General features: G+C 39.3%; 1 protein-coding gene across 3 annotated transcripts; it reads left to right on the forward strand.

The window, feature by feature from the left end:
- On the forward strand, positions 19,885–93,786 carry UBE2K (ubiquitin conjugating enzyme E2 K). Of its 3 annotated transcripts, NM_001078671.1 has the most exons (7): positions 20,095–20,157; positions 52,310–52,403; positions 58,850–58,908; positions 70,261–70,343; positions 85,841–85,940; positions 90,672–90,800; positions 91,341–91,415. In NM_001078671.1, the coding sequence occupies exons 1-7, from the start codon at positions 20,095–20,097 to the stop codon at positions 91,413–91,415; spliced, it is 603 nt and encodes a 200-aa protein (NP_001072139.1). The 3 variants fall into 3 exon arrangements, with proteins under 3 accessions (XP_013834060.1, XP_020956180.1, NP_001072139.1); XM_021100521.1 differs by lacking the exon at positions 52,310–52,403 and having other exon boundaries at positions 19,887–20,157; positions 91,341–93,786; XM_013978606.2 differs by lacking the exons at positions 52,310–52,403; positions 58,850–58,908; positions 70,261–70,343 and having other exon boundaries at positions 19,885–20,157; positions 91,341–93,786.

Below are 106,151 nucleotides of genomic sequence, written 5' to 3' on the forward strand. Positions count from 1 at the left end.
AGAAGATTGCACACCTAGTAGAGATCCATTGATTAATTATAAATTAACATTTTTGGGTATAACATGACAAAGAGCTATGACATGGAAAATAACTCCCATATATTACGCTGGATAAAAGAAACTTGCTTTGAAACAAATCCATGGACTTGGAGAAGAGATTTGTTCTAAGGCGGAGGGGGAGGGAATGGGATGGACTGAGAGTTTGGGGCAAGTAGATGCAAACTATTGCATTTGGAGCAGATAAGCAATGAGATCCTGCTGCATAGCACAGGGAAGTATATCCAACCATGTGTGATGGAACATGATGGAATAGGAGAAAAAGAAAGTGTGTGTGTACATATGTATATACTTTGCTGTACAGCAGAAATTGACAGAACATTGTAAATCTAGTATAATAAAATTTTTTTAAAAAGGATAATAAAGGAATCCTATGAGCACAAAGAAAAAAAAAGAAACTTGCTTTGACCTCATTTTCTTCTCATTATCTTTCTTCTCCTTTATCACCTTTTGAAGGCTTTTTTGTTTGCCTTCTTTTTACTGGATTTATTTTTATTTTTGTTTTGTCCCTTATATCAATAGTCCTCCTCTTCCCTTTTCTTTACCCTGCTTAGTACATCATAGAAATGTATAATTTGAAGTTTCGCATACTGCACTTTTTTGTTTTTTAATGGGAATTGGGCAAGAGGAGGAATTTAAGATAGGAGAAAAAAAAAAAAATCTGTGGTATAGTCATTTTCTGCCTCAGTAGAGAAATAGTGCCTTCTAGTGTTTGCAATAACAATTTGTACATGCACCATTTCAATTCATCTGAAAAGTAAAAGTAATTTTATAATTTTCCTACCATTTGTAATAATTACATAAATGGAATTATTATCCCTATTTTAGAGATTTAAAAGCCAGAATCATAAAACATTTATTTAATGTTGAGATGATGATAGCACTTAGACCAAACATATGAAAGAATTAGAAAATTGTATTCCATTTAAAGCCCATCCAGCTGCCATCAGTCACCAACTAGTTAGGAGACAGATAATAAAAATATGATTCATGATATTGCCAAGCCCACTAAAAAGAAGGCCATAGAGAAAGAATTGCAAAAGCTGGTTGCTTGAGGGCATTATGAGTAGGAAATGCTACAAAAAGTTTAGCACAAACTTTCTATCCCTCAAAGTAACACTTTAGGATTGGGTTGGTAGATATGTGCTTTTTGGTTCTGCTGCTTCTGAGTCATCTCTATTTCTCCTAGAATTAGCCATGTTCTTTTGGAGAAGAGCAGTGCTCTCAGAGAGGCCAATGTATTCTTTTTTTTTTTTTTTTTTTTTTTTTTTTTTTTTTTTTTCCTGGCCTCGATATTCAAAATTTACAGGCCAGGGATCAAAACTGCCATTGCAAGCTTTTGCACAGCAAAGGAAACCAAAAAGAAAACAAAAAGACAACTTACAGAATGGGAGAAAATAGTTTCAAATGATGCAACTGATAAGGACTTAATCACTAGAATATATAAGCAACTCATACAACTCAACAGCAAAAAAGCCCTAATCAATCAATGGAAAAATGGGCAAAAGACCTGAATAGACATTTCTCCAAAGAAGATATACAGATAACCAACAAACACATGAAAAAATGCTCAATATCGCTGATTATAAGAGAAATGCAAATCAAAACTACCATGAGATACCACCTCACACCAGTCAGAACGGCCATCATTAATAAATCCACAAATAATAAGTGCTGGAGGGGCTGTGGAGAAAAGGGAACCCTCCTGCACTGCTGGTGGGAATGTCAACTGGTACAGCCACTATGGAGAACAGTTTGGAGATACCTTAGAAATCTATACATAGAACTTCCATATGACCCTGCAATCCCACTCTTGGGCATCTATCCGGACAAAGCTCTACTTAAAAGAGACACATGCACCCGCATGTTCATTGCAGCACTATTCACAATAGCCAGGACATGGAAACAATCCAAATGGCCATCGACAGATGATTCGATTCGGAAGAGGTGGTATATATACACAATGGAATACTACTCAGCCATAAAAAAGGATGACATAATGCCCTTTGCAGCAACATGGATGGAACTAGAGAATCTCATCCTGAGTGAAATGAGCCAGAAAGACAAAGACAAATACCATATGATATCACTTATAACTGGAATCTAATATCCAGCACAAATGAACATCTCCTCAGAAAAGAAAATCATGGACTTGGAGAAGAGACTTGTGGTTGCCTGATGGGAGGGGGAGGGAGTGGGAGGGATCGGGAGCTTGGGCTTATCAGACACAACCTAGAATAGATTTACAAGGAGATCCTGCTGAATAGCATTGAGAACTATGTCTAGATACTCATGTTGCAGCAGAAGAAAGGGTGGGGGAAAAAACTGTAATTGCAATGTATACATCTAAGGATAACCTGACCCCCTTGCTGTACAGTGGGAAAATTAAAAAAAAAAAAAAAAAAAAAAAAAAACTGCCATTGCAGCAAACTGAGCCACAGCAGTGACAGCAGGATCCTTAACCAACAGAATCACTGGGGAACTTGTATAATTTTTTTTTTTTTTCTCTTTCCTTTTTGTACCCTGCAGCATACGGAGTTCCCAGGCCAGTAATCAGATCCGAGCCTCAGGTGCAACCTACAGTTACAGAACATTGAATCCTTTAACACACTGCCCAGCTGGGGATCGAACCTATGCCCTGGTACTGGAGAGACTTTGCCACCCCTTGCACCACTGTAGGAACTCCTTTTAATAGAAAAGTATATTGGAGTTTCCATTGTGGCTCAGTGGTTAACGAATCCGACTAGGAACCATGAGGTTGTGGGTTCGATCCCTGGCCTTGCTCAGTGGGTTGAGGATCCAGCGTTGCTGTGAGCTGTGGTGTAGGTCGCAGATGTGGCTCGGATCCCGAGTTGCTGTGGCTGTGGCATAGGCCAGCGGCTATGGCTCCGATTCAACCCCTAGCCTGGGAACCTCCATGTGCTGTGGGAGCAGCCCAAGAAATGGTAAAAAGACAAAAAAAAAAAAAAAAAGGAAGAAAAATATGTCATATTCATAGATTGGAAGACCAAAAAATAAGACGTCAATCATCCCCAAATTGATCTATAGAGTCAATGCAATCTTAAAATCTCTGAAGACTCTTTAATGGAGAAATCGATTAAAAAAATTTTTTTTTGTATTTTTAGGACTGCACCCATGGCATATGGAGGTTCCCAGGCTAGGGGTCAAATAGGAGCTGTAGCCACTAGCATACACCACAGCCACAGCAATGCCATTATTATGGCGTTATTTTTGACATGGCTGTCTTCCTAGCTAGGCTGTGAGTGCCTTAAAGGCAGAGGCTGACTCATCGTTGTAATCCAATGCAAAGGATAGGCACTACATGTGTCAGCTGTTCTAGTACAGTTCATTGAAGTGAACTGAATATCCTGCCACATTAAGAAAATTTAGGAAAGGCAGAGAAGACATGAAATACTCAACATACACTTTGCATAAACTTTGCAGTGGATGAATCCTAAGATGCTCACTGAAGAGTCAGCTCTGAGTCAAGTTTAGATTTCAAAATCACATAAATGAAGCAAATGAGCATGGAATCTAACCACTTACTAAAGAAGGTTACTTGCTAGCTATTTGGGAAAATATAAAACAATGCAAATATCTTTTTTAATAATAAACCTATGGGTGGAGGAGGTAGCTAAAACTATGATGGTAATCATTTTGCTGTATATACATGTATCAAATCTATCAACATCATCATGTTTGTACAACTTAAACTTACACAATGTTATATGTCAATTACATCTCAATAAAGCTGAAAATAAAGGCCTCTATTTTAATAAAGTTGTTGAATTACTGTCTGAAACGCTACATTTTAGGGGAAATAGAGTAAATAGGACACTTTGTAGTTATTGTTTGTTTCCTTAGAGAACAGCTATAAAAATGCTTTGTACTAAACTATACATGATGTATTTTAATAAATTAATCCAAAAATACTAGCTTGTAATGATAGTGTTAAATAGCACTAATACATAAAGGCAATGTCAGGAAAATTGATGTTCAAGCAAGAACAAGGAACAGACGGTGTAATGATAATAGATGTCAGAGAAAAGGGCAGAATTCATCAGTTTCTACTTTAATTCCAATTTCTTTTTTTTTCTTTTTTTTGCTTTTAAGGGCCACACCCACAGCATATGGAGGTTCCAAGGCTAGGAGTTGAATCAGAGCAACAGCTGCCAGCCTACGTCACAGCCACAGCAACTCGGGATCTGAGCCTCATCTGCGACCTACACCAAAGCTCACGGCAGTGCCAGATCCTTAACCCACTGAGCAAAGCCAGGGATCGAACCCACAACCTCGTGATTCCTAGTCAGGTTCATTAACCGCTGAGCCACGAAGGGAACTCCACTTCCATTTTCCATCACTGAGAATTATCCTCAAATTAGAAAGAGTAGGGAAAAAAAGTTCCCACTGTGGCACAGTGGGTTAAGAATCCAACTGCAGTAGCTCACATCTCTGCAGAAGCCCAGGTTGGATCCCCAGGGCACAGTGGGTTAAAGGATCTGACCTTGCCACAGCTGTGGCTTGGATTAGATCTCTGGCCTAGGAAATTCCATATGCCACAGGTGTGTCTGTTAAAAAAAAAAAAAAAAAAGAGAAAAAAAAAATAAGAAGAGTAGGACTTGCATAGGAAAGAAGGAATTTAAATCCAAGATAGATGAGGATACAAGAAAGTATCCACCCCTTCACACAATTTCACCTCTTTGAAATGTTGTGATAATTTTGTTGGAAACAGAGATGCTAAAGATTGGAGATGAACAAATGTCCTCATTTTCTTTTTCTTTTCTTTTCTTTCTTTCCTTTTTTTTTTTTTTTTTTTGGTTTTTTGGGGTTTTTTTGGTTACACTTATGGCTAATAGAAGTTCCCAGGCCAGGGCTCAAACTGGCACCATAGCAGTGACCTAAGCAGCTGCAGTGACAATGCAGGATCCAAGAACTCACTTTCTAAAATAAGAAACTATGGAGCTCCCGTCATGGCTCAGTGGTTAACGACTCCGACTAGGAACCATGAGGTTAAGGGTTCGACCCTTGGCCTCACTCGGTGGCTTAAGGATCTGGTGTTGCTGCGAGCTGTGGTATAGGTCGCAGATGTGGCTCAGATCCCATGTTGCTGTGGCTCTGGCGTAGGCCAGTGGCTACAGCTCCAATTAGACCCCTAGCCTGGAAACCTCCAGATGCCTCAGGTATGGCCCTAGAGAATACAAAAAGACAAAAAAAATAAATAAATAAAATAAGACACTATAAGCCTGTGAATACATTTTTCTTTGGCAAAAGTCTGGAATGGATAATTATAAACAAATGGTTTGCAAATCCTTATAAAAGTGGTGAGGGAACTTCCTGGTGGCTAGTGGGTTAAAATCTGGTGTCACCGCTGTGGTTTGGGTCACTATTGTGGCGTGGGTTTGATCCCTGGCCCCAGGAACTTCTGCATGCCATGGGTGTGGCCAAGAAATAAGAAAAAGTGGTGAAAACAAGGCCCAGTTTGAATTCTCTCTCTAAGAAATAGGTGGATCTTCCTGACCGGTTTCCTACTCTTCCTGGTCTGACCCCTTCAGGGCCTTGGAGTGGAATGAGGCTAAATTCCAGTCCCAGCTCTATCACTTACCAAAAGTGAGGCTTGAACACTCAACTTCTCTGAGCCTGTCATGTAAGCCAGATGTCATGGAGCTTCTTTGGGCTAGCCCTGCTCTCACCCGGGACCTCCCAGGAGGTCAATCTCACACATATGGTCTTACCACAAAACAACAATAATCCAAACTTGGAAGGCATTGATAAACAATGGGGATTACATTAGATATGACATAAAAAAATTCATAAAAATCCTCTTATCTAACTTGACCCTTTCCCTAAAATTCCTCCCCTAGGGAATCTGCATCCTCTCCTTCACTTCTAACTCCCTCAAAAAAACAACAGCACCCTACCACTTTCTCCACAGCTTCTCAGGTATCTTCCACTTTCCCACTAGTCAGTAAAACAACATTTAGAGAAACATGTGGTTAGCCAAAACCATACCACACTTATGTATGCCCTAGGAAGCCTGAATTCTTCAGCAAAAATTAAAATAATAATACCTACCTTGAGTTTTTGAGAAGACGAAATTTAAACCAATATGTGAAAAAGTCCTCGGTTGATAGCAGAATAAGTAGTAGCCATTATTATTCATCACTGTAGATCAAGAAAATTGTGTGAACCTTCTGTATCCTTACTTTTTTTAGGCATTTGACAAATTTTCGACAATGAAGAATGAACGGTAATATAGTTTATTGGAGGTTGAAACGATTTATACAATTTCTGAAGCAGGAGTTTCCAGCAGTTTGTCAAAGGCCTCTAGAGCCCCACGCTGTTAGACATTTTCATGAATCACTTAATATGAATGAGCATATTGGAAGCTCATTATCAAATTTGCAGATAATACAAAATGGGGAAGGGGTGTTTTAGGTGATAAGCTAAATGACAAAATAAAGATTCCAGCAGTTCCCCACGTGATGCAATAGAAACGAATCCGGGAGTTCCCGTCGTGGCTCAGTGGTTAACGAATCCGACTAGGAACCATGAGGTTGTGGGTTCGATCCTTGGCCTCATTCAGTGAGTTAACGATTGTTGCCGTGAGCTTTGGTGTAGGTCACAGATGTGGCTTGGATCCCAAGTTGCTGTGGCTGTGGTGTAGAAAGGCGAGTTCATTTCTGATTAGACCCCTAGCCTGGGAACAGCCATATGCCACTCGTGCGGCCCTAAAAAGAAAAAAAAGAAAAAAGAAAAAAAAGGCCAAAAAGAAACAAAACAAAATAAAGATTCCAGAAGATCTAAAAAGGCTGATCCAAAAAGTAACTTAATACAGTTAATGCAAAACCAAGTGTGTATGCTAAAAAAAAAATAAAAAAAAAAACTGAACTAAACTAAAAGACAAAACCCCTGCTGCTTAAAAAGAGTGATGAAGCTTGGATTTATTTGTATTTCAAGTGAAAAAAAAACTGGAACAACTTCTTGACTACGAGATCTAAATGAGCATTCAGTGTCATTTGAAAGGTTAACAGTAACTACAGCCCTATAAATAGAAGGCAGAATGACTTAAGTTCCCACTTCCCTATAGCATAGGGTAGTGGTGTCATAGCCTCAAGATCCCAGCTTCTTGTCTTAGCTCCAAGCAATCATTACCTGCATGACTTTGTTAAGCTGGTGAACATTTCTGGGAGTTCCTTAACCTTCAAATTCAAGAGAAGTAGTGGGGAAATTTTGGACTAAATTATTATTATTATTATTATTATTATTTTTTAGGGCTTCAGCCGCCCTCACTTCCTAGGTGAGGGGTTGAATTGGAGCTGCAGCTGCTGACCTACACCGAAGCTCATGGCAATGCTGGATCCTTTAAGCCACTAATCGAGGCCAGGGATAGAACCCAAATCTTCATGGATACTAGTCCTGTTCTTAACCTCTGAGCCACAACCAGAACTCCCGGACTAAATTATTTCTAAAAGAACTTCTGGCCATGAAGTTTAATTTCGATTATTCAAGTAATTTAAGTACATTTTAAGGAATTTGCCTTAGCAGATTAACTACCTGCCACTTTGTTTATTTTAAAAAATTTTAAGAGTTTATTTGAACTGGACAGCATCCAATCTAGCAGATAGAAAGGAGCTCACTAACTGCCGCTTGAGATATGAGGGATATATTTGTGGCTGTAAATAATATAAGCCCAACTCAAATTATTTTAGGTAAAATGGAAATATATAGGCACTCAGAATGTGAAGAATGGTTAAGGAAACCATGGGAAGAACAGAGAAGCTGGATCTCAGGAAAAATGGTGTCCACACAGAGACTTGAGGGAAGTAGGGTTTGGAACTGATTAGTCAATTTAGATGAGAATACCAGCCTGGAGTCAATACTTAGGGAAAGAGGAAAGGAGAAGAAATAGTAATTAAACTTTGCTGAATGTCTACCATGTGTCAGGTTCTGTGCTAAGCTGTTTCAAATACGCTATTTCCTTTAACCCTTACTAAAAAGCATAGAAGCTGAAGTTTAAGAGTTGTTTAAGAAACTTGCCTAAAGTTAAGTAGTAGAACCAAAGTGGCAATGGCCTATATAAGTTTTAGTGGTTTGGCCTGGAGATGATTGACTAATAATGGGCTTGCAGATGTTGCTTAATAATTATAGCACATTTACAGTGCTTACTGTGTAACAGGAACTATTCCTTTGTCTGTGTGTGTCTTTTTAGTGCCGTGCCCACGGCGTACGGAGGTTCCCAGGCTAGGGGTAGAATTGGAGCTACAGCTGCAGGCCTGCACCACAGCCACAGCAACCCAGGATCTGAGCCATGTCTGCGACCTACACCAGAGCTCACAGCAACGTCAACGCCATATCCTTAACCCACTGAGTGAGGCCAGGGATCGAACCCACCACCTCACGGTTATTACTTGGATTCGTTTCTGCTGCGCCACAATGAGAACTCCAACAAGAGCTGTTCTAAGTGGTTTACGTGTGTTAACTTTTTAATAGCTTTCAATTTTGAAATAATTATCAATTCACAGGACTTTGCAAAAATAGTACAGAGAGGTCTCTCATACCCTTCACCAAGTTTCTCCAAATGGTTACGTCTTATATAGCTATAGTACAATAAATCAAAACCAGGACCTTGACATCAACATAACGTGTGTATAGTTCTGTCATTTTCTCACACATGGAGAAAATTTATTGGTGTTGACATTTTGCCTTACCTCCCTTTATGTACCTTTATATTCCCCCATTTGTAATATAATTGCCTTAATGATTTCCTCAACATATATTGATATCCATATTAGACAGCGTTATATAATTTTTGCTTCAACTGCCAAACATAATTTTGAAAACCCAAGCAGGTTAAGGATCTGGTGTTATCACTGCAGTGGCTTGGGTCGCTGCTGTGGCGTGAGTTTGATTTCCAGCCTGGAACTTCTACATGCCCGAAGGGCCGCCAAAAAAAAAAAAAAAAAAAAGAGGCATTGGTGAGCTATAAGTCAGTATTATCTACAAGAATTTCTTGTAGATTATTATGAGGCATCAGGAGTTACTCCATCAGCATTAAGCAGTTGTGAAGGACTTCATCCGTGGCAAAGGGGAAAATAGTAGCGGGGTTAAATTAAGGTTACTATATTGTGAAAGAGCTATGTGAGGAGCAGTTAACAAAAGGACTTCATGGGAGGTAAGGTGATTGAGAAATGTTGAGTGTGATGAGAGTTCAGTAGGACTTCTATTGGAAAAAGTACAAAAATGGTTAAAGGGGATTCCACAATCATTTTCTTTCTTTCTTTCTTTCTTTCTTTTTTTTTTTTTTTTTGCCTTTTTTTGCTGTTGTTGTTGTTGTTGCTGTTGCTATTTCTTGGGCCGCTCCCGCGGCATATGGAGGTTCCCAGGCTAGGGGTTGAATCGGAGCCATAGCCGCCGGCCTACGCCACAGCCACAGCAACGCGAGATCCGAGCCGCGTCTGCAACCTACACCACAGCTCAAGGCAACGCCGGATCGTTAACCCACTGAGCAAGGGCAGGGACCGAACCCGCAACCTCATGGTTCCTAGTTGGATTCGTTAACCACCGTGCCACGACGGGAACTCCCCACAATCATTTTCTTAGTCTTAATCAAAAGGGCAGTGAGTATAATGGTTCTAAGGCGGAGGCCGGGGGAAGGTATCGTGTGTTCCCTGTGGCTGGCTATAATACCCTATGGGCTGATGATGCTCCCTGTATTTTGGGGTGAGTACCCCAAGGGCATTACTTTCCTTTTGATATACAAAAAAGAAAAGGGGAATCTCATAATTGGGATGCCTAAGGGCAGGTGGGTTCATCAAACTCTCCTTTTAAGTCCTTGAAGGCTGTGTAATCCCATTCTTCCAATAAAATTGGGTCAAGGTTGTTATTGTTTAGTAAAATATACAGGGGTTCTGCCATAAGAGAGAAATTTGGAATCCAGTGTCAGCAATAACCGACTAGCTCAAGAAAACCTTGCAGCTGGCATTTAGTTTTCAGTTTTGGGACACTTAGAATATCAAGAAGTCCCTCTGGATCTAGGTGTAGCCTGCGGGGTTTTTTTGTTTTTTGTTTTTTTGCCTTTTCTAGGGCTGCTCCTGCAGCATATGGAGGTTCCCAGGCTAGGGGTCGAATCGGAGCTGTAGCCACCAGCCTACGCCACAGCCACAGCAACATGGGATCCGAGCCGCATCTGCGACCTACATCACAGCTCACGGCAAGGCTGTATCCTCAACCCACTGAGCAAGGCCAGGGATCGAACCTGCAACCTCATGATTCCTAGTCAGATTTGTTCACCACTGCGCCATAACAGAAACTATTGAACCCCTTGTTTTTTTTTTTTTTTTGTCTTTTATCTTTTGTTGTTGTTGTTGCTATTTCTTGGGCCGCTCCCGCGGCATATGGAGGTTCCCAGGCTAGGGGTTGAATCGGAGCCATAGCCGCCGGCCTACGCCACAGCCACAGCAACGCGAGATCCGAGCCGCGTCTGCAACCTACACCACAGCTCACGGCAACGCCGGTTAACCCACTGCGCAAGGGCAGGGACCGAACCCGCAACCTCATGGTTCCTAGTCGGATTCGTTAACCACTGCGCCACGACGGGAACTCCGAACCCCTTGTTTTGATATCACATACCCTTAGTATCAAACCTGGGTTTGGGCAAACTGTAACTTTTCTTTGACAATCTTATGTTCCTTTAAGGCTAAACATTTTAGGAAATGAATGCTACCTTCCTCTGGGAGGCCTGAGAAGAAGAGCAAATTATCTACATACTGCAACAAAGTGGGGACTCTAGGGAACTTTCTAGCATCCAAATCGGCCTTCATAATTTTTGAGAAATAAGGGCTCTCAGTAAACCCTGAGGCATAACTGTCCAGGTGAATTACATTTCTTCCCAGGCAAAGAAAAAAAAAAGCATTGGCTAGCTTCATCACCTGAAATACTAAAGAATGCACTGCATAAACCAATTAGAGAATTTACTTCCCATGGGAATGGAAGTTAATAATGTATCAGGGTTATGAAAAACAGAATGTCAATAACTATGCTGTTTATTGCTCAGAGGTCCTGGATAAACCGCTACCCTCGGCCCTTAGGTTTTCTCACCAGTAAACTGGAAGTTGTATAGGGGTTAGTACAAGGGATAATGAGGTCTTGAGCCTTAAAATCTTCTATTACGGGCAAAGCCCATAATAGAAGGCTCTTTACACACAGGGTATTGAATAATTCTGGGAAGAGGTTTTGAAGGATCCATCTGAATCTTGATAAGGAGGTGAGCTATAAATTTTGCCAACATCAGTTGGTGATTTTGCCCATTAGGAAGGTGTTTCCAGAATCTGTTCCAGTACCGTCAGAGACGAGACAAATAAAAATGTCAAAGGATCATTTAACTCACTTGATGGGTTATTTCGATAACTACTGTCAAACTCTAGAAATATTTCACCCTTTTAGGAGAGAGGACTTCTGGCATGGTATTTCTCTAAGAAGTTTCAGCCTAACAAATGGGTAAGGGTGGGAAAGCCAGGAGAAAAGAGTGTTTATCTTTCAAAGGGCCTAAACAAATGGGAACAAGGTCAGAGACAGGAACCTCTTGAGTGAAGTTCATTATAGATCTCCACTATTTGAACTGTTTTTGTATGCCGTATGCCGAGGCAGGGGTTATTTTATAGCAGTGGGATCAAACACCAAGACTGTGGCCCCAGTGTCAGTCCTAACTGGAAGAGATTAATCCCCAATCTGGAGAAATGTTTCTCCAAGATAATTAAAAGGGAGGATTGAGAACAGGCCCTGTAGTTCCTCAGAACCCCTGTCACTGAGAATTGGGAAGATGTTGGAAAGGCTGGACAGAGGGCTGAAGGCACATAATTGCTTTCATTTATAACATTCTTTTTTTCCAATGTCCTGGTTCTTCACAATAACAGCAGAAACTAGGAGGGTTTTGGTTTCATTTAGAAGACTTTACTTGCTGGAGTTAAAGATTAAGAATTTTGGCAGTCTCCCTTTCAGGTGAATCATCTAGAGAGTGAGGGGGCTGATTTGCCAGATTAACTAAATCTGGAATGGATATGGTTTCCCATTCCATCCTGGTTCTTTTTACTAGAGGGAAAGTAAATTAATGTACATTCAGCTTCAGCCAATTAATGTACATAGAAGTAAAAGCTGTCCAGCTGGAATCAACAGCCAATGGAAGACCAGAATTTTCTTTAAAAATGTTCTGAAATTGATTGTAATAGTCATGAACAGATCCATTAGATTTTTTTGCGTAGAAGCCTGAATTTTGTTCCAGTCAATGGGCTTTGGAAAAGCTCTAAGAATTGCTTGGTGAAGTTGCCTAGCAATTGCCCAAACCTGATTATACAATAAGTTAGCAGACTGGTCTTCGGGTTGTAATTCTAGAAGCCTTTCAGGATTTTCTCAATTAGCAGTTTTCATCTAATACTAGGTCTGGCCTTCACCAATAAGCATATGAACCAGCTGATCTAAGTTAAAAAAAAAAAAACAGGTCAATAAGTTTGAATGACTGTATTAAATTCCTCAGCAAATCTGTGAGGATCTTCAGTTACTTCGGGATTTTTTTTTTTTTTTTTAGGGCCACACCCATGGCATACAGAAGTTCCCAGGTTAGAGGTCAAATTGGAGCTACAACTGCCAGCCTACACCACAGCCACACCAGATCTGAGCCACATCTGTGACTTACAGTGGAGCTCACGGCAACACTGGATCCTTAACCCATTGAGCGGGTCTGAGGATTAAATCTGCATCTTCATGGATACTAGTTGGGTTGGTTACCACTGAGCCACAACCAGAACTCCCGGAAAATCTTTTGACTATGGTTTGCAGTTCAGTTTTAGTCCAAGGAATACAAGAGATTAAGGATTTAGCATTTGGATCCTCAGAAGGCTTAATTCTATCTATCTATCTATCTATCTATCTATCATCTATCTATCTATCTATTTATTTATTTATGGTCTTTTTGCCATTTCTTGGGCTACTCCCGCGGCATATGGAAGTTCCCAGGCTAGGGGTCAAATTGGAGCTGTAGCTGCCGACCTACACCAGAGCCACAGCAACGTGGGATCCAAGCCACATCTGCAACCTACACCACAGCTCATGGCAACACTGGATCCTTAACCCACTGAGCAAGGCCAGGGATCGAACCCACAACCTCATGGTTCCTAGTCGGATTCGTTAACCACTGAGCCACAGTGGGAACTCCAAGGCTTAATTTTAAAGGGGCAGGTTCTGACAAGTTCAGAGAAAAGGGAGCAGGAAGAGTTTCAAAGGAAAAGAGATGTTTGGTTAGAGACTTTGTGTGGGGCAATTGGAGGGTATGGAGGAGCCATAGGTGGCATAGAAAGGAGGTGGGAAGATGGCCCCAGAGGTGGAGTCCCACCACAAGGAGCAGAGGGAGAGAGACAAAGATGGCCCTGGAGGCAGAGCCTGATCCAAAGACACCACGGAAGAAGAGCCTGAAGCCTTGGGAGCCATTTTATCTTTAATTGTTTGCCTCAGTTCATCTTAAAAAATTTATTTTGTAGAGGCATCTGTGCTTTGTCGTTTAAAAAAATAATTTTCCTGTTTTTTGGTGAGGGTTCTGATCTAATTCTCTAAATTTGGAATAATACAGTGTGCATTACAATCAATACTGTGGAGCCCACTGGCCTGGAGCTAAGTTTAGAAGTTTGGCTGTGGATCTAAACGCCGTTTCCACTCTTGCTGCTACACTTCCTCACCCGAGTTGTGGTGAGGAGGGGAGAGGAGCTAGCAGGATGGGAAAGGCAGAACTCAGTGAAAAAGGAGAAAAAAATGCAAAATGACCTTTGAGTTATGACTGGTTGTTTCAAAAAGAGAGTTAAATGAGAGACTTGATAGAATAGGCCATGGTGAGAGATGGGAAAGTCTCAAAAAGCTGGCAAAACACAAGGTCAGGAAAGGGCTGTAGGAAAAAAAATTGCTCTGCATTTAGAAGAATAGGAAATTTGAATCTGCAGAGCAGTAATAGTAACTGGCAGTAGCTACACAAAAGGAATGCAGGCGAGTATTATCAGGGGTCAGCAAAGCATGATTATGCCTTACCACATTTCTTTTTATGTGACTCAACATATCAAAACACATTTTTCTGTTAGAGACAACAGCAGAGTTACCAGATGAACCTTCCCCCATCCATCTAAAACCAATTTCACAACCTTCGCATAAATAATGTTTACATAAATTATATATTCTGAAAGTGGGCAAATTTTTAGATCTAAACCTCATGCTTAGGCAGTACAGTATACTTAGATATACTCCTTTACACTCTCCAAAAATATTGAGGATTCCAAAAAACATTTGTTTATGTGTATTAAACAACTTCGTCAAAAATTAAAACTGAGGAGTTCCCACCATGGCTCAGCAGTTAACGAACCTGACTAGTATCCATGAGGACGCAGGTTTGATCCCTGTTCTTGCTCAGTGGGTTAAGGATCTGGCATTGCCATGAGCTGTGGTGTAGGTTTAAGACGTGGCTTGGATCCCGCATTGCTGTGGCTGTTGTGTAGGCTGGCAGCTACAGCTCCAGTTTGACCCCTAGCCTGGGAACCTCCGTATGCAGAGGTACGGCCATAAAAAGACAAAAAAAAAAAAAGGAAAGAAAAGAAAAGAAATTAAAACTGAGAGGTCATTGAAACATTAATAAGTATAATAAAATCCATTACATGCTTACATAAATAATATAACCTTAGCAAAAAATAACTATTTTCCAAAATAAAATCTCTTTAATGCCTGGCTTAATAGGACACAGCTGGATTTTCACATATACCTTTGCATTGAATACGTTGCATACATTGTTTTGGTTGAAGTACATGAAGAAAATCCAGCCTCACATAGATATGTAGTTGGAAAGGGAAGGAATTTTTTTTTTTTTTTTTTTTTTTTTGTCTTTTTTGTTGTTGTTGTTGCTATTTCTTGGGCCGCTCCAGCGGCATATGGAGGTTCCCAGGCTAGGGGTCTAATTGGAGCTGGAGCCACCGGCCTACGCCAGAGCCACAGCAACGCAGGATCCGAGCCGCGTCTGCAACCTACACCACAGCTCACGGCAACGTCGGATCGTTAACCCACTGAGCAAGGGCAGGGACCGAACCCGTAACCTCATGGTCCCTAGTCGGATTCCTTAACCACTGCGCCACGACGGGAACTCCTGGAATTTTTTTTTAAATTTTTCTTTTTATGGCTGCATCTGTGACATACGGAAGCTCCTCAGTGAGGGGTTGAATCAGAGCTGCAGCTGCAGCCTATACCACAGCTGTGGCAACACCGGATTCAAGCTGCATTTGCAACATAAGCTGCAGCTTGGAGCTTTGTGCGGTCCTTAACCCACCTGAGCAAGGCCAGGAATAGAATCTGCATCCTCAGAGACAATGTCAGGTCCTTAACCTGCTGAGCCGAAGCAAGAACTCCTTATTTTATTTTTAGCTATTCCCAAAGCATGTGGAAATTCCTGGGCGAGGGATTGAACTCGTACTACAGCAGCGACACAAGGTGCTTCAGTGACAATACCAACCAGATCCTTAACATGCTGTACCACAAGAGAACTCCATCCTTTGGTCTGGACTGATACTTGAATGGATGTTTTACTCATGCATGATTTTGTAACATCATATATTGGTTATTTGGAAACTACTGGCTCACTAATTTATGCAGATCTTCCAGATGTTGACACACTTCGCTGTATAATTTCTAGCAATCACATTTTTTAAAGTATTACCTAATTTAATCACAAAGGCCTTTATCGGAGTTCCCGTCGTGGCGCAGTGGTTAACGAATCCGACTAGGAACCATGAGGTTGCGGGTTCGGTCCCTGCCCTTGCTCAGTGGGTTAAGGATCCAGTGTTGCCGTGAGCTGTGGTGTAGGTTGCAGACACAGCTCGGATCCTGCGTTGCTGTGGCTCTGGCGTAGGCCAGTGGCTACAGCTCCTATTCAACCCCTAGCCTGGGAACCTCCATATGCCGCGGGAGCGGCCCAAGAAATAGCAAAAAGACAAAAAAAAAAAAAAACCCAAAAAAAACCAAAGGCCTTTATGCATATTGGGAAGCTATCGAGTCACAGTGTAAGCTATGTTTTCTAAAACTCTAATGTTCAGTTGAAATCTTGAATTCTATCATTTTCAACAAATTCTGCCAGTGGTTTTCCTTGAACTGATAGGCTTACCGTGTTCATTTTTGATGAAATGCCTGCCAAATATCCAATTCTTAATAAACATAGTTTGTCTCAATCATTATTTCAAGTAAAAATGGTGTTCTATGAAGAAAGTGGTGAAGTTCAGCTTGCAACTAACCATGTACTTTCATATACAGAAGTGCTTTATGTATCTTTTCCATGTATTATACAGACTATTAAGACATGTACTTGAAAGTCGAGGTATAATAAAATAATTTTTACTGCTTCATTGAAGACATTCTAAAGTGAAGCTGGCATTTTAAAATAGTGTATGGCATTAATAAAATTATTACTAGTATAGTAATTTGTTTTGTCCACTATTGCTTTTACATCATTAGTGCATATGTCAACAGAATAGAAAGGCAAGTAATGTCTTTTTTTTTGTGCTTTTTAGGGCCACACCTGTGGCATATGGAAGTTCACAGGGTAGGGGTCAAATTGGAGCTGCAGCTGCCAGCCTACACTACAGCCACAGCAACACAGGATCCCAGCTAAGTCAGTGACCCACACCACAGCTCACAGCAACGCCAGATCCTTGACCCACTGAGCGATGCCAGGAATCAAACCTGAATCCTCGTAGATATTAGTTGGATTCATTTCTGCTACGCCACAACAGGAACTCCCTATTTTTTTCCTCATTCACTGATAGGCCTCCATGGCTTAGATCATGTCTTGCACATAGTAGACACTCAATAATTATTTGTTTAATTATTTCATAAAGTAATCACTCAGAACTAGATCATAGTAGTGAAGAACTTATATTCTGCATTACTGGAAACTCATTTTTAAAAATTTAATTTTGAATAGGTAAAATATACAATAGGATACATGTTGAAAAGTCTCCCACTTTGCCTTCCCCGAGGAACTTAAGTTGCCTTCTTAGAGATAATCACTGTTGTCGGTTTCTGATGTATTTTTCCAATGATATTTTAAGGATTCACAAGCACATACGCAAGCATATTCCTTTCTTCCTTCACAAATATGTTGGTACGCTACACACAATATGGACTGAACAGTGATTTTTTAAAGTAAAGTTTTTCCTTTGGAATAATTTTGGATTTACAGAGAAGTTTCAGAGAATTTGAATATTCTTTATTCATTTCTAAGGTCAGCATCTTACCTAAACAGTACCCTGTCAAAACTAAGGAATTAACATTGCTACAATACTATAAACTAAATTACAGAATTTATTCAGATTTTAATAGTTATGTCCTTTTGGTTCTAGGGTCCAATCCAGGATATCACATTGCTTTTAGCACAATGCTCTTTTTCCCTTAAAATGTATTTTGAGGATTGTCTCCTATCAGTCAGTATGAGGTTGCCTCATAAAATGTAAAAATGCACTGAAAGTGGAATTTCAGGGCCAGTGACTACATGCATTTAAAAATCATCAGGAGTTCCCGTCGTGGCGCAGTGGTTAACGAATCCGACTAGGAACCATGAGGTTGCGGGTTCGGTCCCTGCCCTTGCTCAGTGGGTTAACAAGCCAGCGTTGCCGTGAGCTGTGGTGTAGGTCGCAGACGCAGCTCGGATCCCGTGTTGCTGTGGCTCTGGCGTGGGCCGGTGGCTACAGCTCCGATTCAACCCCTAGCCTGGGAACCTCCATATGCCCCGGAGTGGCTCAAAGAAATAGCAAAAAAGACCAAAATAAATAAATAAATAAATAAAAATTATCAAACATCTCTTCCCCAAAGAAGTTAGCATACCCATCTAACCAGTCCACTTGTGATTTGAGTGTTGTAAATTTCTTTAAAGTTCCAAGATTAACATTGGGGACTGAATGAAGGTGATAAGCATAAGGTATTCAAAAATTTTTCACACTTCAAAATAATTATTTTTAATGTGCCGGCATAAATACACATAGCATTGCACGATTTATGCATTCATTATACCAGTAATTCATTGTGCCACGACCCACATGTATAGTTGGTTCCTCTTAGAACCACTAGGGGGCTCTGCTGGAAGGGTTTTACAGCTTATGTTAGTCCCTTCAGGGAAATTTTCCCAGATGTTTTAGAATAATGAACTCTTAAAACTTGAGAGAGATCATCTTATCCAGCTTCCTTATTCTGCAAAATAGGAAACCAAGGTTGGCCAAGAGAGCTGAAATGGAGGAGAGCTGGAATTAAAAATCCCTTCTTGGTTCCCGTGGCAGTAGTTCAATAAGTTCATTTTTGCCAAGTGCCTCCGTGAGTGGTTCACTCCAAGTGCTTACTTTCTTTTTCAGTGCCACAATTTCAGTAATTTTTGCTGAGACGGTGATTTCGTGATATTCTTCTAATAGGATACTTTACTGATTGGTTAAAGTATCCTATTAGAAACATAGTGAAAGAAGTGACTTTAATATAACTTCTAAATAAACATAATTACTTATTACAAAATGTTTTCTATTCAAAGCACCTCTCAGCATCAAAACCATATTACCTAGGAGTTCCTTTGTGCTGCAGTGGGTTAAGGGTCTGGCCTTGTCACTGCAGCGGCTTGGGTCACAGTTATGTCGAGGGTTCGATCTCTGGTCCAGGAACTTACAAATGCCGCAGGCTCGGCCAAAAGAAAAAAACACTCAAAACCCCCCCAAATCCACAACCATATTACTTATTGGAAACTTTAGCAACCGCTTTCAAATTTACTTTCCATTTAAAACATTTTAGTCTTATCGTTACTCATTTATTCATTCAATATTTATTAAGGGCCTTAATAGGCACCAGGCACAGTTGTAGATCCTAGGTTTAAGTAAGTAAAGCTGCCCTTCTCGCCCAAGAAACATCTACTACTCCATTTTTCACTTTAATATATAAACTATTTTCACATGTTCAGTGGTTCCCACTGTGTGGCTCCAGAAGCAGCGGCAGGAGCAGCTGCATCTGGGAACTTGTTACAAATGCAAATTATTAGGCCCACCCTATACTCTAGGAATGGGGCCCAGCAATCCGTTTTCTTTTTATTTTTTAACAAGTTATTCAGGGATCCTAATGTACATTCGAGTTCCAAAACTATGGTTTTAGTTCCAGGGCTTGGTATTAATTACCTAAGCAGGTCAAAGATCAACACCTGGCTTCTAAATTCCATGGAGTACTGGTCTCAAATAAAATTGATGAGACCCATACTTAACTTTATAATTTGTTGTACCTGTTAAGATCCTGGAATGATCGTAGTAATAGCAGCACCGTAAGAGCTTCATAACAAAAATGAACCTCAGTGCATTTGCCGGGCCTACACCAAGAAAAAATAGGCCAGACTGAATTCCAGGACAGTGTTTTCAGACACTAAACACAGGCAGGCACACTAAGCCTGTGGGTTCTGGGTCTGGCTGAGTCAGGGCGGCGCTCCAAACCGAGTGGAGCCGCGTGAACCCGTCAGGCTGGACTCGAACCTTCGGTTACAGGCCACGGTCTGGAAGCCTGGACCATACACCTGGTTCGAAGAGGGGCAGAGACGCCTGAGAGGACCGAGGAGGCCGGGGCAGCGCTGACCAGCGCGGAAGCCGCACCCTCCAGGCCTCAGACGCCGGCAGGGCGGAGCCACGCGGCCGCAGCTCGGGCAGAGACGCGCGGCGCGGGGCGGCGCGGCGCGGGTTCGCAGCTGAGGCGTATGGGGCTACAACGGGAGCGGCTGCGCCGCCCGGTCAGGTCAGCGTCGTGCGCAGGCGCGGACCTGGCGCCATTTTGGTGGCCGGGCGCGGAGGTGATTCCACACTGAGGAGAGCGCGGCGGCCGGAGTGGCAGTGGCAGCGTTCGTGTGCTCTGGTGTGAATCGCCGAGGGAGGAGGCGGTGGAGGAAGAGGTGGCGGCGGTGGCGGTGGTCGTAGCGGTGGCGGAGGAGGCGGGTACGAATCAGCTGCGGGCGGAGACATGGCCAACATCGCGGTGCAGCGAATCAAGCGGGAGTTCAAGGAGGTGCTGAAGAGCGAGGAGGTCAGAAATGAACTCCCGAACGTCCCCCACCTCAGCCCATGGCGGGAGGGTCCTTCCACTGGCGTCCCCAATATCCCTAGTAACGCCCGAGTGGCCCTCTTTGCGGCCGCCCTTCTGCCTGTGGGGAAGCAGCAGTCTCCCCCTCCTTCCGCCGCCTTCCCCTCCCCTTCCAGGGCCCTGGGATGGACGGTCTCGCGGGCGGGTGATCTGGAGAGGAATCAGATTGGGGGGGGCAGATGGAGAAGGGGGCGCTTAGACGCGGGGTGTGAGCTCTTGAAAGAGCCCCTAGATAGTGGCAACAGCTGGAAGTGTGGTTGTAGGGTGGGGAGTGAGCAGGCCGAGCCTGAGAAAACCCGGGAAGTAGGTTGGGGGAAGGGGAAAGGTGGTAACTGGATCCCGAGAGCTGCGCTGCTCAAAGGCCCTCACTTTTAAGGGTATTCTGGGTTGTAGCCGATCTGGCCGCCGCTGTCCTTTCCTTAGGGAAGGAGCGATGAGAGTTCCTAGGTATTGATGAAAGAAGGCCGTTCAGAGTTACTCCCTTTTAGTTGGGTGTTGGAAGAGAGAGCAAGACATAATGGGGTACTGTCTATATTGTTTAAGTGGGGGATAAGGGCATTGCCACTTGAGATAGGAAATTAATTCCATGTTAGAGAATTATCTCATTTCCACTTACCCCCAAATCCTAGGCCTCTTTTTTGTAGGCACCTAAAGCTTTTTGACTAGGTAAAGGCAGGTTGTTTGGTGTGTTAAAGACATTTAAATATTTATAGCTGGGATTAGGACATATAATGGAGTGTATGAGTAGCTTATTTTAAAATGTTTACAAGTTACAGATCAGAGTCTGTTTTAAGACATTGCCTCTGTGACACTGCTGTGTTGTGCCATGAAACTTCATTATGATGTCCCTCATAGTTAACTTGATTCTTACTATTGAAAAACAGTGCTATTAAAAAAAACATGAGGTTTCAGCAGATTAATACATTGTTATATCTCCTTATTAAACATGACATTTCAGCAGATTAATAAATACATTGTTATATCTCCTTATCCCAACATCTATCTGAAAGGATTAAAAAGTTTTTTTGTCTCAAGCTCCTCTTGAGTCCTGTAGAACACTCTAGTGTTGGCCACATTTATTAATATGTTTTAAATGTTTTAGTAATTTAGTAATTTGACTCAATTATGAATCAGTGTAATTTTTCATACCCAAATCAACGAGAATGCTAGGTTGTTTTTCCTTGTTGGATTCAACAAAGAAAGATTGAGCATATTGAATGGTTATTTTCAAAATATCACACACCATTATTGAAAGTATCATTACTATATGTGTTTTTCTCTTATATCAATACTTTGACGAGCTCAGTGATTTGTGAAATTTAGCATTCTAAGTATGTGATGAATTCTGGATATAAGTCTGATAGCACTTGAACTATATTTGTGCCACCGAGTCTTTCCAATTAGACTTGCAGAAAATTCTTTAAAATTACTAAAAAATGCCAAACACCAGCAGATTTATTGAATGTAATAGTTATGTGAGTAATAATTGGTTTTACCGAGCATGTGTATGAACTCTGACCTCTGTATTTGTTCAGGTGCCAAAACTCTGAATGGAAGGATGACTTTGTATTTTTGTGGTACATTGTAGAAATAGAGTCATAAATGCTTGTACTGACAATACAATGAAACAATGATTCTAAATTCTTGTTTAATAAGAAAATATATTCCAGGATAGTTGACATATATATTCCTAATAGAAGATTGCGGGTAATATTGCTAGTAGCCTAAAACATTTCTCTAATATGGTTGTACAAGCCTGAAATATAAGATTTTAACGCTTTATTTTCTGTTACTTAAAAGTGGTAAGTACTGTTCTCGTAATTCATATGATCTGATTGCATATTGTGAGGTGACTTTTCACAATATTCTTAGTACTTAAATTGAAGCTTAAAAGAAATCTTGTATTGCTTTAGTAATGCATATTGTTAAAATTACATGTAAGGGATGATGAAATCTTGCTGTCAAGTAAGTGTTTCAGAGGAAGAAAGTAGAAAATACAAACATTTTATTTTTTTAACAAGAGTGCCTTTATAAATCTGAAAGGAAACATCTTCCAGAAAGTAAGTTGCAAAGAACATTTAGAAAAGGGTCAGGTAATTTAATTTTGGAATATAACCAATAAATAGTTTTATTTTCACCAATATTTTATTTCATTGATATTTTAATAAGCCCAGTTCTATAATTGGATTATATTATTTTCAACTCATTGAAGAACTTATAATACAGTCCATGTATTTCTTTTTTAATGTATGTAAAGGCAATATTTGAATGGCTTGTCAGATAGTCAAGTATTTCCTCATGTCACCTATGTAAATCTTCATTTTACTAAAGTTTATTTCATATGGTTGTGCTTACTAGGAATGGTTTAAGGACTCCTCTCCAACCCCGCGCCTTTTTAAGTGCCTTTGTGAAAAGATAACTGACATTTGCTGAATTCTGGCTCTAAGAAGTTGTAAGTGGCCATTCTTGGAGTGTGTTGTTAAAATATAGCCTCCCAGATCAGTGTGAAAAGCACAGTGCAGAATAGTGGGAGGAGGCCACCATTTCTGGGGAGATACGTGTATTTGTTTGTATAGGTGAAAGGATTAATGAGAAATTGGTAGTGTTGATTGCTTCTGGGTGGGGGACTTGGGTGTCCCGGGCAACTGGCATCAGAAGATCCCTCTTAGGAGTTCCTCTGTGGCTCAGCAGGTTAAGGATCCAGCATTGTCACTGCAGTGGCTGGATTGCTGCTGTGGCATGGGTTCAGTCCCTGGCCCAGGAACTTCTGCATGCCACAGGTGTGGCCAAAAAAAAAAAAAAAAAAGATCCTGGAGTTCCTTTTGTGGCTCATCAGAACCGAATCTGACGAGCATCCCTGAAGATGCAGGTTCGATCCTTGGCCTCGCTCAGTGGGTTAAGGATCTGGCATTGCCATCAGCTGTGGTGTAGGATCCCAGGCTCTGATCTGGTGTTGCTGTGGCTGTGATGTAGGCCGGTAACTGTAGCTCTCATTTGACCCCTAGCCTGGGAACTTCCATATGCTTCAGGTATGGGACTAAAACGACCGAAAAAACTGGAGCCTGATTTGTATTACTGATTAAAGGATTTAAACACAACCTAACTTGTTAGTTTAAGCATTAAAATAAATGTTACGTGTAATTAAAATTTTGCTTGCATTTCAATATGCAAAATACTTTTAAGAGTTCCTGTTGTGGCACAGTGGGTTAAAGGATCTAGCATTGCTGCAGCTGTGGCATAGGTTGCAGTTGCAGCTCCAATTCAGTTCCTGGCTTGGGAACTTCCTATGCCACGGGTGCGGCCATTAAAACAAACCCCCAAATATTTTTAAATTCAAAGCTCAGTGAAATAGGCGTTCCCTTCGTGGCTCAGCGGAAGCGAATCTGACTGACTAGTATCCGTAAGGATACATCTTCAGTCCCTGGCTTCTCTCAGTGGGTTAAGGATCCAGCATTGCTGTGAGCTCTGGTATAGGTCACAGACATGGCTCAGATCTTGTGTTGCCATGGCCGTGACATAGGCCAGTGACTACAGTTCCAATTCCAGTTCGACCCCTAGCCTGGGAACCTCCATATGCCGTGGGTGCAGCTCTAAAAAGACCAAAAAAAAAAAAAGGCTCAGTGAAGTAAAACACCCTTAAATCAGTGTACATACTTTTTTGCTTGTTCTTGTGTATGGTACCTGCAGGTTTTTTTCATATTGTAGCTTCGCTTTGCTACATTTCTAGGATCCTCAAGGAGTATTTAAATCAACGGCATTAACAAATTGATTTTTTGAAAACTACTATTGTATAAGTTTTTCTTAAGCATTTTAATGGATTTTTGTATTGTTATTTTACGTTTTATATATTTGATCTAGATTATTCTGTATAGAACTAGTTGCAGATCTTCAGAAGAAAGTCTCTTGGTTTCTGTAGACCATGGTTTTTCCAACCTTGGCACTATTGACATTTGGGGCATATAATGAATTCTTTGTTGTGGGTGGTTCTCCTGTGCATTGTAGGATGTTTAGCAGTATCTCTGACTAATAGCATTAGATGCCAGTAGCACAGCCAGTCTTTCCCCCACCTCCTTACTCTCTTCCTGTCAATTGTATTGACTAAAAATGTCTCCAGACTTTGCCAAATGTTGAGAACCACTGCTATAGACAGAACTCTTTAGAAGAACATTTAGGACTGTTAACTATGTAAGATATGTAGTATAAATTATCTAAAATATGAATGGACAGTAAGGATACAGAAAATTATATAGCGTGGTTACTGCTAGCTTTGAACATTCTGTTTTTGTTTTTAAGACTTTGCCCCTTATCAATTAATCATTAACTTTTTGTTTTAAACTTTTCTCCTCTTTGGCTCTGCCTATGGCGTGTGGAAGTTCCTGGGTCAGGGATTTAACCTGCACTACAGCAGCAACCTAAGCCACTGCAGTGACATCACCAGATCCTTAACACGTTGTGCCACAAGAGAACTCCTGAACTTTATACTTTTTGATTTAAAGAGAAAGATGAAATTTCCTATTGTAAATTAATGTGACCAGAATTTGAACAATTTTTTTTTTTAACAGAAAAATAGTTATGTAGGTGATAGTTCGGTGTAGCTTATTTAAATAGTGTGCCTTATGAGGTTCTAGGTGTGGGTTAAGCAAGGAAAGCTTTATAGGTCAGGTTAAAAAAAAATTCTAAGCCTGTCCAAGTGATACTGTTTGGGGTGCATTTCTTGGTTTTTTTGGTTTTTGTTTTTGTTTGTTTTTAATAAAGACTTTGATCTCTGTCCATGACGCATAGATTTAGATGCATCTGGGATCCCTTAGCATGTCAGTCCTTTGTAAAGAATATGTATTCCTGGAAGTTCCCTTGTGATGCAGCAGGTTAAGGATCTGGCCTTGTCACAGCTGTGGCACAGGCTGCAACTGCAGTGCAGTTTCAGTCCCTGGCCCAGAATTCTTTCCTTATTTTTTAGCAACATTTACTGAGCATGTTGACAATAGCCCTAAAAGACTTACCTGGTTGGAGATAGAAAAAAAATGTTAGATGCAGAGAATAGATGCTGTGGAAGTTCTGAGGGTATGTATATATATGTAGGTAAGTTTTTGAACTAGGTTCCAAAGGAAAGTTAAGACTGACCTCAAATTTCAGGAGACTGTTCTAAAGAAAATACAGGAATACTGTATAAGAAAATGATCTCTTCAGTAGACACCTAAATTGATACCAGGGAGCAGGGATTATTGACAAAATTAGGCAAGAAACACATTTATTTATGTATTTATTTTTGTCTTTTTAGGGCTGCACCTAGGGCATATGGAGGCTCCCAGGCTAGGGGTCTAATCGGAGCTGTAGCTGCTGGCCTACACCACAGCCACAGGAACACCAGATCTGAGCTGCGTCTGCGACCTACAACACAGCTCACGACAATGCCGGATCCTTAACCCACTGAGCAAGGCCTGAGATCGAACCTGCAACCTCATGGTTCCTAGTCGGATTCGTTTCACTGTGACACGACAGGAACTCCCATATTTATATATTTATTAATAAAAAGGTTGCACAGCTCTTGACATACACAAACATAGTTGTGATGTTCGAATACCTAAGTTATCTTTGGGGGAGAAAACCTTTTTTGTATCAAGGTAATATATGGTGATGTACATAAGATAAAGTGTGATCAGCACCCAAATATAAATATTACCAGCACCATCAGAATCTCCAAATCAGAGTTCCCATCGTGGCGCAGTGGAAACAAATCCGACTAGGAACCATGAGGTTGCAGGTTCAATCTCTGGCCTCACTCAGTGGGTTGGGGATCTTGCGTTGCCGTCAGCTATGGTGTAGGTTGCAGATGCTGCTCGGATCTGGTGTTGCTGTGGCAAAGGCGAGTGGCTACAGCTCAGATTAGACCCCTAGCCTGGAAACCTCCACATGCTGCGAGTGCGCCCTAAAAAGACAAAAAAAAAAAAAAAAAAGTCTCCAAACCCCTTACTCCTTTCCTGTCACTTTCCTCTGGTAGCACAGATCAGTTTTGAGTATGTTTCGTTAAATGGATAGACATAAGAGCATATGCTATGTGATTTAATTTTGAAGGTTTTCAAAAGATGCCTTTCAAAATCTTTTAACAATGTCTTAGAAAATGTGTTAAATGTTATAGTTGAAAGAGATATTAGATCTAGACCAAACTCCTATAAGGTCAGGAAACTAAAGCCTAGAGAGATTGATTGTTGCTCAGTGACACAAATCTATTTAATGGTGAACTTTAGTCGGGCTGTTTTGGGGTTTTTGTTTTTTTGTTTGTTTGTTTGTTTGTTTGTTTTGGGCTTTTTAGGTCTGCACCAGTGTCACATGGAGGTTCCCAGGCTAGGAGTGGAATTGGAGCTACAGCTGCTAGCCTGTGCCACAGCCACAGCCACGCAGGATCCAAGCTGCGTCTGCAACCTGCACCACAGCTCACAGCAATGCCGGATCCTTAACCCACTGAGCAAGGGCAGGGATCGAACCCACAACCTCATTGTACCTAGTCAGATTCGTTTCCACTGTGCCACGACAGGAACTCCTACTCAGGCTTTTTGCATACCAGTTTACTCCAACCATTATATATGGTTGCTTTATGGGACTATCCGTTTCATAAACAATAATATAAAAGCTGAATACTAATAAAATGTTAAGTATAGCAGTGGGAGACAGTTCAATATTGTGTATTGTATTTAAATATATTTTGCTTTTCTCTGGTGGTATGAGAACTTAAATTTGCCACGGGGCAGAGATATTTAGTTCCCTAAGCATAAAATAGTAAGTTAAGCTTAGTGATTAAGAGTGTGGGCTTTGGAGGAGATCCTGCTGTGTGGTGCAGTGGCTTAAGGATTTGGCATTGCTGCAGCTATGGGTTAGGATGCAGCTGTGGCTTGATTCAGTCCCTGTCCTGGGAACATGTTTGGGTGTGGCTGAAAAATGAAAAAAAGAGTGTGGGCTTTGAAATTAGATTTGCTTTCAGCCCTGCCTTTTCTGCTTAATACCTACAGCAGTAACTTTTCTCTGTCTTGTCTGTAAATAAAGAGTCTTAAGAGTACTTAGAGTAATGCTTGAAATATTCAGCAAATGGATAGCTGTTAAGATGTCAAAATTAACTAGACTTTCATACTCTGCTTATTGTTCTTGAATCATAAAGATTTCCTTCAATGGTTTTGTGATAGCTCTATATGTATTTGTCTCAAGAAAAGGCTTAACATGACTTTGTATTCTTTTTTTTTTTTTTTTTTTTTGTCTTTTTTTTTTTTTTTTTGTTGTTGTTGTTGTTGTTGCTATTTCTTGGGCTCCGCGCATATGGAGTTAGGCTAGGGTTGAATCGGAGCTGTAGCACCGGCCTACACCAGAGCACAGCAACGCAGGATCCGAGCCGCGTCTGCAACCTACACCACAGCTCACGGCAACGCGGATCGTAACACTGAGCAAGGAGGGATCGAACCCGACTCATGGTCTAGTCGGATTCGTTAACCACTGCGCCACGACGGGAACTCCGACTTTGTACTTCTGATAACGTTTCTTTGTGTGCAGGCATCCTGTGGGGCTGGTGGCCAAGAGGAATATGAAAGAATGTATTTGGGCTTTGTTCTGAAGATGGTGCCTAGTCTTTAGGAGACAGTTATAAATTGAAGAAGAGCTTGTGTTAAGATGATCTTTCTAAGTGAAGAAGTAGTAAATTATTTGGGAGGCTTTCAGATAATATGGGGTAATGTGTGTGTGTGTTTTTTTATAGTGATTTTTATTTTTTCCATTATAGCTGGTTTACAGTGTTCTGTCAGTTTTCTACTGCACAGCAAGGTGACCCAGTCACACATACATGTATACAGTCTTTTTTCTCACATTATCATGCTCTGTCACAAGTGACCAGACATAGTTCCCAGTGCTACACAGCAGGATCCCATTGCTTATCCATTCCAAAGGCAAAAGTTTGCATCTGTTAACCCCAAATCCCCAGTCCATCCCACTCCCTCCCTCTCCCCTTTGACAACCACAAGTCTGTTCTCCATGTCCATGATTTTCTTTTCTGTGGAGAGGATCATTTGTGCTAGATATAATTTCTAGATATAAGTGATATCATATAGTATTTGTCTTTCTCTTTCTGACTTCACTTAGTATGAGTCTCTAGTTCCATCCATGTTGTTGAAAAAGGCATTATTTTCTTTTTTATGGCTGAGTAGTATTTGTGTGTGTATATGTGTGTATGCCACATCTTCTTAATCCATTCATCTGTTGATGGACATTTAGGCTGTTTCCATGTCTTGGCTATTGTGAATAGTGCTTCAGTGAACATACAGGTGCATGTGTCTTTTTCAGAGAATGTTTTGTCTGGATATATGCCCAAGAGTGGGATTGCTGGGTCATATGGTAATCCTATGTATAGTTTTCTAAGGTACCTCCATACTGTTTTCCATAGTGGTTGCACCAGTTTACATTCCCACCAGCAGTGCGGGAGGGTTCCCCTGTCTCCATACCCTCTCCAGCATTTGTTATTTGTGGACTTACTGATGATGGCCATTCTGACTGGTGTGAAGTGGTACTTCATAGTAGTTTTGATTTGCATTTCTCTAATAATCAGTGATGTTGAGCATTTTTTCATGTGCTTGTTGGCCATTTGTTATTTTGAATTTCTTGACATGACTCTGGTCTTCTTTAACTGAACAGTGGAATCCAGATTCTCATCCTGTGGTGTGTAATCTTGAATACCTTTGTAAGGTCCTTATTTTAAAATTGGGTCTTACAAGCTAGAAAGTGACAGTAACATCCATTTGACATCTATGTTCTATTATGTAATTCCGAAAAGATGAGACAAGTTCATTTCATTCAAATCCCTTGTTCTTTTCCTTCTTTAGTTCTTTGCTCATACTACAAATTTAAAATAATAACTTCCGGAAAAAAAAATAACAACTACCTATAGTTGAATGCCTACTATCTGATATTTTATATGTGTGACAGCCTTATGAGATGGGTGTTTTACAGGTTATAAAGTTGCAGCTCTGAGGAAATTAAGTAATTTGTTGGTGGAACAGGGGTTTAAAACAGGATCTCTGACTCCAAATCATTTACTGATTATGGTGGAAAGAACAGAGTACAATCATATCTATTGCTTACTTCCTACCATTATTTTTAAAGGTGTTTTTAAAAATTGCATTCTAGACCTAGGGTATTAAAAAATAATATATGAATGGCTTTATATATGTGGCCCAGATTTAATAGATCTTAATCCTTCTACTGGGTTAAGCCCTTTATCAACTTCCAAAGAAATAAAAATAAATAAATAAATCTTATTTTGTAACTTTTTCTTTATTCATTCCATTCTCTCTTTTTCTCAGAAGTAACTATGCTGAAGTAGAGTATATCCTTCCCATTCATATTTTTGTTTTTATTATTGATAAACATAGTTTTTTGGTTTTGGGGTTTTTTTTTGTCTTTTGTCCTTTTAGGGCCGCACCCACGGCATATGGAGGTTCCCAGGCTAGTGGTCTAATCGGAGCTGTAGCCACCGGCCTATGCCAGAGTCACAGCAATGGGGGATCCGAGCCGCGTCTACGACGTACACCACAGCTCATGGCAACACCAGATCCTTAATCCACTGAGCAAGGCCAGGGATTGAACCCGCAACGTCATGGTTCCTAGTTGGATTCATTTCTACTGCACCACGATGGGAACTCCTAAACATAGTATTTTTGAGTATAAAATCATTTTTTAGTATTTCAAAGTTTTTTAAAAAAACTTTTCATAGGTGTTTGTAATATTCTACATCTATGATTTTTCTTCCCAGCATTGTTTTTTGAGATTTATCTGTGACAATGCATATCGCTCTAGTTCTTCAAGGTTTTGTTTTGGTCTTTTTAGAGCCACACTCGAGGCCTATTGAAGGTCCCAGGCTAGGGATCGAATCACATCTATAGCTGTCGGCCTACACCACAGCTCACGGCAGCTCTGAATCCTTAATCCACTGAGTGGGGCCAGGGATCAGACCCCCATCCTCATGGATACCAGTCAGACTCATTTCCACTTTGCTACAGTGGGAACTCCCACTGTACTTCAGTTTTAAACTGTAGTTGACCCTTGGTCAACATGCATGAGTCTACTTATATGCGGATTTTTTTTTTTGGTAGTAAATACTGTAGTACTAAGATCTGCTGGTGACCAAATGCATAGTTGTGGAGGAACTGCGTATATGGAGGGCCAGCTATAAGTTATACTTGGATTTTCGTCTGAGTAGATGGTTGACACCCCAACCCCCTCATTGTTCAAGGGTCAACTGTATATAGTAAGTATACTATTCCATGTCACAGTTTTAAGAATTTATTCTCCTGTTGATGGCATATAGTTCCAACTTTTAGTGATTATGAAAAAGGATGCATTGAACATTATTGTAAATGTTTTCTTGAATACATAAGGGTTTTTCTGGGAAGTGGAATTATAGAATCTGAGTGTATTTGCATCTTGTGCATGACTGGATATTGCATCATTGTTCTCACCATGATTGTTATCAATTTATACTCCCTCTAGAAGTATATAAGAATTCTAGTGACCTGACATTTCCAAGATTTAGGTTTTTGTTGGTCTGATGAATGCGAAATGGTAGCTATTTTCATTTCCCTAGTCAGTAGAGATATTAAGCATATTTTTTATGTGTTTATTTCCCATAAGGCTTTCTTTTGCAAATTTAGTATTTTCTGTAGTCATTTTTAAGAATTTGTGTGGTTTGTATTTTTTCCTATTGATTTGTAGGAATTCTTTTTATATCTGTGTACTTTTATCTACTTTCGTTACGTGGCTTAATTTCTTTTTTTTAATTACTCAATGAATTTATTACATTCATAGTTGTACAAGGATCGTCACAATCCAATTTTATAGGATTTGAATCCCACACCCCCAGCATATCCCCCCACCCCCCAAAATGTCTCCTTTGGAAACCCTAAATTTTTCAAAGTCTGTGAGTCAGTATCTGTTCTGCAAAGAAGTTCATTGTGTCCTTTTTTCAGATTCCACATGTCAGTGATAGCATATGATGTTGGTGTCTCATTGTCTGACTGACTTCACTTAACATAATTTCTAGGTCCATCCACGTTGCTAAAAATGCTGGTGTTTTGTTCCTTTTAATGGCTGAGTAATATTCCATTGTGTATATGTACCACATCTTTATCCACTCCTCTGTTGATGGACTATGTGCCTTAATTTCTAACTTTTATCATTTTTTATGCTGTTTTTAAAAAATTGTAAAATACACAACATTTGGAGTTCCTGTTGTGGCGCAGGGGAAACAAATCCAACTAGCAACCATGAAGTTGCGGGTTCCATCCCTGGCCTTGCTCAGTGGGTTAAGAATCTGGTGTTGCTGTGAGCTGTGGTGTAAGTCGCAGACATGACTTGGATCCTGTGTTGCTGTGGCTCTGGAGTAGGCGGTGGCCACAGCTCCAATACGACCCCTAGCCTGGGAACCTCCACATGCTGCAGGTGTGGCCCTAAAAAAAAGACCAAAAAAAAAAAATACACAACATTAAACTTTCCATCTTGTGTGTATATATTTTTTTGATTTAATTTTTTATTTTTGGCTGTGCCGGTGTGTGAAAGTTCCTGAGCCAGGGATCGAACCTCGCCATAGCAGTGATCTGGGCCACTGCAGTGACACCGGGTTCTTAACCTGCTGTGCCACAAGAGAATTCCTGATCTTATATATTTTTAAGTGTACAATTTCAGTGGCATTGAGTAGGTTCACATTGTTGTGCAACCAATACCGCCATCCATCTCCAAGAGTATGCATTTTGTAAAACAGAAACTTCGGCAAGTTCCCGTGGTGGCATAGCGGGTTAAGAACCTGACAAATATCCATGAGGATGTGGGTTTGATCCCTGGCCTTACTCAGTGGGTTAAGCATTGGGCATTGTCCCAGGCTTCGTTGTAGGTCACAGGTGTGGCTAAGATCTGGCGTGGCTGTGGCTATGGCAGTGGCATAGGCCGGCAGCTGCAGCTCTAATTCAGCTTCTAGCCTGGGAAATTCTCTGTGCTGAAGGTGGGGCCCTAAAAAGACAAAAACAAACAAACAAACAAACAAAAAAAACTGAAACTTTGTACCTGTTAAACGCTAATTCCTTACTTCTCTGGTGTCCAGCCCCTGGCAGTCACCATTCTACTTTTCTGTCTCTATGAATTTGACTACTCTATTATACATTATTTGTTGTATGGACTTATTTCATTTAACTTTTATCGTATCTTTTATCTTACTGAAGTTTAATTTTAAAGTAGTTAAATTTGTCTTTTCCTGTTTGATGTGCTTTTTGTATTTTAAGAAATCTTTTCCTACTCTGATTACCATAAACATACTCTCCTTTATTTGGTTCTTAAAAGTTCTTTCATTCTTGGAGTTCTGCTGTGGTACAGTGGGTTAAGGATCTGGCATTGTCACTGTAGTGACTTGGGTTGCTCCTGTGGCATGGGTTTGATCCCTGGCTCAGGAACTTCCGAATACTGTGGGCATGGCCAAAAAAAACCCCAAACAAAACAGTCAATTAATTCCTTAGTTTCTGTACTCAGGCTTCTTCTATCTCTGTCATATCTTATTGAAACTGATTTTTCAGGCATTACGATTATCTTCTATATTGTCAAGTGCAAAGTAACTTTTTTTTTTTTTTTGTCTTTTGTCTTTTTTTGTTGTTGTTTTGTTGTTGTTGTTGTTGCTATTTCTTGGGCCGCTCCCGAGGCATATGGAGGTTCCCAGGCTAGGGGTTGAATCGGAGCTGTAGCCACCGGCCTACGCCAGAGCCACAGCAACGCGGGATCCGAGCCGCGTCTGCAACCTACACCACAGTTCACGGCAACGCCAGATGGTTAACCCACTGAGCAAGGGCAGGGACCGAACCCTCAACCTCATGGTTCCTAGTCGGATTCGTTAACCACTGCGCCACGACGGGAACTCCCAAAGTAACTTTTTGGTAATTGTCTATTTGTACACCTTTCTTCAGCATTTCCAGTTGCAACTTAGAGCTTTGCTCTTCTGGTTGTTCTGATACTACTTTGGGGTTTTCCTTCAATTTCTCTTACTACCCTTTATTAATTATTGATTTCCTCCCCTGTCCTCCATTTATCTACTGAATCTTTGTATCCTCTTTTGCATACTTTTTGTTAATCATTTTAGGTTTTCATATCTTAGATGGACTATTTATATTAAAATAGTTTGCAGGAGTTCCCTGGTGGCTCAGCAAGCTAAGGATCCTGCTGTCACTGCCATGGCTCAGGTTGCTGCTCTGGCGCAGGTTTAATCCCTGGTTCTGGTACGTCTATGTGCTGCAGGTGCATTCAATAAATAAATTAGTTTGGGAGTTCCCATTTTAGCTCAGTGGGTTAAGAACTCAACGTAGTATCTGTGAGGATTCGGGTTCAATCCCTGGCTTCACTCACTGGGTTAAGAATCCAATGTTGTCATGGCTGTGATGTAGGCTTGCAGCTACAGCTCCAATTAGACCCCTAGCTTGGAAGCTACCTTATGCCACAGGTGCAGCCGTTAAAAAAAAAAAAAGCCGCTTCCAAAAAATAGAAATAGTTCTTATTTTTTTATATATATAATGATTTTTTTTCCATTGTGGTTGGTTTACATTGTTCTGTCAATTTTCTGCTGTACAGCATGGTGACCCAGTTACACATACATGTATACATACATTTTTTTCTCCCATTGTCATGCTCCATCATGTGACTAGACACAGTTCTCAGTGCTACACAGCAAAAAAAAAAAAAAAAAAACATACAGTCATAACATCCTTTTCATATTAACCCATTTACTTCTCTTTGCCTTTAAGTCCCCTTCTGATTTTTAATCCATGGCACTGGATTTAATTTTTAATACATGATCTTGTTTTCCTTTAGCTACTATAACCTTTATTGCATGAAAACCTTTATACTATTGTTCTAGCCTTCCTTTCCTGACTTCCTGTCAAGTATCAATTCTAGTTGCATGCCTAAACATACCTCAGACCTTCGCTCTCCCTCTAACCTTTTGCTATACTAAGTTGCTTTCTGTTGAGTTGTTCTCTGCGCAGAATAAGCCCTTACCTCTTTTCTTTGCCTTTTGAAAAATCTACTTATCCTAGAATGCTGCTCCTCATAAGCCTTTCTTGAGCCTACAGTTTACCTCTGTTCCTCTAGTATTATTTTGTCTAGGTTTTTAATAGAGCAGTTATTATATTTTTGGTACTCATATATATGTCTTTCTGCTCCTACTGAGTGCCTGAGGCATGCAGAAGTTGCTGGGCTGGGGTTCAAAGCTGTGCAGTAGCAACGACATGAGCCACAGCAGTGATAATGCCAGATCCTTAACTAGCTATCCTAAACTTCCTCCTTGAGGATTCTTTTTTTTTTTTTTTTTTTTTTTTTGTCTTTTGTTGTTGTTGTTGTTGCTATTTCTTGGGCCGCTCCCGTCGCATATGGAGGTTCCCAGGCTAGGGGTTGAATTGGAGCTGTAGCCACCGGCCTACACCAGAGCCACAGCAACTCGGGATCCGAGCCACGTCTGCAACCTGCACCACAGCTCACGGCAACGCTGGATCGTTAACCCACTGAGCAAGGGCAGGAACCGAACCCTCAACCTCATGGTTCCTAGTCGGATTCGTTAACCACTGCGCCACGACGGGAACTCCCTCCTTGAGGATTCTTACTCATCTTTTTCTCTTCAGCATCCAGCATAGTGTCTGAAATGTAGTAGGCTTAGTAACATTTAAAGTACTCCCCCCAAATCTCTGATAGATGTCTAATCTTTTGGAACTGTTGTAGAACATGCTCTTTGCCTAGGTTGAGAACAGGCCTATGTTACTCTTAATTATTTTCAGCCTTTAGTGATTATGGATTTTTCTAGCGGTTACAAACAAATGCAGGGCTACTGAACACATGTAGCCTTTTCTCACAAGTGACCGCAGGGTGCTTTACCTTTTAGGTTTTCTTTGTTTTCACGTAAACCATCCTGTTTGCGATTGACTACTTAATTGTGAATTATCTGATACTGTTGCTTTTCAGCAGTGATATAAAACATTTTGTATTTTGTTTTTTTCTTATTTTTTCTGATTCTTAGATCTGAGCCTCAGTTTTGATCTTCATCCTAGCTGCAGCAACGATGGATCCTTAACCCACTGTGCTGGGCCAAGGATTGAATCTGTGTCCCAACCCTCCAGAGATGCTGCTGATTTTGTTGTACCACAGTGGGAACTCCTTTTTAAGGGGGGGAAAAATATATATATACATATATGGAATATATTGCAGTTTTATGCATATGTGAGTTGGACTTTGGTTATTTCTAGCTTCTTGCTGGTACAGAAATGTAAGAATTTGGGTATATACCTGAGAGTAATATTATTAGGTCATTGAGTATTTGGGTGAGATTTTAGGTGGCTATTTGTGTCAGACTTTTTTTTTTTTTTTCTTCGTCTTTGTCCTTTTAGGGCCACACCCGCGGCATATGGCAGTTCCCAGGCTGGGGGTCAAATTGGAGCTGTAGCCACTGACTACACCACAGCTCACAGCAATGCTGGATCCTTAACCCACTGAGTGAGGCCAGGGATAGAACCCACAAGCTCATGGCTACTAGTCGGATTTGTTTCCACTGGGCCACAACAAGAACTCCTGTAATTTTAAGTCATATGAAGCTGTCTTTCCTACTGGACTCTTGGCATCATGGCTCATCCATCTTTGTGTTATCAGTACCACAAGCTCTTTAACAAATATTTGTGGTCTCCCTCTATGCTAGGCACCATGATATGAGTAAGGAATACGGCAGTGAGTGGAGCAAGGGAAGACAAATAAACAAGTGATAGGAGTTCCCGTTGTGGCTCAGTGATAACGAATCAGGCTCGTATCCATGAGGATGAGGGTTTGATCCTTGGCCTCACTCAATGGGTTAAGAATCTGGTATTGGTGTTACTGTGGTGTAGGCTGGCAGCTGCAGCTCCCATTTGACTCCTAGCCTGGGAACTTCCATATGCCACAGGTGCCACCCTAAAAAGCAAATAAATAAGTAATAAATGCAATGCAGAGCTAATATTGTACAGATGAAAATAATTGTTCTTGATTGGGTATTCAGAAAAGGCATTTCCACTGGGGGAAGAATAGTCCAGATAAGAGGAAATAGTTAAAGTTCCTAAAGTGGGAATGAATTTGCCGTGTCTAAGCAACCAAAGAAGGTTATTATTATGGCTGAAGTGTTGTGGGTAAGGGAAGAGAATGGTGCAAAATGAAGTTGGAGATGTAAGTTTGTGTGAGAGCCGGATCACATAAAACGTTGTAAGCCCAGGATAAGGAGTTTGGATTTAAAGTGACACTGGAAATTTAAAGATTTAAAGCAAAAGACAGAATTTGTGTTTTTTATTTTATTAAAATTTTTTTTTGGCTGTGGTGTGCAGTGGCTTTTTGTGGGATCTCAGTTCTCAGCTTAGGGATTGAACCTGGGCCACAGTGGTGAAAGTGTTGAATCCTAACCACCTGACCATCATGGAACTCCCTAGTATTTGTTTTTAAAAGACCATTTTGGCTGCTTTGTGAAGAATGAATTGACACTGAAGGTATGAGGAAACGTTGAGTACTTTAATGTTGAGTTTTGCAGGATGTAACAAAAGAAACAGCAGTGATTTAAATAAATAGGAAAAGTCTGGAGGGAAGTATCCCAGAGTTGGTGGTTAGGAGCTTTACAGTGTTAATAGACTACTACTAACTTTAAATTTACTATTCTTAGGTGTTTGACCATTGTCCTAAGCTGTCATAATGGTGCTCACAGGACCAGACAACCTATCTGCATTTCAGAAAAGGAAAGGCATAAGGCATTTGCCTCCTGAATTTGCTCCCTGAAAGAGATATCTGAGGTCCCTTTCAGTGACCTCTCTTTTTGTTTTTTTATTCATGATTGTGTCATGATCACTTCTTGGTTTAAGCGAGGCTAGGAAATGTCTATTAGCTGCATACATTGCTCTGATTAAAATTAGAGTTTCATTACTTAAAAAGGAGAAAGGAAATTGGTTAGGCAGCTTGCCATGCAGGGTTGGGGGTGGGAGGCAGGAATGAACTCTGGAAAATCATTTGGTCAGCTTTCTAGATAGCCTAGGTAAGAAATGATTGTTGCTTGGGGTTAGAGTGAAATAGAGGGGACTTCAGAGAAGTATTTGGGTTATGTTTTAAGGTAGGAGTCAGCTGGAGCTTGCCGATGGTGCAGAGAAATGGTGAAGAAGTTGAAAAAACAGCTAGGTTTTTTTTTTTTTTTTTTTTTTTTTTGCTTTTTAGGGCCTCACCTTTTTTGTTTGGCATATGGAAAGTTCCTGGGCTAGGGATTGAATTGGAACTGCAGCTGCTGGCCACAGCCACAGCAGATCTGAGCTGAGTCTGCAACTCACACCACAGCTCATGGCATGCTGCATCCTTGACCCACTGATTGAGGCCGGGGGTGGAACCTGCATCCTCACGGATGCTCCTAGGGTTCATAACCTGCTGAGCCACAATAGAAACTCCGATTTTTGTCTTTTTGCAGCTGGATAAGTGAAGGTACTGATTTCTGAGTTGAGAAAGAGTGGGAGGAGCACATTGGAGGTCAAGGAAGATAAGAATTTTGCTTTGTTCTTGTTAGGTTTGAAGATAGAGGAATAAGCAGTTGATTATGAGCCTGGAGGTAATATCAGAGAATTGAGCGTCATAAATATATAGATAGTATAATTTAAAGCTTATTAGACAGGGTGATTTGACTCTAGGAGATTTTGGTTAGAAAAGGAGGTGTCTAGGACAAACTTTTGGTTTTGTTTTGGGTCCTAGTACATTTTGAAGTTCACCTGATAAGAACTAACAAAGGAGAGGATGGTATCATTGAAACCAAGAAAAGGCAGTGTTCTAAGAAGAAGGTGGTCAACTTTGTCATGCTGCTCAATGGGAAAAATGACCATTGAGTTTGCAACATGATGATATTGGTGACCTTGACGGAATATTTTCATTGGAATGGAGAAGATGGATATCTTATTGGAGTGGATTGTTAAGAGGAATGAGGTGAGAAACTGGCAACTATGGTCAGCTTTTTAAAGGACTTTGTCTTTGACAGGAGAACAGAGAAGAGGGAGCACTGGAGAAGACCATGGCTTTAGAGATTTTCTTAAAAAAATTCTGTTAGATATTAGAGTATGTTTATATGTTGATGGAAGGGAGAAATTTATATGCTAAGAAAGGAGGAGTAATTGAAGGTGCAAAGTAATTGAGAAGAACAGGGGGTGGTGTTCTTAACATAAGTGGAAGGACTTATCTTTATTAGGAGCAGAGACACTTAGGGCAGTGTTGTTTCCATTGGGATTTGTGGCTTTTACTTGAACATGAGCCCAATTAATGATGGTTGTTTCCTGCCTCTTTCTCCAACAGTGCTGCTTGGGGCAGACACAGGAAGATACTTTTTTTTTTTTTTTAAGTTAATTGGGGGATGAATTTAATTAGCATTGGGGCTTTGCCATATGAGTACATTTAAGGAAGAAAAGTATCCAGGTTGTCAAGGGTATTTCCAAGGGAGTGATTATAATGAATGCCCAAGGAATCTAAGCTGGTTAAGGAGGGAAGTGAGGACATTAAAGGTGATTGGTAACGAAGGAAAGTTGGGGAGAGTGGTGATGTTTCAGTGAAGCCAGCCAATAGCTAGCTGGATTTGGAGTACCAGAGTGAGTATATTTAATCCATAGAGGTCAGGAATCTGAGAAACTTGAAATGAATTTTGGAGAAGGTGCAGCTTTAGGAGATGATAGGGTATGATTGTGGAGATGAGAGCTTACAGTCTATTAATATTTATCAGAAATGCAGACAATCCTAGTCCTGCCTCCTTTCTTCCATGCTAACTTAGAAGAAATGTGCAAAGATGACAGAAGTAGACAGCGGTCTCTCAACCTCAGGTGTTTATTGATATTAACATCCCCCCCCTTTTTTTGGTTGCACCTGCAGCATGCAGAAGTTCCTGGACCAGGGATCAAACCCACGCTACAGCAGTGACTCTCTGAGCCACAGCAGTGACAATGATGGGTCCTTAACCTCCTGGGCCACCAGGGAACTCCTGCCTTATCTTGTTTTAATTGATCATTGTATATGATTCTGTTTTTTTCTTCTTTCTTAGCATGTCAGTTGTGTATTTTAGAAATTTAAAAAAAAAAAAAAACCAAAAAAAAACCCCACCTTTTTTTAGTAGTTACTCTTGAATTTGCCATACACATTTACTTAAAAGTGCTCTTTCAAATAGTGCTGTGTTACTTGATGGGTAGTGCTTTATAACAATTCACATTTCCTCTTTCCCATTTATTATAGTAACCTGTTAATTCATTTCACTTTGCATACGCTATAATCACCAAATACTTTGTTATTATTTTGAATGTACAGTTATCTGTAAATCAGTTAATAAGAAAGATAACTATTTTATCTTCACTTATTCCTTCTCTAATGCTCTTCCTTTGTGTACAGTTTCTGATCTGTGTCATTATCCTTCTTTCTAAAGGATTTCTTTTAACATTTCTTATAAAGCAGGTCTGCTTGCCACAGATTCCCTCTATTTTGGTTTGTTTGAAAAGTCTATTCTTAATTTCGAATGGATAATTCCATTGGATATAGAAATCTAGGTTGGTGGGGCTTTTTTCTTTTAACACTTATAAATAAATCACTCTATTCTGCTCTTGCTTCTATGAATTCTGAAGAGAAGTCTGATGTAATTCTTACCCATGCTCCTTTATAGGCAGGGTGTTTTTTCCCCTGCTTCTATCGGGAATTTTTCTTTGTTTTGATTTTCTTCAGTTTGAATATGATATGTATACCTAGGTAGAGATTTTGGGGGGATTCATCCTGGTTTGAACTCTGAGCTTCCTGGATCTGTGATTTGGTATCTGTCATTAATTTAGGGAAATTCTTATTATTGCTTCAAATATTTCTTCTTTTCTTCTTGTTCTGGTATTCCCATTACTCATATGTTACCCCTTTTCGATATTGTTTTATCTTTTCATTATTTTTCTTTTACATTTCAGTCTTAGAAGTTCCTAGTGATGTTTCTTCTAGCTCACTGATTGTTTCTCCATGTTTTTCTACTAATAAGCCCATCAAAAGCAATTTTTATATGTTAGAATGTTTTGATTTCTGACCTTCTCTTTTGATTCTTAGAGTTTCCATCTTTCTGCTTAAATTACTCTTCTGTTTTGGATGTTGTCAACTCTTTCTGTTAGAGCACTTAGCATATTAGTCATATTTTAAATTTCCATCTAATTCCAACATTGCTCTTATATCTGAGTCTGATTTTGATGCTTACTCTACCTCTCTAAACTCTGTTTTTTGTCTTTTAGAATGCCTTGTAATTTTTTTCTTTAAAGTCAGACATGATAAAAGCAGCTGAGGTTAAATAGGTCTTTAGGTGAGTTTTTATGTTTATCTGACTAGAGATTAGGCTATGTTTACTTTTTGCTGTAAGTTTCAGAGGCTAAAATTTCCTCTTATGTCCTTATTTTTGGCTCCCCTGTTGTCTTTGGAGTTCTTTAGAAACTTTTTTTTAAACAAGGCCTTAGACATATAATTCTTTGAGTTATAGTTTTCTGTTGTTATACAGGAGTCCTGCTGATGTGATGGTAAGGTTTAGGGGGAGGGGAAGTGTTCTGTAGTCTTATAATTGGGTCTTAGTCTTTTAGTGAGCCTATGCTTGTAAACTATGACCTTTAGAAGTGCTTCTTTTTTTTTTTTTTTTTTTTTTTTTTGTATTTTGTCCTTTTAGGGCCACACCTGTGGCATGTGGGGGTTCCCAGGCTAGGGGTCTAATCGGAGCTACACCTGCCAGCCTATGACAGAGTCATAGCAATGCCAGATCCAAGCCATGTCTGTGACCTTCACCACAGCTCATGGCAACGCCGGATCCTTAACCCACTGAGCAAGGCCAGGGATCGAAGCCGCAACCTCATGATTCCTAGTTGGATTTGTTTCCGCTGTGCCATGACAGAACTCCCGGAAGTGCTTCTTAGTCTCTTCCCTATTTAAGTGTGACTGGAAGGCTGGTGGGGGCTGGAGTTAGGTATTGCCCCTCTCTCAGGTGGGTTAGATCTGTTAAAACCCCAATTGGTGTTATTCTCTTGAGAACAAGCCTTGTTAAGAAGAATGGAATTTTTCTCTGATCTTCACTGTGAAAATCTTTTAGGAGTCCTGGAGGTAAAAATTCGCAAAAGTGGTAGGGTCTCCTGGAAGTTTTTCGCTCTTAAACCTATCCCCATTGAGCCTCCAGCAATGTCAATTACAGTTTATATTTTCCTACTCTGGTAATGGTTCATGCAGAGATGTTTGTGAGGGTTTTTTTTTTAAATTTTTATTATTACTCACATGAATTTATCACATCTGTAGTTGTATAATGATCATAACAATCCAGTTTCACAGGATTTCTATCCCATAACCCAGCACATCCCCCAACCCCCAAACTGTCTCCTCTGGAGACCATAAGTTTTTCAAAGTCTGTGAGTCAGCATCTATCCTGCAGAGAAGTTCAGTCTGTCGTTTTTTCCGATTCCACATGTCAGTGATAGCATTTGATGTTGGTGTCTCTTTGTATGGCTGACCTCACTTAAACATGTCCATCCATGTTGCTAAAAATGCTGGTATTTCGTTCCTTTTAATGGCTGAGTAATATTCCATTGTGTATATGTACCGCATCTTCTTGATCCACTCCTCTGTTGATGACATTTAGGTTGTTTCCATGTCTTGGCTGTTGCAAATAGTGCTGCAATGAACATCGGAGTACCCATGTCTTTGCGAGATGTGGTTTTCTCTGGATAGATACCCAGGAGTGGGATTGCTGGATCAGATGGTAGTTCTGTTTTTAGTTTTCTGAGGAATCTCCATACTGTTTTCCACAGTGGTTGCACCAATTTACAATCCCACCAACAGGTGTCATAGGGTTCCTTTTTCTCCGCCCCCTCTCCAGCACTTACTGTTTATAGACTCTTTGATGGTGGCCATTCTGGCTGGTGTAAGGTGTTTGTGAGCTTTTGTTCTGGTTTGATTCTCTTTTTCTGCCCATCTGTTTCTCCAGGTTATTAATATATATTTTTTTCTTTTTTGGCTGCACCCATGGCATATGGAAATTCCCAGGCCGGGGATCAAATCGAAGCTGAAGCTTCAAACTACACCACAGCTATGGCAACAGCAGATCTTTAACACGCTGTGCCAGATCAAGGATCAAACCCACTCCGTTGCAGAGGCAATACCGGATTCTTAACCCACTGCACCATAGCAGGAACTTGTCTCAAGTTGGGGGGGCAGTGATTTGCCCTGTGACTTCAATTCTTGAGAGATCTAAGATTGTTTTTCCATTGGACAGTCATTTATTCTAGTTCTAGATTTCACCCATTCTATCTTCAGTACGTTATCTGCTATCCTTTATTTTTTCAATTTTAATTTTTTGCTTTTTTTTTATTTTTTTAATTTTTTTATTTTTTTTGTCTTTTGTCTTTGTTGTTGTTGTTGTTGTTGCTATTTCTTGGGCCGCTCCCGCGGCATATGGAGGTTCCCAGGCTAGGGGTTGAATCAGGGCTGTAGCCACCGGCCTACGCCAGAGCCACAGCAACGCGGGATCCGAGCCGCGTCTGCAACCTACACCACAGCTCACGGCAACGCCGGATCCTTAACCCACTGAGCAAGGGCAGGGACCGAACCCGCAACCTCATGGTTCCTAGTCGGATTCGTTAACCACTGCGCCACGACGGGAACTCCTTTTTTTTTTTTTGTCTTTTGTCTTTGTTGTTGTTGTTGTTATTGTTGCTATTTCTTTTTTGCTTTTTAGAGCTGCTCTTGTGGGATATGGAAGTTCCCCGGCTAGGGGTCAAATCAGAGCCGTAGCTGCCGGCCTACACCATAGCCACAGCAACTCAGGATCCGAGCCTATGTCTTTGACTTGCACCACAGCTCATAGCTGTGCCGGATCTGTAACCCATTGAGTGAGGCCAGGGATCAAACCTTAGTCTTCATGGATACTAGTCAGGTTTGTTATCACTAAGCCAGGAATTCCTGTCCTTTATTTTTAACCTCTCCCTCTCAACCATAGCTGTCCCACTAGCATTTAAACATACCGTTTAAATAACAGCTGTGTTGTAAAGAAGACCACCTTCTGACCTCTTTCTTCATCTAAAATATTGCTTTGTTTCTCACTTCCCCCTTTATGCCAAAATTTAGAAGAATTCTCTTTAATCAAGATTTCCATTCCCTCACCTTTCATGGACTCTCCAGTTATAGCAGGCACTTTTATCTTTTCGCTTTGCAAAGACCTCGCTGCTTCATCAGCCTTTTAAAAGTGTTTTGTGAAAGTTCCCCCTAAGGCACAGAGGGTTAAGATCCTATGTTGCCACAGCTGTGGTACAGGTTGCAACTGTGGCGTGGCTTCAGTCCCTGACTTGGGAACTTCCACATGCTGAGGATCCAACAAAAAAAAAAGAAAAGAAAAAAGGCTTTTGCAACAAAAGTTAAAAGAGCACTGTGGTCTCCCATTTACCTCAATCCATAGTTCTTCCATTTTCTACCCATTGCCAGTTTCTTGCGTATGTTTCAGAAATTGTATGTTTTGGTACACGTTCAGGGCTCTCAATGTGAAAAAGATAATTTTTTTCGTTGTGCAGTTTTAAGAGTGATGTATACAAAGTCTAAAATCTCTTATAGTAAGTGTAAAATAAAAAATCTAAATGGAAAAATATTTTGTCTTAGTGTAAATGATGGTAGTATGTTTTTCTTATTGACATACACCAGGGCGTCCTGTAATAGATGGTACCTTAAGAGTCATGAAGTAGAATATATATACCTTGGCTCCTGCATCTTTTTTTTTTTTTCCCTGCATCATTTTTGAAACTTGGCTTTGCTTGTTATTAGCTTATGTGATCTCTTTGTATCTTGGTTTCCTTATTGGTAAACATAAGCTTGTTATGAGGATTAAATGAATTATTACTTACAAATCAATTAGAATAGAGCTTACAAAGTATATTAGCTATAATTGTTAATTGATCTCTCAGCAACATCAGCTATTTTCTCCTGAAACATTTTCTTTCTTTCTTTTTTTTTTAAGGGCCGAACCCATGGCATATGGAATTCTCAGGCTATGGGTTGAATTGGAGCTACAACTGCCAGCCACAGCCACACAGGATCTGAGCCATGTCTGAGACCTACACCACAGCTCACCGCAATGCTGGATCCCCAACCGAGCTAGGCTAGGGATTGAACCTGCATCCTCATGGATACTAGTTGGATTCATTTCTGTTGTACCACAACGGGAACTCCCTGAAGTTTAGACTTGAGTTTTCAACTGGCTACTTGGTCCTCTGGATTTTCACAGATATTTTTTTCAACATGTCCAAAACTGAGTTTTTGATTTTCCCTCCTCCCCAAACACTGACCCCTAAATTTCCTTATCTTAGTTTATTGTTTTACCATCCACGCAGTGGAAAATCAATTGAGTGATTTTATTCCTCCTTGAGATCATACAGTTTTAGTATATAAGAACTAAGTCCTATAAATTTTACCTCCTATCTCTCTTGAATTACCTCCTTCTCTTCATCTCAGTGGACTTTCACTCTTACTGAATTCCTTTCTATCTCCTTTAATCTACCTATAGGCATTCCCCACCTAACCGGCACAAACACAGCCAGGTTGTTTTGTTTTATTTATTCAATTTAATTTAGCCAGGTTGTTTTAAAAGACCCAAATCTGATTGTCATATCACAACTTTTTCTCACTGTTCTTCATGATCCTGCATAATCTGGCTCCTGCCTACTTTCTCTGCCATGTTTTTGCTCTTTTATTGTGTATATTCTAGTCTTATTGGTGGCTTTTCAGTTGTTAAACATGTCAAGTCCTTCACTGTCTCTGTTTTGGACAGGATGGACTTTCTGCCTGAAATACTGTTATTGGTTTTACCTAAGTCAAATCTTTTAAAGAAATCTTCTTATGATGACTCTCAAGGTATCCTATACTTAAACATTATATAATATGTTGTTTAATACTTTATTTATTTTTGCTTTTTAGGGCCGTTCCCACATGGCATATGGAGGTTCCCAGGCTAGGGGTTGAATCAGAGCTGCAGCTGCTGGCCTACACCACAGCCACAGCAACACGGGATCCGAGCCACATCAGCAACCTACACCACAGCTCATGGCAACGCCAGATCCTTAACCCACTGAGCAAGGCCAGGGATTGAACCCGCAACCTCATGGTTCCTAGTCAGATTCGTTTCCACTGCGCCATGCCGGAAACTCCAATGTTGTTTGCTTAGAGCAAAAGCTCTGTTTATGGGGATAAATAGGTTCGAGAGCATTTCTGGTTGATCATTTTACCACCAGTACCTATTTACTTTGTAAATATTGAGTACTCAGTAAATATTCATGGAATTATTAAGTTCAGAACTTTAGTTATCCTGCATTCTAGATTGTGTGGAATATGACAGAAGTCCAGTCTTTTTAGGGCCTCACCTGCAGCATATGAAAGTTCGGAGGCTAAGGGTCAAATTGGAACTGTAGCTGCCAGCCTACACCACAACCACAGCAACACCAGATCTGAGCCGAGTCTGTGACTTATGCCATAGTTTACAGCAATGCTGAACCCTTAACCCACTGAGCGAGGCCAGGGATTGAACCTGCATCTTCATGGATACTAGTCAGATTTGTAACCTGCTGGGGCACAGTGGGAACTCCCAGAAAGCAAATTTTAATGGCACACTGTTGCTATAATTGGAGAGGCTATTGTTTCTTGGTTTTCTGGAGCTATAGTTTTCTTTTCAATTTTTTAATTAAAAAAAATTTTTTTTTTTGGTTTTTAGGGCCTCATGTGCAGCATGTGGAAATTCCCAGGGGTCGAATTGGAGCTGGTCGATTCTGTGACCTGCACCACAGTTCAGGGCAGTGTTGGATCCTTAACCCACTGAGGGGGGCCAGGGGTCGAACCTGCATCCTCATGGATATTAGTCGGGTTCATAACCTGCTGAGCCACAGCAGGAACTGCTGGAGCTATACTTTTCAATACTGTACCCACTAGCCGTATGTGCCTTTTTTTTTTTCCCTTCAAGTTTTTAAAAATAATTTTTTTCTTACATTTTTAGGGCCACATCTGTAGCATATTGAAGTTCCAGGGCTACGGGTTGAATCAGAGCTGCAGCTGCTGGCCTACACCACAACCACAACCACAGCCACAGCAAGGCTGAATCTGAGCCACATTTGCAACCTAAGACACAGCTTGTGCCAGCTCTCAATCCTTCACCCACTGAGCAGGCCTGAGATCAAATCTGCATCCTCATGAATACTAGTTGGGTTCTTAACCTGCTGAGCCACAATAGGAACTCCAAAAATTACTCTTTTAAAAGTATGTAATTCAGTGGTTTTTAGTGTATTTACAAAGTTGTGCAACGATTACCAATATCTCTTCCAGAATATTCTCATCCATTCTCATTACCTCCAAAAGAATCCTTGTGCCCATTAACAGATCCATTCTATTTCCCACTCTCCTCTCCCAAAAATAAATATTTTACTTTTTATTTCTGTGACATTGCCTATTACATGTGGCTTTATTATTGTAATTATTATTATTGATGTGCCTGTGGAATGTGGATGTTCTCGGGCCAGGGACTGAACCCTAGCCACAGCAGTGATGATACCTAATCCTTAAGCACTAGGCCAGAAGGGAACTTCTACATGTGGCTTTAGAACACTTAAATATGCTATAGTTTTAAGTTATACACTAGATCTTAAAGACTTAGTATTTTAAAATGTGAAATAGGAGTTCCCTGGTGGCTTAGTGGGTTATGGATCTGGTATTATCACTGCTGTGACTCTGGTTTGATCCCTGGCCTAGGAACTTTTGCATGCTGTGGGTATGGCCACTAAATGTGAAGTATCTCAGAAATCTTGATTTTTATTTATTTAATTTTTTTCATTATTGTCCACATCATGGCATGTGGAATTCTGGGACAGGAATCAGATCCGAGCTGCACTTGCAACCTAAGCCACAGTTGCGGCAACAATGGATCCTTAACCCACTGTGCCAGGCCGGATATTGAACCTGCATTCTGGCGCTCCCAAGATGCTGCCAGGTCCATTGCACCACAGTGGGAACTCCTGAAATCTTAATTTTGATTTCATGTTAAAATGATAATTTTTAAGAGTTAGTTTCCATGTCAGCCCTGCTTTGGAAATGTGACATGCTCCAAGCTTCAGGGTGTTTGGTTTGTTTGTTTGTTTTGTTTTGTCTTTTTGCTTTTTCTAGGGCTGCTCCCTCGGCATATGGAGGTTCCCAGGCTAGGGGTCTAATCGGAGCTGTAGCTGCCAGCCTACACCAGAGCCACAGTGACTCAAGATCCGAGCTGAGTTTGCAACCTACACCACAGCTCATGGCAACTCTGGATCCTTAACCCACTGAGCAAGGCCAGAGATCGAACCCACAACCTCATGGTTCCTAGTCGGATTCATTAACCACTGAGCCACAACAGGAACTCCAGGTTTTTTTGTTTGTTTGTTTGTTTTAATCGCCACACATGCAGCATATGCAAATTCCTGGGCCAGGAATTGAATCCTAGCAGCAGCTGTGACCTACACCATAGTGCTGCCATGCCAGATCCAGGCTGTTAACACTGTACCAGGCTGTGGATCAAACCTGCGTCACCATGGAGACAGTGCCAGATCCTTAACCTGCTGCACCACGGGGGGAACTCCAACCTTCAGATTTTTTTTTTTTTTTTAGCTGCTTTGAAGGTATAAATCTTTCTTATTGCTTGAACTTTAGGATAGACGGGAAAGTATGTTAAATTATGAGAAAATAATGGGTGCCGTATGGCACAGTGAACTATATTCAGTATCCTGCGATAAATCAAAACGGAGAAAATAATGGCAGCTGTTAAATCTTTTAAGCCTTGTTTCCAGCAAATTAGGAAGAAGTGAATTTCACATTTATTTACACGATAATAAAGAGCGTTGTTCCTAGATTTTGGTAGTTCTTGATTAGATTAGGAAACAGATTGATAATTGTTTTAATAGCTTATAAAAATTACATCTTTAAGGGTCGTTTAGAATTATATTTGCTGATTTGAAATTTGGGTTTAAATTGTGTTTTAGAAAACATTTTCTAGGAGTTCCCGTCGTGGCTCAGTGATTAACGAATCCGACTAGGAACCATGAGGTTTCGGGTTTGATCCCAGGCCTTGCTCAGTGGGTTAAGGATCCGGCGTTGCCGTGAGCTGTGGTGTGGGTTGCAGACGAGGCTTGGATCCCGAGTTGCTGTGGCTCTGGCATAGGCCATTGGCTAAAGCGCTGCTTCAGCCCCTAGCCTGGGAACCTCCATATGCTGCGGGAGCAGCCCTAGAAAAGGAAAAGATCAAAAAAAAAAAAATTTTTTTTTTCTAGAACAAATAGAAGAGAGGCTAATGTGGTAAATTATCCCTTTAAAATACTTGCTTTAGGTAAAAGTTTTCTTTTCCAACATCATTATCAAAAATCACATATTACAATATTAAATGGCTTCTATGCATTCATCATTTACTGTTTGGCAGGTGTTAATACTGTGTTAATTCGTTAAATTCCCCTATGAGCTGTATGTGGTAGGTATTATTATACTCCCCACTTGCCGGAGGATGAAACTGATTACAGAGTGGTTATTAACTTGCCCAAGGTCACATAGATTCTAAGTTTTAAACAAGTTACACAACACTAGCTTATAGTTAGTGTTTTTTTCTTTTTTCAGTCTTTTTTAGGGCCGCATCCGTGGCATATGGGAAGTTCCCAGGCTTGGGGTCGAATCAGAGCTGTAGCTGCTGGCCTACACCATAGCCACAGTAATATGGGATCTAAGCAGTGTCTGTGACCTATACCACAGCTCATGACAACACCAAATCCTTAACCCACTGAGCAAGGCCAGGGATGGAATTCACGTCCTCATGGGTGCTAGTCGGGTTTGTTACCACTGCGCCATGGCAGGAACTTCTGTACTTAGTGTTTTTATGATAAAATCTTGCTGTTTTCAGTTCTTTCCATGAGAATATAAACTCAAGTAGGCAGGGACTTCATTTTGCCATGTAGTTGTTTCACTGACACTTGAGATTGCTTTCTGATATGTAGTAGATCCTGAAAATTGTTTGAAAGAATTTTGTGATGATGTCAGTTCATCAAGGTACTTAACCTTGGGAATTTATTAGAATTGCTTTAAATTCTTCACTGTTGCTTATTAGCAGTAATGTTCATTTATTTACAACTTCCAAATTAACTACAACATTGTATGCTATTTTGCATACTTTATGCATGGGTCTCTTAATTAAAAAGCGTATTTAAAAATTGTTTACTAGGAGCCATAGCTGTTGTTCATCTCTTTTCCTTTTATGTGTTGGAAATGCATTGGAGCCACAAGGAAACAGCAGGAAAACCAAGACTACCAGAGATCTCATCACTGTGTGTTGAGATGAGTTGGTAGAAGAAAGTATAGAAAAACAACTTTCCAGCTGTCCTCAGAAAAAATGTAGTATAGTGATAACACAGCTCTTCAGGATTCATCCAGAAGTGTCAGCATCTTTGGTTGTTGTGGTTAACACTGAAAACACATTTTAAAATTTATTTTTAGATATTACATTTCCATTCTCAGCTTGAAAATAGACCTGTGAAATTAGTTTTATAAAATAGTGTTTTGAAATCAAAGGTTTTCATAATTAATATTGTCAGGAGAGGGGTAACTATGCTACTTCTATCCAGGAAATTTTCATTTAGTTCTGAGGTGTATTCTCGATTTACAGTATTAAAATTGAGGTTAAATGGTAAGTGACTTACCAGAATTAATACCACAAACAAGTGGTGGAACTGGAATCAACTCACATCTGACTCCAGATACTTTAACTAATACTGTCATTTTGCTGTTTTCCATGTTTTCCTTACTATTCTTGAGTTTTAAGTGGGATTTTAAGTTAGTTTATGTGGGCAGAGGGATTGCCCAGTTATGGATTGTAGAATTGTTGGATCTTTAAAGTAATAAAGGATTGTTGCATGATGGAAAAATTAAGCTGTGAAAAATCTTTGTCTTTTTTAACTTTCCATTTTCTTTTTATCTTTAGTGATGTGCAGATAAAGAGTCTATTCTAGGGTGTAGAATGCTTCTTTACAGTTAAATTCATCATGATGGTTGTATTTTCTTGAGCAGATTTAGTAAATGTTTCATAACAAATAGTATTTCTTTATCTAGAGTGAAAAAAAAGACTCATTTTTCTCTGAATTATAATTTTGAAGGAGTAAAGATGGAGGTATAAAAATTAATTGTTTATCTAGCATTTTACTAACCAGACAGCTGGGGGCAATCTGGTAGGTAGCTTTTCTGATTTGTTACTTCTGTCTTCCTTCAAACTTTAGTCTAATTGAGTCTTTAAGTATTCTGCCATTTTAGGCTTATTTACTTCTTTTGGGGAAGGGGGTATTGTGGGAAGCTGTAGAGAACTTTGAAAGCATTTATGATGTACAAAATCTGGTTATTCTTGTTTCCCTAAGAAATCTTAGGGGAGAAGAGTAGATGTCTGTAGTTATGCTTTTGACTTCTTAAATTGGTCACTGAAAGACCAGTGCCTCTGATTTTCATTTTAACATTATTCATTCCTATGCATCCTGGACAAATATTTTACCATTACTAAAATTTTACATTCCATCTTCTACTGCAAATACCAAGGATAATAAATAATTTTTTAGGACACAGGAAGAAGTTCTTCATTATGCACATTTATAATTAAATTTATTTTGGGGGTTAAATTATCTTCAGAAAAAATGAAATACTTTAATTTCAAATGTAAAAAAGGGTCATGAAACAAACCAGTACTAGTTAAAATGCATAAAGTAAGTTTTAATCCTATGTTCTTATTAAAAGATAAATTAGTCATATGAAATCTTTAAAATTTGGGTCTTAAGTTATATTTTTCTGTATATAACATTCTGTGCTAAATTTATATAGAAGAAAAAGTAAAAATGATGTCTTCTGCTGTGGGTATGGGGAGGAACTCAGGGACCTTAAAACAATAATTCTTGCGCTGTTTCATCCAGTAATAAGCAGGTTTAAGAAGTAGATTTAAAAGCAAAAATTTACTCTTGAAATCTTGCAAGGCCTTCTTTCATAAGAAAATGTTCACTTAGGTAAAAGCATGGAATTCTAAAACATAATTATATTAAGGATTTATGTTTTAAAAAATTGAGAAAAGGGAGGAGGCATTGTATTAGGTGAATAGAAGTGTAAGATACTGATAGAAGTCACAAAATGTAAATGGAGAGCCCCTTTGCAGACAGGTACTTGTGAGCATTAATGTGAAGCCCACTGGGGGTTTTCTGGATTGTGATCACCATTTACTGTGAGAATAGGTTGTTAAAGATTATTGAGAGATTGAAGTGATAATGTTGATATGAAAATACTTTGAGAAGTGTAAAGTACAAAGTCAGTAGAGGTAAATAAATTTAAGATTAAAATCTGTTTTGAAAAGTAAATAATTGCCATTGAAGTAAACTAATAAAAACAGGAAGGCATTAGAAGATTCTAGTGAGGCATGTAGATTTCAGGAATTTTGTGGAAAGGGAATTAATTAGATGCTTAGAGCTTTCATCATCTTCACTGATGGTGTAATATTTCAGTTAACCTAAACATCTAGAAATTCCAGTGAGAGCTTGTAGCCTAAAAGGCTTTTAATGACCCTGAATTTTCTATCTGTCTAGATAGAGCCCATGTAGCCCCGGGGGTATTATATTGCAACGTTCATCTGCAGATGAATAGCATTATCACTTTGGATTAATACATGTATAATTGGCAAATATAAAATAAATGTCTGCTATTTTTCTCTATTCCTATAAAGTCAGCAAGGCATTGTATTGTTCAAAGTGGTATTATGTCATTAAAAACATTGGAGTTAAAATTTGTTAGTATTTTTGTTTTAAATATTCTTAAAACTGGCTACTTGAGTTCTGGAAAACACAGATTACTATTTTTACTAGAGCAGATAAGCTTATGAAAGAAGTGGTTTCAAAATTTTTTATAGGTACTATTTTAATAAAAATAGGCTTTTTTTCTTGCTGATATAACTAACATTTATTTTCTGTTTATTTTTAAGACGAGCAAAAATCAAATTAAAGTAGATCTTGTAGATGAGAATTTTACAGAATTAAGAGGAGAAATAGCAGGACCTCCAGACACACCATATGAAGGCAAGTACTTTTTTCTGTATCAAAATAATTGTGCATATTAGACCTTGTCTGAAACATTAAATCAGAATAATCTTAAGCTTTTATAATCTACATGAAAGGTAACTTCATTTGGCTTAAGGATATATATAGCAATTTTTAAATAATAAATTTATACTTATCTAGATTTATTTTTCTTACTGAATTTTAGCTATTTTTTTTATTTTCCCAAAATACATTTAGTAGAGCCAAGTTACAGGTTATGTTAAGTTAGAATTTAACAGTATGAAACATCGAGCATGTTAAGCTTAACTTACATGGACTCTCAATTATCCTTCATATGGTATCTATAACAAACCTTGCCTTAAATTTTTGACTGATAAGATGCTTATTTTTAAAGAAAAGCTCCTCTTCCCTGTTTGTCATTTAGCATTTCATTCACTCATGTCTTCATACAAATTGTATTCCAAATACTTAATTTTCTTTATTCATGAAAACTTTGATTGTTTCAAGACGTACATAAAAGAAAGGAGGCAGCTTTGCTAATTCTGTAGCTACTTTAGACCATGGAATTTGGTGATAAGATACAGAAAGAAGCTTTCTAGCTTTTAATTTCCTCAGGCAAATCTTCAGTAGTTAATATTATTGTAAATTTGGGTTATGTAGCATAGCGAAGTTTCTTTCATATAATAGGCAATTCAAAAAATTTTTAATAGAAATCATGTAACAGAATTGGTAGTAGTAGCAATTATTGAGTTCTTACTAATTAGAGGCTTACATGTATTTTTTCATTCAATCTTATGAGGTAAGTACATTATCACTGTTTCATAGATGAAGAAACATAAGCTCAGGGAAGTAACTTGTCTAGACATCTCTTTAAGTAGCACAGCTGAGATTTGAGACCTAATAGCCTTTGACTTCAAAGCCTGTGTTTCCAGTCACTTTGTGCTTTTGCATAAATCAGGATTGGCTGAATATTAGAAGTGGTGGTTGTGTCTCCTTTGAATGTAAAACGGTTCTATAATTCTGTAATGAATAGTTATTCAAAATTTTTCGGAAAAATTAAATATTCTAGACTTTTTCTTTTCATTCAGATTTTTAAAGACCTTAAAATATGTAGCATATTCTATGATTTTTTTTTTTTTTTTTTTTTTTTTTTTTTTTTGCCACACTCACAGCATACAGAAGTTCCCTGCCTAGGGATCAAACCCACACCACAGCAGTGGCTTGAGCCACACAGTGACAACACAGGATCCTTAACCCACTGACCCACACAGGGACTCCACATTCTACTAAATCTTAAATGATAAAATGTTTTCTGTTTTAATAATTCATATGAGCCAACCTTAGATTAAATTTTTGATATTGTTTTGTTGAGTGCCTCCTATATACCAGGCCTCATCTGGATGCTTTCATGGATGCTATTAATTGAGGTTAGTCCTTTTGATAATCATTAGATGGAAAAGAGATCTCTAGTTGCCTTATAAAAACCAAGTTCATCTTTTATAGCAGATGTTGTATGTAATAATATATACTAGCTTCTTCTTAAAGGCAGACATTATAAATATTCTTGAATTATTTTCTTTACATTCAGATTTTTTTTTTTTTTTGCCCACCCCCATGGCATGCAAAACTTCCTGGGCTAAGGGTTGAACTTGTGCCACAGCAGTGACTCAAGCTACAGTAGTGACAATGCTGGATCCTTAACTGCTAGGTCACCAGGGAATTCCCTCCAAGATGTATCTTTAATTTTATTTTTATTTATTTTTGAACCGCAACTGAAGCATGAGGAAGTTACCTGGCCAGGAATCAAACCCATGCTACAGTTGTGGCCTGAGCCACAGCTGTGGCAACACGGGATCTTTAACTTTCTGTATACCACCATGGGAACTCCCTCCAATCTATATTTTTAAAAGATAGTAGGGCAGTAGTATTATCGCCCTAGAGCTCTTCCAGCAAATTGATATTTATAAACAAGAGACCTCCAAAACTAGGCAGAATATTTATTATTATTACCTTTTACCAGCCCTTAATAAAGGTACATGAATTTTTTTTTAATGGACAACACACTTATTTGTAGGAGATTTAAGTTATACTACATTCATTAATTAGAAACAAGTTTGGTTTTTGTTTTTGTTTTCTTTTTCTTTTTATGGCTGCACCCGAAGCATATGGAAGTTCCCAGGTTAGGGGTTGAATTGGAACTGCAGCTGCCAGGCTGCACCACAGCCGAAGCAACACTGGATCTGAGCCACATCTGTTGACTATGCTGCAGCTTGCAGCAATGCCGGATCCTTAACTCACTGAGTGAGGTCAGGGATTGAACCTGCATCCTTGCAGGCACTGTGTCAGGTTCTTAACCTGCTGAGCCACAGCAGGGACTCCAAGTTTGGTTATTTTTAACTGCTTATTTCTGCTGCTGCCTCTAAATGAGGCATTAATATTTGATAAGATTAGTTTTAATATGCTTCTTGTGTATATATTTGAAGAAGATTAACTTAAATGGTATTATTTTTATCATAAAACTATTGAGAAGTTCATTTTGTTTAGGAAAAATGTCATTTCAGGGCATAAACTTAGATACTTATAAAAAATACGAGCAGGGATAAAATATTTTGATAATATTTATTGCAGTGCTCTTGTTAGTTTTTGAGGGTTAAAATAAATCTCAATAGCCAAAGCGAAAGTTTATTTGTGGAATGTTAAATTGTTAATAACCATCATAAGAAATAAACAACAGAATTCAATAGAACATTGTAAATCAACTATAATTAAAAGATTTACAAAAAAAGAAAGGCAGCTATTTTTTAATTTTCTTTTTTGGCTACCCCACGGCATATGGAGTTGCTGGGCCAAGGATCAAATCTGAGCCACAGTTGCAGCTGTGGCAACACCGGATCCTTTAATCCCCTGTGCCTGGTCAAGGATCAAATCTGTGTCCTGTCATAGCAGATTTGCCACTGATCCTGACTCCTAGGTAGCTGTTTTATGGAGTGTTAAAAGTAATCAGATTGAGTAAAAATTATCATATTGTATAAGTCAACTCAGTTTTCTTCTTTTGCCTTAATGGCTCAGTGGCAGAGGAACAATTTAGTTCTTGAGCCTTTCTGCCTAAGAGTTGTTTTAAATTTATGGAATCATTGTTGATATTTTTTAAAAAACTCATTCCTATCTTCTCTTTGGATTAAGTTAAAGATTATAAATGTTTGATATTAAAAGCTGTTTTACAAGAAGTAAATTTTTTCCCCCCAATTTTGGCCACCCTATGGCATATGGAGTTCCCAGGCCAAGGATCAGATCTGAGCCACAGCTGTGGCAACACTGGATGCTTTAACCCACTATACTGCAAAGAAAAAAACCCCCAAAAAAACCCAAAACAAAACAAGGAAACACTATGCCTGGCCAAGGATCCAGCCTGAGACCTGGCGCTACAGAACTACCACCAATTCTGTTGCACTGTAGCAAGAACTCCAAAAAGTAAATTTTGTATAGTGAAAGCTATTAAGATAAGGAGAATGTAGTTATCTTTAAAACTCCCTTAATTGTGTTGCTCTGATGTATTTCATATAATACTGTGGTTAATGCACCAGTGGTTATGTATTGAAAATTGTCAAATAATGCAAGACAGAGCATATTAATAGCATATGGAATAGAAGTAGGATTTGAGAGACTTTAGGGTCCAGTATTATTTATATATTTCTGAGCTCTCACACTGCTCCTAAGAGATTATTTTAGACATTCAAGAAAGGAAAACTTTGTATGAAGGTTATAGAGACAGTAATTGGGAATTTAATTTAAAAAGTAAGGTTCATAGAAAGGAAGAAGAATCTACATATTAACTCAGGACAAGTTTGTTATACCTATATTTGAAGCTAGCATTTATAACTCTGAACAAAAACATTTATCTGTATACACAAAAATTCCCTCAGATAATCTTCTCTTACCTGTCATTTTTTGCTTCTTTTGACAACTTTCCTTTCTGTTTCACTGCTGCCATGTGTGCTTTGAGTGAGGTCTCTAGTTCAGCTTGTACATCAGTCAGTACAAGTGTGGAATTCTATTAAAAAGAATAAGCAAGAAAAGAGGAATTGGAACTAAAAGGGCTTGAAGAAAGTGGTACCAGTGAATTACTTGTTTGTTTTTTTCCCAGATCTGCATTCATCTGTTCCTAACAATGGAGGAAGTAGCAGAATATACTTAGAATTGAGTGTATGGAATTTTGAGTTAATAGTGCTCCTAGTGCATAGTTACTGTTTTTGTTTTTTATTTTTATTTTTATTTATTTTTTGGTCTTTTTGCCTTTTCTAGAGCCGCTTCCTGTGGCATATGGAGGTTCCCAGGCTAGGGGTTTAATCGGAGCTGTAGCCAGGGGCCTATGCCAGAGCCACAGCAGCGTTGGATCTGAGCCACGTCTGCAGCCTACACCACAGCTCACAGCAATGCCGGATCCTTAACCCACTGAGCAAGGCCAGGGATCGAACCCGCAACATCATGATTGCTAGTTGGATTCGTAAACCACTGTGCCACGATGGGAGCTCCTGTTTTTTATTTTTTATTGTGGAAATTTTCAGATATATGCAGAAGACAGATAGTATAATAAAAACTCTGCCTGGGAACCTCCATATGCCGTGGGAGCAGCCCAAGAAATAGCAACAACAACAACAACAACAAAAGACAAAAAGACAAAAAAAAAAAAAAAAAAAAAAAAAACTCCATGTACTCATCAGCCAGTTGTTTTTGTTTTTAATTTTTGCTTTTTTTAAGGCTGAATGTGCAGTATCTGAAAGTTCCCAGGCTAGGAGTCAAATTGGAGCTGCAGCCACTGGCCTACACCATAGCAACACAGGATCCGAGCCACGTTTGCAGCCTACACCACAGCTCATGGCAACTCCAGATCCTTAACCTACTGGGCAGGCCAGGGATTGAACCCACATGCATCCTCATGGTTACTGGTTGGGTTCATTACTACTGAGCTACAGCGGAACTTTCATCAACCAGTTTTAATAACTATCAATGCATGACCAGTCTTTGATAAAATTTATCTCTCGATTATTTTGAAGCAAGTCCCAGACATGATTTCATATGTAAATGTTTCACTAGCACAGTTTTATTTGCTCTATTTTGGAATAGTGAATGTTCTGTTAATGGATCATAAAATCCTAGGATTGGAAAGTTCCTTACAGTCGGGATTCAAATCTGTCATCCAGTGCAAGGCTCCCCCGTCAGAGTTTCCTGAGAGGCAGTTATCCTCCCTCTTGAATATCCCATTTATGAGAAGCTAGATAATTTTTTTTTTTTTCTTTTTTGGCTGTGTCTGCAGCATGCAGAATTTGCCAGGCCAGGGTTCAAACCTGAGCCACAGCACTGACAACACTGAATCTTTAACCACTCAGGGAATTCCCAAACTTTGATACCTATTTAGCTGCTAGTTGTTCAAGATAACGTCACATCATACAGAATGTTGCTTTCTGTTTATATACTACTGGCTAAAACAGTCTCTTCAAAAAGTTTTGTATTTTGTGTACTCATTAGAGGAAGAGACTAGGTTTTTTTCTTTATGCCTATCTCTTGTCTTACTGTTGAATTTTATTTATTTATTTATTTATTTATTTTTTGTCTTTTTTGGTATTTCTTGGGCCGCTCCTGCGGCATATGGAGGTTCAAGCTTCGAATCGATGGAGGTTCCCAGGCTAGGGGTCGAATCGGAGCTGTAGCCACTGGCCTACGCTAGGGCCACAGCAACGCGGGACCCGAGCCGCATCTGCAACCTACACCACAGCTCATGGCAACGCCGGATCCTTCACCCACTGAGCAAGGCCAGGGATCGAACCCGAAACCTCATGGTTTCTAGTCGGATTCGTTAACCACTGCGCCACGACGGGAACTCCTACTTTTTTTTTTTTTTTTTTTTTGTATTTTTAAAATTTTAACAAGAGGTGTTAAAATTTTAGTTTGGAGCACAAATTAAAAGTTTCGGACAGTTTTGCATTTGAGAGTACTGGCTAGAAGTAGATTTTTTTTTCAGTTTATAGCATAATCTGTATCCTTTTCTTCTGTACCATCTGTGTGCCCTTATACCTCCCGACTTTTTTTTCTTTAAGTTTTTCTATTTCTTAGCAACTCTTATCAGTTTGGACTAAAGGAAGCAAAAGGAGATAGAACCTGTGCTGCATAATTATTTAAGTGAAGTCTTTGGCATTGGGTTGTCTGTGAATTTAATGTATTCATCCATCTGTAGCCTGATTATTCACTGATAAACTAATAACAGTTTTATAAAATGGGTATTCTGTATGCTTTAAATGACCTTTAAATTAAAAACTAGTGCTTTTATTTCCTTTTTGGGTTTCAACTATAAAATAAATCTGTTTTAAGTGACTATAGAATAGTACATTTTAAAAGTTCTGTCACTATATTTGGCTTCATATATTTGAGATGATCAGCATTCTAAACTTTCTATTTTCATTTTTTAGGAGGAAGATATCAACTAGAGATTAAAATACCAGAAACATATCCATTTAATCCCCCTAAGGTATTGTAAGCCTGTTTTTTTGCATGAACTTCTAAAATATATTTCTTGGTTCATTTAATTAGTATATTTAGTACTTATTAAAATTACAGATTTTCAAGTTGCTTACTGTGCAGATTTAGTGTGGACAAGATTTCAGGTAGTGACAGATGGCTTGCTTCTGGAATTGGAATGAGACAAGCTTACTCAGAAGCAGCTAGTAATGGCTCTAGATAGGAGTAGGATGTATATCTGACAGTGGCTTAAATTCTAGGTCTGGAAAAATATGCAGTGTTCCCACATTTAGAGAGTCTTTATACAAGTTCTTATTCATCTCAAAAAAGTATATTTTTTAGGGAAGAGTGTATTCTGAATTCAACAGTGATTTGTGTACTTAGTGCCAGTATAAATATTTAAATATTTAATATTTAAATAAATAAGACTTGTTCTGTCCTTTCTTTCATGGAGCTTATTTTCTCTGGGAAAAAAAAATTAATGATCAAATCATTGCAACTGTGATGAATGTTAAAACAGGAAGCAGAATAACCTAGGATTGTATATAATAAAGGAAACTAACCTAAACTTATTTTTTGATTGAATAGCTTCCTTTATGTTTTAACTTTTGCTGTCATCACCATTTTAGTTTAGGCATTTAGCTTTGTTACTTCCCCTATTTTGCCTATTATTTAATCACCCTTTGATCTTTGCCATTGCTGTTCATTCTTTGAAGTGCTCTTCTGTAAATCTGCCTAAAGAGCAGTGTTGATCATGTTTCTTTACTTGTTAATAGTCTAAACTCCTTAGCTGGACATTGAAAAGCTCTTATAACTTGATCCCAGTCTTTTCTGTCCTAATCTGCCACCCTCACTCATAACATAGGTCTCATTTTCTAGCCTAGATTATTTGCTAACTTGTATTTTAATGCTTATTCTCTCACACTTTCCTGGCATTTACACTTAAATCATTGTCATAGTCATTTAAAATTCTAGTGGTTTTTTAGGGTCTAGGTAAAGTATCGCTTTCTCCATTAAGCTGTGCCTGTTGAAATGTTTCTCCCTCTACTTTCAGAAGTATTTTATATAATTTATGTGGTACCAACACAATTGGAATAGTACCAATTAATGTATTATTTGGGGATATGTATCTTTCACTAGCTTTTATGCTTCTGAGGTCAAACACCATGTCTTATACACCTTTGTATTTTTTTTTTAAGTTTTATTGACATATAATTGATTACAGCTTTGTATTTTCTGTGCTCCTAAAAGCATGGTGTTTCTTGAGCATATGGTAGTAATCATTTAGAAAATGAATCCAAATTCATTCATTCAGTCTAATGATTGTTCCCATTTAAGAATAGACACGAGGAGCTCCCGTCATGGCTCAGCGGTTAACGAACCCAACTAGCATCCATGAGGACGCGGGTTTGATGTGGGCCTCGCTTGGTGGGTTAAGGATCCATCATTGCCATGAGCTGTGGTGTAGGTCGCAGACACGGCTCGGATCCTGCATTGCTGCGACTATGGTGTAGGCCGGTGGCTACAGCTCCAGTTGGACCCCTAGCCTGGGAACCTCTGTATGCCATGGGTGCGGCCCTAAGAAAAATTAAAAAAAATATATACACGGTAGTGGAAGTTCTAGGATGAAGTTGAGTCACATACCAGTTTGAGGTGCCTGTTATTGTGTTTATGTACATCTGTTTTTTGATAAGCCTGGTTAATTTTTTTAAATTGTAGTAAAGTATACATAATGTAACATTTACTATTGTAACCCCTTTTTTAAGTGTGCATTTTCAGTGGCATGAAGCACATTCACATTGTTATGCATCTATCACCACCATCCATTTCCAGAATTTTTTCCTCTTCCTTACTAAACAATAACTCTTTGTTACCCTATGCTGGTAACCACTGTTATACTTTCTGTCTATGAATTTGACTACTCTAGGTACCTCATTTAAGTGGAATCACGATATTTATCCTTTTGTACCTGGCTTGTTTCACTTAGCATATGTCTTTAAGATTCGTCTGTATTATAACTTGAATCAGAATTTCATTCCTTTTTAAGGCTTATTAGTATTCCATTGTACATGCACACCACATTTTGTTTATCCCTTTAACTATTGATGGACATTCTGGTTGTTTCTGCCTTTTTTTTATTTTATTTTATTTATTTATTTATTTATTTATTTTTGTCTTTTTTTGTCTTTTTTTTGTTGTTGTTGTTGTTGTTGTTGCTATTTCTTGGGCCGCTCCCGCGGCATATGGAGGTTCCCAGGCTAGGGGTCCAATCAGGGCTGTAGCCACCTGCCTACGCCAGAGCCACAGCAATGCGGGATCTGAGCCGCGTCTGCAACCTACACCACAGCTCACGGCAACGCCGGATCGTTAACCCACTGTGCAAGGGCAGGGATCGAACCCGCAACCTCATGGTTCCTAGTCGGATTCGTTAACCACTGTGCCACGACGGGAACTCCTGTTTCTGCCTTTTAAGCCTTGTTGATTTTTTTTTTTCTGTCCTGTTATAAAAGAAGTTTGTGTTTGTTGTAGAAATTTGAATAATGAAGTATTTTAGGGCTGCCCTCACAGCATATGGAGGTTCCTAGGCTAGGGGTCTAATCGGAGTTGTAGCCACCACAGCAACGGCAGATCTGAACCGTGTCTGCAACCTACACCACAGCTTGCAGCAACGCCAGATCCTTAACCCACTGAGCAAGGCCAGGTATTGAAAACCTTCGTCCTCATGGATTCTAGTCAGATTCGTTAGCAGCTGAGCCACAACAGGAACTCCAATTATGAAGTATTTTAAAAGAATATTTTTTCAGTGTTACCACTTAGAAATGACCACTATTAAGCACTCATCTTATAACTCTGATTTAATTTTTATCCTCATTCAGGTTACCCTACACTGGATAATCAAGGTTGTCAGTGTTGTTAGAATGAGTAGTCGTCACTTGAGGTTAATTTTTTTTTAATGGAAATAAAGAGGAAGAAAGAAAAGATCTCAAGAGAGATTACTCTCAGCCATTGTATTTTTACTATAAAATAATGAGAGGAGCAGCTTTTGCTTTGTGCTAAGAATTTTATATACCTCTCCTGAAATAGTTTTTTTATTTTTTTTTCTTTTTTAAAGGCCGCACACACAGCATACAGAGAGATTCTCAGGCTAGGGGTTGAATCAGAGCTGTAGCCGCTGGTCTACAACACAGCCAGATCTGAACCACATCTGCAACCTATACCACAGCTCATGGCAACGTCAGATCCCTAACCCACTGAGCAAGGCCAGGGATCCAACCTGCGTCCTCATGAATGCTAGTCAGTTTCATTTCTGCTGAACCACAACAGGAACTCACCCTCTCCAAGTATTATAAAGATTAAAGTTTTGGCACAACATTGTAAACCAATTATACCTTTATTAAAAAATTAAAAACGGAATGGATAAGCAATGAGATCCTGCTGTATGGTACTGGTAACTATACCTAGCCACTTGTGATGGAGCATGATAGAGAATAATGTGAGAAAAAGAATGTATATATATGTGTGTGACTGGGTCACTTTGCTGTATAGTAGAAAATTGACAGAACACTGTAAACCAACTATAATGGAAAAAAATAAAAATCATTTTAAAAAAATAAAAAATAAGGGGAAAAAAACCTTTTTTTCCCAAGCAGTGGAAAAAAATGAAAAGGAGTTGGGGGTTCCCTGGTGCTCAGTAGGTTAAGGATCCAGCATTGTCACTTCTGTGGTTCTGGTTTGATCCCTGGCCCAGGAACTTCTGCAAGCCTGGACACTGGAGTTAGTCCATATAAAAACAGTATTTTAATAATTCTGTGAAACATTTTTCACATTTTTAGCATCTCTGAAATCAAGGTACATCTTTCAGTGGGTGTCATGTCATAACTTAATTGGCAGAGTTTTTTCTCTCTCCAGATCTATAAACTAGTGCTATATTGATGGTATCTGAGATTTAATGAAATACAGTGCTTGAAATAGTGCCTGTACAGACTAAGCACACTGTAAATATTAGCTAGTGTTAATCATGACTACCACCCTAAGACACCCTTCTTCTTTTTAATTTTTTTTATTTTTTGCATTTAAGAGCTGTACCCATGGCATATGGAAGTTCCCAGGCAGGGGTCAAATCAGAGCTACAGCTGCTGGCCTACACCACAGCCACAGCAAGGCCAGATCCGAGCTGCATCTTCAATTTGCACCCCAGCTCATGGCAATGCCAAATCTCTGACCCACTGAACAAGGCCAGGGATCAAACGTGCATCTTCATGGATACTAGTTGGATTTATTTCTGCTGTGCCACGATGGGAACTCCTAAGCGAGCCTTTTTGAAGTAGTCCATTGGCTTCTCTCTGCAACATCATTGTGAAATACGGTAGCATTGATGCTTAAATTTCCTCTATAATTTGAAATTCTCATACATTGCTGATGAGAATGTAAAGTGTTGGACTGCTTTGGAAAATAGTGTGGTCAAAATGGTAAACATAGCAGTTTTACTTCGGTATCTACCCAATAGAAATGAAAAGATGTGTCCAGGAATTTCCCGATGGCCTAGTGGTTAAGGATCCAGCATTGTCACTGCTGTGGTTTAGGTTACTGGTGTGGCAAAGGTTTTATCCCTGGCCTGGGAACTTCTGTTTGCCATAGGCAAAGCCAAAAAAGAAAAAGAAAACATGTAGTCATACAACTTGTACACAGATGTTCATACCATCAGTGTTTATAGTCACCAAGAAGTGGAAGTGCTCTATATGTCCATTAACTGAGTGAAAAAATAAAACGTGGTATATCCATATCATGGATTTGGTTATAAAAGTGAATGAGGAGTTCCCATCGTGGCTCAGTGGTAAACGAATCCGACTAGGAACCATGAGGTTGCAGGTTCAATCCCTGGCCTTGCTCAGTGGGTTAAGGATCAGCCGTTGCCGTGTGCTGTGGTGTAGGCCAGTGGCTATAGCTCCGATTGGACCCCTAGCCTGGGAACCTCCATATGCCACGGGAGTGGCCCTAGAAAAGGCAAAAAGACAAAGAAAAAAAAGAAAGAAAGAAAAAATGAATGAAAGTACTGATATGTGCTGTAAGATAAATGAACTTTCAAAATATCTTGCTGAATGAAAAAGCCAGTCATAAAAAGACACACAATGTATGATTTCATTTATTATGAATATTAGAAGAGGCAAATCATAGAGAAAAAAAGTAGATTGGTGGTTACTTAGGACTGGAGGAGTGTGGAGGGATGGAGTGTGACTGCTGATGGTTACATAGTGTCTTTTCGAGGTGATGAAATGGTTAGAAATTAGCTTTTGGTGATGGTTGCACAAATTCTGTGAATATACTAAACACCATTAAGTTGTGTGCTTTAAATGGGGATGGATTATGGTCTCAATAAAAATGTTTATTTCCCTCTCTAGTCTATAAATATCTCCAGTGATTGCATAGTCTTGGCTTTGTTTTAGGCACTTGATGCATTATTTCATTTAATCTTTGAAATCACTATTAACCCTTCTTTCTCTTGCCTTTTTTTAGAAGAATGAGAAAGGTAGACTCAGAACATAAGAACTGAGGTCTGTCTGATGTTTTTGCTACTAGCTCATGTTGCTCTTCAGGCCAATACTGTCTTAATTACAGCTATTCAATGTTGAGGTAGCTTAAAGATTCAGAAAAGTCTTTCTTCAATCAGCCCACCAAATTTGTCTCCCTCTGGCTTCAATTTTTTAGTTATAGTTGGAATTTTTTTTTTTTTTTTTTAATGACCACATCTATGATATAATGAAGTTCCCAGGCAAGGGATTGAATCTGAACCACAGCTGTGACCTATGCAGAAGCTGTGGCAGCCCCGAATCCTTAACCCACTGTGCTGGGCCAGGGATTAAACCCAGGCCTCCCATTAACCCAAGCCACTGCAGTCACAATCTTAACCCACTGCACCACCATGGGAACTCGTAATATTCTCGTATATATGGTACTCATCCTATTTATGACATTAAGCTTTTGTGATAAATACTAATTAATTTTGTGATAAATGATAAAATATGTTCTAAATATGAGCTACATTGATTTGAATTTTTACTGGTTAGTAAATATAATGGAAAGACTGGGGAGGAGTTCCCATTGTGGCTCAGCCGGTTAAGAGGGTTAAGAACCTGACTAGTATCCATAAGGGTGCGGCTTCAACCCCTGGCCTTGTTCAGTGGGTTAAAAATCTGATGTTGCTGCAAGCTGTGGCATAGGTCACAGATGCAGCTTGGATCTTGTGTTGCTGTGGCATAGGCCAGCAGCTGCAGCTCCAATTCAGCCCCTAGCCTGGAAACTTACTTATGCTGTGGGTGCAGCCCTATAAAGACAAAAAGGAGTTGCCGTCGTGGCACAGCAGAAGCAAATCTGACAAGGAAGCATGAGGTTGTAGGTTCGATCCCTGGCCTTGCTCAGTGTGTTAAGGATCTGGTGTTGCCATGAGCTGTGGTGTAGGTTGCAGACACGGCTCAGATCTGGCGTTGCTGTGGCTGTGGTGTAGGCCAGCAGCTATGGCTCTGATTAAACCCTAGCCTGGGAACCTCCATATGCTGCAGGTGTGGCCCTAAAAAACAAAAAACAAACAAAAAACAGAGAGGAATAATTGTGTAAAATTCTTGCACAATTATGTTTACAAATGTTTAATATGTAGGCTTAAGTTTAACTTTAAGCCTTAGGTGAAAGTATTGAAGTTAGCTATTATATTTTCACAGCTGTGCAGCTAAAATTACACAAGATTGAAAACTTACATTGATTATCTTAACATGGTCCCAGAGTATTTTCTATTTATTATTCTGGAATAAACTATTGACATGAAGAGCAGAAGGTTTACTTCCAGACAGAGAAGATAGATCTTTGAATCAGCTGAATATAGCATAGGAGGAATTTGATTCAGTGCATACATGCAACCAAAGTTTCTTTTGTTCTTTTTCACTTATTTTATTATGAAAAGAACACATGCTTTAATTTAAAAATCCAATATTACATATGTACTTAAAGGAAATAGTGAGAGGCTCTTCTCATATACTTCATTGCCATTCCTCAGAAGGTGGTCATTTTTGTCAGATTGTTCTGTCCTTAAACATCTCTTAGGTATGTGCAAACAACAAATATACAAATATATATAATTAAAGAATATATATTCATATACACATCCCTTAACTTTTCCACAGATATTATCATACGTATTGTTTAGCACTGTCTGTCCTGTTTTGGGGGGGGCCACAGGTGCTGCATATATGGAATTTCCCAGGCTAGGGGTTGAATTGGAGTTGAAGCTGCTAGTCTATGCCTAAGCCACAGCAATGGCAGATCTGAACCATGTCTGTGACCTACACCACAGTTATTGGCATTGCTGGATCCTTAACCCACTGAGCGAGGCCAGGGATCAAACCCGCATCCTCACAGATACTAGTCGGGTTCCTTTCCATTGAGCCACAATGGGAACTCCTGCTTCTGTCATCTTTGTTTAACATAATGTGAATATCTCTCCATAATGGGTTATTTTTAAACAATTTTTTATTACAGTTGATTTATAGTATTGTGTCAATTTCTGGTATACAGCAAAGTGACCCAGTCATACATATATACATTCTTTTTCTTATATTATCTTCCATCATATTTAGTCACAAGTAATTGGATATAATTCCCTGAGCTATACAGTAGCAAGATTTTTTAAAAAATAAGCTGTACTATATATTCTATTAATGAAAATCTCATTAAATTAGGAAAACTCTAGCTCAGTGATTTGTCTAGCTGATGTATTGGAGATTAGTTTGTGAATTTTCCTCTTTTTACTTGGTATAAATATATTTTCATATGCGAAATTGAGGATAAATGTCAGTGCTCATAACCTTTAATGAGTCATCTCCTCTACACATGTGTATTTAAAATAAAATAGCATTTTCTTTTGTACAGTAAGTTAGTTAAAGCTGGTTTAATATTTTAACTTCCTTGAGTTCCACGCTTGAAACTGGAAATCCTGATGGAAATATGGGCTCATATCTGCCATGGAGTAGAAGCTGAAATGTTGGTTGAACTAAAGATCGCATGAATGTAGGATACATCCTGAAGGCAGAGATAGGATTACTGATAATGGTGTACCAATGTAGATAACTAAGAACAATCCACTTCCTTTACTTCAGTCTGGTAACCCTATGTACATAGTGTTGAGATTTTTTGTCTCTAAATTCTTTGAGTGCTACTCAAAGCTAATGAGTGTTGTCAGGTTACCTAGATGGTGCTAGTATTATTTCATTTGTGAAAATAAGGAAACTTGAATGGTTATTTATGCAAGTATTTTAGTACTGTAAACCATCCCATATCTCCTTTGTAATCAGGGTCAAATATGACTCAAGTGGATCATAATGAATGTCTTTGTATTGTTACTTAATTTCATACTTCCTTCCTTCCAAGTTCTTTGATTCTACATTTTTGTTGCTATAGGTCAAGGATGGTAGCACTCTGAGAGAAAGTGACAGATACAGTGGATATAAATTGAGTATGGAATGATGGGATACATTTGGGTACCAAGATTAAAGGTTGAAAAAGACCTGAAAAATCGAAGAAAGGAGCTAGTTGATGGTAAAGAATAACAAAGAAGAAAGAAATAGGAGATAGAGAATGGAAGAGCACCCAAAGAACTCTTTATAAGACAGTTACTTAGATCTGTGCTGGGAATAATGGAGTGTCCCATTAAAAATTATTTTTATTCGATTATCTGCAAATTCATCACTTTTTATTCCTAACTGTAGTTTGTAGTACAAATTAAGATATTAATAATTAAAGTCATGGAATGCTGTGATACCCTTGAGTTATTGAAATTATGGCATACAGTTATTTTGTATCTTTATAAAGCTTTGAAGTCGATGCATGGTAAAAAGTAAGATGTCACTATATCTGTTATAACGAAAAGTTTGTTGTACATAAGCCCTATATGCCTTTATTTTTTGCACTATATTTGAGAAGAATACTGTTTAGCCTTATAATACCAGGTTTGTCGTAGTGTTAATTGTATATTCATTCAATTTGAGGCATTTGAAATACTTGGAATGCTCTAGTAAGCAAGAGAGACACCATGTCTTTTAGGAAAGACAAAGAATAAGGAAGAGATAATAGAATTGTGATCAGTACCATGACAAAGTACAGGGTACTATGGGAATAGGCCAGGAAGAAATGATTATAGAAGCTGAAACTTGAAGAATATGTAGGAGTTATCTAGGATAAGAAGTATTGAGATGTGTTATTGAAAGAAACATATGAAGTCTCCGAGGCAAAGAAAAAAAATTTTATTTTATTTTTTTTGTCTTTTTTTGCTATTTCTTTGGGCCGCTCCCGCGGCATATGGAGGTTCCCAGGCTAGGGGTCGAATCGGAGCTGTAGCCACCGGCCTACACCACAGCCACAGCAATGCAGGATCCGAGCTGCGTCTGCGACCTACACCACAGCTCACGGCAACGAGGGATCGTTAACCCACTGAGTAAGGGCAGGGACCAAACCCGCAACCTCATGGTTCCTAGTCGGATTCGTTAACCACTGCGCCACGACAGGAACTCCCTTTTTTTTTAAATTTTTAAAAATGATTTGCTCTAAGTTCCTGTGTGACTTGGTGGGTTAAAGATCCGGTGTTGCCATAGCTGTGGTACAGGTTGCAACTGCGACTCAAGAGATATATATATCTATATATATATCTCTATATATATAGATATATATGACTTGTTGAGCATTTGCATGGAATGCACAGAATGTGGGGCGGAAGTAAAATTTGAGAGATAGTCTAGGGCTAATTTGAGAATGGGTTATATTAAAGGCGATGAGAAGTCAATAAAGGGCCTTAAGGAGTAGTGACCTGAATCAGGATTGTTCTAAAGGGCCATCTTTGGTTTTAGTGTGGGGAATGGATGGAAGGGAGCAAACTGACAGCAGTAAAATCAGTCAGCTGTTTAGTAAGCCAGGTAAAGAATGATAATCTCCTTTAAAGATAGGGTATTCTGTAGATGGAAAGAAGTAGATATTACTGAAAGCAGTAAAGTTATTCTAAGAATTGATCGGGTACAAAGTCTCCATTAGTTTTAGGTGTTTTGAAGCCATTGGTGACTTAAAAGTACTTTTTCAGCTGGCATTTAAGTTAGTGAGTATGTGAGGAATTAGAGGCAGGTAGTATAGACAAATCATAAGGAGAGAAGTAGAAGCAAATCTTTTTTTATCTTCTTTCCATAAGTAGTTTAGACTTGAAGCATATAAGGTACTTGAAACATAGCTTGGCTCATAGTAATTAATCTATTAAGTGTTAAAGAATTTTAGGAGTTCCCATCCTGGCTCAGTGGTTAACGAACCTGACTAATAACCATAAGGTTGCGAGTTCGATCCTTGGACTCACTCAGTGGGTTAAGGATCTGGTGGGGGTTGCTGTGAGCTGTTGTGTAGGTCATAGATGCAGCTTGGATCCCATGTGGCTGTGGCTGTGGCGAAGGTTGGCAGCTGTAGCTCTGATTCGACCCCTAGCCTGAGAACCTCCATATGCCACGGGTGCGACACTAAAAAGACAAAAAGACCAAAAAAAAAAAAATATCGTTAAAGAATTTTGACTTAGAGGACTATCATGTGTTGTCAGACATCATCATCATCCTCTTTCTCCTCCAAAAGCTCATAAATAAAAGCTTATGAATCTAGATTTCATTTCAAAGTGATCCGATAGAGTTAGCATTTCCACTTTGTTGATTTCTTATTCATGGAAAGACAAATAAGTAATTAGATCCTCAGAATCTGAAATCGGATTGTGTGAGTTTGTAATTTGTTCTTTTGCTAACTACTTATTTGATGTTGGGTAAATTTCTTAAACTCTGAGCCTCATTGCCTGCAGATAATAGTAGGCCTTTAAATATTTGTTGACTTTTTTTTTTTTAAGAATTTAAGACAAAAATGCTACAGGAAAATCAGGACCAATCTTACAGTCACTTACTGCACATACTGATTTTGCTTGTTTTCTTACCCTTTTTCACACTAAGTAAATTGCCATTTACTATCTATGTTTTAACTTTTTCATACTACTTTATCTATGTAAATAGTTTTAGTCCATGTTAAATTTATCATAGCATCTGACATTATGCTAGGTAACTTGTAAACATCTAGTAATTATTGGGTTTCTCTAAAGACAGCATTTATTATTAAAAGATTTAAAAAGAGTGTATGTCATTGACAGCATTCAGTTTAGTGAATACTTTGTCTTCTACTCAATGATGTAAGTATGTATGGCCTTTTTTTTTTTTTTTTAAACCCAAGGTTTACATTTTCTGGTAATTCTGCATAAACTATATATCTTTATTTCTGTTACTTAAAAACTTAAGTGTGCTTTATATTCTAGGTCCGGTTTATCACAAAAATATGGCATCCTAATATTAGTTCCGTCACAGGGGCTATTTGTTTGGATATCCTGAAAGATCAATGGTAAGAGATTTTGAATTCACTTTCTCTCTTCTGTCATATGAATTCCAAGACTATTTAGAGTGTTAAATGTGTACTTGTCTCAAAACATAAGCATATATCATACTTTCTCATATTTGGGCAATACTTTTTAAATAGTGAAGTCTTTTGAGTACATAAGAGAAAATACAGTTGAAATTGGAGTCTTTTTGTTGTTGTTGTTGTTTGTTTGTTTTCTTTTTAGGGCCGAACCTGCAGCATATAGAAAGAAGTTCCCAGGATAGAGGTCGAGTAGGAGATATAGCTGCTGACCTATGCCACAGCCATAGCGACGCTAGATCCAAGCCTCATCTGTAACCTACACCTCAGCTCACAGTAATGCCGGATCCTTTAACCCACTGAGCAGGGCCAGGGATTGAACCTGCATCCTCAAGGGTACTAGTTGGGTTCGTTACTGCTGAGCCACAACTAGAACTTCTAGTATTTTTTTTTTAATGGCTGCACCTGGGGCACATGGAATTCCTGGGCCAGGGATTGAATTCAAGCCATAGCTGCAACCTATGCCACAGCTGTAGCAACACCAGATCCTTTAATCCACTGTGCTGGGCTGGGAATCGAACCCATACCTCTGCAGTGAACCAAGCTGCTACAGTTGGATTCTTAACCCACTGCTCCACAGTGGGAACTCCAAAATTGGAATCTATATTTAAATAGTTAACTCTTAGGTAACGCCAGATACTAGCTTTACATCTCAAGAAGTCTTGGATTTCATTTGTTTCGGTAGATTTGATTTTTTGCTACCTCAGGAAGATATTTGTGAAAGACTAAAGTTGAGGGTTTTTTTGTTTGTTTTGTTTTGTTTTGTTTTTTGTCTTTTTGCCAGTTCTTGGGCTGCTCCTGCAGCATATGGAGGTTCCCAGGCTAGGGGTCCAGTTGGAGCTGTAGCCGCCGGCCTACGCCAGAGCCACAGCAATGCCAGATCTGAGCCGTGTCTGCGACCTACACCACAGCTCATGGCAACGCTGGATCCTTAACCCACTGAGTGAGGCCAGGGATTGATCCCGAAACCTCATGGTTTCTAGTCGGACTCGTTAGCCACTGAGCCACAACGGGAACTCCAAGACTAAAGTATTGAGGTAATCAGCTCTGACTTGGGTAGAATGTAGGTGGTGAAAATGTTAGAATTTGTAGTAGTTGAGAAGTTTCCTGGCGGCTCAGTGAATTTAGGATTCAGTGCTGTTGCTGCTGTGGTGAGGATCACTGCTGTGGTAAGAGTTCAATTCCTGGTCCTAGAACTTCCACATGTTGCAGGTGCAGCCAAAAAAAAGCTATGTTAATTCAATACAGTTAAGGTTCTAAGGAGTACTTGTGGAGTTCCCTTGAGGTGGGGTGGATTAAGGATCCAGTGTTTTCACTCCAGCAGCTCAGGTTGCAGCTGTGGTGTGGGTTCAGTCCCTGGTCTGGGAACCTCCACGTGCCATGGGCATGGCAGGGGAAAAAAAAAAGAAGTACTTTTGTAGGTGATATCTTTGTTTGCACAGTGCTTTATAATGCTTTCACATATTTTGTCTGATTTTATCTTAGCATAATTTTTTTTAAGAGTTTATAATTCTGTTACCATTAGGTTAAAATAGGGGCTTTGCCACTTACTCACTTGTATGGTCTTGAGTAAATTACCTGGTCTTTGTGCCTTAGTTTCCTCATCTGAAAAAATGAATAGCTATTTCATAGAGCTGTTGAGAAGATTAAATGAGTTGTTTTATGTATTTCTCTTAGACTAGAGTCTGACATATTCTCACAATATTGATTGAAAAACTAAGATAAGAGATACAAAGACATTGGATTGGGAGTTCCCCATTGTGGTTCAGTGGTAACAAACCTGACTAGTATCCATGAGGATGTAGGTTCGATCCCTGGCCTTGCTCTGGTGTTGCCATGAGCTGTGGTGTAGATCACAGATGAAGCTTGGATTCCAAGTTGCTCTTGCTGTGGTGTAGGCCAGCAGCTGTAGCTCTGATTCAGTGCCTAGCCTGGGAACTTCGACATGCAGCAGGCGTGCCCCTAAAAAGCAAAAAAGAAAAACATTGGAGTGGAAGAAAACGTAATGAGTTTGATTTGTTAAGGAAAGAATGGAACCTGAACAAAGTGAAACAGGAATGACAACATTTAGTGTATTTGGTCATTTGGTTTATTTAGTAACTGAATAAACAGATAGGAGTTGCTGATTTGGCTTGATTTTGTTTTTCCATTCTAATAGCACATCTGAGTAAAGCCTCTCCCTCAGTAGATCATCTCTTGGGATCTAGTTTCTTTTCTTTTCTTTTGCTTTTTAGGGACACACCTGTGGCATATGGAGGTTCCCAGGCTAGGGATCAAATCAGAAGTGCAGCTGCCGGCCTATGCCACAGCCACAGCAATGTGGGAATTGAGCCTTGTCTGCAACCTACACCACACACAGCTCACCGCAATGCCAAATCCTTAACCCACTGAGCAAGGCCAGGGATCAAACCCACATCCTCATGGATCCTAGTTGGGTTTGTTAACCACTTAACCAAGGAGAACGCCAGGATCTAGTTTCTTTTTCTTTTTTTTTTTTTTTTTTTTTGTCTTTTTGCTATTTCTTGGGCCGCTCCCTCGGCATATGGAGGTTCCCAGGCTAGGGGTCTAATCAGAGCTGTAGTCTCCCGCCTACGCCAGAGCCACAGCAACGCAAGATCCGAGCCGAGTCTGCAACCTACACCACAGCTCACGGCAACGCCGAATTGTTAACCCACTGAGCAAGCGCAGGGACCGAACCCGCAACCTCATGGTTCCTGGTCGGATTCGTTAACCACTGCGCCACGACGGGAACTCCAGGATCTAGTTTCTTGGTCTGTATTTCATACAGTGAACATTGTGGAATAGGCCTAACTTCATCTTCTGTCAGTCTTTTGATTTGTGACTTTTTGCAATTTACTGAATTTATGTGCCTCAGTATTTTTATCTGTAAAGTCATCTCAGAGACCCCTTGTAGGTCCTACCTTCAGTTATACTAATGAATTTGCAGTATCAAAGACATTTGGCTTTTTTTTTTTTTTTTTTTCCCCTTGGTTTCCAGTACAACTGTTCTATTTCCCTTTCCTTTTCCCACTCCCAGACTTCTCAACTAGTTCCTCCCTCACCTCCTAGAACTTTGCACAGGGTTAAGTCTTGACCTCTGCTTCTCTCCATCTATTGCCCACTTCCTTGGTGAGCTCATCTGACTTCATAACTTCACCATCTATATACTGGCAACTCACAAATTTGTCCTTAACTTCAGATTTATGTCCTGCTGCCTGTTTAACATCTATACTTGGATATGTAATGGATATCTCAAACTTAAACATGTTGTGAACTGAATTATTTCCCCAACCCCAAACCTAGTTCTTCCCCATCTAAGTTTTGGCAGCTACTTCTTTGGAATTGTTCAGGCCAAAACCTCATCATGATCCTTGTTTCTTCTTGCTCTGGTATCCTTATATCCCATCTGCAAATCCTGTTGTTGAAACCTCCAAAACCTTAATTTATCATCAGCTCACTACTACTGCCTTGTCCTAAGTAGCATTACCTCTTGCCTGGATGGCTACAGCAGCCTGTCCCTCTGCTTCTGACTTGTCTCAGGCTATTCTCAGCAGCCAGAATGAAACTCTGCCCCTTTGAAAATGAAACTCCAGGCAAAATTTTCCACTGTCTTCCCTTTTTGCTCAGAGTTATGCTAGCAGTACTACTACCATTTCTGATTATCTTCCTATAAATAGTTGAAAGAGTATGGTATGTGTAGGGAGAACTTAATAAATTTTATATCAGAATACTTTTAATCAGCTATTCCCATTTCCTAAGGCAGGTGAACTTGTACCACAAGAGAACTCCAGACATAAGCTGTTAAATATTAAAGGTAGACCACCATCCACATGTATTAAAAAAAGACCGAGATTGGAATTCTCCCTTGGCACAGTGGATTAAGGATCTGGTATTGTGACTGCAGCGGATTAGACCTCTATGGTGGTGCTCATTCGATCCCTGGCCCAGGAACTTCAACATGCTTCGGGTGCACTCAGGGGAAAAAAAAAAAACCTTATCATAGTATAGTTTATATCTTAACTTCATAACATACCCAGTGTTTAAACCATTTTCTGATGTTTGTCTGTTGACACTTATGACTAAAGGTGTCCACCTGGGGAGAAAATTTCATCACCTAAAATTTGCTCTCATTGATACTGATCTTCCAAAACACAGGAACAGGCACTAGGAGAATATCTAGATGGTTGATAGGCTCTGCTCAGCATCATTAGTCACCAGGGAAATACAAATTAAATTCACAGTTAGATACCACTGTACTCTTGGAATATTTCTTATTCATTGCTGGTAAGAATGTGGTTCAGCCACTCAAAGAGCAGTACCTAAAAAAGCTAAGCATATAGGCCTAGCACTTCTACTCCTTGGTATACATCTAAGAGAAATGAGTGCATATGTCTGCCAAAACTCTTGTACAAGAATATTCATAGCAGATTTATTCAAACTGCAAATAACCCAGAGAATGGATAGATAATGGTATAATCATATATTGGAACACTACATAGCAGGTGAAACAAAAGCATCTTAATACAGACAGCATGGGTGCTTCTCATAGACATGTTGAGTGACGAAATCCAGACACAAAGGAGTATGTATTATATGAGTTCATTTTATGAAATCCAAGATGAATCAAAACTAGCTTATTTTGCTTTTGTCTTTTTAGGGCCACACACTGTGGCATATGGAGGTTCCCAAGCTAGGGCTCAAATCAGAGCTGTAGCTGCTGGTCTATACCACAGCCAGCAACTGGGAGTCCGAGCCCCATCTGTGACCTACACCACAACTCACGGCAACGCCAGATCCTTAACCCACTGATCAAGGCCAGGGATCGAACCCACAACCTCGTGGTTCCTAGTCTGATTCGTTTCTGCTGGGCCACAACAGGAACTCCCCCCCCCCAAAAAAAAAACCTAGTTTTTGGTGATAGAAACTAGGACCAAAAAAAAGAAAAAGGAACTAGGACAGTGGTGGGGGTAGGCAAGGGTTGTAAATAAGTGGGGTTTTTTGAATGCTGGAAATAACTCTCTATTTTGATCTAAGTAGTGGTTACCATGGATGCACACATAAATTAAAAATTCAACTATCTGTATAGCATTTTACTCTGCTTATTATACCTTGGTCAAGGAATTATAATAAAAAGCTGCCATTCTCTTTAAGTAGCATTCAGTGTTTTGAGTAAATACTGAATTATTTATTGATGGTCTGCTGGAATATCCTTAACAGAAAAGTTACTCAACAATACAAGTAATGCATATGCTTATTCAACATATTAAAGGCCCCACCTAGTCCAAGTGGATTAATATTTAATTAGCCATGTTAACTGTGCTTAGTGATTTTGAGATCTTGCAGAATTAATTTACTGAAGATAGAGATACTCATTTTATCCACTGATTACTTAAAACGAGCTAACATTTTGAAATTTCATACTCTTGTTTGGACTTGTTTTTAATAATTTATGTGAATTTTATGCATTTAATGCTAAACATCTCAATGTAGTATGAATGTAATCATTACTTTGTGAAAAGAAAATTAGATGAAAGAGTTGCTATCGTGGCTCAGCAGTAACTAACCCGACTAGTATCCATGAGGATATGGTTTTAGTCCCTGGCCCTTATCAGTGGCTTAAAGGACCTGACTTTGCTGTGAGTTGTGGTGTAGGTAACAGACACTGCTCAGATGTGACGTTGCCATGGCTGTGGTCGGCAGCTGCAGCTCCTATTCGACCCTTAGCCTGGGAACATCTGGACATATGTTGGGCCCTTAAAAAAAGCTAAATAAATAAATAAATAGTATTTAATTGTAAAATACATGACATGAAATTTACCATCTTAACTTTTTTTCTTGTTCTTTTTTTTTTTTTTTTTTTTTTTTTGTCTTTTTGTCTTTTTGCCATTTCTTGGGCTGTTCCTGTGGCATATGGAGGTTCCCAGGCTAGGGGTCTCATCAGAGCTGTAGCTGCCAGCCTACATCAGAGCCACAGCAACACGGGATCTGAGCCGCGTCTGCGACCTACACCACAGCTCATGGCAACACCGGATCCTTAACCCACTGAGCAAGGGCAGGAACCGAACCTGCAACCTCATGGTTCCTAGTCGGATTCGTTAACCACTGCGCCATGACAGGAACTCCTATTTCTTTACTTAAAAATTTTTTTTGAGGTACAGTTCGTTTACAACATTGTGTTAATTTCAGCTGTATAGCAAAGTGACTCATTTACACATACATATTCTTTTTCATATTCTTTTTTTTTTTTTTTTTTTTTTTTTAATGGCCGCACCCAGGCTGGTAATTGAGTCCAATCCACAGATGCCACCTATGCTGTAGCTACACCAAATCCTTTAACCCACTGCCACAGGCCTGGGATCAAACACACACCTCCACAACAACTCACATTGCTGCAGTTGATTCTTAACCCACTGCACCACAGCAGTAACTCCCGTATTCTTTTTCATTATGATTTATCACAGAATATTGAATATAGTTCTCTGTGCTTGTTATACATCATATATATAATAGTTTGCCTCTGCTTATTCTAGACTCCTAATCCTTCCTCTCCCTACACCCCCCCAACTCTGAACACGTCTGTTTCTATACTCTCGTCTGTTTTTATTTTGTAGATATGTTGATTTGTATCATATTTTATGAGACTCATGCACTACCTACTGTGCTAACGAGGCACCTTGATTTGTATCATAGTTTAGATTTCATGTATAAGTGACATCAAGTGGTATTTGTCTTTCTGACTTACTTTGCTTAGTATGATAATCTCTGGGTCCATCCATGTTGCTGCAAATGCATTATTTCTTTCTTTTTAATGTCTAAGTAATATTCTGTATATATCACATCTTTATCCATTCATTTATCCATGGACATTCAGGTTGTATCCATGTCTTGGCTGTTATAAATAGTGCTGCTCTGAAATAGGGGTACACGTGTCTTTTTTTTTTTTTTTTTTCTTCTTAGCGTCACAGCTTCAACATATGGAAGTTCCCAGGCTAGGGGTCAAATTTGATCTGCAGCTGCTAGTCTGTACCTCAGCCACAGCAACACCAGATCCAAGCGACTGTGTCTGCTACCTATACCACAGCTCACGGCAGTGCTGCATCCTTAACCTACTCAGCAAGGCCGGGGATCAGACCTGCATCTTCATGGATGCTAGTCAGATTCCTAACCCGCTGAGCCACAGTGGGAACTATATATGAGTTATAGTTTTGTCTGGGTATATGCCCAGGCGTGGGATTGCCACATCATATGGTAATTCTATTTTTAGTTTTTTAAGGAACTTCCATACTGTTTTCCATGGTGACTGTACTAATTTATATTTCTACCAACAGTGTAGGAGGGTTCCCTTTTCTCCATACCCTCTCTAACATTTGTTATTTTGTAGAATCTCTTTTTTTCCCTCTCTCTCTCTTTTAGGGTCACACCTGCAGCATATGGAGGTTCCCAGGCTAGGGGCCTATGCCACAGCAATGCAGGATCCAAGCCACCTCTTCGATGTACACCACAGCTCACGACAACACTGGATTCTTAACCCACTGAACAGGGCCATGGATTGAACCCACATCCTCATGGGTACTTGTTTGGTTTGTTTCTGCTGAGCCACAGCAGAACTCCCTTATTTTGTAGACTTATTAATGATGGCCATTCTGTCCACTGTGAGGTGGTATCTCATTGTAGTTTTGATTAACATTTTTCTAATAATTAGCAATGATGAACATTTTTTCATGTTTCTTTTGGACATTTGTATGTCTTTGGAGAAACATCTGTTCACTTCTTCTGCACATTTTCTGATTAGGTTTTTTTTTTTTTTTTGGTTTTTGTTTTTGTATTTTTTTGTTTGGTTGGGGTTTTTGTTAGGTTTGGTTTGGTTGGGGTTTTTGTTTTGCCTTTTTAGGGCCGCACCCATGCATTTGTGCATGTGGAAGTTCCCAGGCTTAGGTGTCTAATTGGAGCTGTAGCTGCGGGCCCATGCCCTAGCCACAGCAACACTGGATCCTAGTCGTGTCTGCAGTCTGCACCACAGCTCATGGCAACACCAGATCTTTAACCCACTGAGCAAGACCAGGGATCAAACCTGCATCCTCATGGGTACTAGTCAGGTTTGTTTCCACTGAGCCATGGTGGGAACTCTTGTGTTTTTTTTTTTTTTTGTTATTGAATTATATGAGCTGTTTGTATATTTTGAAGATTAAGCCCTTGTCGCTTGCATCATTTGCAACTGTTTTCTGCCATTCTATCGGTGGTCTTTTCATTTTGTTTTTGGTTTTCTTTGCTGTGCAAAAATTTTTTAGTTTAAGTAGGTCCCATTTATTTATTTTTGCTTTTCTTTCTTTTTTTTTGTTTTTGTTTTTGTCTTTTGTCTTTTTAGGGCTGCACTCCCGGCATATGGAGGTTTCCAGGCTAGAGGTCTAATTGGAGCTACAGCTGCCAGCCTACACTAGAGCCACAGCAACGCCAGATCCTTAACCCACTGAGCAAGGCCAGGGATCAAACCCACAACGTCATGGTTTCTAGTCGGATTTGTTTCTGCTGTGCTACAACGGGAACTCCTGTTTTTATTTCTATTGCCATGGGAGACTGATCTAAGAAGACATTGGTATGATTTATGTCAGAAGATGTTTTGCCTGTGTTCTCTTCTAGAAGTTTAATGGTGTCATGTCTTATGTTTAAGTCTTTAAAAGCCATTTGAGTTTATTTTTGTGTATGGTATGAGAGTATGTTCTAACTTCATTGGTTTATATGCAGTTGTCCAACTTTCTCAGCATCACTTGCTGAAGATCTTTTACCCATTTTATATTCTTGCCTCCTTTGTTGAAGATTAAATTGCTCATGGGTGTGTGGGTTATTTTTGGACTCTTTTCTGTTCCATTGATCCGTTTGCCTGTTTTTATGCCAGTATGATGATGTTTTGATTACTGTAGCTTTGTAGTATTGTCTAAAGTCAAAGAGGGTTATGCCTCCTGCTCTGTTCTTTTTCCTTAGGAATGCTTTAGCAATTCTGGGTCTTTCATGGTTCATGTAAAGTTTTGGATTTTTCTAGTTCTGTGAAAAAACATCATGGGTAATTTGATGGTGACTGTATTAAATCTGCCAATTGCTTTGGGTAGTATGGCCATATCATCTTCATGTAATGACAGTTTTACATCTTCCTTACCAATTTGAATCCCTTCTATTTCTTTTCCTTGTCTGCTGTGGCTATGACTTCCAGTACTGTGTTGAAGAGACATGGTGAGAGTGAGCATCTTTGTTTCAGATTAACTGTTGTTGTTTTTAATGACGTATACCATTATAACATTAACTGTCTTAATGTGTACCGTTTAGTAATATTAAGTATATTCACATTGTTGTGCAACCAATCTCCAGGACTTTTTTAAAAAAATAAGTCGATGTTTTTAGAGCAGGTTTAGGTTCACAGCAAAACTTGAGAGGAAGGTACAGAGATTTCCCATATACTCCCTGCCCCTACACATGCATAGTCTACACTACCCCATTCTGAACATCCCCCAGAGTGGTATGTTTGTTACAGTTGGTCAGTCTGCATTGGCACATCCCAATTACCCATAAAGCCCTTAGTTTATATTATGGTTCATTCTAGATAGTATACATTCTCTGTGTTTGAAGATAGGTGTAATGACATGTATGTAAAGAGTATTTTCACTGCCCTGAAAATCCTCTGTGTTCTGCTTCTTCATTCCCACACTTTACCTTCCTCCCTGCCCCCAAACCCGTTTTATCTTGCGAAACTGAAACACTTGTGTCCATTAAATAACTTCTCATTCTCTTCTGCTTTTTCTGTCTCCGAATTTGATTACTCCAGATACCTCATGAATCATAATATTTATCTTTTTCTTCCTGGATTCACTTAATATAATGCTCTCAGGATTCATCCATATATCAGATTTCTCTTCCTTTTTAACTCTGGATAATATTCCAGGTTAGGGGTCTAATCGGAGCTGTAGCTGCCAGCCTATGCCAGAGCCACAGCAACGCCAGATCCGGGCTGCATCTTCAACCTACACCACAGCTAATGGCAACGCTAGATCTTTAGCCCACTGAGTGAGGCCAGGGATCGAACCCACAACCTCATTGTTCCTAGTCGGATTCGTTTCCTCTGCGCCATGACGGGAACTCCCCCATTTTAAAATGTTGTTATATAAGGTATAAGGCAAGACAAGGGTCCATTTCACTTTTCTGATAACTCATTAAGTTTTTAAAGAAAAATATTTACTTGGAGTACCCACTGTGATGTAGAGGGTTAATGATCCAGCTTGTGTCTGTGGCATTGCTGGTTCAATCCCTTGCCCAGCACAGCAAGTTAAGGGGCATTTCTGCAGCTGTGGCTTTTCATTCCATGTGTTTTGGGTACAGCCAAAAAAGGGAAAACAAAAGTAAAAAAAAGGTGTTTACTGCCTTGCCTTATTGAGATGTAAATATATAAAGCTATACATGTGATGTTATTAAGGTTTTGCTGAGATTTGTAAGATTTTATGCCTTTTAATTTTGCATGCTTTCATGTTTTTATTGCTAATTATTGTGAGTTTAATCATTGCTTTAGTATGAAATACACCCTTTGAGTGAAGATTTTTCTTCAATATTTAGATAATTTCCTTTAATAAAATCATTGCATTAGTAAAAAATTATATAACTTAAAGTTTTGTTTAAAGTGTTATAGATTTCTAAATTAAGTCCATTGGGATATTAGACTATCCAGCTTAACTTTGTATATTCTGTTTCTTTGATATTTTGTATTTTTGTCCTTTTTTGACTGGTGTAAGCTCAGACTAATATCTGGGCTTCTCTTAATGTGCATATGCCTTTAAACATTCTCTTTAAAATTACCCACATATAAAATGCAATTAGAGTCGTGTACTTCTGACTAAGAAAGATTTCACTTTGTTATATTGTTATATTGGTAATGGCAGAATAAGAATAAACAAGGACTAAATTTGAAATTTTATGCTTTGACTACTATCTTAAGGGAATAGTGTCCATTCTAAATTTGTTACAGCTGGAGTTTCTGTTGTGGCTTAGCGGAGGCAAATCTGGCTAGTATCCATAAGGACACAGGTTCAATCCCTGGCCTCACTCAGTGGGTTAAGAATCCGGCGTTGCTGTGAGCTGTGGTGTGGGTTGCAGGCTTGGCTAGAATCTGCTGTTGCTATGGCTGTGGCGTAGGCCAGCAGCTATGGCTCCAATTCAACCCTGAGCCTGGGAACCTCCATATGCCGCAGGTGCAGCCCTAAAAAGACAAAAATAAATAAATAAATTAAATAAAAAATAAATTAATAAAGATATCACAGCTGTTTGTTGAAAAGTACTTGTCCACGCTCTTAGAAGATTTAGAACTTTAGTCTGGAAAAATAATTTTGTTTTCTCAGCCCTATTTTAGAATTAGAAATTTCTATTACAGGGCTTCCTGTGTGGCTCACAGCATAACTACTCAGCTTTGCTTCTACCATAGCTATGGCTCAACCCCGGGCTTGGGAACTTGCTGCAGGCATGGGGGCGTGGATTGCCATTGCATAAAACCATATAGCAGTTTTGAAAGTTTTTACAATTCTAGTCTTGGGATTCCTTGGTGGCCTAGTGGTTAAGGATTTGGCTTTGTCACTGCTGTGGCTTAGGCGTTTTTTTTTTTTGTCTTTGTTTTTTCCTTTCCTTATTAAGGACACACCTTGGCATATGGAAGTTCCCAGGCTAGGGGTTGAATCAGAGCTGCAGCTGAGGCCTACACCACAACCACAGCACTATGGGATACTTAACCTATTGAGTGAAACCAGGGATCGAACCTGCATCTACATGGATACTAGCCAGGTCTGTAACCTGCTGAGCCACAATGGGAACTCTCAGCTGTGGCTTAGTTTGATATCTAGCCCAGGAACTTCTGTATGCTGCAGGCATGGCCTAAAAAAGATGGCATCATAACCAAAGTTTCCCTATATCTGTAGATTCTCTAAAAGGATAAATTGATCAATAAAAGTTTTTATGCTAGTAGGTTTTTAACCAGAACCTGAGCAACATTTGCAACCTCCACCACAGTTGCAGCAGTGCTGGTCTTTTTAACCCACTGAGCCACATTGGAACATCTCTGATAGTTTTTTTGGGAACACAACTTTTATTTATTTATTTAGCCATGCCTGCAGCATGCAGAAGTTTCTGGGCCAGGGATCAAACCTGAGCCACAGGATTGACAATGCCAGATCATTAAACCTCTAGGCCACCAGGGAACTCTTAGAACACAACTTTTTAAAATGCTTTGTTGAGGTGTAATTGATTGTAAACATCACATATTGAACAATTTGATGAGTTTGGATGTATATACACATCCATGAAACCATCATACAATCAAAATAGCAAACATAACCAACATACCAAAAGGTCTCCTAGTGTCCTTTTGTAAGTACTCCTTGCTACACTTGCTACTCCGCCATTTCTCAGTAAGTACTGGTCTCCTCTTGTAGATTAGTATGCATTTTGTGGAATTTAGTATAGATGACAATTCTGATAGTATTTTAGATAAAGAGCCATTTCTAGTATAATTTTTTTTCTAATAGGTAAAATATAGACCTGTGTTTGTGATATCGATTTTATTTTATTGGCTTAGAACAGCCTTTTTCTTTTCTTTTCTTTTTTGTCTTTTTGCCTTTTCTAGGGCCACTCCCTCTGCATATGGAGGTTCCCAGGCTAGGGTAATAGGCGCTGTAGCTGCTGGTCTATGCCAGAGCCACAGCAACTCGGGATCGGAGCCGCGTCTGCAATCTACACCACAGCTCACGACAACACCAGATCCTTAACCCACTGAGCAAGGCCAGAGATCGAACCCGCAACCTCATGGTTCCTAATCGGATTCATTAAGCACTGAGCCACGACGGTAACTCCAGAACAGCCTTTTTCAATTAGCTTAAGCTATAATGCACTAAAGCAGTATTATGCAAACATTAGTTTGCATCATAATCACTTGGAGTAACTCTTAAACCACTCTAGAGTTTCTGATTTAGTAGATAAAGGACGAGGCCAAGAATTTTCATTTCTTACAAGTTCCCAGGTGATGATGTTTCTGGTTGAGGAAACCACACTTTGTGAGATACATTTCTTTAAAACATTCATTGTTGGTAATAAATTAACTTTTTTTCTAAGCATCTAGGATGGTACAATTTCCTTGGAGAAATTGAGAAAATATTCAGTAATTTTCTTTGTTCAGTGGTTAAAATGAGGAACCCAGTTGAAAAAGACTGCTTGGGAGGTATCTAATTTGTGTGGTAAAATGGACATGTAGTATAATAATCCTCAGTGTTTAAAATGTTTCACTACTAGGTGTTCCCGTCGTGGCTCAGCAAAAACGAATCTGGTTAGGATCCAAGAGGACACAGGTTTGATCCCTGGCCTTGCTCAGTGGGTTAAGAATCCGGTATTGCTGTGGCTGTGGTGTAGGCTGGTGGCTACAGCTCCAAATTGACCCCTAGCCTGCTAACCTCCATATGCTGAGGGTATGCTCTAAACGACAAAAGACCAAAAAAAAGAAAAATTAAATAAAATGTTTCACTATTGGAGTTCCCATTGTGGCTCAGCTGTAATGAACCCTACTAGTATCCATGAGGTCGAAGGTTCAATACCTGGCCTCACTTAGTGGGTCAAAGAATCCAGTGTTGCTGTGAGCTGTGGTGCAGGTCGAAGACAAGGCTTGGATCCTGTGTGGCTGTAGCTGTGGTGTGGCCTAGCACCTAGAGCTCCAATTCGACCCCTAGCCTGGGAACTTCAGTATGCCTTGGGTCTGGCCCTAAAAAGACATGCGCGCATACACAGGCGTGTGAGTAAGACAAATAAATTTCACTATTCTGCTGTTTCAGTATTTAATGAATTAATTTATACATTAAGGAAAAAACTTTCTCCTTTTAGACCATTTATAGAATGATTTTAGGCTTTCTTTTTTGTTTTCAGGGTTGCACCTGCAGCATATGGAGGTTCCCAGGCTAGGGGTCTAATCGGAGCTGTTGCCGCCGGCCTACGCCACAGCCACAGCAACTCGGGATCTGAGCTGCGTCTTTGACCTACACCATAGCTCACGGCAACGCTGGATCCTTAACCCACTGAGCATGGCCAGGGATCAAATCCGCAACTCCGCGATTCCTAGTTAGATTCGTTTCCACTGCGCCACGACGGGAACTCTTCGTTTTTTATTTTTAAACATTATTTTATTTTTCATTTTACAGCAAAACCTGCAGCATATGGAAGTTCCCAGGCTAGGGGTCGAAGTGGATCTGCAGCTGCAGGCCTAAATTGCAACCACAGCAATGCCAGATTTGAGCTGTGTCTGCAATCCATGCTGTAGTTTGCAGAAACGTTGGGTCCTTAATCCACTGAGCGAGGCCAGGGAGTAAACCCACATCCTCATGGAAACTATCTTGGGTTCTTAACCCCCTGAACCACAATGGGAACTCTTAGGCTTTCTTTTAAATAAAGATTTTTTATTGGAGTTTAGTTGCTGTACCTTTTTTGGAGGAGGGGGCACACCTGCGGCATATGGAGGTTCCCAGGTTAGGAGTCAAATCAGAATTGCATCTGCCGGCCTATACCACAGCAACACAAGATCTGAGCTGCCTCTTTGACCTACACCACAGCTCACAGCAATGCCTGATCATTAACCCACTGACCAAAGCCAAGGATCGAATTTGCATCCTCTTGGATACTAGTCGAGTTGCCACAGCTGAGCCACCAACAGGAACTCCAGTATGGTATTATTTAAGTTACAGTTGTACAGTATAGTGATTCACATGTTTTAAAAGTTATATTCCATTATAGTGATTAGAAAATATTGACTATATTCCCCATGTTGTACAATACATCCTTATAGCTTATTTTATACGGTAGTTACATCTTAAATCCCCACTCCTATATTGCCCCTCCTCCCTTCTCTCTCCCTGCTAGTAACAACTAGTTTGTTGTTCTCTTTGGGTCTGCTGCTTTTTTTTGTTATATTCAGTAGTTCGTTGTAGACTCTGCATTTGTCTTTCTTTGTCTGACTTATTTCACTTAGTGTATGCCCTTTAAGTGATTTTAGGCTTTCTTGAAAGTAAAGGAGATTTGTTTGATGTGTCTTGTTTTTAGAGTGTGACAGAAAGGAAGTTTCACATGTAGTTTATCACTGTATTTTAAAGTTATGTCTATAGAAATGGATAAGTCAGTCGATAAAGGCTGACCAAAAGTAGGTTGTCAACAATAAGAAAAAACTAAGCCAATTAAGGGCAGTTTGCCTTGTCTTAAGAAGTAGACTCATTCATTGTAAAGAAAAAAAAATGGTATATAATTATAAATTTCTAAGACTATTTTTTTTAGCTTCAGTAGTTTTCATGTTTTATTTAGAAAATGTCTTTGTTTTTATCATCCATACTCTTGTTAACTGGAATATCTTCCTATTTTGAATTTAGGGCAGCAGCAATGACTCTGCGCACAGTATTATTGTCATTGCAAGCACTACTGGCAGCTGCAGAACCAGATGATCCACAAGATGCAGTAGTAGCGAATCAGGTAAGGCAGCTGCTTTTGAAGGCCGTTCTTTTTCTTATCTGTGACTCTCTAGTGGTTTATAGTGTTAACAGATAAATATCCTCCTGTTGAAACTAAATCTTGAAATGGTTTCCTTTCTTGCTGTCAGATTATTAGGTGTAATAAGGAAGACGCGTAATTCCTGTCGTGGCTCAGTGGTTAACAAACCTGACTAGTAACCATGAGGTTGTGGTTCGATCCCTGGCCTCGCTCAGAGGGTTAAGGATCCGGCGTTGTTGTGAGCTGTGGTGTAGGTCACAGACATGGTTCGGATCCTGTGTTGCTGTGGCTGTGGCATAGGCCAGCAGCTGCAGCTCAAGTTCAACCCCTAGCCTGGGAACCTCCATACACCACAGGTGGGGCCCTAAAAAAAATAATAAAATAAGGAAGACCTAATTTAGTGATTTTTTTTTTTTAACATACTAGTTTAATTTGGTATATGGTAGATGCTTTTTTACTAGCATATTATGTAATTTTTAAGCACACAATGTTAAGTGAATTACAGTGAACACTTAACCCACCATCTAGATCCTATGGTTCACATTTTACTTCATGTGATTTACCATGTGTGTAGCCATTTATCTGTCTCTTAATTGTGTGATCATCCTTCCCTGATGATAATGTTAACTAGCTCCAGCTATGGCACCAAAGTGGCATAGTGAAGGTTATCAAGGACCTTGTAATTGTCAAATGGAACAAATATTTTTCAGTTCTGATCTTTTTTTTGCGGGAGGCTGCATCCATGACATAAGTTCCCAGGCTAGAGGTCGAATCAGAGTTGTAGCCGACAGCCTACACCATTGCCACAGCAACACTAGATCTGAGCCACGTCGCAGCCTACACTCCAGCTCACGGCAGTGCCAGATCCTTAACCTACTGAGCGGGGCCAGGGACTGAACCCACGTCTCATTGGTATTAGTCAGGTTCGTTACCACTGGGCCACAATCGGAACTCCTTCAGTTCTGACCTTGATTCCAAACCACAAGTCAGCAAATTACAGCTAGACTGACTGTAAATAATATTTTCTTGGAGTTCCCATTTTGACTCAGTGGTAATGAACCTGACTAGTTAGCCATGAAGGCTCGGGTTTGATCCCTGGCCTCGCTTAGTGGGTTAAGGATCCAGTGTTGCTGTGAGCTGTGGTGTAGCTTGCAGACTCTGCTTGGATCTGGCATTGCTGTGGCTGTGGCATTGCTGGTAGCTTACAGCTCTGATTCAATCCCTAGCCTGGGAACTTCCATGTGCCACAGGTGTGGCCCTAAAAAGACAACAACAAAAAAGTATCATTTATTAAAACACAGAGACCCACCTTTGTTTATAGCTTCAAGTGGCAGAGCTGAATGATTATGACAGAAACAGTATAGTCTGAAAGCCTGAAATAATAATTATCTAGTCCTTTAAGAAAGTTTATCAACTCGGAGTTCCACCGTGGCTCAGTGGTTAACGAATCCAACTAGGAACCGTGAGGTTGCAGGTTCGATCCCTGGCCTTGCTTAGTGGGTTAAGGATCCAGCGTTGCTATGACGTGTAGGTCGCAGACGTGGCTTGGATCCCTTGTTGCTGTGGCTCTGGCATAGACTGGCGGCTATAGCGCCAATTAGACCCCTAACCTGGGAACCTCCACATGCTGCGGGAGCGGCCCTGGGAAAGGCAAAAAGACAAAAACAAACAAAAAAAGAAAGTTTATCAACTCATATTCTAAGCCATTAGGATTTATTGAATCTTGTTTTATTTTTGTTTTTAATCTAGAAATATTATCTTGCATTCTGAAATGCTACTACTACCTTCTTCTCTTACTGTCTTTATAGTTGGGATTTTTCCCTCTTAGTTCCTACAATGATTTCTTTTCCCTTTTAAATATGCATTCCCGGAGTTCCCGTCGTGGCGCAGTGGTTAACGAATCCGACTAGGAACCATGAGGTTGCAGGTTTAGTCCCTGCCCTTGCTCAGTGGGTTACCTATCCGGCGTTGCCGTGAGCTGTGGTGTAGGTTGCAGACGCGTCTTGGATCCCGCGTTGCTGTGGCTCTGGCGTAGGCCGGTGGCTCCAGCTCCGATTCAACCCCTAGCCTGGGAACCTCCATATGCCGCGGGAGCGGCCCAAGAAATAGCAACAACAACAACAACAACAATAACAACAACAACAAAAAAAGACCAAAAAATAAATAAATAAATATGCATTCCCTGTTCTTATATTGCTTCTTTTAGTTTCCACTATGTACTCTTACTTGGATGATCACATCCATATTGATGTTACCCCCTACCTCTATGTTGATGTAATGTTCAAGCTTGACCTCTCTCCTGAGCCCAAGAGCATGTTTGAAACTGAATAGCTCTATATAAATGTTCCATGGATACCTTAGTATATAACATTACTAAAACTGAATGGAGAATCTTTTTTTTTTCCTAATTTTTTAGAATTTTTTTGTCTTTTTGCCTTTTCTAGGGCTGCTCCCGCAGCATATGGAGGTGCCCAGGCTAGGGGTCTAATCGGAGCTGTAGCCACTGACCTACGCCAGAGCCACAGCAACGCAGGATCCAAGCCGCATCTGTGGCCTACACCACAGCTCATGGCAATGCCGGATCCTTAACCCACTGAAGGAGGCCAGGGATGGAACCCACAACCTCATGGTTCCTAGTCAGATTTGTTAACCACTGAAGCCACGATGGGAACTCCCTCAGTGGAGAGTCTTAAACTCTATAAACGTGTCCATCCTTATGTAGTATAATCAGTTTAGTTATATGTCCAAGTCATAGACTTGGAGTACTTCTCAGTTTCTTTTCTCTTGTATTCCAGTATCTGTCATACTACTACTCTGATTTCTTTAGTTCACATGTTTTAAAGGAGTTCCCATTGTGGCTTAGCAGGTTAAGAACCTAACTAGTACCCATGAGGATGCAGGTTGAGTCCCTGGCTTTATTCTGTAGGTTCAGGAACCAGTGTTGCCCCAAGCTTGTGGGTGTGGCTTGGATCTGGCATTGCTGTGGTGGTGGTGTAGGTTAGCAGTTGTGGCTCCGATTTGACTCCTGTCCTGGGAACTTCGATATGCTGTGGGTGCGGCCCTAAAAAGAAAAAAAAAAATTTCTCATTTGCTCTGATGGAGTTCCCTACCTCAGCCTCTTCTTTCCTTCATCTTCTATACTAACAGCAGTTAGCTTTATAAAGTGTAAATCTTATTTCTCTTTATTACTAAAAACCTATTAGTAGCTCTACTGTTACCTACTTGGTAAGTCTAAATTGTTTAGTTTGAAGAGTTCCTCCATGATTTAAATTATCTGTAAACCCAGTTTCACCTCCTGAATTTTTCTTGTACCTGAAACTCATGCTGTTCAAGATGGTGTTCATCCCTACATGTCATTTCACCCGATCTGCCGTGTTTCCTCTGCCTGAGGAGAGCTTTCCTCTTAGAAACTTCTTCCTTTCCTTTGAAAAGCTGTTCACTCTCTGTTTTATGTATATCTTTGTTCATCTGTTCTGCTATTACTTGTTTTTGAGTGCTTAGAATTACAGTTTAACATGTTATTCATTCATTTTTTGATGGAAGAATGACTTCAGCCCTAGCTTCATTTTCTTGTTAAGTTCTGAGCTTCGCAGGTTGGGGTTCGACTCAAAGTTTTTTCCTAGCTGTATTCAATAATTTGACTTATTTCTTTTTTAATAATGGTAGAGACTGGATTTATCATTTTAATATATAATAATATTTTATATAATAATATAAAATATTTTAATTTTTAATATATAATAATATTCAGTGCATATAAAACATCTGAAAAAGAACTTTTTTTTTTTTTTTTGGTCTTTTTGTTGTTGTTGTTGTTGCTATTTCTTGGGCCGCTCCCGCGGCATATGGAGGTTCCCAGGCTAGGGGTTGAATCGGAGCTGGAGCCACCAGCCTACGCCAGAACCACAGCAACGCGGGATCCGAGACACATCTGCAACCTACACCACAGCTCAAGGCAACGCTGGATCGTTAACCCACTGAGCAAGGGCAGGGACCGAACCCGCAACCTCATGGTTCCTAGTCGGATTCGTTAACCACTGCGCCACGACGGGAACTCCTGAAAAAGAACTATTAAAGTGAATTGAACAGTTATTTTAAATTTATACTTTGCTTTATTAAGAAATGGTGGTCCCAGAATATTTGAGAATAAATTTACCTCTTTCCAATGCATATAATAAGTCTTAGCTTTTAAAAAGTACTCTATGATGAGTTCATAAACATCTCAAAACATGTGCTATAAGTTAGGATTTTGCATATGAGATTTTCTTGAGTCACTGTACAACAAACAGCAAAGCCTAGTTCTGTCCTAGCCTGAACTGTGATTAAAACAAAAGTTGGTCACATTTATTAGTTAATTCCACGTAATTTTAGAAGCTAGTAATTCTGGTTAGTTGTATGTTTGCCAGCACAAAGTGATCGGAGACATCTCTAATTACTCCATTTAAGTATTAGTTTTCTGCTCCTTTGTTGAAATTGGACAAAAATTGTCTTTGTTTTTCTTCCACTGATGCAACTTGTGAATCACAGTTTCAGATCAGTCTTTTCTTGAGTGACAGTTTATTTGCAATGGAACATGAATCACTCATATTTTAAATGTCTATTAATTTACATTTTATTTTGAAAAATCAGGTTTTTAGGCGTAAGAGATGAGCTACTATATATTTAATATTATAACTGTATTATCATGTCAATCAATTTTTTTTTCTCATGTAGTACAAACAAAATCCTGAAATGTTCAAACAAACAGCTCGACTTTGGGCACATGTGTATGCTGGAGCACCAGTTTCTAGTCCAGAATACACCAAAAAAATAGAAAACTTATGTGCTATGGGCTTTGATAGGGTAAGTACCATAAACGCATGTTAATTTTTATACATTCCTTAATTTTAACTTATTGCTGCAAATCCTTGGCTGACAAAAAAAGTGTCTCAAAAATAATCTGGAGTTTCCATTGTGGCGCGGTGGAAACAAATCCAACTAGTATCCATGAAGGTGCAGTTTTAATCCCTGGCCTCACTCAGTGGGCTAAGGATCCAGCATTGCTGTGGCTGTGGTGTAGGCCAGCAGCTGTAGCTCCTATTCGACCCATAGCCTGAGAACTTCCATATGACTTGGGTGCACCTCTTTAAAAAGAAAAAACCTCTAAATCTAATTTTGATAAACTAACTTTCTGTTAATAAAAGTAGTGACGTTTCTTTTCCTTTTGCTCATTCCTGTCATTGATTTTAGAAGGTTTTTATGCACTGTAAGTACAAGGCAACTTAAAAATGAAAAAAACAAGTGTGATTTCTCAATCGAAAGACAGTGAGTGATGCAGTACTTTAAAAGTATTTTCTTGAAATTTGATTTTTTTTTTTTTTTGTCCCCTTTTCCTTTCTACAGAATGCGGTAATAGTGGCCTTGTCTTCAAAATCATGGGATGTAGAGACTGCAACAGAATTGCTTCTGAGTAACTGAGACATAGAGCTGCTGATATAGTCAAGCTTGCCCCTTCTTGAGGAGCATCAATATCTGTTATTTTTAGGATTCTGCATAGATATCTTTTAAACTGGCATTCTTGCCTAATGATGTTATCTAGGCACCATTGGAGACTGAAAAAAAAATTTCATGCTCTGTAAATAAAGCTAATTAAACGTCTGTGTAAATTTAAAAAGGGGAAATACTTTTTTTCTTACTTAATAGTGTAAAAATTATTTGAGCTAAGCTAAAACCATGGAAAAAACATGCTACTTTAGTGTTTAGCAGTGTACCAAGACTAAGCAAGAATTTGCTTCAGGATTTCATTGAATAATTAAGATAATATTTTGAGTGTGTCAGGGCCATTCAAATTGTTGGTGTTGCATCACAGCTACCTTAACTGTTTTTTAACATGGATCCTCTGTGCCTGTGAATTTACTTGCATGCTTGTACTTGACTTCTTAGGATGGGTAGCTGAAAAGACCACCATTTTAAGCATTTGAGAATTCTTAAATATGCGTTTTATCCAGAATTGAAGATGGTGACCTATTCAGAGCCTTTTTGTCCTTGTCAATAGACTGGGACACCATATCTATTTTTTCCTTCTTAACCACCCACAGCTAATATTCTAATAGTAAATTTTTCTTTATTTGGTGGGGAAATATGCAGAGGGATAGTATCCCTTGCTCCATTTTTAGGATGTCCATTTGGAATGTTCTGTCACAGATCTTCACTCTTAAAACTTTCCTATGTAAGTAAATAATAATGTAAAAATGGAGCTGCCAGTTTTCTTTCTTTTACAAAAACAGTAAGTACTCGATGTTGCAGTATTTCCAGATTTAATGAAAGAACACAACTTAGTTTTTCAGTGAATTTAACATCTTTCTATTTTTAAACTGATGAAATTTTTCTTTGGTAACTTGCAAGGATGAAATCACCTGTTTGCAGTTTTTTTAAGCCTAATTTTGGCTTTATGGAGATTGCTTTATTGGTTACTTTAAAAGTCACCCTTGCTTGCATTTCCCCCTATTTGACACATGAAAGCTGTGTTGGGTGTTTTACTGTACATACTTCAAATGCACATAGGAATAGAAGTGTGTTATAAATCTAGCTTTCTTTATGATGTTTCTGATAATATTGAGAATTGAAAACTTTACCTTCTCTTGTACATAGTCAGACTTTCTATACGTATTAAAGTTACATTTCATTCTAAGTTCAAAAGTTTGAAAATTATTAGTTTTGCAAGCTCAAACACTAATGTGACCATTTTATGAAGGGTGAAATGGATTTGTGTAGACAGTTCTAAACATAGAAATACAGTTACTAAATATTCAGGACCAATGCGAAATAACAAGAATGTAATGGAATTAGAATGAATTAAAGTAAGGTTGTATATTGAAAGTCATATTATAAAAGGTTTGCTTTTTTCAAGTGTTATTTATCTGAAATTATAATGGTTAAGTGTTTGGAAACAAGTTTTGAACCATAAATTCAGCATAATTTCATTTGACTTCTCATTAATCTTAGAAGCAATAAAAGAACCATTATTAAATATGTTGTAATGTTAAGATGTGAAGGTTCTTCCAAAAACTTGTAAGGCTTTCCTAATCAATAGTAAACTCTTGTAGTTGATATTATTGCATACTAAATACAAGTTGCTGTTCTTTTCCCCTATATATTTGCTTAAGTATAAATTTCTTTATACAATCATTTCCTTTAATTGTTGTAATTTAGTTACTTTCTAAAGATGCCAAAGGAAACAGATTTTTTTCTTTATTTATTTTAAATAGTTAAAACCCTGTACTTTTCTTTATGTTTTTGAAGTAAGGTTGAAATTGTGTGAAAATGTGGACAGCTTTGTTCCATTGTTGATTAGAATTAATTTTTTTTTTTTTAGTGGAGGGTGGCATGGTAATATTAGTAATATTTGGATTATTTTAAATATCAAACACTTCTACCCAGTTTACTATTTGCCTATAGTAATGTTATCAGGGTATATTTAATTGTCCTGTGGTTTGACAGATGAGAGAGAACTCAGAAGTTACTAAAGGTCAAGCATTACATACTTTGCTCTTGGAGGCAGCTATACCTTCCTTGCCTGTGACTTTTATGCACATTAGCCCCTTAGGCTATACTCATCTAACTACAGTTTAACATCACCAGTGCCCAGGAAATGGAAAAGTACAATATTTGGTATGAGAGGTTTTCCATAGGATTTTTCATGTCAAAAATTTACCTCGTTTACATTTAATGTATCATCTCTTTCCTTTCTGGTACATTTCCCACTGTCATCTTCTGTTGTTTTTTTCATATTTTTCTACAGGTAGATTTATTTCCACAAACATAGAAATAAAGACAATTGCTTTTTTTCTGTGGTCTTGTATATGTTTGGAAAAAGGACACTAAAAGTACAGGTCTAGGGAAAGGAGGGTGCCCTGGTGGAAATTATTTTTATAATTCTCAATCTTTTGTGATTTGTCAGTTGTAAAGGCCTCAAAAATTGTGGTTAAAATATATATAGTTTTATCCCTTTTAGGGCAGACAGATTTGCTACAAGTCACTGATACTTTAAAAGGCTTCTAACGTAATCAGGTATATTTCCTGAGTATGTGCCTGACTTTTAAAAGAACAAATAATTACTTTTGTAGTGTTTCAGTACAGATTACTGAATGAATGAGTAGCAGTTTGTGACCCAAATAAGTAAACAGTAAGAGGCATATAAATATTCGAGGAACTTGGTACTAAATTAGGTGCTCTGTATTGGCTCCCCAAATGTTTGGAATTGTGGCTATGATGTATTTAAACACATAACACATTGAAATATATATGGGGTGTGTGTGTTTGGATTCTGAGCATTTTGCTTTTGAGGAGAGTTATCTATGAAAATAATTTTTCTTTTTTGGAAGTGTTTCAACATTTGTAATTGCTGGTAGCGCTTAAAACTATGCAAAATTATTTTAAAGTATAAGAATTGGCAGATACAGTGGATATTGCTTGTTTATGCACTATAAAATGCAGCATACCATTTACTGCTGCTTAGTAAGTTTATCTGTGTGAAAAGCAGTTCTTGGCTTTAAGTGCATGCCTGATTTGAGCCTTTAAAACTGCAAATAGGGATATAATGATGTTTCTACAATCATAGTTAGCAACACAGGAAACAAAAGCCTTTTTTTTTTTTTTCTTTTTTTCTTTTTTTTCTTTTTGCTGTTTTAAAGATGGATTTGGGCATGGAAGACCTGGAGCCAGGTATACTTTGTTGTACATAGATGGGAACATGATTGGGATAGGAAAAGGAAGCTGTTTACAGTTAACTTTATTTCATGGACTTTTACAAAACAATGTTTTTTAATCAATTTTTCTAGTTCAAGAAATTTCAATTCCAGGGTACAAACCATTGATTTTAAAACTTTGCATTTCCATTCTTTTAGTGCCAGTTTAAAATAAATGCTTAGCATTAACTATTTGCTACCACTTGGGAAGAAGGCAACTTGAAGTATTTACTGATAAAGAGCCTTTTCTTCAAGTGTGACTTTTCTGCAGTGTCTCCATATTATGTCACATGTTCTATTTGCACTGTTGCAATATGGGTCAAAAATCTTGTGGCATGGGGTAGGGGAATGTCAGTATCTCATTTGTCCTATTTGTTCTGTTACACTTCGCTGAACTGATCTACCCTCATAAACCTGTGATCATCACCTAAATGTAAGTTGCTAATGTGTCACTTTTTGCTTGGTTATTTCAACCAAGCATTGAATATATATATGTATCTGTATGTGTGTATACACACACATGCACACACATATATGTATGTTCAATGCTGCTATATATAATCAGGTGTGGCATGGTTTGTCAGTCTGGTTCTAGGGGTGAGTGGATTCAAATCATTTGCACTGTGCTGTTAAATGATCCTTGTTTGCTTGCTATTTCCTACTTTTTACAGGCATCATAATAAAAGCTAGACTATTTCTTTGGGGGAAAAGAGACTTATTTAATGTAATTTAAAGACTTTTCCAATAGAAGATGAAATATTATTGAAAATAATATCTATTTTTTAGCTTTCAGCAATTGATGGTGCTTTGTTGTGGTGTCTGCTGGAAGTCTCCTGCCATTATAGGAATTTTCATTAACCTCACTGAGAAAGAATCTTGCTTGTTAGCTTCTCTAGATCTCTATTCTAAACAATCTGTTAGTGATGATAAATTCTGTAGGAGGATCTATCCTGAGCCGTTAACTTCCTGTAAGGGGAAAATGGGTGGGTTACCAGAAAGACCATTGAAGCTGGGGGGGCGGGGGTGGAGGGTTGGGCATTTGTCTTGAGAATTAAAAACTACGAAACACTTTTGTACACAACTGATTTTTTAAAAAAATAAACACATTTTTAAAGATGTTGAATTTTTTTTCCCCCCCTTACTGGGAATTCTTTAAAATAAATGCATGCATATTTTCCCCTGAAAATGGTTTATATCTTCTTTCTGGGTACTTATCAGCAGACAGGAAATTAGGCCTCCACATGACTTTTCAACAAGGAAAAGAACCTGGTAGATATTTCTCCTAGGCAAGTTTTATAGTGATGAGCATATGTTGATAAATGCAATAAATTATATTAGTGCTTTAAATGGGTTGAAATTATTTAATTGTAATTAAAGTGATTTATTTAAAAACATGGGAGTTCCTGTTGTGGCTCAGCGGAAATGAATCTGACTAGTATCCATGAGGATGAAGGTTCTATCCCTGGCCTTGCTCAGTGGGTTAAGGATCCGGCTTTGCTGTGAACTGTGATGTAGGTTGCAGGTGGTGCTCAGGTCTGCCGTGGCTGTGGCTGCCATGTAGGCCAGCAGTTGTAGCTCCAATTTGACCCCTAGCCTGGGAACCTCCATGGGCTGTGGGTGCAGCACTAAAAAGATAACATTATTTGGCTTGGTTCTTATCCAAAATTTAAAGTACTCTAGAAGTAATTGATGCTGAAAGTAATTTGATTGATTGATTGATTTTAGGGCCGCACCTGTGGCATGTGGATGTTCCTAGGCCTAGGGCTCGAATTTGAGCTGCAGCTGCTGGCCTACACCACAGCCACAACAATGCCAGACTGAGCCACGTCTTCGACCTACACCACAGCTCACAGCAATGCCGGATTCTTAACTCACTGACCAAAGCCAGGGATTAAAGCCACATCCTTATGGATACTAGTTGGATTTGTTACCGCTGAGCCACAACAGGAACTCCCAGAAGGTAAAACTTTTATTTTCATATAAGCACACAAATCAATCTGGAAAGTGTGCCTGTTGAATGGAAAGGACTCTTCTTGAATTGTTTCAGAAAGTCCTGGGTTACTGTTCTTGGGTTACTTCTGCCTCTGTTGGTAATGATAATTAGAAGAGGCTATGTTGGTTAGGGTTTGTAGTAGTTATTTTACATTACAAACTGATTTTTATTTATTTATTTTATTTATTTTTGGTCTTTTTAGGGCCACACCCGCGGCATATGGAGGTTCCAGGCTAGGGGTCTAATCGGAGCTGTTGCCGCTGGTCTACACCAGAGCCATGGCAACTTGGGATCCGAGCCGCCTCTACCACCTACAGCACAGCTCATGGCAGCATTAGATCCTTAAGCCACTGAGCAAGGCCAGGGATTGAACCTGCAATCTCATGGTTCCTAGTCATATTTGTTTCTGCTGCGCCATGATGGGGACTCCACAAACTGATTTTTACTTTGTGTCTCTAAGGTATTCATAACCAGCTTTCAGAAGGCCTATGAGCTATAACCTAGAGATGAAATTGCTTCTTGCTGGAATACCAGTATGAAGGGCTCTTTTCATGGAGCAAGCTGTATCTTTATATATTAAAAATCAAAGATGATAAATGGATTTCAAGAGAACTCTCGTGTCAGTCCCTAGAACACAGTGGTCAGTTTTAAAGGATAGTTAACACTTGGTGTGTGTTTTATTTCATTCATCAAGGAGTTAAAGAATTAACATAAATTTTCTAATAAGCTTTTAAAAGTATATCCTACAGTAATATACTGTCTACTAAGTTCATGTTATAATGTTCATTTTCTCTCATTTATTTTCAGTAAGAATACATTAAAAGAACTTTAAAATTCTACTTGTTCCTCCTTTTATCGATTACCTTTTAATAAGCTGTTGAATCAAGTCAAGAAGGCTAAGCTGTTTAAATATGTACTTTATGATAATGGTAGAGCCTTTTCTCAAGGTACATTGAGTGAAACAAGGCAAACACTTATAAGACTGGACAAAATTTGAGAAACTCAGTAAGTATTTTATTTCTTACTGAGTTAATGTACCTAGTACTTTGTTTCTCCCTTACAGCATAAAAGCTTTATGTACAGAATATACCTAATTTTTTTTTCCTGTATAGGCTACCTCTGCTGCATGCAAAAGTTTCCTGGCCAGGGATTGAACCTTAGCCATAGCAGTAACAACCCCAACTACTAAGGCTACCAGGGAACTCCACAATATGCCTAATTTTGATTTAAGGGTGACTGGTAGTGACTTATCTTCTACATGGATGACAGCTCTCGAGTTTTTGTATTTATTCCTCACCTCTTCATTTTTGATATGTGAAATATATATATACATATTCCTTTGCTATGCATATTATTATTTGCCTCATATTGATAGATGAATGACCTCATGTCCTAAGTAATATTGAGGAATAGTATTAATGACATCCATTGGTTTCTCCTAACCATAGAATTACAGAATTTTAACAAAAAGGAGGAACTTCTAGTCTCCTTTTCAAAAATAGATAAAATTGGAGTTCCTGTCTTGGCTCAGCGATAGCGAACCCGTCTAGTATCCATGAGAACACAGGTTCAATCCCTGGTCTGGCTCAGTGGGTTAAGGATCCAGCATTGCCGGGAGCTGTGGTGTAGGTCACAGACAAGACTCAGGTCCCATGTTGCTGTGTATGTGGTATAGGCCAGCAGCTGCAACTCCAATTTGACCCCTAGCCTGGGACCTTCCATATGCTCTGGGTGCTAAAAAGACCCAAAAAGATAAGTTGGATACCCAGAGTCAGAAGTTATTTTGAGGAAAAGTCCCCAAATATTGTTATTTATATGTACCTACTAAGCCTGGTAGCATTTTGAGAGCTGAAATGCTATTCCTGTTTTCCTTAAAAATAGGAAATGTGGAGGAATCATTTGCAAGCATGAAAAGGAAAACCAGTTCAGGTGAGAGTGTGGCCTTCACCCCCAGGAAAGTATATACAAATTAGTCCTTGTGGTATGAACTGAACAGAATGTTTTGATAAACTAGATTCAACTGTAGAGTTTCATGACTTCTGAAGTTGCTTTATGTGCACAAAATGTAACTTTTCTGATATTTAGAAGAACAGAATAAATAGCGTTGGTCTCGTTTTATGGAAACCATAGAAAATTATCTTCTAAACCATAAAATCTTGCCCTAAAAATCATTCCATTATAGATAAACCTTAGTTCTTAATTGCATAATGTCCTATTTCTCTGTATATGAGGAGAGGTAGCTCCTCTTCGGTTACGATGCCGTGTCCTGGATATTGGCGCAACTTATATAATTGGCAGCGTCTGCAGCACCAGGATGAAGGGTCAATCCCTAGCCCAGTACAGTGGGTTAAGGGATCCAGTGTTGCTGCAGCTGTGGCTCTAATCTTATCCCTGACCTGGAAACTCTACATGCCTTGGAATGGAAAAAAAAAGTCATGTCCTGGAGGTAAAATTGAAAGGCAAAATTTCAGTTAGGAAACAAATTTAGGATAATAGCCTCTTGAGGTGATTGTTAACATGGTTGATTTTCCTTATTAAAAATTTTTTGTTTCCAGAGTTCCTATCGTGGCTCAGCAGTAACAAACCTGACTGGTATACATGAGGACACAGGTTCGATCCCTGATGGCGCTCAGTGGGTTGAGGATCTAGCTTTGCAGTGAGTTGTGTAGCTCGCAGACGTGGCTTGGATACTCTATCCTGAGAAACTTCATATGCCACAGGTGCAGGCCTAAAAAGGCCAAAAAATAAAACTGTTTCCAAATAATGTGTTTTTTTAAAAAAATTAGTAATAATGAGGAGTGGACTAATCTGTAGAGATAATAGCTTTTAAATGTGTGATTTTGTTTTTAGGTTACCTCTAGGTCACCAAGCAATGTGATTATTCCTCTTTTAAGTTTAGTCTTTATAACAGTAAGTTAATTACATTTCTCTTTCATCAATTATACCTAGTGTCTCTTGACTCCCTATTTTTATCTCTAACCTTTATCTTAGCAATGAAATTTATGTCAAGGGCGGGTTGTTGCATACACAGAAGCATTGAGAAAGGTGAGTTTGGAGGCAGGGAATATACAGGTAAGGGGCGTTTACTGAAGCAGAAATTGCTTTGTAACCGAGATGGGGTAAGAAACTGAAAGACTGTGATACCTAGCTTGGGGGTGGGGTAATTAAAAGATAAAGAGACCAGGAAAGAATATGAAAGGAAGAAAAAAAGAGTAAAAGATCAAGGTTGTGAACCTGTGGAAGGGAGGATAGGGAGACACGTTCCTATGTGGGAAGACATGCACGTAGGGAATGTAGCCAAAAACCCTTGGCCCTAAGTGGTAATCCTTTTAATTTGTTCAAGTTGTCAGTCCTACCTTGTAGGCCCCAACTCTCTCAACCTAATTCAGTAGATTGATACTCTGTTCACTGGGCCTCTAAATAAGCTCCTCTTTTCAAGAATACTTCCTTATTCTCTTTATTACTTTCTAGAGGTCTGTCTTAGATTTTTTTTTTTTTTGCACTATCTACCAGTTCTTTCCTTCATATCTGTTTTCATACTTTTATTTCCTTTCCCTATTCCACTTCTTATCACACTTACAAAATGCTGCTTCCTGAATAGTTCGCATCTTACATATTTTTTATTTGTTGGCTCTCACAATTTGAGCCTGACCTTCATCATAGTACTAAATTTGTTCTGACCATTCTGCAGCCCTTCATTTTAAATTACAGATACAAAAAATGAGGTTCTGGAGTTCCAGTCGTGTCTCAATGGGTTAAGAACCCAAATAGTATCCATGAGGATGTGGGTTTGATCCCTGGCCTCGCTCAGTGGGTTAAAGAACTGGTGGTGTTATGAGCTGTGGTGTAAGTTGCAGATGTAGCTTGGATCTAGTGTTGCTGCGGCTGTAGTGTAGGCCGGCAGCTGCAGCTCCAATTAGACCCCAGCCCAGGAACTTCGATGTGCCGCCGGTGTAGCCATAAAAAGGGAAAAAAGATGAGGTTCTGACTTGCCCAAAGATAACATGACGACTGGCATCATCAGACTGAGAACTTGGGTTTTCTATCTACTGTATTTCTTGCTTTGCTTTTATTTTTAAAAGTAGTTTTAGTGGTAAAAATATGCTATTTCGCAGGAAACTTAGACTCAAAAAAGTTTTAGCTCTACATCCTAGAATTTACTAAATATTTCAGAGTATTCTCTCCTCACTGTACTATTGTTACACAATTAAGGTAATACTACATAATTGTCTGTAATCAGCTTTTTAAAACTGATAATCAGGGGGTTACTGTCATGGCTCAGCAGAAACAAATCTGACTAGTAACTATGAAGAAACATGATCAATCCCTGACCTCCATCAGTGGATTAAGTATCCAGTGTTGCCATGAGCTGTGGTGTAGGTCACAGACGAGGTTTGGATCTGGCATTGCTGTCGCTGTGGCATAGGCCAGCAGCTATAGCTCTGATTGGACCCCTAACCTCCACGTGGTGCAGCCCTAGAAAGATAAAAATAAAACCCATAATCACAGTTCCTCAAAAATTCTTTATATGAAAGTTTTTCAAAAATTCTAAGCTTTGGGAGTTCTCATCGAGGCTTAGTGGTTAACGAATCCAACTAGGAACCATGAGGTTGCAGGTTCGATCCCTGGCCTTGCTCAGCGGGTTAAGGATCCGGCATTGCTGTGAGCTGTGGTCGTAGATGCAGCTCTGATCCCGAGTTGCTGTGGCTCTGGTGTAGACTGGTGGCGGCAGCTCCGATTAGACCACTAGCCTCGTAACCTCCACATTCTGAGGGAGCGGCCCTAGAAAAGGCAAAAAGACCAAAAAAGGACAAAAAAAATTCTAAACTTTAGGAATTCTTGCTGTCACACAGTGGGATCAGTGGCATCGTGGGAGCTCTGGGATGCAGGTTTGGTCCTCAGCCTGGCACAGTGGGGTTAAGGATCTGGCATTGCTGCAGGCGTAGTTACGTTGAGACTGCAGGTTGGATCTGATGCCTGGCCTGGGAACTCCATGTGCTGAGGGGCTATGATTCTTTTTTTTTTATTTTTTATTTTTTTTTTATTTTTATTTTTTTTTTTGTCTTTTGTCTTTTTTTTGTTGTTGTTGTTGCTATTTCTTCGGCCGCTCCCGAGGCATATGGAGGTCCCCAGGCTAGGGGTTGAATCGGAGCTGTAGCCACCGGCCTACGCCAGAGCCACAGCAACTTGGGATCCGAGCCGCGTCTGCAACCTACACCACAGCTCACGGCAACGCCGGATCGTTTAACCCACTGAGCAAGGGCAGGGACCGAACCCGCAACCTCATGGTTCCTAGTCAGATTCGTTAACCACTGCGCCACGACGGGAACTCCCCTATGATTCTTTATATCAATATTTTGAGTGGCTTTAAATAGGCCATTGAGCAGGACTACAATCTTTTGCATATTAATTACCCTATTAGATATGTAGATTGTTTCCTATTTTACTCTTGGAAGTTATGCTGCCCAGACTTTGATTTAACAGAATGGGTGTTATGAATGCTTTAAAATTAGTCACCTCCTAAACTCCACTGAAATAACAGATTTATAAAGGTATAAATCTAGAGAGATACTGAATGGAAGAGAAGATGGAAAGCACACGGAAGTATAAATTGACTTGATAGAATAAAGTTCAAACCTAAGTGACTACAGTAGGAATGCTTACTCAGAAGCAAGCTGATTTGGGAGTTCCTGTCTTGGCTTAGCAGAAAATGAACACAACTAGTATCCATGAAGATGTGGGTTGAGGAATGGGGTTGCTGCAAGCTGTGGGTTGCCAGACACAGCTCAGATCTGGTGTGGCTGTGGCTGTGGTGTAGGCCAGCAGCTGTAGCTCCAGTTTGTCCTCTAGTCTGAGAACTTTTGTATGCTATACCTGAGCCCTCCACCCGACCAAAAAAATAATAATAAAAAGAAGCAAGCCGATTTGCTTCTTAAGACTCAGGAGGTCCTAGCAATGGGAAAAAGAAAAGACCCTGCTGCAAGGATGAGATTGAGGCTGAAAGTGGGGTTGACTGAAAGTCTTTCTTCCTTTCTACCCTGTTAGATATGTAGATAGTTTACTATCTTCGAACTACTGAAGAATTACTGTCTTGTGAATTTGAAACAAGTCTTCAGACAGAGATAGCACTCAAAGATGGAAAGTGAAAATAAAATTCTGTATACTTGGCATATTACTTCCTTCAGTGGTGACAGTTAAGTCTTGGAGAAAAAGGAGGGAGGATCCTTTTCTATAGAAACTGGTGGTCCAGGCAAAAGACCTTTAAAGGGATTAAGACATCTGAAGATTTTCCAATGAGAAAGCTGAGTCCCCCACCCAGTGAATTTCAAAGTATAAAGAAATTAAAAAATCACCAGATTTTTGAAGAGTGACTCAGCACTAATGACCAAGACCAAACAGGATCAATACAGGGAGAAGAAAACCTGTAAGTGCATCTATTTTCAAAGATAAATTGTATCCATGAGAAAAACGAAGTTGATTTTTATAGGGAGTTCCCATTATGGCTCAGCAGTAACAAACCCTACTAGTATCCATGAGGACTGTGGTTCAATCCCTGGCCTTCCTTAGCGGGTTAAGGATCCAGCGTTGCCGTGAGTTGCCATGGCTGTGGTGGAGGGTGGCAGCTATAGCTCCTATTCAACCCCTAGCCTGGGAAATTCCATGTGCCACAAGTGCGGCCCTAAAAAGAAAAAAAATTGTTAAAACAGTGCTCACTTCAGCAGCACATGTACTAAAATTGAACAATGCGGTGAAGATTAGTGTGCTTCCTGTGCAAGAATGACATGCAAACTTGTGAAATGTTCCATGCTTTTTCATCCACAGGGGTTTTTGTTTTGTTTTGTTTTGTTTTAGGGCTGCACCTGCAGTATATGGAAATTCCCAGGCCAGGGATTAAATCAGAGCTGTAGCTGCCAGTTTACACCCAGCCTCAGCAACACAGGATCTGAGCCACATCTGTGAACCTACACTGTAGCTCTCAACTCCACCTGATCCTTGACCCACTGAGCAGGACCAGGGATCAAACTCCCATCTTTGTGGATACTAGTTGGGTTCTTAACCCCCTGAGCCACAACAGAAACTCCTTCATCCATGATTTTTTAAAAAATCAGCTAAAACAGGAGTTCCCATCATGGCTCAGTGGAAACAAATCTGACTGGCATCCCTGAGGACGAAGGTTCTATCCCTGGCCTTGCTCAGTGGGTTAAGGAGCCAGCGTTGCTGTGATCTGTGGTGTAGATTGCAGATGTGGCTCAGATCCCATGTTGCTGTCACTATGGCATAGGCCGACAAAAGCTGCAGCTTCAATTGGACCCCTAGCCCTGGAACCTCCATATGCCTCGGGTGCAGCTCAAAAAAGATAAAAGACCTAAATAAATAAAAATTAGCTAAAACATTTGAAGTTAAGGAGTGTAGGAAAAATTAAAAAATAAGATGGATTTTTCTAATTAAGGATTTTTTTTGGGGGGGGGGCCTTTTTTTTCTACAGGGCTGTCCCCGCAGTATATGAAGGTTCCCAGGCTAGGGGCTGAATCAGTGCTGTAGCTGCTGGCCTGTACCACAGCTATGGCAGCGCAGGATCTGAGCCGTGTCTGCGACCTACATCACAGTTCACGGCAACACCACATCCTTCATCCACAGAGCGAGGCCAGGGATCAAACCAGCATCCTCATATCTGTCAGATTCGTTTTCAGTGAGCCACAATGGGAACTTCCTAACTAAGGATTCTATTCCCAGCTCAGGTATCAGTGTAAAATATAATTTTATATATTCAAGTTCTCAAAATTTTTTTGTCTTCCTTTGTCCCTATTTGTGGGAAGTACTTGAATGATCCACCAAAATGGAGGAGTAAACCACACAAAAGAAAGATGGGAGAGACAACACAGCAGCTGGTTATTTCGGGACTGGGTGAAGAGAAATCCAGAATGCCAGGTGTGCAACAGCCTGGAGCAGCCATTTCAGTACACAGAAGACCAGAAGGAGGAATAGTCCAAGGGAAAATCAATAAAATGAAAGAAGAGAATTGAGAGATTTTCTGATATATTTTAGCATGTGGGGAATTAGATTGGGATTAATTGCAGTACAAGGAAAGAATTGGTAATAATAAGTACTCAGAAAATTAAATAGGAAAACCAAGATGTTAGACATTCAAAGTTTTCTCATTAGGTGATCAGTAACTATACTGTCATAATGTAAAGTCTTTTGCCAGAATTGCCAAATAATAAGAAATGAATGGAAGTAAGGATGGACCCGTGTAAGAGCTAAGTACTTGTCTACCTTTATTAATTTATTTTATCTTTTTAGGGCCCCACCTATAACATATGGAAGTTCCCCAGGCCTAGCCGAACTGGAGCTACGCCAAAGCTTGCAGCAATTCTGGATCCTTAATCCAATGAGCAAGGCCAGGGATCAAACCCGCATCTTCAATGAGACTATGTCAGGTTCTTAGCCACAATGGGAACCCCTTGTCTACCTTTAGAAGTATATTGTTTTATGCCAGTGAATACAAATGTAGCAGTATAAGCATATTATTTTGAAATGTTTGCCTTCGAAGAATAAATTTTTTTAAGAATGAATTGGGATATGTGTGTCAATATCTCTTGTCCATATATGTATTTTTAACAGGTTTATTAAGATATAATTCATATTCCATATTTACCCATTTAAAAATCAGTGTTTTTTTGGGAGTTCCTGTTGTGGCTCAGTAGTTAACAAATTGGACTAGCATCCATGAGGACGTAGGTTCAATTCCTGGCCTTGCTCAGTGGGTTAAGTTTCCAGCATTGCTGTGAGCTGTGGTGTAGGTCGCAGACTAGACTCAGATTCGTCATTGCTGTGGCTGTGGTGGAGACCCGCAGCTATAACTCCGATTTGACTCTTACCCTGGGAACCTCCATATGCCAGTGGCGTGGCCCTAAAAAGCAAATAATAATAATAATAATAATAATAGACTTTTTAAAAATTGTTTTATTATATTTTGTTTACAATGTTCTGTCAATTTCTGCTGTAGAGCAAAGTGACCCAGTTTCAAACAATGCAGCCAACAAGGGTTTATCTTCAAAATATACAAACAACTGATACAACTCAACAACAAAAAAATAACACAATTGAAAAATGGGCAGGTAGTTCCTGTTGTGCCTCAGTGGAACATTCTTTTTCTCACGTTATCCTCAGTCATGTTCCATCAGTTCCATCACAAGTGACTGTAGTTCCCTGTGCTATACAGCAGGATCTCATTGCTTAGCCACTCCAAAGGCAATAGTTTGCATCTATTAACCCCAAACTCCCAGTCCATCCCACTCCCTCCCTCTTCCCCTTGGCAACCACAAGTCTGTTCTCCAAGTCCATGAGTTTGTTTCTATTCTGTAGATAGGTTCATTTGTGCCATATATTAGATTCCAGATGTAAATGACAATATGGTATTTGTCTTTCTCTTTCTGATTTACTTTATTTTGTATGAGAACCTAGTTCCATCCA

This window comes from Sus scrofa, chromosome 8, assembly GCF_000003025.6.
Source record: "Sus scrofa isolate TJ Tabasco breed Duroc chromosome 8, Sscrofa11.1, whole genome shotgun sequence".
Classification (NCBI taxonomy): domain Eukaryota; kingdom Metazoa; phylum Chordata; class Mammalia; order Artiodactyla; family Suidae; genus Sus; species Sus scrofa.

Excerpts from the sequence above, each read along its gene's own strand:
- UBE2K (NM_001078671.1), top strand. The coding sequence starts at position 20,095 with ATGGCCAACATCGCGGTGCAGCGAATCAAGCGGGAGTTCAAGGAGGTG. Across the intron at positions 52,404-58,849 it reads TCCAGACACACCATATGAAG|GAGGAAGATATCAACTAGAG; the intron begins GCAAGTACTTTT and ends TTCATTTTTTAG. Across the intron at positions 90,801-91,340 it reads GTGCTATGGGCTTTGATAGG|AATGCGGTAATAGTGGCCTT; the intron begins GTAAGTACCATA and ends TCCTTTCTACAG.